This window comes from Rutidosis leptorrhynchoides, chromosome 4 (assembly GCF_046630445.1).
Source record: "Rutidosis leptorrhynchoides isolate AG116_Rl617_1_P2 chromosome 4, CSIRO_AGI_Rlap_v1, whole genome shotgun sequence".
NCBI classification, from domain to species: domain Eukaryota; kingdom Viridiplantae; phylum Streptophyta; class Magnoliopsida; order Asterales; family Asteraceae; genus Rutidosis; species Rutidosis leptorrhynchoides.
Genome location: NC_092336.1, coordinates 142,567,886 through 142,712,064, shown reverse-complemented (window position 1 = coordinate 142,712,064; position 144,179 = coordinate 142,567,886). Strand labels below are relative to the sequence as shown.

Below are 144,179 nucleotides of genomic sequence, written 5' to 3'. Positions count from 1 at the left end.
TTATATCTGAAGTCAAATATTCCAACTAATTGGGGACTTAAACTGTAACAAGGTCTTAATACTATGTTTAATAATTACACCAGGATATCGACTACGTGTAACCCAAGGTTTTAATAATTTGTTATCAATTATGCCAAGTGTCCTTGTACATAATTTCACCCCTGTGTTAATAATTCCATAGACTATTAATCCATTCCCGTGTCCGGTTAAATGAACGATTATTCATACATATAAATATCCCGCCCATCGTGTCCGATCGAGTGTATGTGGTTATTTATAGGTACATCTAATTATAAATCTTTATATTAAAATTAACAAACTATAATTTAGTTAAACAAATATAAAGCCCATTAATAGCCCATAGTCTAATTTCCACAAGTGTCGTTCTTTTGTCCAAACCCCAATTATGGTACAAAGCCCAATTACCCATTTTTAGTAATTATTTTTAGTCCAACATCATGATTACTTCGTCTTAAATAAGCATAATAATAACTTAAGTACGAGACATTAATTTAAAAAGAAGAACATAGCTTACATTGATTATTTATCGAGTAGTGTTACACGGACAGAGCTCCGACTTTAAAACCCGTAAAATAACCTTTGCATAACCCAAAACTAATCTAATATAAAACTACACTATATATATATATATATATATATATATATATATATATATATATATATATATATATATATATATATATATATATATATATATATATATATATATATATATATATATATTTATTTATTTATTTATTTATTTATTTATTATTACAGAGGAGTATTATTATTATGTATAAAACTCGTCACCCAAACTTGCAATTTATAGGAATGTAGCCTGACTTTTCAACTCATGCGATCGCATGAGATTATAACTACCAGGCCATGCGATCGCATGGCCACTAGGATCCAGCCAAGTTGCCTTGTTTTCTAGCTTGCCGACGTTTTTATTTAATAATATAATATATAATAAATAAATAATTTATATAATTATTTAAATATTATATTATATTCTTGTGCATAGTAGACTCATAATTTTTGGTCCGTTGCGTCGGGCGTTGATAGTTGGCTCAGGTCCCGGTTCCGGATTTTCGAACGTCCTTTCGTATAATTTAATATCTTGTACTTTGCGTTCCGCAACTTGTACTTTTGTCATTTTTAGACGTTTCTCATCAATAAATTGAACCACTTGGATTGTATCTTGTACATTTGATCTTTTTGGTCATTTGCGTCTTCAAATCGTCGTTTTCGCCTTTTGTCTTTGCACTTATTTAATATAAACGATTACAACTTAAAATAGGACAATTATAACTAAATAATTTACATATTGGGAGGATATTGCTACTAAATATATGTTCATTTGGAGCACTATCAAATATCCCCACACTTGAACGTTGCTTGTCCTCAAGCAATACATAACTTGAAATAAAATCACACTTCACTCGAATCACTTTTTTTATTCTCACACTTTATACATCAGTGATTTTGATACAGTGGTATAAAAATGATAGTAACGACATGGTTTACAGTCCCACATGACTATGAAAATTTAGATCCTTTAAGGAAATTGGATCTTTATGAAAACATTTGATTTTTTGAAAATTCAATCTAGCTTTTACCCTAGATAAGTTTTCCGGAATAACCCTTCACCGGTGTTTGCAATACATAACTTGAAACATTTTTGTGGGTTTGGTGGGTTTCAGATTTGAAAATTTTAGCTCAAAACTTGCGGTTTTGTGTCACCCACTTGCTAACCTTGTATTGGGAAAACAACACGTCCAGTATACTTGCTCCGAATATTACCTTTCGGTAAACTACCGTCCGGTTGTAAAGGAAAGCGTTGAACAAGAAATTGTTAAGGCAATGTCCCATGACATGCTTTTAATTATGGTCTATAACATGTCGGATGCAATTACTATCCTTGGTAGGAGCAATAGTAAAGCTCACCCTATAGTTTTTTGGTCTGGCACAAGGTCCTGTCTTTGACCATGGTATGCAACCACCGTTCTTACGGTTGACACCCGATTTGGTTCAGGTGACCTAATGAATTCTAGGTGAATTCCTAGGATTTTACAATGGTAATGAACGCATTGAAAATGGGTTTTCAGAAAACAAATCGGTTTTAATTTGATCAAAATATTTTCTCGTTCAAGCTCGAGTTTAGATATCATCGAATTCCATGAGTTTGTAATTCTCAATCTTTAAGGTCAATCTCTAGGATTGAGTAATATCAGTCTTAAAAGCTTATTTTTAATCTTTAAGGAGATTATCCTTTCTGGGGATCTGATTCATCAGTCTTATCAAGCTAATTTGCACGGCGCCCTCCCCATTTTACGAGACAGATCCTCTCATGGTTAGGATAAGTCTGATCACTTGACGACCCTGTTTGATGCTGAGGTCCGTGGATTTCCTGCTGATTTTAGTGATGACTTTTTTAGATTTTTCGTCAACCTACAGCTGGTCTGGACGACAACTTCTTGACCTAAATCAAGAAGCGCGTGTCTTTTTCGGAAGACTTTACTTCCTTTTAATGATGGAATTGATTCATCGTGTAGATTCATCTTTCTTTCAAATATATATTACAATAAATCGGGTAAAACAGTTAATTTAGTCCAAAATAAAAGCACCTGCAATAACTTTACAGAAACATGTGATAGATAGTTTTTAATCGAATAACTTGGTACATTCTCCCCACACTTGGCTTTTTTCATGCGTCTTTTTATATCTTAATAAATAAATTCAAGCGTTTTAGTTATTTCTCAATTTATGTCCTTTTCGAGGTAACAATAATTTCGGCATTAACACCTAGTTTTATCGTTCATAAATATGTATAAACATGATTTTGAATTCATTTAGTTGAAAAATTTTCAAATTTTCATAAAATTTAGAAAATAAGCCAAGTATAAACCCGAGAGAATTTATAACCCTTCCACAAACTTGAGATCATGCAATGCCCTCATTTGCTTGAAATCAGACTATAATTATAAATTCATGAGGGTGATTAGCGTAGAAAAGTAGTTAAAGATACCATAGAATTGCAGGATGATAGATGGTGCACCTCATCGTTCATTCCTTCTTGTATTATCACAAATGTTTTTTTCTTCAAAAATAGTTGCTTTTCTGAACTGATTGCTAATATTTGAAAATGCGTCTTTTATCCTTACTTATAATGCATGTTTATTAACGAGTTATGCACTAACCCGTACCCCGAATTTAACTTTAAGTGGGGTTAGACTTCCCCTCACTTAGCTGACGACATGTGAAGTTGGTAGAATAAGTTCCACGAATTAGAATAGTGAGCCAGTTATTTACATCTCGGGTGGTGTATAATATATCAATGGGTTTTAAGTTTAGAACCACCCGATCGTCACTACTTAATTCTTTTTTAAGTGTAGCTTTTAGTAAGCTTTTAGTAAATGGAAATGTCTCTTTTCTGGTTCTTGGTCAAATGGATCGATATACACCGACATACATATTATAGGGTGGACAATTCCTAACATTTCCTTCCATTTATTCTCGGGATCAAAGTTTTCACCTCTATTACCCAATTGGGTGAAATTCCAGGTGTCAATATCTATTACAGCTTGTAGTTCATCTTTGGTAGATGACTCGTCTATTGAGAATATTGGGTTGGAAGGTTGTGGCTGGATTGAAGCAAATTCTTCTTCATTAACGGTGCTTATCGGTTCCTCCACTTTGGTCTCGGGGGTAAAATTTTCAACGTTATCATTTTCCCAAGAGTACCAATTTGTCACCCTTACTTCTTCTTCATCCATTGATGGATCGATGATTTTGTTGGTAGAGGCTAATGTGTCGATATGTTGTGAAATTGGTAAGACTGAATAAAAAATATCATCGGGATAGGTGGTGATTTCGGAGCTCTCGAATTCATCAAAATTCGATGATATGAGATTTTCTTGCACACGACTCCTCAGATCAACAGGTGTGTAATCTGATAGAGTTTCAGCTTGCCGATTTACAAACTCTCTCATTTGTTCATTTTGAGCATCAAGTTCTTCGAGTTTGATTTTCATATAATCTATAGAATTTTCAGGCACATAATTTTCCTCGTCTTCGGGTTGTTGAGTTTGGATATATTTTTGGAAATAATCCCAATTAGAATTGTATTCCTCATAATCATTCCATTCAGGTTCCATGGGTGCATAATTTTCCATAGGAACGTAATAATAACATTCCCATGTTGAGTGATAATCTCCACAGATTTCACAACCAGTTATTGTTTCGTCATTCGTGATCCAAGATTGACCGAACGAATTGTCATCAACACCCGTTTGAGAGTATTGATTAAATTGATTTCGGATATCATAAAGAGTTTCCAAAATATTCTCGAGATTTTCCATAATGCGCTTATTACCAAATTTTAGCTACAATGTGGTGCATTTACTTAATTATCCTATTAGTTATAAAAATAAAAATTATATAAGTTATCAAATTAATAAACTTTTCTGCTTTTTCCCACGTTTCGAATAGCCAATAGATGCAGCAGGGAGCCAGAACCCTTTAAATCGGAAGCTCACAACTCAGCCACTAACAAATCCAACTATTACTACGAAGCAGAAAATTTGAATGTCTATCAGTTTAACCGCTTAAAATAATTTTTCGTTTTAAATTATTAGAGAAGAAATAGAGAAAATTCTAAGTCCTAAAAACTAGAGTGGCGAGAAATAAGAAAGAAAAAGAGCGCGTCGAAAAAATGTTGAAAAATAAAAGGTCGAAAAATAATAGGCGTCGAAAAATAAAAATTAGAAAGTAGCGCGTCGAAACTTAAAAAAAAAAACTAAAAACTAAGAATTAAAAGTTGTGTCTAAAAATATTAAAGCTTAAAAGAAAAACTATATCCGAAATGGCAATATCTTAAAAAGGTACTAAAAAACGGCGTCACAAAACTCTAAAGCACCTAAATCTTAGTCTAAAAAAAAACACTTAAGGGATTTTACGACAAAGCCTAAAAATCTAGAAATAAAAATAACTATGGCAAAAACTAAGTTTAAAACTAAGTACGAGCGATAAAATACAAATATTACGCTAAAACAAATAAAAAGTTACAAAATATAAAAATAATCTTAAAGTTGTAAAAAGTACAATTTTTATAAAAATATTATTTTTATATTATTTATTTTATAAAAGTATTAATTTTATAATTTATTAAAACTAAATAAACTAAATATACAAATTAATTAATGTCTAAAATTAATTAATATAATAATTATCCTAATTAGGGTTTAATATTAATAATAATTAATAATAATCCGTAATTAATGCTGTCGGCAGGTTCAGTAGGGCGTGTCAGGTCAGGCCATGCGATCGCATGGTTTTACAACACCCGGCTCATGCGATCGCATGGGCCTGGGTTCCAGTTTTTTTTTTTTTTTAAAGAATTTTATATTGTTTTTCTAAAAAATAATATACAAATATATTTTAAAAATATAGCGTTTCGCCGATTCCCCGGCAGCGGCGCCAAAAATACTTGATGTGCGTAGAGGTGTATATGAAATAGCTTATATTTTACAACGAAATACTATTAAATACGATACAATTTTACACAAGATATTTATTTATTTACAGATGGGATATACCTAAACCTTGCTACAACACTATAGGCAGTGTACCTAATCGTAGAGTAGTATAGTTTTTAGTAAGTCCGGTTCGTTCCACAGGGAGACGACTTATTTTACACTATATTTTTAAACAATTATATTTGTACAAAATATATTATATATATTAATAATATATAAAAGGGGGTTTACCGTTTAATGACCGGTTTGTCGATTTTAAAAACTTTAGTTGCAGTTAAAATTTAATGTAAAATATTAAATAAATAAAAGACTTAATTTAAAGCGTAAAGTAAATAACGATAATGTAATTGCGATAAATAAAAGTGCGATAATTAAAAAGTACGATAATTAAAAGTGCAATTAAATACAATGACAATAAATAAAAATGTAATAATTAGAAATGCAATTAAATATGAAAATAAAGGAATTATGCTTATTTAAACTTCCGTAATCATGATGTTTGACGTGTTGATTTTAGTTTATTCCCATGGGTTAATTGTCCTTTGTCCTGGATTATTTAATATGTCCGTCTGGTTTTTGTCCATAACAGTCCATCGGGCATAAATTTAAAGTGCGAGTATCCTCGTCAAATTATCCTTATATCCGAAGTCAAATATTCCAACTAATTGGGGACTTAAACTGTAACATGGTCTTAATACTATGTTTAATAATTACACCAGGATATCGACTGCGTGTTACCCAAGGTTTTAATACTTTGTTATCAATTATGCCAAGTGTCCTTGTACATATAAATATCCCGCCCATCGTGTCCGATCGAGTGTATGTGGTTATTTATAGGTACATCCAATTGTAAATCTTTATATTAAAATTAACAAACTATCATTTAGTTAAACAAATATAAAGCCCATTAATAGCCCATAGTCTAATTTCCACAAGTGTCGTTCTTTTGTCCAAACCCTAATTATGGTACAAAGCCCAATTACCAATTTTTAGTAATTATTTTTAGTCCAACATCATGATTACTTCGTCTTAAATAAGCATAATAATAACTTAAGTACGAGACAACATTGATTATTTATCGCGTAGTGTTACACGGACAGAGCTCCGACTTTAAAACCCGTAAAATAACCTTTGCATAACCCAAAACTAATCTAATATAAAACTATACTATATATATATATATATATATATATATATATATATATATATATATATATATATATATATATATATATATATATATATATATATTATTACAGAGGAGTATTATTATTATGTATAAAACTCGTCGCCCAAACTTGCAATTTATAGGAATGTGGCCTGACTTTTCAGCTCATGCGATCGCATGAGATTATAACTACCAGGCCATACGATCGCATGGCCACCAGGATCCAGCCAAGTTGCTGACGTTTTTATTTAATAATATAATATATAATAAATAAATAATTTATATAATTATTTAAATATTATATTATATTCTTGTGCATAGTAGACTCATAATTTTAGGTCCGTTGCGTCGGGCGTTGATAGTTGGCTCAGGTCCCGTTCTGGATTTTCGAACGTCCTTTCGTATAATTTAATATCTTGTACTTTGCGTTCCGCAACTTGTACTTTTGTCATTTTTAGACGTTTCTCATCAATAAATTGAACCACTTGGATTGTATCTTGTACATTTGATCTTTTTGGTCATTTGCGTCTTCAAATCGTCGTTTTCGCCTTTTGTCTTCGCACTTATTTAATATAAAGGATTACAACTTAAAATAGGACAATTATAACTAAATAATTTACATATTGGGAGGATATTGCTACTAAATATATGTTCATTTGGAGCACTATCAGTTAGTCATGACCATCTCACTCAAATTTCGGGACGAAATTTCTTTAACGGGTAGGTACTGTGACGACCCGGAGATTTCCGATCAAATTTAAATTAAATCTTTATATGATTTCGATACGATAAGCAAAGTATATAATGTTGAGTCTAGTAAAGTTTGAAACGATGTTCATATATTCAATTGACCTTCGACTGTTCCCGACGATTCACGAACAATTATTTGTAAATGAATATATTTATATATATATATACTTATAAATATAAATATAATTGTATGTCTGATAATGCTAAAAACGAACATATATTTCATAGCATTATCCCTCAAGAAAGACAAGCTTTTAGTTGCAATTGTTCTATTTACAAGTAATATTCGTTTAAATAATAAAAGGTGAAGACAAAAGACAGATTCGACGAATTGAAGACGCAAACGACTAAAAAGCTCAAAATACAAAGTACAATCAAAGTGGTTCAAATTATTGATGAGAAACGTCTCAAAATTACAAGAGTACAAGACGCGAAATGCAAAATAAAAGACATTAAATTATACGCAAGGTCGTTCGAAAATCCGGAACCAGGACCAGAGTCAACTCTCAACGATCAACGCAACGGACTAAAAATTATGAGTCAACTATGCACATGAATATAATATAATATATAATTAATTCTTAAAATTAATATATATATTATATTATATATTATAAACGTCGGCAAACAAGAAAACAAAGGAGTGTGAGCTGAAATCCAGGCCTGTAGGCTTATTTTCCATGCGATCGCATGGCCCTGAAATCCAGGCCACATGCTATAAATTCGCGTGTTTTGGCTCAGTTTTTAAGATATATCCATCCATCTCTCTATCTATCATACGTAAATATATATATATATATAAATATATATATATATATATATATATATATATATATATATATATATATATATATATATATATATATATATATATATATATATATATATATATATATTAATTTTAATTTTAATTTTAATTTTAATTCTAATAATAAGGGCATGTTAGCGAATGTTGTAAGGGTATAAGTCGAAATTCTGTCCGTGTAATGCTACGCTATTTTTAATCATTGTAAGTTATGGTTAATGTTATTTTTAATTTAATGTCTCGTAGCTAAGTAATTATTATGCTTATTTAAGATGAAGTAATCATGATGTTGGGCTAAAATATTAAGTCGGGGTAATTGGGCTTTGTACCATAATTGGGGTTTGGATAAAAGAACGACACTTGTGGAAATTAGACTATGGGCTATTAATGGGTTTTATATTAACTAAATGATACCTCGTTGATTTAATATATAGACTTATAATTTGACGTATTTATATATAACCACATACGCTTGACTGGGTACGGTGGGAAGGATATCTATAAATACCAATAATTATTCATTTTACCGGACACGGAACTGGATTAATAGTTAATAGACTTGTTGAAACAGGGGTGGATTACATTCAAAGGTAATTGGTGTAATTGTTAACAAAGTAGTAAAACCTTAGTTTACACGCAGTCGATAACCTGGTGTATTCATTAAACAAAGTATTAAGACCTTGTTACAATTCGAATCCCCAATTAGTTGGAATATTTGACTTCGGAAATAAGAATAATATGACGAAGACTTCCGCATTTTATGATTATGACTGATGGACTATTATGGACAAATCCGTATGGACATATTGAATAATCCAGGACAAAGAACAATTAACCCATGGGAATAAACTAAAAACAACACGTCGAACATCATTATTATGGAAGTTTAAATAAGCATAATTCTTTTATTTTCATATTTAATTGCACTTTTAATTATCGCACTTTTATTTATTTTCATTATATTTAATTGTACTTTTAATTATCGTACTCTTTAATTGTCGTACTTTTTATTTATCGCATTTTTATTTATCGCAATTTCATTATCGTTATTTACTTTACGCTTTAAATTAAGTTATATTTATTTTTAATATTTTACATTAGGTTTTAACTGCGACTAAAGTTTTAAAATCGACAAACCGGTCATTAAACGGTAAAAACCCCCTTTTATAATAATAATACTACTTATATATATTTTTGTATTTTTACAATTATAAGTAAAAAAAAATATAGCGTTAAACTTGGCTAAGTCTCCCTGTGGAACGAACCGGACTTACTAAAAACTACACTACTGTACGATTAGGTACACTGCCTATAAGTGTTGTAGCAAGGTTTAGGTATATCCACTCTATAAATAAATAAATAACTTGTGTAAAATTGTATCGTATTTAATAGTATTTCCTTCTAAAAATTAATACTATTTCATATACCCCTCGCATAACATCAAGTATTTTTGGTGCCGCTTCCGGGGAACAAGCTTAAACGCCGGAAGCGAAACGCTATCTAAAAAAAAAGATTTTTTATTAAGTTCTTTGTATAAAAATATATATGTTTTAAATATTAAAAATACAAAAATATAAAAAGAAAAAAATATATATATATATATTTTTAAGAGTTTGTTAAATTTAAATATAAAATTATAAAATATTTCTATTTCTATTTTTAGTTTGTAAAAATATAAGTTTTATTTAACTTATAAATACTTTATATAAATATTAAAATAGAATTAAAACAGAAAAAAAAACACACTCGAGGCCCGGTACAGTAGCAGCCCATAACCTGGCCCGAAACCCTAGCTCATGCGATCGCATGAGCCCGAAGGCAAAAATTCATGCGATCGCATGAAGTAATATGACACGCTACAGTTTGACTTTCCACAGCATTAATTACAGAGTATTTATTATTATTATTATTCTAAACCCTAATTAGGGTTAGTTAATTAAATAATTAATTTAGTTTTTGTTTTAGTTTTTAGTTTTAATTTGTATTTTAAGTATTAATTAGATTTAATAAATTAAAATATTAATAGTTTTATAAAATAAATAATATAAAAATAATATTTTTATAAAAATTGTATTTTTTTACAACTTTAAGTTTATTTTTATATTTTGTATCTTTTTATTTGTTTTAGCGTAATATTTGTATTTTTCGCTCGAATTTAGTTCTAAGTTATAGTTTTTGCTATAGTTATTTTTATTTCTAGATTTTTAGGCTTTGCTGTAAAAGCCCTTAAGTACTTTTTCTTTAGACTAATATTTAGGTGCTTTAGAATTTTGCGACGCCGTTTTATATATTTTAGTACCTTTTAAGTTATTGCCAGTTGGGATATAGTTTTTCTTTTAAGCTTTAATATTTTTAGACGCAACTTTTAATTCTTAGTTTTTAGTTCCTTTTTAAGTTTCGACGCGCTACTTTCTTATTTTTATTTTTCGACGCCTATTATTTTTCGACCTTTTATTTTTCGACATTTTTCGATGCGCAATCTTTTTCTTTCTTATTTCTCGACGCTCTAGTTTATAGGACATAGATTTTTTTGTTTTTCTATTTCTTCTCTAAAATTTCAAAACGAAAAATTATTTTAAGTGGTTAAATTGATAGATATCCATTTTCTAGTTCGTAGTAATAGTTGGATTTGTACGTGGACCGGGTTATTGGAGCCAAAGAGTACTCAATTATATTGAGACCAAACGAATCCTGCCCCTCTGCTGCATCTTTTGGCTATTCGAAACGTAGGCAAAATCAGAAAAGTCTATTAATTTGATAACTTATATAATTTTTCTTATTTTTATAGAGGAACCAACCATTAAATCAGAATCCTTTAGTGATTCAGATTCAACAAATTCAATCATGGAAAATCTGGAACCTCTAAGTATGGAAGACCGAATGAGAGCTAAACGCACTGACCAAGGTCACGCAATTACTCAACCAGACATTAATGCGCCAGATTATGAAATCAAAGGACAAATTCTACACATGGTGACTAATCAATGCCAATTTAGTGGTGCGCCGAATGAAGATCCAAATGAACATCTTCGTACCTTTAATAGGATCTGTACACTATTTAAAATCCGAGAAGTGGAGGATGAACAGATATATCTCATGTTATTTCCCTGGACTTTAAAGGGAGAAGCCAAAGATTGGTTAGAATCGTTACCTGAAGGGGCGATTGATACATGGGACGTTTTAGTTGAAAAATTTCTTAAACAATTCTTTCCGGCATCTAAAGCCGTGAGACTTCAAGGAGAAATTGTTACGTTCACACAAAAGCCAAACGAAACTCTATATGAGGCGTTGACAAGATTTGGAAAGTTATTAAGAGGATGTCCGCAACATGGTTTAGACACCTGTCAAATAGTACAAATATTCTACCAAGGATGCGATATCACTACACGAAAAGACATCGATATAGCAGCTGGTGGTTCCATTATGAAGAAAACAGCAACTGACGCTTACAAAATTATTGATAACACTGCTTCCCACTCACATGAGTGGCACCAAGAAAAAGATATTGTTAGATCATCTAAAGCTGCTAGAGCCGATTCTAGCCATGACTTAGATTCCATTTCCGCAAAGATAGATGCTGTCGAGAGACGAATGGAAAAGATGACTAAAGATATTCACTCAATACGAATTAGTTGTGAGCAGTGTGGAGGACCACATTTGACAAAAGATTGTCTCAGTATTGAACTAACAATGGAACAAAGAGAGAATGTTTCATACATAAACCAAAGTCCTGGAAATAATTATCAGAATAATTATCAACCGCCAAGACCAATCTACAATCAAAACCAGAATTATAACCGAAATGTTCCATACAACAATCAACAAGGTCCTAGCAATCAACAAGTATCCAATAATGCTTACAACCAGCAAATACCTAATTTTCAAAATAAACCACCACAAACCGATGATAAAAAGCCAAATTTAGAAGACATGATGACAAAGCTAGTTGAATCTCAAACTCAGTTTTTCACATCTCAGAAACAAACCAATGAACAAAATGCTCAAGCATTTAGAAATCAACAAGCTTCTATTCAAAATTTGGAACAAGAAGTAAGTAACTAGGTTTATAGGTGAAAGAAAACCGGGAAGTCTACCTAGCGATACAAATGCTAACCCCCGGAATGAAACAGCTAAAGCCATTACCACAAGAAGTGGTATTACACTTAAATCACCTGAAATACCTGTAATTTCTGATGAAGCTATTCCTACTCCACAAGAACCACAACCTGAACAAGATAAGGAAACAGAACCGGTAGTTGAAAAGGTTAATGAAGATAACACATTTAAGGCTAAACCTTATGTTAAACCATACCAACCACCACTTCCTTACCCTAGTAAAATGAGAAAAGAGAGACTTGAAGTCGAGCAATCCAAATTCTTGGATATGTTTAAACAAATAAATGTCAATCTTCCTTTCATTGATGTGATTTCAGGAATGCCTAGATATGCTAAATTCTTGAAAGATCTAATCACGAATAGAAAGAAAATGGAAGAACTCTCAGCTGTTACAATGAATGCAAATTGTTCTGCAGTACTATTGAATAAGATACCAGAAAAACTTTCAGATCCAGGAAGTTTCATAATTCCATGTTTTCTGGGTAGTCTTAGTTCAATAGAAGCATTGGCAGACTTAGGTGCTAGTATAAATCTAATGCCGTATTCACTATACGCTAAACTAGACCTTGGAGAATTGAAATCAACACGAATAAGCATACAACTAGCCGATCGATCAGTAAAATATCCTAGAGGGATAATGGAGAACATGCTAGTTAAAGTTGGTACTTTAGTATTTCCAGTAGATTTTGTTATTCTGGACATGGAAGAAGATTCTCGAGTTCCTCTCATATTAGGAAGACCATTCTTAAACACAGCTAAAGCAATAATAGACGTGTTTGATAAGAAACTGACCCTAAGTATAGAGGACGAGAGTGTTACCTTTTCAGTTGATAGAGCCATGCAACAACCGCAATCTGCAGATGATACATGTTATTATATTCAAACTATAGATTCACATGCAGAATTGTTAGAAGAATTTCCAGAATTACAAGGAACAAGAGAATGTTCTTTAGGAGAAGGAACTGAACCAATTGATGAAACTAAAATGTTAGCTACACTTATGGCTAATGGATATGAACCAACAACAGAAGAAATTCAAATGCAAAAAGAAGAAGACAGATATCGATACAAATCATCGATAGAAGAACCACCGACATTAGAGTTAAAGCCACTTCCAAACCATTTGGAATATGCTTATTTACATGGTGAATCTGAATTACCTGTAATAAAATCATCTTCTCTTACTGAAAATGAAAAATCTCAACTCATTACTGTGCTAAAAGCTCATAAACCAGCTATTGCATGGAAAATTCATGATATTAAAGGAATAAGTCCTTCGTATTGCACACATAAAATCCTTATGGAAGAAGGTCATAAAACGTATGTGCAACGCCAACGAAGACTAAATCCTAATATGCAAGATGTTGTTAAGAAAGAAATTATTAAACTGCTAGAAGCAGGTTTAATTTATCCAATTTCTGATAGTCCATGGGTAAGCCCAATTCAATGCGTACCTAAGAAGGGTGGCATGACTGTCATCACAAATGAGAAAAATGAGCTTATTCCTACTAGGACTGTAACAGGATGGCGTGTATGTATTGATTATAGAAAATTAAATGACGCCACCAGAAAAGATCCCTTTCCCTTACCTTTTATTGATCAAATGTTGGATAGATTAGCCGGAAATAGTTACTATTGTTTTCTTGACGGTTTCTTCGGATACTTTCAAATTCCAATAGCACCCGAGGACCAAGAGAAAACCACATTCACGTGCCCTTATGGTACTTTTTCTTATAAATGCATGCCATTTGGACTTTGCAACGCCCCTGCAACCTTTCAAAGGTGCATGATGACAATTTTTCACGACATGATAGAAGAATACATGGAAGTTTTCATGGATGACTTTTCAGTCTTCGGTGATACATTTGAATCATGTCTAGTTAATCTTGAACGAATGCTTATTAGATGCGAACAATCAAATCTAGTACTTAATTGGGAGAAATGCCATTTCATGGTTAAAGAAGGCATCGTTCTTGGTCATAAAATTGCAAAGGAAGGAATTGAAGTGGATAGAGCTAAAGTAGATGTAATTGCTAAACTTTCACATCCCACCAATGTTAGAGGAGTTAGGAGTTTTCTGGGGCATGCCGGTTTTTACCGACGTTTCATAAAAGATTTTTCTAAAATTGCCACTCCTATGAATAAACTCCTAGAAAAGGATGCTCCATTCATCTTTTCAGATGAATGCATCAAATCTTTTAATATACTTAAAGAAAAACTCACTAATGCGCCGATCATGATAACTCCAAATTGGAATCTACCATTTGAACTAATGTGCGATGCAAGTGATTTTGCAATGGGAGCCGTTTTAGGACAAAGGATTGAAAAACGATTTCAACCTATTTATTACGCTAGTAAGATGTTACAAGGAGCACAAACGAACTATACAACTACTAAAAAAGAACTCCTTGCTATTGTCTTTGCTTTTGACAAATTTCGTTCATATCTCGTTCTAGCTAAAACGGTGGTCTATACTGACCATTCTGCTCTCAGATACCTATTTTCGAAACAAGATGCCAAACCACGATTAATCCGTTGGATCTTACTCTTACAAGAGTTCGATATTGAAATCCGAGATAAAAAGGGAGCGGAAAATCTCGCCGCTGATCATCTTTCTCGTCTTGAAAATCCTGAATTAGAAGTTCTAAATGAATCGGCCATACAAGACAACTTTCCTGATGAATATCTATTGAAGATAGATTATAATGAAATTCCATGGTTTGCAGACTATGCAAACTACTTAGTATGTGGATTCCTTGAAAAAGGATTATCGTACCAAAAATGAAAGAAATTCTTTAGTGATACAAAATACTATTTCTGTGAAGATCCACATTTGTTTAAAAGTTGTCCCGATGGAATAATACGCCGATGTGTATTCGGAGATGAAGCTAGTAAAATCATAAACCATTGTCACACAGGACCAACAGGAGGGCATTATGGGCCTTAACTCAGAGCAAGAAAAGTTTACGATGCTGGATTCTATTGGCCTACAATTTTCAAAGACGCACACCTTCTTTGCAAATCCTGTGATGCTTGTCAAAGGGCCGGAAAAATAAGTCAACGTGATGAAATTCCACAAAATGTCATTCAAGTATGTGAAGTATTTGACATTTGGGGTATTGACTTTATGGGTCCATTTCCAAAATCTCATAATAATCTTTACATTCTCGTTGCCATTGATTATGTATCTAAATGGGCGAAAGCACAAGCTCTCCCAACTAACGATGCACGAGTTGTAGTCAACTTTTTAAAACATCTTTTTGCAAGGTTCGGAACACCGAAAGCTTTAATAAGTGATCGGGGTACTCATTTTTGTAACAATCAACTTGAGAAAGTTCTTAAAAGATATGGAGTAACTCATAAAATCTCAATCGCTTATCATCCACAAACAAGTGGACAAGTTGAAAATACCAACCGAGCATTAAAACTTATTCTAGAGAAAACCGTAGGATCAATCCGAAGGAATGGTCCATGAAATTGGAGGATGCACTCTGGGCTTTTAGAACAGCCTACAAAACTCCAATTGGAACCACACCTTTTAAACTCGTTTACGGAAAAGCATGTCATCTTCCAGTAGAAATTGAACACAAAGCATTTTGGGCTTTGAAGACATGTAATCTTGATTTACATGAAGCCGGACGTCTACGATTAAGTCAACTAAACGAATTAGAAGAATTAAGACATGAAGCATACAAAAATTCGTTAATCTATAAAGAAAGAAAGAAAAAATGGCATGATAAAAGAATCAGAAGTTCAAAAGAATTTAAAGAAGGAGACAGAGTTCTTCTTTTCAATTCACGATTCAAGCTATTTCCTGGAAAATTGAAATCAAGATGGTCTGGACCATTCATAGTCAAAAGAGTTTTTCCATACGGAACAATAGAGTTAATAAATTCAAATGGGATTGAATTTAAAGTTAATGGTCACAGAGTTAAACATTACATACATGGTCCGATGGAAGTTGACAATGAAGTCAATCATAATTTCACCACCCAAGAAAACCTTCAAAATGAAAACATAAATATGTTATCAACAACATATGAAAAATCAAAATTGGAAAATAGGGAGGATTCAAATTGGAGTGATGAAGAAGAATTCTTATACAAACCTCCCATTCCAATAAACGAAGAAAAATGTGAACAAGAAGTTCAAATAGAAGTGAAAGAACCAAGAAAAGAACACCCAAAAAAGGTTTACAAACCAACTCGACTTACTAAAGTAGGAGACCCGGGCGAATTTATCATTTCTTCCTTGCTTAATGATGGTGCTGTATATAATGGACTCGCAGATTTAGGAGCAAGTGCAAATATTAAGCCTCTTTCCTTATACAAAAGATTAGGTATGGGTAAATTAAAACCAACCAAAATAGGTGTTCAATCATTTGACCTAACCATTAAACACTCGGTTGGAATAGAAAATAATTTACTTGTTAACGTGGGAAGTTTGACCTTTGTTGCAAACTTCATAGTGATTAATATGGAGGAAAACCTTGATACTCCTCTAATTTTAGGTCGCCCATTTTTAGCAACCACCGAGGCATTCATTGATGTAAGAGAAGGTAGAATGACACTTAGGAATGGTGATAAATCAATCACCTTTGTGAATCGAAAGTTTAGATCTCCACCAACCAAAACTGTTAAACCAATAAAAATGCATAAGTGTGGGGAAGATGAAGAAACACTTAATGATGATCCGATCACAAAGAACCCCGTTGATGATAAGAAATTAGATGAACCCGTTTTTAACAGTTCAACGAAGAAACTTTATAAACGGATTCACGATGCTAAGATTAAGGGAAACCTTAAGTTATGTAACCGATTAGTATCCAAATTATTGCCAAAAGAAAAGGCGATGTTAGTTGAATTTGTGAAAGCTACGGAGGAAATCAACAAATGGATTGAAGCAAAAGTCAGAGACATACAAATTGTTGATGATCCAATTGAAAATAACATTAATCACAATTTCAACACCACAGCTAACTAAGTGTGGGGAGAATCAAGTCTTTTAAGGATAATATGTATTTCTGTTAGAGTTAGATATTCTGTTTTTGTGTAGTTCTCGAGAATAGAATCCGAATGGTATTTCCCTAGCAGACCCTAAAGAACTAGTCTTCTCCCCCATTCTAAATTTTTATTTTTTTTAGGTTTTACGAGATGAAGACTTCCTGTGAACTAAACCATGGTCTAATGCAACACGCTTTGATCACTAAACGTAATAATGACACCCTTCCAAGTGAATTGGTATCATTAATCAGAGGTAAATTGGACAGAGTAAGAAAATAATCCATGAACGAAAATAATAAGTTACAGTTTGGTAAAGGAAAATCAAAATCCGCAGCGAAAAGAAGAGCACGACTCCTTGAAAGATGTCACAAATGCGGAAAATGGTCACACGAAGGAAAATGTTCGACGAATTAGACATATTCCAATACCGAATTCGTTACTTTATACAGAGATGGACCGTTCATATGTTTCGAAGAAAAACATTGAATGTTTGAGGTTACTCCTATGTAGCTATGGAAAACCAATTAGTCCGACTATCTTATGAGTGGGCTAAAGCAGGTCACTGAGAATTCCATTTCACAGGTAAGTATGTACAGTTTTTATTTTTATTTTATTGCTTTTAACCTTTTGATAATAAACGCTAAATCGTTCGCTATAAAGTATTAAATTGGTATTCAATAAAATTAGGTTTTGCGACCGAAATTATTGATATCATACAAAAATTTATTACATCACTGCGAAATTTACCGTTTATTCATAAGGTATAAATATCTTTAATCAATCAATCCAAAATATTTCAAAAGTTCGTCAGGAGTAAAACTAGGTAATATAGCCGAAATTACTTTACCGAAAAGAGGGGAGTATATTTTTGATAATATTTGATTGATTAAAGTGGGATAAAAGACCAAAAAGATTTTTAATTTTATTTTTACTTTGTTTTTAAAATTAATATTAAAATTATTATTATAAAATTTTTAAAATCAATATATATTTAAGTTTGTAAATATTTGAAAAAATTAATATTTTTAATATAAGTTTGTATGTATAAAAATAAAAATATAATATTAGTTTGGTGTGAATTTATAATTTTCATAATATGAATTTTTAATTTTATGCATTTTAAATTTAAGTTTGGTGTGAATTTAAAAACAAAAATTTACTTTATTTCGTTAAGTTAAAAATATGATTTTTAAAATTCGTCGTAAGTTGAAGACTAGGTCATTGAACCAAAATTGCTTTACCCAAGGGAGGGACGAGAACTTTTATTATCATTATTTTTAATCTTATTGAATTAAGGTATACCAAAAACATTAAAAAAACCCAAAAATCTTTACTTTTAAAAAAACCGCGCTTTGAATTGACAAATTTTAAAATTTTGTCGAGGGACGGACTAGGACATCGTTCCGAAACGCCCTCATTCTAAAAAGAAACAAATTTTTAAAATTTAATTTAATTATATGTTTTATTAAGTATAAGGTTTAAAAAAAAAAAAGAAGCTAAAAGTACTGTACCCGGGACCCCATGCGATCGCATGGGATTTGGCCTTTCAGTCCATGCGATCGCATGGAGCTGAAAAACTGGCCAGGAACAAAAGGCAGTCGAGTCTGCTGCTTCACCACAACACACACACATATCACGAAAATACCGCAAAATCCTCTCTAAAATTCGCAAATTTTCACCGTAATTCGTCAAATTTCTTGCTCTAATCATGCCTAGGTTCGGATTCTTCAACAAAAAGGTAAAAATTGCACCCCTAAACTCTAAAAATTTCTAGTTTTTGTGATAATTACCAATATTTTACCTAATTTAATTTTGTTAGTTTCTAGTGTAATTAGAGTTAAATTGTTAGTATTTTATGCATGTATAACCTAGATTGATGCTATTTAACATGATTTGAAGCCAAAAACTTCAAAATTTTTAGAAATCTAGGGTTTGTGTTCTTGAGCAATTTGAGGCTTTTTGATATAAACAGGTTATGAATTATTGCTAAATTAAGTAGTGTAACATGTTTAGGTAGTTAAATGATCCAAACTTCGATCCTAAACATGATTTTTGAGAATTAAAGTGGACTTTTTAGGTACAAAATTCATGAACTTGATTAATTTGATATAATTGCCATTTGAGACTTGTTTAATTGTTAGTAATGACTATCTTGACATGGTATTTGAGTTAAATGCTTATGAACTTTGTATACATTTTCATATAGGCTTATTTGAAAAAGTGTATAATTAATAAAATTGTGAAAATGTGTATAAGTTTAATTTTGATTGAACATGTTATTGTGATTGTTTTAAGTTGTTATTTTGCTAACACTAATGCATATTTGGATGCACAAATTTTGTGTTTAATGTGTTTTTCAGAAAACTGATACTGCTGGTGCTTCATCATCATCTAGACAACCACAACAGGAACCTGAACCAGAATATGAGCCGCAATACTAGCCAGAACCCGAACAAGAACCACAACAGGAACAACAACATCAACCTGATCAACATGTACCTTATTATGATCCGCTACAGTTTGTTAATGAATTCATAGTATTTCCGATGCATCTGCCAGTAGAATACCCAACGATTCCTGAACATACATTGCATCCTAATCTGAGATTTGATAGAAGCTGGAGAGATTACCCGGCATATCAAAGTAATAAATTCAAATTAGTAACGAATGATGTAGAGGTGCCTAGGGTAATTGATTGGAATCCTTTGGAAACGGTACATCTAGCTGACCGTGTTAGACTGATACTGATTCAAAGGTATGGCAGTTCTTCTTTTACCGATTGGGAACTTCTATTCACCATTCGTAGACCTGTATATAAGGAATGGTGTGTCGAGCTTATGAGTACTATAGCATTAAATGCAGATGTAGATAGGTTAGATGATAGAAGTTTTCTTAGATTTATACTTGGCCGTAGGATGTACAGGATGTCCATGCTGGACATGGCCAGGGCTTTGCAAATATATACGCCAGCTGAATTACTACTACCCGATTGTATTAATTTGATTTATCGTGGTGAAAGGGTATATAGGAATTTTGATGCGAACGCCGTCTGGAGGCGTATGTCAGATTATAATGTTTTTGGGCGGGCAGGAACACATACCTACTTACATATTAACAGAGCTGAGCTTCGTATAATTCATAGATTTTTGGCTAACTCGATTACACAGAGAGGTCACAACAAGGAAAAATTGACCTTACATGATTTATTTTACCTAAAGTGTATTCGAGACCCAAGAGGCTTTGTTAATATCCCTTACTGTGTTGGTTTTTATTTGTCAAAAATGGTGGAAGGAATACAGGAAGGGGGGATAATTGGAGAAGGTATTTTTGTTACTCTCATTGGAGAGTATTTAGGTGTAGATAGGGACCAAGGGGGTCCACTTTTGGTATGTAGAGAACAGGTTGAGCCTTTAGGATTGAGGGTTTATGAGGGTGCTAAGGTATTAAAGAGTAGACGCAATCAGACAGTACCCTATGAAGGTAGTCATCCTCAGGTAGAGAGAGGTTCAGACGAGGAAATGGAGGAAGCGGATGACATTAGGGATGTCATTCGGGAGGCTATGACTGATGTCTACCAGCATATAGATGAGGTAGATATGACAAACGCGGAGAGATTTCGTCAGATGGAGCAGTGGAAAGCCCAGAATGATTACGAACATTCCAGGAAATGACAGCATGATAGATGGGACTATCATCGGCGTCAGATTATGAGCCGGCTGTCACCTCAAGATCACTACGTTCTGACCCGAACCGCTTACTATCCTCCACACCAGTCCGAGATGAGACCACCATATACTCTCTACGACCCTAACCAGGCCTACCAGTACACCTATCACCAACCATGGAACCCGGACGATGACATGAACTGGAACCCCTATCCAGATTGATATAGTTCCTGTTGGTAATTTTTATGAATTTTATCTTGTTATTATTTCTGTTTATTTATGTTTAAACACATTATATTTTGATACTTTTATTGTATTGTTTAATATTTTAATTATCTTGTACTAATATTTCATATTTGATTTGAAAGTGGGATTTTAAGTCCCATTTCAAATTACCATGCATGTTTATATTTGTATGTATGTATATTGTCAATTGTACACAACAGGGTAAAATAGCGCATTTTCAAAGACTGACATTAAGTTCAGCAAAAGCTACTGATTTTGACGACAAAACGAAAAACAAATGTGATGTAACAACAAGACGGAATGAACAAATGATGTGCATCATTTATCATTCAACAAACAAACGCCAATATGTTTGGAAACTTTGGTAAAATTTAATCATTTTTCTACGCTAATCACCCTCAATAATTTAAATTGTTACTGATTTCTTGCAAATGAGGGCATTACAAGATCTTAAGTGTGGGAAGGGGTTAAATTCTTTCGGATTTTTAAAATTTTTGACTTATACACTTGGTTACCATTAAAAATACTAGTAACGCAGTAGTTGTATTAGAATCTAGTGCTCTCTGATAATAAAGAACAGCCCTAGTCTTATATACTGACTACCCAATTCTAGTAAAATTTTCAAAATTTTCAATTAAATGAATTTAAAATCATGTTTATACATATTTATAAACGATAAAACTAGGTGTTAATACCGAAATTATTGTTACCTCGGAAAGGACATAAATTGAGAAACAAACCAAAATGTTAGAATTCATTTAAAATGGAATAGAGGACAATAAAAAGGAAAATAAAAGCCAAGTGTGGGAAAAATTACCAAGTTTTTTTAAAACATATATCACATATTTTGTACAAAGATACTTTTGTTTTGGACAAAATTTACCATTTTACCCAATTTATTGTAATACTTTTGAAAGAAAGATGGATCTACACGATGAATCAATTCCATCATTAAAAGGAAGTAAAGTCTTCCGAAAAACAAACGCGCTTCTTGATTTAGGTCAGGAAGTTGTCGTCCAGACCAGTTGTAGAGTCTACGAAAAACCTTGAAAAGTTTTCTCGAAAATTAGCTGGAAATCCACGGACCTTAGCATCAAACAGGGTAGCCAAGTGGTAAGACTTATCCTAACCATGAGAGGATCTGTCTCGTAAAATGGGGAGGACGCCATGTAAATTAGCTTGATAAGACTAATGAATCAGATCCCCAGAAAGGATAATCTCCTTAAAAGATCAAAAATCAGCTTATAAACCTGATATTACTCAATCCTTGAGATTGACTTTAAAGATTGAGAATTCAAACTCATGGAATTCGATGATATCTAAACTCGAGCTTGAACGAGAAAATATTTTGATAAAAATTACAAACCGATTTGTTTTCTGAAAACTCATTTTCAATGCGTTCATTACCATTGAATGTAAAATCCTAGGAATTCACCTGGAATTCATTAGGTCACCTGAACCAAATCGGGTGTCAACCGTAAGAACGGTGGTTGCATAGCATGGTCAAAGACAGGACCTTGTGCCAGACCGAAAAATTATAGGGGTGAGCTTTACTATTGCTCCTACCAAGGATAGTAATTGCATCCTACACGTTATAGACCATAATTAAAAGCATGTCAGGGGACATTGCCTTTTCAGTTGCTTGTTCAACGCTTTCCTTTACAACCGGACGGTAGTTTACCGAAAGGTAATATATGGAGCAAGTATACTGGACGTGTTGCTTTCCTAATACAAGGTTAGCAAGTGGGTGACACAAAACCATAAGTTTTGAGCTAAAATTTTCAAATCTGAAACCCACCAAACCCACAAAAACATTTTGCAAACACCGGTGAAGGGTTATTTCGGAAAACTTATCTAGGGTAAAAGCTAGATTGTATTTTCAAAAGATCAAATGTTTTCATAAAGATCCAATTTCCTTAAGGATCTAAATTTTTATAGTCATGTGGGACTGTAAACTACATCGTTACTATCATTGTTTATATCACCGTATAGAAATCACTGATGTACAAAGTGTAAAGAATAAAGAAGTGATTCTAGTATGTTTTTATTTCAAGACTATATTGCTTGAGGAAAAGCAACTCTCAAGTGAGGGAATATTTGATAATGCTAAAAACGAACATATATTTCATAACATTATCCCTCAAGAAAGACAAGCTTTTAGTTGCAATTGTTCTATTTACAAGTAATATTCGTTTAAATAATAAAATGTGAAGACAAAAGACAGATTCGATGAATTGAAGACGCAAACGACCAAAAAGCTCAAAAGTACAAAGTACAATCAAAGTGGTTCAAATTATTGATGAGAAACGTCTCAAAATTACAAGAGTACAAGACGCGAAACGCAAAATACAAGATATTAAATTATACGCAAGGACGTTCAAAAATCCGGAACCGAGACCAGAGTCAACTCTCAACGCTCGACGCAACGGACTAAAAATTATGAGTCAACTATGCACATGAATATAATATAATATATAATTAATTCTTAAAATTAATATATATATATATATTATATTATATATTATAAACGTCGGCAAACAAGAAACCAAAGGAGTGTGAGCTGATACCTACCTCCATGCGATCGCATGGCCTGTAGGCTTATTTTCCATGCGATCGCATGGCCTTGAAATCCAGGCCACATGCTATAAATTCGCGTGTTTTGGCTCAATTTTTAAGATATATCCATCCATCTCTCTCTCTATCATACGTATATATATATATATATATATATATATATATATATATATATATATATATATATATTAATTTTAATTTTATTTTTAATTCTAATAATAAGGGTATGTTAGCGAATGTTGTAAGGGTATAAGTCGAAATTCTGTCCGTGTAACGCTACGCTATTTTTAATCACTGTAAGTTATGGTTAATGTTATTTTTAATTTAACGTCCTAGCTAAGTAATTATTATGCTTATTTAAGACGAAATAATCATGATGTTGGGCTAAAATATTAAGACGGGGTAATTGGGCTTTGTACCATAATTGGGGTTTGGATAAAAGAACGACACTTGTGGAAATTAGAATATGGGCTATTAATGGGTTTTATATTAACTAAATGATACCTCGTTGATTTAATATATAGACTTATAATTTGACGTATTTATATATAACCACATATGCTTGACTGGGTACGGTGGGCGGGATATCTATAAATACCAATAATTATTCATTTTACCGTACAGGGAACTGGATTAATAGTTAATAGACTTGTTGAAACAGGGGTGGATTACATTCAAGGGTAATTGGTGTAATTGTTAACAAAGTAGTAAAACCTTGGTTTACACGCAGTCGATAACCTAGTGTATTCATTAAACAAAGTATTAAGGCCTTGTTACAATTCGAATCCCCAATTAGTTGGAATATTTGACTTCGGAAATAAGAATAATATGACGAAGACTTCCACATTTTATGATTATGACTGATGGACTATTATGGACAAATCCGTATGGACATATTGAATAATCCAGGACAAAGAACAATTAACCCATGGGAATAAACTAAAAACAACACGTCGAACATCATGATTATGGAAGTTTAAATAAGCATAATTCTTTTATTTTCATATTTAATTGCACTTTTAATTATCTCACTTTTATTTATTGTCATTATATTTAATTGCACTTTTAATTATCGTACTTTTTAATTGTCGTACTTTTTATTTATCGCATTTTTATTTTTCGCAATTTCATTATTGTTATTTACTTTACGCTTTAAATTAAGTTATATTTATTTTTAATATTTTACATTAGGTTTTAACTGCGACTAAAGTTTTAAAATCGACAAACCGGTCATTAAACGGCAAAAACCTCCTTTTATAATAATAATACTACTTATATATATTTTTGTATTTTTACTATTATAAGTAAAAAAAATATAGCGGTAAACTTGGCTAAGTCTCCCTGTGGAACGAACCGAACTTACTAAAAACTACACTACTGTACGATTAGGTACACTGTCTATAAGTGTTGTAGCAAGGTTTAGGTATATCCACTCTATAAATAAATAAATAACTTGTGTAAAATTGTATCGTATTTAATAGTATTTCCTTGTAAAAATTAATACTATTTCATATACCCCTCGCATAACATCAATGTCTTTATATAATAATTTAAAATAATAAAAAAATATTAAAATTGAATATGTAAAATGAGATACAAAATAATTTAGTTGCAATTAAAATGAGTTTATATATAAATGTATGATTGATATATATATAATTGTTATTATATGTATATGTATAATGTGAAATATGTATAAAAATTTAAGACTCGATATAAGTTATTATATAACGTATATTATATAGTTATATTATATAGCAATAATATGTAATACTAATATATTAAATTAAATTACAAATATAGTTGTTATAATAATATTGTTATTACTTTAACCCTTAATATCATTACTAATGTTGTTAATATTATTATTTTACATATATAATATGTAGATATGAATTCGTTATATATAAATTGATATAGTAGTATTATTATTATTATTATTAATAATAATATTATTATTGTTATAAATTTTAAAGTATATTATTATCGATATCTTAGTTATTTATGTCATTATTAGTATTATTATTAATATTATCATTTATGTAATAATCATGGTATTATTAGTAATTTTTTTATTATTACTAATATTAAGGGAATTATATTTATTATTATATATTTTAACTATTAATATAAAATAATCCGTATAATATATAAATGATAGATACAAACACGTATTTTATTTTTATATCACAACTGAATCTTTTTCATGTCTGTACTCAGGCAATCAGATAAACAGATGCAACCAAAAATTATTGAATATCTCTTGCACCTTTATGTTATTTAATGGTATTTTCTGTCCTTGCTAAACAAAACATGTCGACCATTTTTTTTTCTCAATAAAACAACTGATTCATAGTATCAAGACAGCTATTCGATTTTTACTCCATCATTATAAATTACTATTACTCTTAAACATCTATCTATCTGTATGATTTAAACAAAGGTGTTTTAAAAAAAAAAAAGGGAAGCAGGTACTCTGTACGCACATTTTTTTTTATCAAAATCTCGATTTCAAATTCAATCTCAAAATTTTAAATGTAGTGTAGTTAGAAATCCCATACTAAAACTAACTGCAATGTTTCAGCTTTCGATTTCCAAAACTGATAGAGAATTTTGAGAGTCAAAGTTTGGATTCAAAAAGTCAAACTAACGAACAATGATTAAATTCGAGTTCGTCTTTATGTTTCTGATTCAATTGAAGTTTGAGTAAGCTTCTAGGATAGATTTGAAATATAATTCGTGTTATATTCGTTGTCTAAAACTTTCACAAAATTGGAAATCATACTTTTATTTTTTTTTACAATAGCAGCGATGGTAACTATCTGTTCTTCTTCTTTATATATATATATATATATATATATATATATATATATATATATATATATATATATATATATATATATATATATATATATATATATATATATATATATATATATATATATATATATTTTGTTTTGTTTTTGTTATTTGATTTAACTAATTTTATCAGGATTATTTATAAACCTATTTAAAGTTCTAAATCCAGTTAGTATGTTGTGTTAAGTTGATTCTGGGTTCTAGTCTGCTAATCGATGTAAAGAAGAAGGAGAACATGATTTTTATAGATTAAATGATTTTAGTTTATAATACAAAATAGAAAATAGGCAACAGCCCAGCTGGTTTAAGGAGGTGACGGTTATTCGGGAGGTCCTAGGTTCGAGCCTTGTAGTGGCTTTTTTTTTAAGAATTTGATTTGGAGGTAGTTTACTATGTTTTTCCATTTTATTATTACTATTATCATTATTATTATTATTATTATTATTATTGTTAATACTAATTGATATTATTATTATTGTTATTATTAATTAACGTTATTATTATTAATAATAATAATAATAATATTATTATTATTATTATTATTATTATTATTATTATTATTATTATTATTATTATTATTATTATTATTATTATTATGATTACTGATAAAAAAAATATTAATTATCATATATTATTATTAATAACTAAAAATTATAATTATGATTATTATTGATATTAATTAACAAAACTAATAAAGTAGTAAATATCATTATTATGATTTTAGTTACAATTATAGTTATTATTATTATTGCTAAGTTTATTTATTATCACTATTATGATGCAAAGTAAATTTATTATCATTAATATTAGTATTAGAAACATTTAGGAATTATGATTATTGTTAAAAAAAAAGTATTTTATTAAGATTACCCTTAATAATAAGATGGTTATAATTATTAGTATCAGTATTATTACTATTATAATTATTATTACCAAAAATATCATTTTAATGAAAAACTATCAAAGTTAGCATGTTGCTTTTAAACTATCTTTTTATTAAAATTACATTTTGACTGGATTTATTATTAAAAATTATCATTTTAAAGAATTATGATTATCTTTATTATTACTATTATTACTATCATTATCATAAATATCATTAACAATAAAATTAATATTTTATAGCTATTATTATAAATATCATTATTATTATCTTTAATATAATTATTACCTTTATTAGTAAAATCAAGTATTATAACTATTATCATTTTTAACAAAATAAATATTTTAAAATATGAAATATATATATTATTAATATAAAAAGGATATAACTAATGAATTTGCAAATATATATAAAGTTATTCGAATTCAGTTATGCGTTTTAACATAAATTACAACTAATATAGGTTCGTGAATCCGGGGCCAACCCTGCATTGTTTAGTTATTCAATATAGTCATATGTATTTTTACTACAAAATACATTAGGTGAGTTTCATTTGCTCCCTTTTTTAAATGGTTTTGCTATATATATATTTTTAGGACTGAGAATACATGCGCTGATTTTATAAATGTTTTACAAAATAGACACAAGTACTTAAAATTACATTCTATGGTTGGATTATTAACCGAATATCGCCCTTCAAGTCTGGTAACCTAATAATTTAGGGAAATGGCCCCTGATTGACGCGAATCCTAAAGATAGATCTATGGACCTTGACAAGTCCCATTCGGGGTACGAATGCTTTAGTACTTCGAGATTATTATACAGACGAAAGGTTCTGTTTTAGGGATATTTTATGCATTAAGTTAACGTCGGTTACCAGGTGTTCAATCCATATGAATGATATTTTTGTCTCTATGCATGGGACGTTATTTTATGAGAACTGAAAATGAAAATCTTGTGGTCTATTAAAATGATGGAAATGAATGTTTATGATAAACTAATGAACTCACCAACCTTTAGGTTGACACTTGAAAGCATGTTTATTCTCAGGTACGAAAAGAAATCTTCCGCTGTGCATTCACTCATGTTAGAGATAATACTTGGAGTTATTCATGACATATTTCAAAAGACGTTGCATTTGAGTCGTTGAGTTTAACAAGATTATTATTATGTCATTGAAAGTTTGAATATATTATGAAATGGTATGCATGTCTGTCAACTTTTGATGTAAGGAAAGTTTGTCTTTTAAAAACGAATGTAATGTTTGTAAAATGTATCATATAGAGGTCAAGTACCTCGCGATGTAATCAACTATTGTAAATTGTTTATAATCGATATGGACTTCATTCAGATGGATTAGGACGGGTCCCTTCAGTTACACCTAAACTGTGCCGCCATTCCACTAACACCATAGGAATCTGTTTCTTTTTTAACTTTGTGACCTTCTTGTCCACTATTCGAATTGGGTCTTCTACTAATTTCTTAGTCAAATCAACTTTCAAATCTTTCAACGGAAGAATTTGACTTTCATCATCTACTTTACACTTTCGTAGATAGCACACGTTGAATGTGTTGTGAATTCCTGCTAAATCTGAAGGAAGATCTAAAACTGCCGTCTGATCGTTCAAAATTTCTATGATCGAAAATGGCCCAATATACCTTGGTGCCAACTTACCACGTTTGCCAAATCTGATAACCCCTTTCCATGGCGAAACCTTCAAGTAAACACGATCACCTACTTTAAATGTTACCGGACGTCTACGCGGATCAGCATACATCTTTTGTCAGTCTCTAGCTGCTTTTAACTTCTCTCGTGCAATTTCGACCTTTTCTGCAGTTATCTGAACAATTTCGGGACCTGCAAATTGTTTTTCACCTGCTTCTAACCAACATGTAGGAGTTCGGCACTTGCGACCATACAACATTTCATACGAATATTTTCTCCAAATCCCTTGAACTCTAGAAATCAATCCTATCCACGTCAAAAGGTATGACGAATCTAAACTTACTCATTTCACTCTTTTGTGATAACTTCACTCGTACGCTCCACTTAATCAAATTGTTTTATCCATATTACTCGCAGATGATAAAACTCTAATTTATCAACTCATATTTGTCATGAAAACATTCTTATTGTTATTCATGGCGACCTCGATCAAATTTCGGGACGAAATTTCTTTAACGGGTAGGTACACTGACAACCCGGAAATTTTCGACCAAATTTAAACTTTCTCTTTATATTATTCCGAAATGATAAGCAAAGTTTGTTAAGATAAATCTCAAGACTTTTAAACTGTGTTCATACATTCATTTAACCTGGACCGAATTCTGACGATTCATGAACCATTATTTAATTGGATATGAAGATGTATATGTACGTATATGTATATATTATAACTTGAGTATATTAACAAAGTATTAAACGTATAATACTTTACATGAACGTATTTGTTTCAATATGTTTATCGACAAAATTAAAAGATAAGATCAAATGATTGAGTTATCAGAAACATTGAATTATGATTACGAGTCTCTGTTGAAAGGTCCACATTGATTTGAGAAATCTTTTCTTTTTAACGGTATTCGGAATAATTGGTAAAGTGATTACAAGTAAGAACAAATAGGTCAATTAACGATAACTGGACAAAGGTTAGTAAAGATTATCTTTCAACACAATGATTGCCTCGTGTCTTTTGATAAGATAATTATTAGTTTTCAAAATATTGAAAACGTAATATGAAATAGATGAAATCTTTTAAGAAATGAATTTGAATAGATACAATAAGTCAAAATATTATTTGTTAGAACTAAATATATAAATAACTTGCAACGTGTATTTAAAACGTGTTCATTAAATATATATGTTTTCAAATTAGTTAAGTACACGATAGTAACACTCGCTTAATGATGCGATTGATATTTAAAATGTTAGTACATAAATGAATTGTATCTATTTAAATTTTAAAATGAAAACGTTACGTGTTATAATATTCTTCTAAACGATTTTAAAACAAACTTGAAAATATAATTAGTTTTGAAAAACTAAATATTATATTATTAAATAAATATTTCAACTACATGAAATACGTACAAATTTATATTTTTAATGAATATATATATATATATATATATATATATATATATATATATATATATATATATATATATATATATATATATATATATATATATATATATATATATATATATATATTATAAAGTGATCGCCATAATATTAACTTGCTCATAAAACGTTTTGATTTAAAATAATATTCTTAAATATACTACGATAAACAACGAAACATTGATTTATAGAAGTAAATGACCAAATCACTCAAATGATCAAATTACATTTTAAATGATATAGTTTATTGACAATGTAAGTCTAATTATTTTTAAAGGTACATGTCGCGTATCGTTTAGTACAAGTTTTCTCAGCGTACGAGTTAGCGTTCGAGAAACCGAAACCGGAACTTAAGTCGAGTGACAACGTCCATGTCATTAGAACAAAAATTACATTTTTACCATGCTCGTAAATATAATATAATATATAATTAATTATATAGATTAAATATATATTTATATATAATATTAATTAAAACGAGTGTCGGCAATTAGCATTGGTTGAATATGAGCTGGTAATCCCTTTCATACGATCGCATGAATTTATCAAATGGACTCCATGCGATCGCATGGAGCCGAATCCCCGAGAACATCTTTAAATGGAACTCGCCTGTTTCAGTTTACACACACACACGAATTTTCTCTATCTCCCTCTGCATTATAATTTTTTTTATTAATATTATTATTATTATTAATATTAAGGTTATTAATATTAATCTTAGTATTATTAGTATTAGTATTATTAGGAGTGATATTATTAGTATTATACATAAAATACTACGACGGAGTGCTGTTTGAAGAATTTAAAAATGAATTTTACGAGTGGGGCAGAACTAAGGAAATTATGGGTTATAGCTATGGAGGTTATGTGTATGGTTCGGGGGTATGCTCGTAAGGTCAATCTAGTGTTTATCATCTCCGCTGCGTTTACGTGACTTTTCTGCAATATTGAATCTCAATATTGATATGTGAGCACTCATAACTTAACTTTTATATATTATTTGTGTATCCCTGTCTAGTGCTCGAGTAAATATGATTATGCATGCATGTATGTTTAATTTAGTCGTTAGATAGTTTTGATAAATCATAAATTTGATACATATGCTACTGAGATAAGATATAGGATATGCATGTCGTTCGAAAGCTGGCGAAAAACTATAAACTTTTCATTTAGATATCGTATGGTTTTGATGAACAGATTAAACGATATCGTCAATTGAATTATCTATAATTTTAAAGTATTATTGTTAAAATGATTATCGTTATCGTTATCGTTATCGTTATCGTCGTTATTATCCTTATTATTATTATTATTATTTAATAATCAATAATAATAATAATAATAATAATAATAATAATAATAATAATAATAATAATAATAATATTATTATTATTATTATTATTATTATTATTATTATTATTATTAATATTGTTAAAATAATTAATTTTTTTTATCAAACTGTCAATTTATTATTTTTATCGTCATTATTATTATTAAAAGTATCACTAATATTAAAACCATCATTTTTATTAAAATTATCATTTTTAATAGAAATATCATTGTTATTATAAAATATCATTATTATTATCATTTTAGTATTATTATTATTTAAAATTATCATTTTGAATAAAAATATCAATTTTATATAAAATATTATTATTACGGTTAATATTAAAAAGCATTGTTATTATTAAGATTTTCATGATTAGAATTATCATTAGTAAATATAAATATTGTTATTTTTATTAGTAGAATAATAATAATTATTATTGCAAAATAATACAACTTTCACTTATTATTGTTATTATCGATATTATTTTATCAAATAAATATGTGATAAAAAGATATTTTTACCACACGTAATATAATTACATTAATAATACATACCACTATATTTTAGGTAAACTTTATAAATTTTATTATTTAAGATATATAAAAGTATATTTTTTATCATGTATAAATTTTAAATATAAATTTTTATTTATAAATGACTTGTATTATTTTTTACTCTAATAAAATCTGTTAAAAATATTTAAATATATAAAACGACTATATTTAAGTTATATAATAATCATGAATAGATTTTGAAAGTCATTTTGGTCAAGTTGACTTTTGCATATTAGTCTCGAACATTAGGATTGTGATACACTACGACTTGACCTAAGTTATTAAACAGATATTGACCAACATACAAATATATATATATATATATATATATATATATATATATATATATATATATATATATATATATATATATATATATATTAATTTAGGTTCGTGAATCCGAGGCCAACCTTGAACTTGTTCAATGCCATCATATGCATAATTACTATAAAATACAGTATTGAGAGTTTCATTACTCCCTTTATATATATATTTTTGGGACTGAGAATACATGCGCTGTTTTTATGAATGTTTTACGAAATAGACACAAGTGATTGAAACTACATTCTATGGTTGGATTATCGAAATCGAATATCACCCCTTTTTATCTTGGTAACCTAATATTTAGGAAACGGGTATGGCCCCTAATTGACGCGAATCCTAAAGATAGATCTATGGACCTCGATAAGTCCCATCCGGGGTACGGATGCTTTAGTACTTCGAGATTATTATTATTAATATACAGACGAGAGGTTCTATTTGAGGATATTCTATGCACTAAGTTAAGTCGGTTATCAAGCATTCACCATATGAATGATTTTTAATTCGGACGTTATGCGTACTATATTGTGCTCGGGTTACGTGTACAAATAAATATCCGAAATCTTGTGGTCTATTAAAATGATGAAAATGAATGTTTATGATAAACTAATGAACTCACCAACCTTTTGGTTGACACTTGAAAGCATGTTTATTCTCAGGTTTGAAAGAAATCTTTCGCTGTGCATTTGCTCATTTTAGAGATATTATTGGGAGTCATTCATGGCATATTTCAAAAGACGTTGCATTCGAGTTGTTGAGATCAACAAGATTATTATTAAGTCATTTATAGTTTGGATATATTATGGAATGGTATGCATGCCTGTCAACTTTAGAGGATATGAAAGTTTGTCTTTTAAAACGAATGAAATGTTTGTAAAATGTATCATTTAGAGGTCAAATACCTCGCAATATAATCATATGTTATTGTATTCATCCTTATAGATTAGGACGGGTCGCTTCATGTGGTATCAGAGCGGTGGTCTTAGCGAACCAGGTCCTGCATTAGTGTGTCTAACTGATAGTTGTTAGGATGCATTAGTGAGTCTGGACTTCGACCATGTTTGCATGTCAAAAGTTTTGCTTATCATTTCTTGTCAAGAATCATCTAATTATCATCCACAGGAAATTACCTACTTATCATTCTTAGTCTAGACACATCTTACTGCATTAATTGCATGATTAGTGTATAGAAAAAATTCGTATCTTAGCGTATCTGTTACTGTAAACCTTGCCTGACATATTCCGTAAATTCCTCTGTAATGTATGAAATCTTTTGTTCTATATATATATAGATATTCTATGAAATTGGAATACCATCCGATAGCCGGAAATCTTTTCATATCGCAAAAATCCTTTACTCACTAGTACAAAATGGAACGCGCCACTAGTTCAAGTTCCTCGAATTCCGATATGGAGTTTCACTCGAGCTCCGAAAGCAGTGTGACCGGAATGGATCAACCAATCAGCCATCATCTATTCTGGATGAATTGGGGATGGGTTCGAAGCCTTCTCAATCATTTGAGACAAGAAGAAGGTAATCCCTTCCATCCACCACATTGCCCTCTTGGCGATGAACCTGAAGCACTTACCGGCGAACCTATTTGAGACACCATTTTCTCTCTCATTTCCAGAGTATCTCGTCACGATTATATACTATCTCACATTCTAGATCTTATTCACCCACTCGTTCGAACCGACAATCACCCCGGTGTAATAGAAGAAGTCAACGAGCTTCGTGCTCGGGTAGTGGTATTGGAGAATATGGTGCAAAGGTTACAAGCACCATTAGCGGCACCGACAGTAACAGTACCACCATCATCATCACCAACAGTAACATTACCACCACCAACAACATCCACATCCCATGCTTCAATATCATAAACTACCCCACGAACATCAACGTCATACACTCCATAGAGTACCAACAGCAATAACCGATGAAGTATTGATTCATAACTTCATTAGAGAAACATTTTTCAGTGATTATGTAATCTCTAAAGTCTTAAAGATTATTTATTCACACCGCAAATCAGATGAATGGATAGAAATAACAGAAAATAGAAACCTTGACAAGAAAGGAGTAGATTTGTTTTACCAGCAGCATCAACAGTACTGTCAGCATCATCAGCACTAGCAACATCTATAACATCACAAGCTCCACCAATTCAAGAATCACCGTGGACATCATCACTAATCAACAACGCGTATATTGTATCAACGAGATATGAAACATTAACTCATTCTCTCTGAAGAAATTATATGTATATTTTATATACATATATGAATTTTGAGATCAAAATAAATCTTTTCGTACTAAGCTATTATTTATGAAATGAATAAGGGTAGATACTACTCGGTTAAATTCATATTACTAATATGCTAAGATGTACATCCTTCCTTAACAACTTAACCACCGTTAACTACAATCTCTATTTCAATTCAGTAAATTCCATGTCATAATAAACTAAGTGTACTATTCAAATACATGTTTGATATTACACTTTCATTTTCACTGTACTCGGAATTTTCTAGACAACATCATTCGTACCTTGCGAAGTTCACACGAATTCCATGAACACCAACATCATGCATCAATGAATAATGAAGTGTTGACTCATAATTTCACTTACATTGAAGAAATACTCCGTAAAAGTTATGTCATTTCTAAAGTTTTAAGGATTATTCAATTCTAGTTTCAACCGTAAATCAAATGAGTTTAATTTAATATTAACTCATTAAATATATGTTACACCTGAAGAAAATATACATATATATATTTTCATAAAGACTGTAATAAAATTCTTTTGTACAAAATATTAATTGTGAAATTTTTTTTTAACGGGTAGGTAATACCCAAGAGATATATATAAATTCACAATTAATATGTTACATTCTTCGAATCTGATTCAACAATCATCACATACTCACTATTTTCATAACAATACACATTCTTTCATAGAAATCAAATCAACCATACTCATTCAAATTCAATTACATATTCTGATTTTGAAATCGCAAAATTCAATTCGAGATATAACCGGTATCATCATTCTTAGATTCCTACATCTTTCAAAGCTATACTTTGACTTCAAAACTGTGTTAGAACATCATAAGTATATTAATGATTACAATCTGTGTTCAAACCCTTCGAAATTCCTGAAGACACTTCAAATAATGAACAATCGAGATGATGATCCAACCACATGTTACCCACAGTTATGTACCTGAAAAACTCTCGAAACAAATGTCATAGTTTAACACTTATCCATGTCATACCCTTTGGCATTTATTAGCTAAAATAACTTTGCAATCCCTTTACAAAGTAGTCAGTTTTGTCACAGCTCCATCAAGTCAACTTCGATTCTTCAGTCGAAACAGCCTTATTATAACCTTAATATATACGTTGCCCTTTCGCCATCACTACTGGGAACCGTTTATGTTCCACCACATTAGAATAAACTTACCAACAATTTCACTGATCTTTAATTTTTCAAAAAATCATTATAATTATCGAAACCCCATCATTTACTCATCTACATCTTGTAATAAGAATTTTCATGCCAATTTCTGGGAATCAGCACTCATTATTTTGAAATCTCGCAGCATGGCTACGCCAAAAATTATATGTGTACGTATAACGTCTAACTCCTAGGTTTACATACCTTGAATGCGAAGTTTCTAAAAACACCTTGAACTGCGAACTAATTCTCCAAATGCAGATGAAGCAGCAAAAACTGTAAATGATCTTAACAGTAAAAAGTTTGATGATAAAGAATAGTGTGTTGGCAAAGCTCAGAAAAAGAGAAGATTTGGTACTGAAAAACTTATTGAGCAAACCATGAAGGAGGCTGTGGGCAATTCACAAGGACGAAATCTACCTTCAAAGAACCCAAATGATTCAGTGTCTACGGAAATCGTTAGCAAACACCTTACTCCTTATTCTAAACCTTCACAGATAAATTTCCGCATTATCCTTTGATTCCAAATATTTTAAAATTCTAAAATATCATCGAATCTTTCATATAAATATCCTCCATATTTCTGAAGATATCTTCATAACTATTGTTATCCGAAATCATTTACCTCTTCGCATTATCTTCGTTACATCATAAAAGAAACTATTTTAGTTTCTAAATTCTGAAACCTTTGAGTTTAAAATATGAATATTTTTGAAGTAGTGTTGGGAACTGAAGCATGAGTTAGTATAATATAATGACACTTGATCAATGTGATTATATTGCAGTAAGTCATGCTGAGTTTCTAAATCGAACGTGATGATTCACAGATCATAACGTCATCATATGCCATGTTACACGACTCTTGTATTCTATTTAATCTATAAAAATATTAAGAAAATATTTTCTTGATGATTCGGTCTTTTCCGAGGTATTCTGGTAATTTGATAAATCAAGATCGTGCTATTACCATTTTCTTCTTAGAACATTAATTATGTTCATTTCGAAATTCATATCTGCGAATTCTGGACCATTACAAGCGGTGCTTAATCGCAAGAAGAGGAAACGAAAGAATGAAGCTCCGAAATAGAAATGGGAGTATAAATCACAGCAAATAGAAGGGAGCATTAACTGTGGACGACAATGATTATAGAAGACAGAAGCAGGAACTTTGAAATATAAGAGAAGATATAAAGCCCAACAACAACCCAGAAATTACAAACCATATATATCGATGCATATAACAATATAAAGACACGGGAGAACTAAAAACACTATAAAACCAAGAGTATAGTAGAAGTAAATAGATTCTTCCGGTGGTAGATGAAAGCGAAGAATGACAGATAAGAAAGTTAGGAATATATCAAGAAGTAGAACCGGATGGAGCATATTGACGAACGATTCAAAGTACGAATTAAAGAAGAAAGGATAGGAGGTGTGAATTGTAAGGAAACGAAGGAGGTGGATTTATAGTAAAATAACCGACAGAGCAATCAAAACAGATGATTGCATTTAAAGCAGATCCTAATTTCCTCGGTTACTGATAAATCAAATCTTATTACGAATATTTTCTCTAAATCCCTTGAACTCTAGAAATCAACCCTATCCACGTCAAAAGGTATGACGAATCTACACTTACACATTTCACTCTTTTGTGATAACTTCACTCGTACGCTCCACTTAAGCAAATTGTTTTATCCATATTACTCGCTGATGATAAAACTCTAATTTATCAACTCATATTTATCATGAAAATATTCTTATTGTTATTCATGGCGACCTTGATCAAATTTCGAGACGAAATTTCTTTAACGGGTAGGTACTGTGACAACCCGGAAATTTTCGACCAAATTCATACTTTATCTTTATATTATTCCGACACGATAAGCAAAGTTTGTTAAGATAAATCTCAAGACTTTTAAACTGTGTTCATACATTCATTTAACCTGGACCGAATTTCGACGATTCACGAACCATTATTTAATTGGATATGAAGATGTATATGTACGTATATGTATATATTATAACTTGAGAATATTAACAAAGTATTAAACGTATAATACTTTACATGAACGTATTTGTTTCAATATGTTTATCGGCGAAATTAAAATATAAGATCAAATGATTGAGTTATCAGAAACATTGAATTATGATTACGAGTCTCTGTTGAAAGGTCCACATTGATTTGAGAAATCTTTTCTTTTTATCGGTATTCGGAATAATTGGTAAAGTGATTACAAGTAAGAACAAATAGGTCAATTAACGATAACTGGATAAAGGTTAGTAGAGATTAACTTTCAACACAATGATTGCCTCGTGTCTTTTGATAAGATAATTATTAGTTTTCATAATATTGAAAACGTAATATGAAATAGATGAAATCTTTTAAGAAATGAATTTGAATAGATACAATAAGTCGAAAGGTTATTTGTCAGAAATAAATATATAAATAACTTGCAACGTGTATTTAAAATGTGTTCATTAAATATATATGTTTTCAAATTAGTTAAGTACACGATAGTAACACTCGCTTAGTGATGCGATTGATATTTAAAACGTTAGTACATAAATGAATTGTATCTATTTAAATTTTAAAATGAAAACGTTACGTGTTATAATATTCTTCTAAACGATTTTAAAACAAACTTAAAAATATAATTAGTTTTGAAAAACTAAATATTATATTATTAAATAAATATTTCAACTACATACAATACGTACAAATTTATATTTTTAATGAATATATATACATATATATATACATATATATATATATATATATATATCTATATATATATATATATATATATATATATATATATATATATATATATACTATAAAGTGATCGACATAATATTAACTTGCTCATAAAACGTTTTGATTTAAAATAATATTCTTAAATATACTACGATAAACAACGAAACATTGATTTATAGAAGCAAATGACCAAATCACTCAAATGATCAAATTACATTTTAAATGATATAGTTTATTGACAATGAATGTCTAATTATTTTTAAAGGTACACGTCGCGTATCGTTTAGTACAAGTTTTCTCAGTGTACGAGTTAGCGTTCGAGAAACCGAAACCGGAACTTAAGTCAAGTGACAACGTCCATGTCATTAGAACAAAAATTACATTTTTACCATGATCTTAAATATAATATAATATATAATTAATTATATAGATTAAATATATATTTATATATAATATTAATTAAAACGAGTGTTGGCAATTAGCATTGGTTGAATATGAGCTGGTAATCCCTTTCATGCGATCACATGAATTTATCAAATGGACTCCATGCGATCGCATGGAGTCGAATCCCTAAGAACGTCTTTAAATGGAACTCGTTTGTTTCAGTTTACACACACATACGAATTTTCTCTTTTCATGACCCGTCCTAATCCATCAGGACGAATACATTACATTTGGTTACATCGCGAGGTACTTGACCTCTATATGATACATTTTACAAACATTGCATTCGTTTTTAAAAGACAAACTTTCATTACATCGAAAGTTGACGGCATGCATACCAATTCATAATATATCCAACTATAATTCACTTAATAATAATCTTAATGAACTCAATGACTTGAATGCAACGTCTTTTGAAATATATCATGAACGACTTTAAGTAATATCTCTAAAATGAGCAAATGCACAGCGGAAGATTTCTTTCATACCTGAGAATAAACATGCTTTCAAGTGTCAACCAAAAGGTTGATGAGTTCATTAGTTTATCATAATCAATCATTTTCATCATTTTAATAGACCACAAGATTTCATATTTCAATATACATCCCATACATAGAGATAAAAATCATTCATATGGTGAACACCTGGTAACCGACCTTAACAAGATGCATATAGAATATCCCCATCATTCCGGGACTCCCTTCGGACATGATAAATTCGAAGTACTAAAGCATCCAGTACTTTGGATGGGGGTTGTTGGGCCCAATAGATCTATCTTTAGGATTCGCGTCAATTAGGGTGTCTGTTCCCTAATTCTTAGATTACCAGACTAAAAAGGGGCATATTCGGTTTAATAATCCATCCATAGAATGTAGTTTCGGTTACTTGTGTCTATTTCGTAAAACATTTATAAAAGCAGCGCATGTATTCTCAGTCCCAAAAATATATATTGCAAAAGCATTTAAAAAGGGAGCAAATGAAACTCACGATACGATATTTGGTAGTAAAAATATGCATACGACGGAATTGAACAATGCAAGATTGGCCTCGGATTCACGAACCTATATCATGCATATATATTAACACATATAATTAACATGTAATAATAATCAAACTAGTTTATGTATATTATTTATTTAATTTAGTAATACATTTGTTATTTTAAAGGTCATATATATATAAATATATATATATATATATATTGTATATTTTAATATTTGTACATATGGTTATACTAATACATATATATCTATTTAATTATTATTATATTTTTAAATCAAAAATTTGTTATATGTAAATATTTATGTAAACAATGTTATTAGGTTTAATATATAATGTATATAAAATATTAATATAGTTATAGTATATGCAATAAGTATATTTTATATACAAAATATTTATTTGTTAAAATGATAGTTTTGAAAAAAAAAATGATCTACTAATAATAATAATAATAATAATAATAATAATAATAATAATAATAATAATAATAACAATAATAATAATAATAATAATAATAATAATAATAATAATAATAATCGGAAGACTACCTTAATGTACTAGGCAAAAAAAAAAAAAAAATTACACGCCACTGCCTAGGCTCGAACCCACGACCTCTTGAATAAGCAAAAACACCCCTAACCAATACTCTGTCTGTTTCATTTCTGAATTAGATCACAGACAAAAATATATAACCCAAATATCTATCAGTGCTTTCTTCTTCTTTAAAATCAAACGTAATCACTCGTCATCAATATCATTATCGTGTACCATCATCGATTCAGTAGCATAATTATCAACACAATCATCATTATTAACATCGATTATCATCATAAATTATGATTATCATCTTAATCACTTCTATCATCATTATCATAATGATACCCATTATCTTACTCGTCACCATCATTATTGCATTGCCATTATCGTTATTGTTTATTACCACCTTCATTCGTCATCTACTGTCACCCTCATTACCATAACAGTAGCGTACACAGGAGATAGCAGAAAACACTATCATCTTTACTGTGGGTTTCAATTCGGATCAAAAGTAGAAACAGGATGGCGTAAAGCAGCAGTAGCAGTTCAATATCTCTCGGCCCAATTGGAACACCAACACATAATCGGCCCAAATGAAGCAGTCCATAAATGGCCCAACAGTGTCCTTGAAGCCCGATCCAAAGGATTTCCAAATAAAAGAAGAAAAAGAAGCGGCTCCAATAATTCTCAAGTGGGGTTGTTTAGGTTTGGTAACTGTCAGCTCAAAAGAAAAGAAAAGAAAAGAAAAATAATAACACAAACGTCTTTATCATCATATATAAATATTGATCGTGAATCATGATCACTTATCTATATCATCATCTTCTTATTCTAATCGTCATTTAAATTTCATCACTCACCAACATAAGTTACCCGTTTTCATGTATCTTCATAATATCATACTCCTTATAATCATAATACAAGTGGGTTTTAGTGGGAGACACAAAGTGGGTTCTATGGTTTCAACTAGACACATAAAGAAACAACAAAGGTGATGGTGATTATGTGTGACTTGGTCTAGTTGGAATAGAAACAATAAAATAAGAATGAAATGGGTTAGTTCATTTGGGTGGCTTGGTTGAAAAAAAATATGGAAGTGAAACAGTACCGGTTCAGTTGGGTGTGTCCACCGTTGAAGTGGGTGGTGGAGAATAATCATGGTAGCGTACAACAGTCTACAGTGGTGGTGGGTGTCGTGCAAGTGAAACAGAAACGGTGAAGGTTGAGTCGTCATAGAGTAGATATGGTGGTGTTAGAACGAGAAAGTGATGGTTGATGATGATTTTTATGGTTGCTACAGCAGTAACACTTCAAGTAAAACTCAAATGATTCATAGTGATGGTGGTTCAAGATGTTTCTTCTTCGAGATAGGTTTGATCAAACAAAGGTTTTAGAGAGAGAGTGTGAGATGATGTCGCGGTTGTTTAGTGATTTCATGATGATCATTAGGTTGTTGCTAGTTTACAAGGTGATGATGACAATTGTGATGGTGATGAGTTTGTGGCGAGGTTAGAAGTTGGTGACACGGTGGTGATGGTTTAAGGTGACGGTGGATGGTTGTCGGGTTAAAAGTGATACCCGGTGGTGATGGAGGTGGTGATGGAGGTGGTGGTTCTTGGTTAATGTGGTGACCTCCGATGTTGGTTTAATGGTTCATGGTGATAACTTGTAAGGTGGTGGATTGATATGTTTTGAAGTGTGAAAAACAAGAGTGAGGTAGATAAATGGGTTTTTGAGGAAATGATATCTTTATCTTATCTGTATGTAACTCGATGTATTATATATATATATATATATATATATATATATATATATATATATATATATATATATATATATATATATATATATATATATATATATATATATATATATATATATATATATATATATATATAATTTAAAGTAATATATTATATTAATAATTAATAATAAATAATAATAATATAATACTAATAATAAACAAGTGGAATTAAGAATATGGCTTTCATGAAACCAAAAACAATTAAACAAGTTAAACAGTTCAGCAGCCGGGCATTATTGAAGTATTCTCTTTCTCGAACTCGATTTTGTGCACTGTTTGTTAATCAGTGGTGCATAAAAGTTTCCAGAAAAATCCCATATTTTTAAATTAACTATATTTATTTATTTTGGTCATTATGGTATAAAATTCTATCCTTAATTTGTTAAATAAAAATTACATCAACTGTCCCTCTCATTTCTGGGTAAAATTTAAAAAGTTCTAAAATTTAATAACTAGATCCTAAATACATTTTTAGTAAGCCTAAAATTTATAGAACTCATTTTCGGATCACCGTTTATTTTAAAATTACATAAGTTTGAATTTAACTTGCTTAATATCAATCGAAACATCTAACGAGTATTATAATCATTTAATATTCATTTTTAATATACATTATTTATATATAGAGATATATCTTAAATAATAATTACTATAATATCCTATTTTTATTTTATTAATTTTTAATAATAACAACATATAATACATCAAATTATATTTTGAATTATTATTTATATATACATACACACATATCTATTTACAATTAATTGTTCATGAATTGTCGAGAGCAGTCGAAGGTCAATTGAATAGATGAAACAGTTCAAACTTTTTGAGACTCAATATTACAAACTTTGCTTATCGTGTCGGAAACATATTGATAGTGCTCCAAATAAACATATATTTAGTATCAATATCCTTCCGATATGTAAAGTTTACAGTTGCAATTGTTCTATTTCCAAGTGATATTCGTTTATAATAAATAAGTGCAAAGACAAAAGGCAAAAACGAAGATTCGAAGACAAAAACGTCCAAAAAGCTCAAATGTACAAGATACAATTCAAGTGGTTCAAATTAATGATGAGATTCGTCTAAAATTGACAAGAGTACAAGTTACAAAATGAAAAGCACAAAGATTAAAGAATTGAAGAAAAAACGTCCTAAAACTGGAAAAGGGTCCTTAAAGCCATAGTGCACTCAAAAGCGTTCCAAAAATTGAGTTAAAAGACTTGTGCGGATTTTGGGAGTTAAGGAAAATATTTTTTTGTGCAAATTACAAATTGCAAAACGCAAAGTACAAGATATTAAATCGTACGAAAGGACGTTCGAAAATCCGGAATCGGGACCTGAGCCAACTATCAACGCCCGACTCAAAGGATCAAAAATTACAAGTCTACTATGCACAAGAATATAATATATATATATATATATATATAATTATATAAATTATATATATATATATATATATATATATATATATATATATATATATATATATATATATATATATATATATATATATATATATATATATATATATATATATATATTTATATATCATGTCGACAAGCTAGTGTCCAAGGCAATGTGAGCTGGATTTCTATGCCATGCGATCGCATGGAAATAACAAAGGGGAGCCATGCGATCGCATGGCCCCAAAAGTTTGGTCAGGTCTATAAAACCCACAGAATTCTGGCTGAAATATATACCATAAATATATTACTCCCTCTGTAAGATATATATATATATATATATATATATATATATATATATATATATATATATATATATATATATAAATATTAGTTTAGTTTTATATTAGATTAGTTTGGGTTATGTAAAGGTTATTTTACGGGTTTTGAAGTCGAAATTCTGTCCGTGTAACACTACGCGATAAATACTCAATGTAAGTTATGTTTTCCTTTTTAAAATTAATGTCTCGTAACTAAGTTATTATTATGCTTATTTAAGCCAAAGTAATCGTGATGTTAGACTAAATATTAAAGATGGGGTTATTGGGCTTTGTACCATAATTGGGGTTTGGACAAAAGAATGACACTTGTGGAAATTAGACTATGGGCTATTAATGGGCTTTATATTAAATTAACGATACCTCGTTAATTCAATATAAAGGTTATGATTTGACGTATCTATATATAACCACATACGCTTAATCGGACATGATGGGCCGGATATTTATAAGTACGAATTATTGTTCATTTGACTGGACACGGGGATGGATTAATAGTTAATGGACTCATTAAAACAGGGGTGGATTACATTCAAGGGTAATTGGTGTAATTGTTAACAAAGTATTAAAACCTTGGATTACACACAGTCGATAACCTGGTGTATTCATTAAACAAAGTATTAAGACCTTGTTACAGTTCGAATCCCCAATTAGTTGGAATATTTGACTTCGGGTATAAGGTTAAATTTGCCGAGCATTTTATAATTATGACCGATGAAAATTTGCCGAGCATTTTATAATTATGACCGATGAACTATTATGGGCAAAACCCAGATAGGTTTCAATTACATCCAGGACAAAGGACAATTAACCCAGGGTAATAAATAATCAAAACGTCAAACATCATGGTTACGGAAGTTTAAATAAGCATAATTGTTATATTGTTATTTATTTTACGCACTTAAATTATCGTCATTTATATTTTGCATTAGGTTTTAATTTTGACTTAAAATATAAAACCGACAAACCGGTCATTAAACGGTAAACCCCCTTTTATATATTATTATATATAATTATATATATTTTGTACAAATATAGTTAATTAAAATATAGTGTGAAATAAGCCATCTCCCTGTGGAACGAACCGAACTTACTAAAAACTATACTACTTTACGATTAGGTACACTGCCTATAGTGTTGTAGCAAGGTTTAGGTATATCCCATCTGTAAATAAATAAATAACTTGTGTAAAATTGTATCGTATTTAATAGTATTTCCTTGTAAAAATCAATACTATTTCATATACCCCTCGCATAACATCAAGTTTTTGGCGCCGCTTCCGGAGACCTCGGCAAAACGCTATATTTTTAATATATATATTTGTGTAAATATTTTTATATATAATTTTTAGAAAAACAATATAAAATTTAAAAAAGAAAAAAAAACCTGGAACCCAGGGCCATGCGATCGCATGAGCCGGGTGTTGTAAAACCATGCGGTCGCATGGGATGACCTGACATGCCTGATTTCGGGCATTAATTACAAGTAGGTTTTAAATATAATTATTATTATTTAAATCAATTAGGGTTTTAATTAATTTATTATTAATTTTAGTTTTAATTAGTAATATTAAGTTTTAATTATTATTAATTATATAGTTTAATATGTTTATATAATAAATAATATAAAAATAATATTTTTAAAAAATTTGTATTTTTATCATTTTAGTTATAATTTGTATTTTTATCGTTTATTTCGTAATATTTATCGTTCGCTATATAGTTTTAAATTTAGTTTTGCCGTAGTTATTTTATATTTTTAGTTTTTAGGCTTCGCCGTAAAATCCTTTAAGTACTTTTTCTTTAGAATTAAGATTTAGGCGCTTTAGAATTTTGCGACGCCGTTTTTCGCTTTAATTTTTTAGTGCCTTATAAGTAATTGACGTTTTCTGAATAAAATTGCATTTACCTTTAGACCTTTAGGCGCAACTTTTTAGATTTAGTTTTTAGACTTTTAAGTTTCGACGTTTTTCTTTCTTATTTTTATTTTTCGACGTTTTTCGACGCGTAATCTTTTTCTTTCTTATTTCTCGACACGCTAGTTTTTAGGACATAGATTTTTATTTTCCAAACGAAAAATTATTTTAAGCGGTTAAATTGATAGACATCCAAATTTTATGCTTCGTAGTAATAGTTGGATTTGTTAGTGGCTGAGTTGTGAGCTTCCGATTTAAAGGGTTCTGGCTCCCTGCTGCATCTATTGGCTATTCGAAACGTGGGCAAAAGCAGAAAAGTCTATTAATTTGATAACTTATATAATTTTTATTTTTATAACTAATAGGATAATTAAGTAAATGCACCACATTGTAGCTAAAATTTGGTAATAAGCGCATTATGGAAAATCTCGAGAATATTTTGGAAACTCTTTATGACATCCGAAATCAATTTAATCAATACTCTCAAACGGGTGTTGATGACAATTCGTTCGGTCAATCTTGATCACGAATGACGAAACAATAACTGGTTGTGAAATCTGTGGAGAATATCACTCAACATGGGAATGTTATTATTACGTTCCTATAGAAAATTATGCACCCATGGAACCGGAATGGAATGATTATGAGGAATACAATTCTAATTGGGATTATTCCCAAGAATATATCCAAACTCAACAACCAGAAGACGAGGAAAATTATGTGCCTGAAAATTCTTTAGATTATATGAAAATCAAACTCGAAGAACTTGATGCTCAAAATGAACAAATGAGAGAGTTTGTAAATTGGCAAGCTGAAACTCTATCAGATTACACACCTGTTGATCTGAGGAGTCGTGTGCAAGAAAATCTCATATCATCGAATTTTGATGAATTTGAGAGCTCCGAAATCACCTACTATCCTGATGATACTTTTTATTCAGTCTTACCAATTTCACAACATATCGACACATTAGCCTCTACCTACGAAATCATCGATCCATCAATGGATGAAGAAGAAGTAAGGGTGACAAATTGGTACTCTTGGGAAAACGATAACGTTGAAAATTTTACCCCCGAGACCAAAGTGGATGAACCGATAAGGACCGTTAATGAAGAAGAATTTGCTTCAATCCAGCCACAACCTTCCAACCCAATATTCTCAATAGACGAGTCATCTACCGAAGATGAACTACGAGCTGTAATAGATAATGACACCTCGGATTTCACCCAATTGGGTAATAGAGGTGAAAACTTTGATCCCGAGAATAAAAGGAAGGAAATGTTAGGAATTGTCCACCCTATAATATGTATGTCGGTGTATATCGATCCATTTGACCAAGAACCAGAAAAGAGACAAATCCATTTACTAAAAGCTACACTTAAAAAAAGAATTAAGTAGTGACGATCAAGTGAGTCTAAACTTTAAACCCATTGATATATTTTATACCACCCGAGATGTAAATAACTGGCTCACTATTTTAATTCGTGGAACTTATTCTACCGACTTCACATGTCGTCAGCTAAGTATGGGGAAGTCTAACCCCACTTAACGTTAAATTAGGGGTTCGGGTTAGTGCATAACTCGTCAATAAAAATGCATGATGAGTAAGGGTAAAAGACGCATTTTCAAATATTAGCAAACTGTTCAGAAAAGCAACCGTTTTTGAATAAAAACATGTGTGATAAAACAAGAAGGAATGAACGATGAGGCGCGCCATCTATCATTCGACGAACTTTGTAATTACAAACTGGGTATTTTTAATCACTTTCTACACTAATCACCCTCATGAATTTATAATTAGAGTCTGATTTCATGCTAATGAGGGCATTGCATGATCTCAAGTGTGGGGAAGGGTAATAAATTCTCTCGGGTTTATACTTGGTTTATTTTCTAAATTTTATGAAAATTTTAAAAATTTTCAACTAAATGAATTCAAAATCATGTTTATACATATTTATGAACGATGAAAACTAGTTAATACCGAAATTATCGTTACCTCAGAAAGGACATAAATTGAGAAACAACTAAAATGCTTGAATTTATTTATTAAGATATAAAAAGACGCATGAAAAAAACCAAGTGTGGGGAGAATGTACCAAGTTATTCAATTAAAAACTATCAATCACATGTTTCGGTAAAGTTATTGCAGGTGCTTTTGTTTTGGACTAATTTAATCAGTTTTACCCGAATTACTATAATATATTTATAAGAAAGATGGATCTGCACGATGAATCAATTCCATCATTAAAAGGAAGTAAAGTTTTCCGAAAAAGACACGCGCTTCTTGATTTAGGTCAAGAAGTTGTCGTCTAGACCAGCTGTAGGTTGACGAAAAATCTAGAAAAGTCATCTCTAAAATCAGCAGGAAATCCACGGACCTCAGCATCAAACAGGGTCAACAAGTGGTCAGACTTATTCCAACCATGAGAGGATCTGTCTCGTAAAATGGGGAGGGCGCCGTGCAAATTAGCTTGATAAGACTAATTAATCAGACCCCCAGAAAGGATAATCTCCTTAAAGATCAAAAATCAGCTTTTAAGCCTGATATTACTCAATCCTAGAGATTGGCTTTAAAGATTGAGAATTACAAACTCATGGAATTCAATGATATCTAAACTCGAGCTTGAACGAGAAAATACTTTGATCAAAATTACAAACCAATTTGTTTTCTGAAAACCCATTTTTAATGCGTTCATTACCATTGAACGTAAAATCCTAGGAATTCACCTGAAATTCATTAGGTCACCTGAACCAAATTGGGTGTCAACCGTAAGAACTGTGGTTGCATAGCATGGTCGAAGACAGGACCTTGTGCCAGAATGAAAAACTATAGGATGATCTTTACTATTGCTCCTACAAAGGATAGTAATTGCATCCGACACGTTATAGACCATAATTAAAAGCATGTCAGGGGACATTGCCTTAATAGTTGCTTGTTCAACGCTTTCCTTTACAACCGGACGGTAGTTTACCGAAAGGTGATATACGGAGCAAGTATACTGGACGTGTGCTTTCCTAATACAAGGTTAGCAAGTGTGTGACACAAAACCGCAAGTTTTGAGCTAAAATTTTAAAATCTGAAACCCACAAAACCCACAAAAATATTTTGCAAACACCGGTGAAGGGTTATTCCGGAAAACTTATCTAGGGTAAAATCTAGATTGAATTTTCAAAAAGATTAAATGTTTTCATAAAGATCCAATTTCCTTAAAGGATCTAAATTTTCATAGTCATGTGGGACTGTAAACCACATCGTTACTACCATTGTTTATACCGCCGTATCAAAATCACTTATGTATAAAGTGTGAAGAATAAAGAAGTGATTCGTGTAATTTAATTTCAAATTCTGTATTGCTTGAGGACAAGCAACGTTCAAGTGTGGGGATATTTGATAGTGCTCCAAAGAAACATATATTTAGTATCAATATCCTTCCGGTATGTAAAGTTTTCAGTTGCAATTGTTCTATTTCCAAGTGATATTCGTTTATAATAAATAAGTGCAAAGACAAAAGGCGAAAACGAAGATTCGAAGACAAAAACGTCCAAAAAGCTCAAATGTACAAGATACAATTCAAGTGGTTCAAATTAATGATGAGAAACGTCTAAAATTGACAAGAGTACAAGTTACGAAATGAAAAGCACAATGATTAAAGAATTGAAGAAAAAGCATCCTAAAACTGGAAAAGGGTCCTTAAATCCATAGTGCACTCAAAAGCGTCCCAAAAATTGAGTTAAAAGACTTGCGCGGATTTTGGGAGTTAAGGAAAATAATTTTTTGTGCAAATTACAAATTGCAAAACGCAAAGTACAAGATATTAAATCGTACGAAAGGACGTTCGAAAATCCAGAATCGGGACCTGAGCCAACTATCAACGCCCGACTCAACGGACCAAAAATTACAAGTCTACTATGCACAAGAATATAATATAATATATATATAATTATATAAATTATATATATTATATATATTTATATATCATGTCGACAAGCTAGTGTCCAAGGCAATGTGAGCTGGATTTCTATGCCATGCGATCGCATGGAAATAACAAAGGGGAGCCATGCGATCGCATGGCCCCAAAAGTTTGGTCAGGTCTATAAAAGCCACAGAATTCTGGCCGAAATATATACCATAAATATATTACTCCCTCTGTAAGATGTATATATATATATATATATATATATATATATATATATATATATATATAAATATATAAATATTAGTTTAGTTTTATATTAGATTAGTTTGGGTTATGTAAAGGTTATTTTACGGGTTTTGAAGTCGAAATTCTGTCCGTGTAACACTACGCGATAAATACTCAATGTAAGTTATGTTTTCTTTTTTAAAATTAATGTCTCGTAACTAAGTTATTATTATGCTTATTTAAGCCAAAGTAATCGTGATGTTAGACTAAATATTAAAGATGGGGTTATTGGGCTTTGTACCATAATTGTGGTTTGGACAAAAGAATGACACTTGTGGAAATTAGACTATGGGCTATTAATGGGCTTTATATTAAATTAACGATACCTCGTTAATTCAATATAAAGGTTATGATTTGACGTATCTATATATAACCACATACGCTTAATCGGACACGATGGGCCGGATATTTATAAGTACGAATTATTGTTCATTTGACCGGACACAGGGATGGATTAATAGTTAATGGACTCATTAAAACAGGGGTGGATTACATTCAAGGGTAATTGGTGTAATTGTTAACAAAGTATTAAAACCTTGGATTACACACAGTCGATAACCTGGTGTATTCATTAAACAAAGTATTAAGACCTTGTTACAGTTCGAATCCCCAATTAGTTGGAATATTTGACTTCGGGTATAAGGTTAAATTTGCCGAGCATTTTATAATTATGACCGATGAAAATTTGCCGAGCATTTTATAATTATGACCGATGAACTATTATGGGCAAAACCCAGATAGGTTTCAATTACATCCAGGACAAAGGACAATTAACCCAGGGTAATAAATAATCAAAACGTCAAACATCATGGTTACGGAAGTTTAAATAAGCATAATTGTTATATTGTTATTTATTTTACGCACTTAAATTATCATCATTTATATTTTGCATTAGGTTTTAATTGTGACTTAAAATATAAAACCGACAAACCGGTCATTAAATGGTAAACCCCCTTTTATATATTATTATATATAATTATATATATTTTGTACAAATATAGTTAATTAAAATATAGTGTGAAATAAGCCATCTCCCTGTGGAACGAACCGGACTTACTAAAAACTATACTACTTTACGATTAGGTACACTGCCTATAGTGTTGTAGCAAGGTTTAGGTATATCCCATCTGTAAATAAATAAATAACTTGTGTAAAAATGTATCGTATTTAATAGTATTTCCTTGTAAAAATTAATACTATTTCATATACCCCTCGCATAACATCACATATAAAGATTAAGTTTAAATTTGGTCGGAAATTTCCGGGTCGTCACAGTACCTACCCGTTAAAGATATTTTGTCCCGAAATTTGAGTGAGGTTGTCATGGCTAACAATAAAAATACTTTCATGAGGAATGTGAGTTGATAAATAGAGTTTTATCATCATTGAGTAATATTGATAAAATAATTCGATTACTCGAAGCGTACAAGTGAAGCTTTCAAAAAATAGTGAAATGATGAAAATAAGATTTGTCTTGACTTTTGACGTAGTCATGTTTGAATTCCGGAATTCAGAGGATTAAAGGAAATCTTCGAAATCTAAAAGATTTGATTCTTTGGCGAATAAGGAAAGTAAGATTTCTATAATTAAATACGGTGATCTGCCTCGAGCCTCGATTACTCTGTCTGATATTTCCATTATAAATTAAACTCTTTCGTTCCATTATTTTCACCATTCCTATACTTTCTTTCTTAGTTCATACAACCAAAAGATTGTGAAAATGCTTAATCCATTTCTAATCCTTGATATTTTTCTAATTATCATTTCTGTCATCCTTCTTTTCAATCTTCCACCAGAAAAATTTGTTTACTTCTACTATTACCTTGGGTGATATTATTCTTAATTATACCGTGTCTTTATATTGTTATTCGTATTAATATCCACAGTTTGTAACCTCTGTGTCGTTATTGAGCTTTATATTTTCTCTTATATTTTGGAGCTCTTTGCCTTTTTATTATCTTCTCGACCGGTAGTAAAGCGAGTAACGGTCCAGAATTCGTAAGTATGGGGTTTCGAATGAATTTAATGTCCTAAACAAGAAAGAACGTACTCGCACAATTTGATTTGTCAAATTACCTGAGTCACTGAGAATAGAACTATCAAGAACATACTTTCTTGATATGTTCAGAAGTTAAGCAGAATGAAAGAGTTATGTAACCATGATGACATTATGATCTGTAAATCATCACGTTCCATTAGAAACTCAGCATGACTTACTGTAATATAATCACGTTGATCAAGTGTCATTATATTATACTAACTCATGCATCAGTTCCCGGCACTACTTCATGTAACACCCGCATTTTGGGCCTAGATGAAATGACCATTGTACCCTGGGGTAGGGCGTAATTAGTGATTTTTATAATTATATGTTTATAATTATTTGGTTGTTTAGTTGAGACCAGTTTGTGACAAGGGTCACAGAACAGGTTCATTTGTTAAATTTGGACTCCGTTGGGGCCTCCTAACGAAGTACGAAAGATATCAGATAATTGATAAATACCCGTGTGTTATGGGGTATGGGTTTTTAACCTATATATAAGCCTGTTTCCAGACTATTCTTCCATTTTCCCAAAAATAAATCAAGTACTCCGTACCTACCATTTATCACTCTCAAATCCTAATCTAATTCAAGTGTGGAATTGGATCAAGAAGCTTTAAGGATTGAATTGTTACTTCTTAGTGATCATCTATCCAGGTTTGTAAGATTGAATCATTGTTTGATTTCTTGATTAAATGGGTTTTTGATAGAAATTAGCTTAAATCTAGTTGTTTGATGTATAAAAACATCAATTGATGTTAGAAATAGGTTGTATATATGTTTAGTAACTTTCTTGTGCTTAAAATTTGGTTCAAAACACTTAGAAATTGAGTTTTTGGGGAAAAATCACAAAATCATCGAATTGGTTCGAAACCCAGTTTGCTACAGTACCCGAGTTGCTACAGTGTCACTATTTGCTACATTACCGAGTTGCTACAGTATCACTATTTGATACAGTACCGAGTTGCTACAGTGTCACTATTTACTACAGTTCCACTATTTGCTACAGTGTCACTATTTGCTACAGTGTTCGGAAACCACTATTTGCTACAGTACCTTTTATGAAATTGAAACGGGCGTAACTTTCAAAACGTAACTCCGTTTTTGATGAATAAACTATCGTTAGAATCATAATAAAGAATACTTTTCAATGGTGAACTTTTAAGAAACTAGATCAAACTGTTTTTGGGTCGGAAAAGGAGTTTTAGTGTGTATGTCGTGTTTTGCACGCACCTGTATGCCATTATTGAATGGAGTCATGATGTAGACTCATAAAATTTTGAATATATGGTGTTATGACCTAGTTTATAGTATGATTTGATTATAATATTGATTGATATATGTATATTGACTTCGTTGTGTTGTTCTCAGGTGATAAGAACAAGGAAGAAGCTCAGAAGTAAGATAACTGAGCAGTTACTGGTAATTGGTGAGTGGGATTATCTCTGGGTGTAGTATAGAGTAGAAAGTTGTGCTACTATGTTATACTATTATAGTTGCTATGCTTAGTAGATATGTTGTAATAATTATCATCGTAGAGTTGCCATGCTAGTCGTAGGGACAGTTGTTCGTAGTGGTAGTTGCTTAACAGTTGTGTGCACAAGTTGTAGCTGCCTGTTGAAACCTATTGTTGTTAGGTTCAGCTCAGAGAGGTCAACCTTGTTGTGGTTGGGTCCAGTTGGCTACTGTTTGTTGAGTATAGTGCTGAATGACGCATCACCTGCGTGTGGATTTACTATACTGGGGATTCAGTAGTAAGGACTTTCGGTAGACGCTAGACTGATCAGCTAGTTTTCGTGTGCTCGTACAAGCCGCCGAGTCTCTAGTTGGAGCATAGTTGCTAGTTGATTATTGCCAGTTAATATTTACTAGTTATTAGTTGTCAGCTGCCTGTTATTGATTTTTGTAGTTGCTGTAGTTGTACAAGTTGGTACTGTATGCTAGATCTGTTAGATGATTCCATTCACTTAGCCTCGTGCAGGTTTTGGATATTAGTGCTGGTAGGGACGGGCGTCGGGTTGACGATATGTTTGACAAGACGAACTCTGATGTCTTAACTTTTATAAATATGTAACTAGTTGTTTAACGTAACACCGGTGGTTTGTAATAAGTAACTAGCTAATGATTTGTGATAATCATGTTTGTAATTAACTAAGGGTATTTATGTGAATTAAGTCTTCCGCTGTGTTTAAAAAAAAAAAAATCAGGGTGTTACACTTCAAAAGCATTCATAGTTTAACTTGAAAGTTTACAGAATATAGAAACTAATAGTTTCTTATATGATGTAACACTGGTAGCGCGAAGAGAGAAATGATTTCAGACAAGAATATTTATGAAAATATCCTTAGAAATATCGAAGATATTTATGATGATATTTTGAAATTTCTATGATCGAAGGTTGATGATGAAAAATTTTCCGCAAGATTTTAACATGACTTCGGAGTAAGATATTCTCTAAAGATTTCAATGGATCCAGAATTACCTGGATTCTTTGATTATAGGGTTTGGTCCTTGTATTTGTCCTCGGTCTCCTTCATGGTTAGCTCAATCCGTTTTCCAGTTTCAACTTTTCTGAGCTTTTCCAACATACTATTTTTTTATCATCAAACTTCTGACAATTAAGGTCGTTTACGGTTGTCTACAGTTTTCTGCTGCTTCATTCAGCTTTTTCAAAGTTCAATGATTTGATTCGTAGGCTGGGTGCTTTTCAAAATTTCAGAATGGAATATCATAATTCTAAGAGATAAATGTTATATGTATACATATAACTGTTGATGTAGAAATGCTGTGAAATTCAAAATACTGATTGTTGATTCTCGATAATTGGTATGACAATTATCGTTATAAGATTCGGATAAGGTTTCGATAATTATAATGATTTTTCAGAAAGTTAAAGTTCAACGAAGTTGTTGGTAAGTTTACTACTAATGTGGTGGAATATAAACGGTCCCCCTGTAACGATAAAAGAGCACGCATATATATCAAGGTTATAATAAGGTTGTTTTGAACGAAAAGTCGAAGTTGACTTGCTGGAGCTGTGACAAAATTGACTAATTTTAGAAAGGAATTGCAAAGTTATTTTCGGTAATAACAATGCCAAAAGAGTTAACACAGATACGTGTTTAACGTTTACTCAGGTTCTGAGTGTTTTCAGGTGCATAACTATATGCATTAATCTTTTCTTCCGTAGTTGAAGTGTGGTTGATTCATTCTCTGGATTGAGGTGTTTGCAAGAATCATGAAAGGTTTGTACGCAGATTGTAATCGTCAAGATACAAATGAGGTTTAAGATGAAATCAAGTGGCAAACTTGAAGAAATGTTTTGTTTCATATGTTATAATTAATATTTTAATTCATTTTAATTGTCCAATGTTATTAGTCCACAGTCGATAGTCCACGATTTAACAGTCCAATAATTCGTATATAGTTTAATATATAATATTCTAATTAATTAATACGTATCGTGACTCGTGTACATGTCTCATACTCGATCACAACTCAAAGTATATATATTATTATAGAATCAACCTCAACCCTGTATAGCTAACTCAAACATTACTGCATATAGAGTGTCTATGGTTATTCCAAATAATATATATAGATGCGTCGATATGATATGTCAAAATCTTGTATACGTGTCCCGATATTTAAAGTGCGTAAAATAAATAACAGAAAGTAAATGATGATAAATAAAATTGTGACAATTAAAATTGCGATAAATAAATTGCGATAAATAAATTCCGATAAATAAAAGGTAATACGGAATTAACAGTTAGCTAGGAACAGTTAGCTAGTATTTTGTTAGCGTGGTTTCTTAACAAATTTTCTCATAGCTAATTTGTTTGTTTCTAACAAATTTTATTTTGTCAAATGTTTTCTTCATTATGTCACTTGTTGGATTCTGGTAAGTCAAAATCCAAATATGAAATTGAAGGAAAATGGTTATTCTGCGGTAAACGAATACGTATATCTGTGGGTGTAAGTAGGATAGTAAATGACTGTTGAATCAGATTCGAAGAATGTACAGTGTAACTTATTAATGTGAAATCTAAATATTCCTTGGGTATTACCTACCCGTTAAAATATTTTCATCATTAACAGTTTGTGCAAAAGAATTTTTAATTACAATTTGTATGAAAACAAATATACATATATATTTTCTTCAGATGTAGTCATGGATTTAATGAGTTAATATGATATTAATCTCATTTGCTTTACCGTTAGAACAAGAATACATAATCTCTAAAATATTAGAGATTACATAATCGTCACGTCGAACGAAGATCAAGGATGTAGAACAATACGTAGAACGAAGATAATCGATGTAGGATATGTGATGTTAAAACTTGGGTTGTTGGTGGTACTGGTGTTGATGTTGTTGCTGAAGCTGGTAAGTTTTGCACCATATTCTCCAAATTGATTACTCGAGCGCAAAGCTTGTTGACTTCTTCCATTATTCCGAAATGATTGTCGGTCGGAACCAGTGGTTGAAAAAGGGTTAGAATTGTGGAAGAATATAATTGTGACGAGCTACCCTGGAAATGAGGCTGAAAATGGTGTTTCGGATAGGTTCGCCAGTAAGTGCTTCAGGTTCTTCACCAAGTAGGAAATTCGGTGGGTGGAAAGGATCACCTTCTTCTTTTCTCTAATGATTAAGTAGATCACGAACCTATCAAATGAATTGGTTGATTCATTCTGGTGACACTGCTTTCGGAGCTTAGGTGAAACTCCATATCGGAATAGCTGTCAAAATCCGAGGAATTCGAACTGGTTGAGGGATTCATCTCGTACGATCAGATGAAAGATTTTCGATAAGAAATAGATTATAGGATGTAGATTAGTACCCTGCAATACATAATTTACGTATGCATATATAATACTAAAATCCCATAAGTTACGGAGGAATCTACGAAAGCTGTCAGGCAAAGGTAACAATAACAGATACGCTAAGATATGAATTTATCTATACACTGTCTATGTAATAGAGGCAGTAAGACGTGTCTAGACCTTAAGGATGATAAGCAAATAATTTTCGACACTAAATGATAAGAAAAACTTTTGACATGCAGACACGGTAGAAGTCCAGACTCACTAATGCATCTAAACAACTATCAGTTAGACACACTAATGCAAGACCTGGTTCGCTAAGACCACCGTTCTGATATCAACTTTCATGACCCGTCCTAATCTATCAGGACGAATACATTACATTTGGTTACATCGCGAGGTAGTACTTGACCTCTATATGATACATTTTACAAACATTGCATTCGTTTTTAAAAGACATACTTTCATTACATCGAAAGTTGACGGCATGCATACCAATTCATAATATATCTAACTATAATTGACTTAATAATAATCTTGATGAACTCAATGACTTGAATGCAACGTCTTTTGAAATATGTCATGAACGACTCCAAATAATATCTCTAAAATGAGCAAATTCACACCGGAAGATTTCTTTCATACCTGAGAATAAACATGCTTTCAAGTGTCAACCAAAAGGTTGGTGAGTTCATTAGTTTATCATAATCAATCATTTTCATCATTTTAATAGACCACAAGATTTCATATTTCAATATACATCCCATACATAGAGATAAAAATCATTCATATGGTGAACACCTGGTAACCGACCTTAACAAGATGCATATAGAATATCCCCATCATTCCGGGACTCCCTTTGGACATGATAAATTCGAAGTACTAAAGCATCCGGTACTTTGGATGGGGCTTGTTGGGCCCAATAGATCTATCTTTAGGATTCGCGTCAATTAGGGTGTCTGTTCCCTAATTCTTAGATTACCAGACTAAAAAGGGGCATATTCGGTTTAATAATCCAGTCATAGAATGTAGTTTCGATTACTTGTGTCTATTTCGTAAAACATTTATAAAAGCAGCGCATGTATTCTCAGTCCCAAAAATATATATATTGAAAAAGTATTTAAAAATTGAGCAAATGAAACTCACAATACGATATTTTGTAGTAAAAATATGCATACGACGGAACTGAACAATGCAAGGTTGGCCTCGGATTCACGAACCTATATCATGTATATATAATAACACATATAATTAACATGTAATAATAATCAAACTAGTTTATGTATATTATTTATTTAATTTAGTAATACATTTGTTATTTTAAAGGTCATATATATATATATATATATATATATATATATATATATATATATATATATATATATATATATATTGTATATTTTAATATTTGTACATATGGTTATACTAATACATATATATCTATATAATTATTATTATATTTGTAAATCAAAAATTTGTTATATGTAAATATTTATGTAAACAATGTTATTAGGTTTAATATATAATGTATATAAAATATTAATATAGTTATAGTATATGCAATAAGTATATTTTATATACAAAATATTTATTTGTTAAAATGATAGTTTTAAAAAAAAAATGATCTACTAATAATAATAATAAAAATAATAATAATAATAATAATAATAATAATAATAATAATAATAATAATAATAATAATAATAATAATAATAATAACAATAATAATAATAATAATAATAATAATAATAACAATAATAATAATAATAGGAAGACTACCTTAATGTACTAGGCCAAAAAAAAAAAAAATACACGCCACTGCCTAGGCTCGAACCCACAACCTCTTGAATAAGCAAACACACCCCTAACTAATACTACTCTGTCTATTTCATTTCTGATTTAGATCACAGACAAAAATATATAACCCGAATATCTATCAGTGCTTTCTTCTTCTTTAAAATCAAACGTAATCACTCGTCATCAATATCATTATCGTGTACCATCATCGATTCAGTAGCATCATTATCAACACAATCATCATTATTAACATCGATTATCATCATAAATTATGATTATCATCTTAATCACTTCTATCATCATTATCATAATCATACCCATTATCTTACTCGTCACCATCATTATTGCATTGCCATCATCGTTATTGTTTATTACCACCTTCAATCATCATCTACTGTCACCCTCATTACCATAACAGTAGCGTACACAGGGGATAGCAGCAAACAATATCATCTTTACTGTGGGTTTCAATTCGGATCAAAAGTAGAAACATGATGCGTAAAGCAGCAGTAGCAGTTCAATATCTCTCAGCCCAATTGGAACACCAACACATAATCGGCCCAAATGAAGCAGTCCATAAATGGCCCAACAGTGTCCTTGAAGCCCGATCTACAGGATTTCCAAATAAAAGAAGAAAAAGAAGCGGCTCCAATAATTCTCAAGCGGGGTTGTTTAGGTTTGGTAACTGTCGGCTCAAAAGAAAAGAAAAGAAAAAAAATAATAACACAAACGTCTTTATCATCATATATAAATATTGATCGTGAATCATCATCACTTATCTATATCATCATCTTCTTATTCTAATCGTCATTTAAATTTCGTCACTCACCACCATAAGTTACCCGTTTTCATGTATCTTCATAATATCATACTCCTTATAATCATAATACAAGTGGGTTTGAGTGAGAGACACAAAGTGGGGTTCTATGGTTTCAACTAGATACATAAAGAAACAATAAAGGTGATGGTGATTATGTGTGACTTGGTCTAGTTGGAATAGAAACAATGAATTAAGAATGAAATGGGTTAGTTCATTTGGGTGGCTTGGTTGAAAAAATAATAATATGGAAGTGAAACAGTACCGGTTCAGTTGGTTGTGTCCACCATTGAAGTGGGTGGTGGAGAATAATCATGGTAGCGTACAGCAGTCTGCGGTGGTGGTGGGTGTCGTGCAAGTGAAACAGAAACGGTGAAGGTTGAGTCCTCATGGAGTTGATATGGTGGTGTTAGAACGAGAAAGTGATGGTTGATGATGATTGTTATGGTTGCTACAGCAGTAACACTTCAAGTAAAACTCAAATGATTCATAGTGATGGTGGTTCAAGATGTTTCTTCTTCGAGATGGGTTTGATCAAACAATGGTTTTAGAGAGAGTGTGAGATGATGTCGCGGTTGTTTAGTGATTTCATGATGATCATAAGGTTGTTGCTAGTTTACAAGGTGATGATGACAATTGTGATGGTGATGAGTTTGTGGCGAGGTTAGAAGTTGGTGACACGGTGGTGATGGTTTAAGGTGACTGTGGATGGTTGTCGGGTTAAAAGTGATACCCGGTGGTGATAGGGTGGTGATGGAGGTGGTGGTTCTCGGTTAATGTGGTGACCTCCGATGTTGGTTTAATGGTTCATGGTGATAACTTGTAAGGTGGTGGATTGATATGTTTTGAAGTGTGAAAAATAAGAGTGAGGTAGATAAATGGGTTTTTGAGGAAATGATATCTTTATCTTATCTGTATGTAACTCGATGTATATATATTTATATATATATATATATATATAAAATTTAAAGTAATATATTACATTAATAATTAATAATGAATAATAATAATATAATACTAATAATAAACAAGTGGAATTAAGAATATGGCTGTCATGAAACCAAAAACAGTTAAACAAGTTAAACAGTTCAGCAGCCGGGCATTATTGAAGTATTCTCTTTCTCGGACTCGATTTTGTGCACTGTTTGTTAAACAGTGGTGCATAAAAGTTTCCAGAAAAATCCCATATTTTTAAATTAACTATATTTATTTATTTTGGTCATTATGGTATAAAATTCGATCCTTAATTTGTTAAATAAAAATTACATCAACTGTCCCTCTCATTTCAGGGTAAAATATAAAAAGTTCTAAAATTTAATAACTAGATCCTAAATACATTTTTAGTAAGCCTAAAATTTATAGAACTCATTTTCGGATCACCGTTTATTTTAAAATTACATAAGTTTGAATTTAACTTGCTTAATATCAATCGAAACATCCAACGAGTATTATAATCATTTAATATTTATTTTTAATATACATTATTTATATATAGAGATATATCTTAAATAATAATTACTATAATATCCTATTTTTATTTTATTAATTTTTAATAATAACAACATATAATACATCAAATTATATTTCGAATTATTATTTATATATACATACACACATATCTATTTATAATTAATTGTTCGTGAATCGTTGAGAGCCGTCGAAGGTCAATTGAATAGATGAAACAGTTCAAACTTTTTGAGACTCAATATTACAGACTTTGCTTATCGTGTCGGAAACATATAAAGATTAAGTTTAAATTTGGTCGGAAATTTTTGGGTCGTCACATCTCTATCTCCCTCTGCATTATAATTTTATTTTTATTAATATTATTAATATTAAGGTTATTAATATTAATATTAATCTTATTATTATTAGTATTAGTATTATTAGGAGTGATATTATTAGTATTATACATAAAATACTACGACGGAGTGCTGTTTGAAGAATTTAAAAATGAGTTTTACGAGCGGGGCAGAACTAAGGAAATTATGGGTTATAGCTATGGAGGTTATGGGTATGGTTCGGGGGTATGCTCGTAAGGTCAATCTAGTGTTTATCATCTCCGCTGCGTTTACGTGCCTTTCCTGTTTTTTTGAATCTCAATATTGATACGTGAGCACTCATAACTTAACTTTTATATATTATTAGTGTATCCCTGACTAGTGCTCGAGTAAATATGATTATGCATGCATGTATGTTTAATTTAGTCGTTAGATAGTTTTGATAAATCATAAATTTGATACATATGCTACTGAGATAAGGTATAGGATATGCATGTCGTTGGAAAGCTGGCGAAAAACTATAAACTTTTCATTTAGATATCGTATGGTTTTGATGAACGGATTAAAAGATATCGTCAATTGAATTATCTATAATTTTAAAGTATTATTATCGTTATCGTTATCGTTATCGTCGTTATTATCGTTATTATTATTATTATTATTATGATTATTATTATTAATATTAATATTATTAAAATAATTAATATTTTTATCAAACTATCAATTTATTATTTTTATTGTCATTATTATTATTAAAAGTATCACTAATATTAAAACCATCATTTTTATTAAAATTATCATTTTTAATAGAAATATCATTGTTATTATAAAATATCATTATTATTATCATTTTAGTATTATTATTATTTAAAATTATCATTTTGAATAGAAATATCAATTTTATATAAAATATTATTATTACGGTTAATATTAAAAAGTATTGTAATTATTAAGATTGTCATTATTAGAATTATCATTTTATTATAATCATTAGTATTTATAAATATTGTTATTTTTATTAGTAGAATAATAATAATTATTATTGCAAAATAATACAACTTTCACTTATTATTGTTATTATCGATATTATTTTATCAAATAATTATGTGATAAAAAGATATTTTTACCACACGTAATATAATTACATTAATAATACATACCACTATATTTTAGGTAAACTTTATAAATTTTATTATTTAAGATATATAAAAGTATATTTTTTTTATCATGTATAAATTTTAAATATAAATTTTCATTTATAAATGACTTGTATTATTTTTTACTCTAATAAAATCTGTTAAAAATATTTAAATATATAAAACGACTATATTTAAGTTATATAATAATCATGAATAGATTTTGGAAGTCATTTTGGTCAAGTTGACTTTTGCATATTAGTCTCGAGCATTAGGATTGTGATACACTACGACTTGACCTAAGTTGTTAAACAGATATTGACCAACATATAAATATACATATTTAATTTAGGTTCGTGAATCCGATGCCAACCTTGCACTTGTTCAATGTCATCATATGCATAATTACTACGAAATACAGTATTGTGAGTTTCATTACTCCCTTTTTATATATATTTTTGAGACTGAGAATACATGCGCTGTTTTTATGAATGTTTTACGAAATAGACACAAGTGATCGAAGATATATTCTATGGTTGGATTATCAAAATCGAATATCACCCATTTTTAGCTTGGTAACCTAATAATTAGGAAACGGGTATGGCCCCTTATTGACGCGAATCCTAAAGATAGATCTATGGACCTCGACAAGTCCCATCCGGGGTACGGATGCTTTAGTACTTCTAGATTATTATTATTATACAGACGAGAGGTTATGTTTGGGGATATTCTATGCACTAAAGTTAAGTCGGTTATCAAGCGTTCACCATATAAATGATTTTTAATTCGCAGGTTATGCGTACTATATTGTGCTCGGGTTACGTGTACAAATAAATATCCAAAATTTTGTAGTCTATTAAAATGATGAAAATGAATGTTTATGATAAACTATTGAACTCACCAACCTTTTGGTTGACACTTGAAAGCATGTTTATTCTCAGGTTTGAAAGAAATCTTTCGCTGTGCATTTGCTCATTTTAGAGATATTATTGGGAGTCATTCATGGCATATTTCAAAAGACGTTGCATTCGAGTCGTTGAGATCAACAAGATTATTATTAAGTCATTTATAGTTTGGATATATTATGGAATGGTATGCATGCCTGTCAACTTTCGAGGATATGAAAGTTTGTCTTTTAAAACGAATGAAATGTTTGTAAAATGTATCATTTAGAGGTCAAATACCTCGCAATGTAATCATATGTTATTGTATTCGTCCTTATGGATTATGACGGATCGCTTCATTAGCCTCACCTATTTGTATAATTGATCAATTTGGATGTACATGTTTTCAAGAAAGCTAATTGCCTCACCTAATTTTGAAACTCTTCTTTATCTCTATATATAGCGTGAGATATAGAGAAGGTAAGTAACAAAAACTCTTTCACTTTGATACATATATTTTCTTCAAATGTCAAGCGCTACACCTTCTCAAAGTAGTGAACGTTGTCTAGAATCTCTCAAAGTTGCCAATTTGTCTCTAATCCTTGATAGATACATGGATACATACAACACTTTTCCAAAGGAGAAATTTTATATGAATGAAGACTTGTACCTTTACCAAGGTTTTTGGTATCGTTCAGGCGGATTGTAACGACTCAACCCGTTATCCAATCGAATACGCAGCAAAAGATTTTATTTTATTTTTTTATTTCAGAAGGGTGCGCGGCGCGCAACCCTTTAGGTGCGCGGCGCGCACAAGGCCTGACAGCCTCTGTCCGGATTTTCCAAATTTTGATTAAAGATCTCCCACTTCCCGACACTTTTAGACGAAACGCTTTTCACAACACATTATAATAAACAAGACTAACACGTTCAAATAATAAAACGAGTTTTACGACACCGGGCCCACGTCGGCCGTTTTACGACTTTCGTACAAAATACAAGTTTCAATCCCAATTTACACTTAGACGAGTTAGGACTCTATAACCCAACCCGGTACCAAGAGCATAATCCCGGGGACTACCAAATCCCCAATCCGCGTCCGCATATCCAAAAGCTACCCCATCGAGCCCAAGCGCTCCTACGCAACTAGTCTAACAACTAGCTAGCCTCATAACAAAATACCTAAAAAAGGTAAACAACGAGAGGGGTAAGCATAAAGCTTAGTGAATGCAATAATTATACATATACACATATAATATACCTACTTGCAGTCACTTACACACATACCGCATACAAGCTAGCAATATAATTAGCAACCATCTCAAGTATAAGGCTAATAACCTCTAATATCGTAAGCTAGCATAACCAATAGCATATACTCAAACAATATAATATGCTACACTACAACACATACACAAATCATATGGTTAACCATTCTCGCGTCATGGTGCTACCGGCTCTTTGGTTCACACCATACGCATCGGTTATGATGCTACCGGCTCTTTGGTTCACATCACAACCCGAGTTATACTCGCGCTAAAGTGCTACCGGCTCTTTGGTTCACACTCTAACAACTCGTGCCGTAGTGCTACCGGCTCTTTGGTTCACACTACAATACACGTACTATGACGCTACCGGCTCTTTGGTTCACATCATAGCACAATCACACATACTATGGCACTACCGTCTCTTTGGTTCATACCATAGCATACAAATAAATACATTATATACATACATATATAATCATTCCACTCACCTTGGAATGCCCGCACAAATCATGTATACCATGATCTTCGTCCTCAAATTCGAGCAAGTAACCACCTATATCACACATAGGTACAATATACACATAAATAGCCATTCTCTAAAAGAGAACCCGACACAAACTTCCCTTAGCCGAGGAATCACACCTTGCTCACCAAAATCCGCCCATTTAACACCTAATGGACACAAATCAATTACCACTTCGGGTGGTAATTCAAACCAACACAACAAAGTACAGTTTAACCCAAATCATACTTTACACCAATTAGACCAAACCTAGGTCTTAACACTAAATTACCACTTACGTAGTAATCATTTCAAACACCGATTACACCAAAACCCCAACACGTGCAATATTGACCCATATTTCTTTTGACCACGTTTGACTTATGTTAAAATATCACTTTAACCCCAAAATTACTTCTCGCGAGTAATTACATCCAAAAACATTATTTAACACTTAACAAAAGCGTTTATCATTCATTTAATCCAAATTAGTGTCGTCATCAATTTTGACCCATTTCAATTTACCCATTTTGACCAAACTTATAAAACGCCCAAAATCACTAACGACTAGTGATTATATTTCCAAAACACCAATTAATACCTAAATCAAGTATTTACATACTTGATTCACCAAAACTTGACTCAAAACCCATTTTGACACCAAACCAAGTCAACATCGATTTTGACTAGCAAAACTTGTTCTTAAGAACATCAAAGTCACTAACAACCTTTCAATCTAGAGGTTTAACTCCCAAACCAAGACAAATACTTCCAAATTCATCATCAAACCCTAAACCCACAATAATCGGGTTCACTTACACTAGCAATACAACAAAACCCCCAATTTCATGAGAAATGGGGTTTATAACCCTAACTAGCTCAAACCCCAAACATGAACAAGAATCATAAACAATAAAATTCAGAGTTAGAACTTACCTACACTTCCAAAACATAGCCGTGAACGAGGTGAACAACCTTAACTCTTGTACCTTAACCCGAGTCACCCTCCTTCTTCTCCAAATGGAGCTTTCCCTCTCTAAAACTCTTCCTCTCTCTAGGGTTTGAAGATGAGAGAGTTGTGGATGTGAAAGTGATCTATAATTGGATCCAAATCTGCCAATAAGGCTACAGATCTGTCCTCAAGTGAAAAGACCAAAAATCCCCTCATTTAACTCAAAATAGAAAAAGGCAGAAAACTGTCTCAGGTGGGGTGCGCGGTGCGCACCCTTGAATGTGCGCGGCGCGCACAAGGGTCTAAACAGATTCTGAAGTTCAGGGATTGATTCTGACAAATCCTGATTCTGATGTAAATTCTGAAAATGCATAAGTGTTAGGTAGACCTTTTGTGGCGCTTTCTGGTGCACACATTTTCTGACACCTTCAGAAACATTTCCTGACGCACAAAATTCAGGGTGTTACAACTCTTCCCCACTTAGATTGGATCACGTCCTCGTGATTCGCACCGAATACTAGAAGTTAAGCACTTCCCCTTTGAACATTCTCGCCTCCAAATGCGGAGTCACACGTGTAGTAATTACGTATCCGACGAAACACAATCAAGGTCGACATCTGATAACATCTTACGTAAATTCTAAGATCTCACCACACATTACCGCAACAAGCGATATCTCATACACTCAACGTCAAAATACGAAAAACACCATTATCCCTGCAAGTTCTCTCGACTAAAACTCGCAACAAGCTACATCTATAACTACATCACCTAACGCGATCTACTAGGTCCACTACACCGTGAACCAAGTCTTGCATTAATCCCAATCGAGAAGGATTCATGCCGCGTCGAAACTCAGTACTTTCAACGGTCCATAACCGTATCACTCAACGATCGCACATCCGCTTATGTGCAAACATTTGTTTTCCACCCTAGAAAACCCGTGATTCGCAATTTTACAAGTCGATGCCAACGGGGCAATCGACACGCTCCTCCGACTAGTACTTCTTACAGTCACCACAACCAGGTTATTCCTTCAACAAAGAAATTTTGGTATCCCAAAATATTTATACTGGGAACACAACTTTCCCATCAATCGATCCGCACACGACCACCAGTCTCTGGACTAATCCAGGGCGACAATAATACATCACATGCTAAATAATACATCAACACTCGACACAGGGTTCCTCCTCCAAACCCTACAACATATTCACACAAGACGGCTTACTAGTACTAGTAAGGAGACTATTCATATACTAGAATCCCGTCAACAACGAATCATCATCGTAACAATTCGCGATTTACCACACGACCCACAAAAATATTCACCAAAGCCGGGTGAACCTTCCTACCTAGACCGTCCGTTAAGGATGGACTCGACATTTCAATGCAACCTAAGGGTCACATCACTATGGTACACATTCTCGCAACCAAAACAACACTTGCGTGTCTCTATGTGAAACAATCAGAACCGCCACTCTCGCCTCACAATCGTCCATTAAGTGGAATAATCCACTTGACAATTTTCTAGATCACGTTTCCCGACAGGGAAAATACAGTATCCACCACAATATAGAAATTGTACCTATTCGACAATACGATCCAAGTTTCATAGCAACCCAGATTTTACATTCGAGAGCACCTGCAACAACAACTTCATTATCTCACCTCCGTGAACTCCATCTTTGCACTTGATCTCATACCTCACTTTGGTGCTACACGACCACCTTACATAAGAAGTCTTACACTTCACTTGATCTAGTACCACGGGAGCTTCCTCGGGTGGCAGTAAAAACTCCCCACTTAGGATTTAGCTCCACATTCTTACCGCAAAGATGATAACATCCCGCGGAAATTACCATTCCATACACACATGATCATTCTCATCACTAATCGTAAACACCGAATCACTGCAAATTCACTTTAGGCTCTCAGAGCCGTCATACAAAATTACCAGAGATGTCGTACACGCGACGACTTCGCACCTTCATACCACAAATCACAATCGACTTCCTTAATCGTTCGCTAAGCGAACTCCACCAAAGTCCCACATACGTCTCTATGCTTAAGCATACGTTACTCCGATAAATCAGTCGTGCATCTCAGTCGAGATCACCTGATGTGACGCCCCGTATAAAACCATCGTGTACGATTCGTCAACAACATGATCTTTACACGGTCAAGTACTACATGCTATTTGAAAACCAGTTTGCATTCATAAAGACATAGCGTTTACAAAAGATAACGTGACACAAAGGTCGTTACAAAGTCATTATTTGAAAATAACATAAACTACGAATGCAAAAGAAAGGTTCCATGATTGAGACATCTCTAAGATTATGCAGCGGAATTCTAGCACAGTAGGTCCTTAACAGCAAGTCTAAACACCAAGACAGCAAGTCTAAATAGCGGAAGCAAAAAACCTCTAAGCACCTGAGAAAACATGCTTAAAAACGTCAACAATAATGTTGGTGAGCTATATTTTAAGTTGTAATAGTAATGTAAGGTAGGCCACGAGATTTCAGTGTTCCAATACAGTATGAAAAGTATATGTTTAACCGTGGGCACTTGTTAACTAACTTAACGTTTATAACCCCCTAAAAGTACACTTGGCGAGTGCGTATGTTTACGAAGTATTAAACACCCGTTAAATTCTAGCGCAACTAGCCCGAGTGGGGATGTCAAAGCCAATGGATCCATATCTAAGATTCGTGTTCACCGGTTCAAAAACCAATGACTAAACGTTACCGAGCTAAGGGGAAAGTTTATGCCGTTGTATAACCCACACATATATAAAGTTTAAGTACTCGTGCCTAGTATGTAAAACGTAAAAAGTGCATGTATTCTTAGTCCCAAAAATAGTTAAAGTAAAAAGGGATGCTATAACTCACAGTGATAAGAGCGTTAAAGTCGATAATGAAAGTATGCGAGTAGTAAGTCGGTCCGAATGGTCGTCAACCTAAATCAAAGGTTACTAGGTCAGTAGGTTATCCTCATAAGTTTTAATAGTGCACAAAATAAGTTTAAGTGTCATAATCATCATCGTTCATCATCATAAAAGCTAAGTAAGTTTGACAAGAATAGAGATCAAAACAATAGGCTAATTTCGGTCAGCTGCCACAACCTCTACGTAAATCGAAAAGACCCGTAATCAGTGGCTATGGCTCTGTATATGAGTCCCCTAGTTGCTGACCAATTTCCAGAACCAAACTCGTCTTTGTTTGATCGTGGTGACGGTTTAAGTGCGAGTAGGTTAGAAATTTAGAACAACGTTAATAGGGTGTAATGACTTTCGGAAGGCCATAAATCCTAAACCGTAACTCGGATTAAGACGAGGTCTAAACAAAAAATCATCTACTCGAACCAAACTAACTGAAAATTAACTTTCCAGTAGCCCAAGTTGTCTGATCAGATCCCGAAAACAGTAAGCAAGGTGCTCCGGTGAGGTTCTTAGTGCTTGATGCTCATCACGGTTCTCATCCTTGATGCTTGTAGTTTCAAGTGAACAAATCGTTGATGGGTTAGCATCACCTTGACTAAGATTCTACCATCAACACACAATATGTTAAGACCAAGTAAGAACACAACTCATTTAAGAATCTTAGATGGATGATGAACCAAGGTTACATCATATCCTTAGTCTTAACACAATTACAAGTTACATTTACAACTAAAGCTACAAACTTTACTTCAATCAAGCAAGTATGAACATAATCTAAGTCAAATGAAGTGATGGAACCCTAAGCTAGAGAGCTTAGATCCCTTTCACACAAGTTTCAAGGTCACAAAGCTAGAAAGCTTGAACCGTTAGTGTTCTTGAAGAACTTGAAGCATAAAGCTTAGATCTTTAAGTTATATGAATACCATAAACACAAGTTTTGATCTTTATAACAAAATAGTGAGATCATAAGTTAGAAAACTTAGATCCAACAAAAGATATGAAGATCCAAGCTAGAAAGCTTGCATCTTGATTGTTCTTGAAGATCTTGAAGCATAAAGCTTGGATCTTTAAGTTACATGAAGATTACAAACAGAAGTTTGAATCTTTATAACAAAATAACAAGATTTAAAGTTAAAAGATATAGATCTATAAAGTGGGTGAAGATTCAAAGCTAGAAAGCTTGAATCTTCCATGTTCTTGAAAGATTCAAATCCATGTTTGAATCTACAAGATGTAATCAAGATCAAAAGCTAAATAGCTAGACCCATGATGATGATGATGAATTCTTGATGATGAGAAGGAGAAGAAGAAGAAAAATTCAAAATACTTACACTTTTAGAGAGAGAAAGAACTAGAGAGAATTAGAGAGAGTGTGTGTGTGTGAATTACAAATGAAAGCAAGTGTAAAATGGATGGAATAAGGCTAGTATTTATAGGTGAATGGGGGGTGAGGGTGGTGGTGGTGGCCATGAATTTGGAGGGGGGACAAGGGGGACAAAAGTTTGCTTTTTGGTTAATGGTTGTCTAAAGTTGGTGCTTATGTTGGGATCCCATGCAACATTTAGGATAATACTTGACATAAATGCTAGTATGTTCCCTCTAATAAATGGGCATTTGTCTTACATATTAATGGGTCACTAGCTAATAATAATTGGGCTAATTAAATAGTCCGCTAACTAGTGTAGGGTGGGCTAAGGCCCAACAAGGTAGAAAGTCCAACAAGACTAACTAGTAAGCATAAGTAAATTACTACGCGTAATTAAGCATCCATAAACCCAAGTAATTATTATTATAAAATAATAATTAAGATTTCGTAGTCATAATATCCCGATTACGACAAAAGTTAAACGTGTACGCAGTACGCAGTTTGTTCGTAACGTCAAGTGACACTAACGGTCATAAAGGTTTTCGGTGATCAAGTTAAGTATGCTACGTACTTAAAGGCACGTTTTAACATATAAATGAAAGTAAGCCATGTGTAAAAAGATTCCAGAGTATAAAGTAGCACAGTACGCACAAATACGCAGTTTCGCAAAAACACAAGGTACAAAAGCAAGTCGAAAAAGTCGGGTCGTTACATTACCCACCTGTTAATAGAAATTTCGTCCCGAAATTTAAGCTGAGGCAGGTGTTAAAGTCGGGAAGAGGTGAGGATACTTCTTCATCATTTGATCCTCTCGTTCCCAGGTGAACTCGGGTCCACGTTTGGCATTCCATCGGACTCGAACAATTGGAATCTTATTATGCTTCAAAGTCTTAACCTCTCGGTCCATGATTTCGACAGGTTCTTCTATAAAGTGGAGTTTGTCATCAATCGTAAGTTCATCGAGAGGGATGACAAGTTCTGGTTCAGCAAGACATTTCTTCAGATTCGACACGTGAAAAGTAGGGTGAACTGCGCTCAACTGAGTCGGAAGATCCAAACGGTAAGCTACGGGTCCAACACGCTCCAAGATTTCAAAAGGACCAATATATCGCGGGTTTAACTTTCTGCGCTTTCCAAAACGGATCACACCCTTCCAAGGTATGACCTTCAACATTACACGGTCACCCACGTTAAATTCGAAGTCTTTACGTTTAAGGTCGGCATAACTCTTTTGGCGATCGCGGGCTGCCTTAAGTCTCACTTGAATTTAGACAATCTTCTCGGTTGTTTCATGAACTACCTCGGGTCTGGTGATTTGCTTGTCGCCTACTTCGGCCCAGCAAATAGGAGAACGGCATTTGCCGCCATACAACACTTCAAAAGGTGCGGCATTAATACTCGAATGATAACTGTTGTTGTAAGAGAACTCAACTAGCGAAAAATGTCTCTCCCAAGCCTTCTCGAAGTTAATAACACAGGTACGCAACATGTCCTCCAAATTCTGAATCGTTCGTTCACTCTGACCGTCGGTCTACAGGTGATATGCGGTACTCATGTCGAGACGTGTTCCCAAGGAACGCCAAAATCTACAAGCAAAACGGGTATCGCAATCTGAGATAATCGATAAGGGTACACCATGATGGGATACAACCTCTTTGATGTATAGTTGAGCAAGTCTCTCCATCGTGTCCGTTTCCTTCATGGCTAAGAAGTGTGAAAATTTGGTAAGTCGATAAACGATAACCCAGATGGTATCATAACCGCCTACCATCTTCGGTAGCTTTGTGATGAAGTCCATCGGAATCCTTTCCCACTTCCATTGCGGGATTTTGGGTTGTTGAAGTAATCCAGATGGCCTTTGATGTTCGGCCTTAACTTTCGAGCAAGTCAAACACTTACCAACGTAAGTTGCAACATCCTACTTAAGATTAGGTACCCAAATCCTTCCGGCAAAGCATCGCTGTCCTGTCTCCTTAACCTCGAATCGTGAAACGAGGATGTTCAAGTGTTCTTGAGAAATATTCTTCTCCTTGAGAGCCTCTTCTTGAGCTACTCGGATCTGACTATTGAGATTTGAATGAATGATGATGTTCAAGGCGCGGACACGAAGAGGTACCGTCCTCTCCTTCCAGCTCAGGGCATCGGCTACAATATTTGCCTTTCCAGGATGGTAACGAAGTTCACATTCATAATCGTTCAGCGTCTCGATCCATCGTCGCTGCCTCATGTTCAGTTGTTTCTGATCGAATATGTGCTGGAGTCTTTTGTGGTCGGTGAAGATGTTACTTTTAGTTCCATACAGATAATGTCTCCACAATTTGAGCGCAAAGACAATGGCTCCAAGCTCGAGATCGTACGTTGTGTAGTTTCGCTCGTGAATCTTTAGTTAACGAGAAGCATAGGCAATAACCTTCGATCTTTGCATCAATACGCAACCAAAACTATTTTTCGAGGCATCACAATATACGACGAAATCATCACTGCCTTTAGGAAGAGATAAGATAGGTGCGGTGGTCAATTTCTGCTTCAAGTTTTGAAAAGCTGATTCGTGTTCTTTTTCCCAAACGAACTGTGACGACCCGGAAATTTCCGACCAAATTTAAACTTAATCTTTATATTGTTTCGACACGATGAGCAAAGTCTGTTAGGTTGAGTCTCAAAATTTTCGAACTGTTTTCATATATTCATTTAACCTTGACTGTTCCGACGATTCACGAACTATTACTTGTAAATAAATAGATACATAAATAATTAAATATATATATATATATATATATATATATACATATACGGGTTATATACATAATTATTAATATATGTATATTATAATGCATAAAAATTTAATACTCAATATAAGTTATTATATAATATATAATCATTAAATATTATATGATTAATAAAATATATTTACAAGTTAAAACATAGTTGTATTATTATTGTTATCATTATAAATATCATAATTAGTAGAAAAATTAGGAATTTAATTACTATTATAATTATTACCATTATCAACAAAAATCATTATTTTAGGATCATAAAAATAAATACAATTTATTATTATTATCATTAATAATATTATTTGTAACATTTTATAATTAATATCAATATTCTTATATATTAATAATAATAATTATTAATATAATTATTATTAGTATTATTATTAATTATTAATATGTATTAATTATAAATCAATTAAGTTAGGGAATCTGTGCACATCACAAATAAATTCTTTCTTCTGTCTGTAACAGTAAATTGTATTGAAAATCATTGCTATCCGATAACAGAACGATTACAAATGCAGTTAGAAATCATTATCAACTTTATATTTTTGGATTCGTTTCTTCTGCTTCTGATTGATAACTCTGTCGACCACCATACACTACAAAACAACCTTGATTAAAGTAAATGCTACATAAAATTAATCAATTACATTGCATCTTTTATCTTATTTTAGGATCAAATCATCAATCTTCACATTCATGAAACACTTCTTTCATACAAATATCCACTCTTGAAAACCCTTATTTTGGAGATCATGCATAACCACAAACCCTAACCATGGTTCTATCTCTTCTCTATTTCGTTATTCATCCAACAAAAAGAACAACCTCCATCACCACCTTAGATCACCTTAAATGCTTCTTTTCTTTAAACAAATCAAACCCTTCACCATCAGTATGTCGTGAATTTTTCGAACCACCACACCTTGATCACATTCGACAACCATACCACCACCCTAACTCGAATACCACAATCGCCACTTTCATCAAACAATATCAACAAAACACCTTCACCATAATAAACGACAACCTCCCTTCACCACCTCTAACACCACCATTAGAACCCCACCACCTTTATCATTTAAACAACCACGCCACAACCACCCAATACCACCACATACGATCACCAGTTGCTACTGTTTTCTGTCCAAAACCCGCCACCAAAAACAACACCCATGTACGTATTATTGTAGCTGTTAATCACTATTTTTCTTCTTTTTATTTCTTCTTCTGTTTTCCTATTTCTATTTCGTATGAACACAGCCCACACGCCACCTTGAAACCCATATCAAACACCACTCTATTTTGTTATTTTAAATCGAAAACCACAAGTAAACTTGTTGGTTGGGTACTATCCGACTAATATGAGAAGAAAATAAGATGGGACTATTAAAAGGATGTGCTGTAAACCGCTAGTCAACAATTACCCAACATAATATACTCTTTTTTTTGTTTCCTTTTGTTTCGTAAACCACACACACAACACGCTTTTTGTTAATCAAGGGGACAAGGCATCACTTGTTGGCCAACAAAAGCATCCATTTTTTTCGGTTTTCAAAGTACGTTACTAATGATAGCAAGATAGAGATGGGGTAATGGAAACTTGGGTTGAGACTTTTAAAAAAAAAAATTACATTACGGGCCATATATATTTATGATATATTTATGGCCTAAGGCCATCACAATTGAGTGTTGTAAAGTCACTTTATAAAATAAAAATCAGTATAAATTAACAGGATTTAGGTTGTGCAAGTGGAAGCCGACCACTATTAAACAAACATGATTCTTTTGGCATGCGTTATAATTTTTTTATGGATCATGGGTGCATGATGATGTTTAATATCAACAAAGAAAGAGTGATGCTAATGCTTGTGTAGGTCCTAATCGAACAAAGGAAAATACACCCACTTGCAAGACAAACTTTTGTTTGTCTATGATAATAAAATAGAGCTAGAATGAATAAACTTTGCTAGTAGGGTCATATATTTAATTATGATTAATCTGGGTCGAAGATTATAATAGGATTCGATTGGGGTTAATGAGTTGAGGATGACAGGGATATTAATGATACATGAACGAAGATGCCAAGTTTATGATAGTTAATTATGTTCATAAGTGAGATATGGGATTGAATGAGGTCGATTAATTTGATTATAATTATGAAACTGTGAGTTCACGGAATCGAATAAACTTGATGATGAAGGTTACATGTGATTATGATGATGATCACAAAGATGAGATGGCTTATGAGGTTTCTGTTGAGCCGATGTAATTTGGGTTAGGGTATAGGTATATGACAATGATATGGGTTGTAAGATATAATTCGGTATTAAAATAGAAAAACAGTCTTGGAACGATGGTTAAGGATGTTATTGGGTTAGCGGGACGTCGCGGGTTCAAACCCAGATTTGGGCATTTTTTTAAGGGATACTCCTTTGAGGTAGCTATTACTAATACTCTTATTATTATTATTTCATTATTATTTTTTTATTTATTGTTAGTATTATTATTATTATTATTATTATTATTATTATTATTATTATTATTATTATTATTATTATTATTATTTATTAGTATTGATTGTTATTAAGTAATTATTATAATTACCAATTTTAGAAATAAAATTATTAGAATAATTAATATTATTATCATTATTATTATTATTATTAAAATATATAGTATTATTATTAATATGACTATTAAAATTTCTATTAGAATCATCATTTTTATTAAAAGTACTATTATTATTTAAAATATTATTTCTATGAAAACTAACATCTTTATCTTATTATTATTATCTTTTCAACTATTATCATTACTAATATTACTTTTATTATTAGTATTATTATCAAAACTATTAATAGCAGTATTATTACTAAATCTAATTACTTTTAGTATTATTATTATTATCATAAAAAGATACAAATTTTTATTTATTATTATATATATTATTTTACCAATTAAATAGCTATATAAGAATATATTTAAAGCATATCGCATAACAACATTAATAATTTCATAATAAATACTAATTATTTATCTAAAGTATATAAAATAAATATAGTTAACATAGTTACCAAAGAAACATACAAGTTATTGAAATAACAATTAATAATAATATCTAAACTTGTTCGATTACAAGTATAGGTTTTAATAAATATATATGAATAACATAGGTTCTTGAATCCGAGACCAACCCTACACTTGTTCAATGATGTCATATGTATTTTTACTACAAAATACAGTATGGTGAGTTCATTTGTTCCCTTTAACTCTTTACATTTTTGGGACTGAAAATACATGCGCTGCTTTTACAACTGCTTTATTAAATGCTTTTAAAATACATTTTGAACTACGAATACATGAAATGCTTTTATAAATTTTTGACGAGATAGACACAAGCAAAACATTCCTCGAATGAATTATGTGGACGTGATAATTGCCACAATTGATATGAATATTTTTTCCCTGATTATTATTGCTTGGTAACCTAAGAATTAGGGAACATCACTAATTTTGAGAATTAGTGCACGCCTAATTGACGCGAATCCTAAAGGTAGCTACCGGGTTTAACACCCCCACCCAACATGTTCACTAGACGGAAGAGCTAGTGGGCGTGGTGTTTAGTACTTCGAAGTTTATATATTATACAGACGAGATGTTCTGTTTTGGGGATATTATTGATGCGCATTATATGTTAAGGTCGGTTACCAAGCCAAGCTATGAAAGAAATGAAAAGTGAATGTTATGTATCGAGAGAATGATTTTATACACAGGTTATGTGTATGTTATTTTTGTGCACAAAATATGTGTACGGTTACTAAGATTTATGAAAGATGATTTCGTACACGAGAAAGGTGTACTGTATTTAAAGATACCGCATGTATATTACAGGTGGGTATAGGATTTGGGCCCATTTGTACCATGTAGCATTTAAATCTTGTGGTCTATCAAAATGATGAATTTTATTATTTTATGATAAACCTATGAACTCACCAACATTTTGGTTGACACTTGAAAGCATGTTTATTCTCAGGTATGAAAGAAATCTTCTGCTGTGCATTTGCTCATTTTAAGGACATTAATTGGAGTCGATCATCGCTCTGGGATCAAATGTTGATGACTTCATCCAGATGGATTAGGACGGGTCCTTTCAGTTGGTATCAGAGCGGTGGTCTTAGTGAACCAGGTCTTGCATTAGTGTGTCTAACTGATAGTTGTTAGGATGCATTAATGAGTCTGGACTTCGACCGTGTCTGCATGTCAAAAGTTTTGCTTATCATTTCGTGTCGGAATTTACTTACTTATCATCCTTAAAGTCTAGACACATCTTACTGCCTCCATTGCCTAGATAGTATATAGACAAAACTCATATCTTAGCATATCTGCTAATTCATATCTTAGCATATCTGTTACTGTAGACTTTGCCTGACAACTTCCGTAGATTTCTCCGTATCTTATGGGATTTTAGTATTATATATGCATATGTAAATTATGTATTGCAGGGTACTAATCTACATCCTATAATCTATTTCTTATCGAAAATCCTTCATCTAATCGTACGAGATGAATCCCTCAACCAGTTCGAGTCCCTTAGATTTCGATAGCTATTCCGATAGTTATTCCGACAGCTATTCCGACATGAATATTCACCTAAGCTCCGAAAGAGGTGTCACCAGAATGAATCAATCAATCAGCCATCCTCAATTCATCTGATGGGTTCGTAGTCGACTTAATCAATGGAGACAAGAAGAAGGTGAATCCTTCCAACAACCGAATTCACCTCTCAGCAATGAACCTGAAGCGCTTACGGGCGAACCTGTCCGAAATACCATTTTCTCTCTTATTTCCAGGATAACTCGTCACGATTATATTCTATCCAAAATTCTAAACTTATTCATCCGCTCCTTCCAACCGACAATCATCCCGGGATAATAGAAGAAGTCAACGAATTTCGCGCTCGAGTAATCAATTTGGAGAATATGGTGCAAAATTTACCAGCTTCAACAACATCATCGGTACCAACAGTACCATCAATAACAGCACCAGTATCATCAACAATCTATGCCTCAACATCTCATTCTGTACCTCAAGTATAATCATCGTTCTACGTATCGTTCTACATCATTTATCTTCGTACGACCTGGCGATTATGTAATCTCTAATGTTTTAGAGATTATATATTCTTGTTCTAACGGTAAATCAAATGAGTTTAATATCATATTAACTCATTAAATCCATGATTACATCTGAAGAAAATATATATGTATATATGTTTTCATAAAGATTGTAATTAAAAATTCCTTTGTACAAACTGTTAATGGTGAAAATATTTTAACGGGTAGGTAATACCCGAGGAATATTTAGATTTCACATTAATAAGTTACACTGTACATTCTATCAAATCTGATTCAACAGTCATTTACTATCCTATTTACATCCACCGATGCACGTATTCGTTCACCACAGAATAACCATTTTCATTCAATTTCATATTTGGATTTTGACCTATCAGAATCCAAATCAAGATTTGACAAGTGGCATAATGAAGAAAATAATGGATAAATTAAAATTGATTAGTAACCAATTAATTAACTACGTAAAATTTTAAACCTATGCTAACCAAATCCTAGCTGACTGTTCCTAGCTAACTGTTCCTATATGACTATATCCTTATAATATACTAGTTTTGGTTGAACTATTAGACTATTGGACTAATATCATGAATAATTAAAAAGTATTACAAGAGTAAGAAATATTAATTACATCACATTTTGACTTAAAAGATCGTAAATAAATTACATCTACTACAGTTGAATATTTCCTCGAGTTTGCCACTTGATTTCATCTTAAACGCCCTTTGTAACTTGATTTCATCTTAAACCTCATTTGTATCTTGACGATTACAATTTGCGTTCAAACCTATCATGATTCTCGAAAACACCTCAATCGATAGGATGAACCAACCGCACTTCATCTACGAAAGGAAAGATTTATGCATATAGATATGCTTCTGAAAAACTCTCGAAAACTGAGTAAACGTTTAACACGTAGTTGTGCTAATTCCTTAGTGTTATGATTACCCAAAATAACTTGATAATCTCTTTCAAAGTAGCAAATTTTGTCACAACTTCAACAAGACAACTTCGACTATTCATTCGAAACAACCATATTATAACCTTTATATATATGAGTACTCTTTTATCATTACCGGAGAACCTTTTATATTCCACCATATTACCATCAGCATTTAATCATCTAAAAACACAATTTTCTTGAAACTACCTCGGATTGATAACCGATGATTCAGATATGGTAGCATTAAATGTAGAGGAAACAGCAAAATCACAGATGGTCTAAACGGCCAAAAGTTTGATAATAAAGAATGGAATGTTGGAAACGCCCAATAGAAAATTTAGTACCGAAAAGCGGATTATGCGAAACTATGAAAGAAGCCGTGGACAAATCACAAAGACTAAACTTGCCTTCAAGGAATCCAAATGATTCAATGTCCGATGAAATCTTTAAAGAATATCTTGCTCCGAAGTCATGTTAAAATCTCGCGAAAATTTTTTCCTCATCAACCTTTGAACTTAGGAATTCCAAAATATCATCATAAATATCTTCGATATTTCTGAGGATATTTTTATAAATATTCTTGTCCGAAATTATCTACCTCTTCGTATTTTCTGTATTCCATTAAATTGAAAACTTCTGTAAAATCTAAGTATAAATTATGAATGAATTGTGGAGAAGTGTTGGGAATTAAAGCATGGGTTAGTATAATATAATGACGGTTGGCCAACGTGATTATATTACAGTAATTCATGCTGATTTTCTAAATGAAACGTGATGATTCACAGATCATAACGTCATCGCGTGCCATGTTACATAACTCTTTCATTCAACTTAACCTCTAAACATATCACGAATAAATTTTCTTGATATTTCTGTTCTCACCATGATTCCAACCGTGTACTAATTAATCATGCTATTACATTTTTTTTTTTATTAGAAGATTTTCTTTAAATCCCTTGAATTCTGGAATTCAAACGTGACTATGTCAAAAGCTAAGGCGAATCTTTATTTTCTCATTTCACTCTTTTGTGACAGCTTCACTCGTACGCTTCACATAATCGAATTGTTTTATCTATATTAGTCAATAATGATAAAACTCTATTTATCAACTCATATTCGTCATGAAAACATTTTTATTGTTAGCCATGACCACCTCACCCAAATTTCGGGACGAAATTTCTTTAACGGGTAGGTACTGTGACGACCCAGAAATTTCCGACCAAATGTAAAATTAATCTTTATATTATTTTGCCACGATGAGCAAAGTCTGTTAGGTTGAGTCTCAAAATTTTCGAACTGTTTTCATATATTCATTTAACCTTGACTGTTCTGACGATTCACGAACTATTACTTGTAAATAAATAGATACATAAATAATTATATATATATATATATATATATATATATATATATATATACGGGTTATATACATAATTATTAATATATGTATATTATAATGCATAAAAGTTTAATACTCAATATAAGTTATTATATAATATATAATCATTAAATATTATATGATTAATAAAATATATTTACAAGTTAAAACATAGTTGTATTATTATTGTTATCATTATAAATATCATAATTAGTAGAAAAATTAGGAATTTAATTACTATTATAATTATTACCATTATCAACAAAAATCATTATTTTAGGATCATAAAAATAAATATAATTTATTATTATTATCATTAATAATATTATTTGTAACATTTTATAATTAATATCATTATTCTTATATATTAATAATAATAATTATTAATATAATTATTATTAGTATTATTATTAATTATTAATAGGTATTAATTATAAATCAATTAAGTTAGGGAATCTGTGCACATCACAAATAAATTCTTTCTTCTGTCTGTAACAGTAAATTGTATTGAAAATCATTGCTATCCGATAACAGAACGATTACAAATGCAGTTAGAAATCATTATCAACTTTATATTTTTGGATTCGTTTCTTCTGCTTCTGATTGATAACTCTGTCGACCACCATACACTACAAAACAACCTTGATTAAAGTAAATGCTACATAAAATTAATCAATTACATTGCATCTTTTATCTTATTTTAGGATCAAATCATCAATCTTCACATTCATGAAACACTTCTTTCATACAAATATCCACTCTTGAAAACCCTTATTTTGGAGATCATGCATAACCACAAACCCTAACCATGGTTCTATCTCTTCTCTATTTCGTTATTCATCCAACAAAAAGAACAACCGCCATCACCACCTTAGATCACCTTAAATGCTTCTTTTCTTTAAACAAATCAAACCCTTCACCATCAGTATGTCGTGAATCTTTCGAACCACCACACCTTGATCACATTCGACAACAATACCACCACCCTAACTTGAATACCACAATCGCCACTTTCATCAAACAATATCAACAAAACACCTTCACCATAATAAACGACAACCTCCCTTCACCACCTCTAACACCACCATTAGAACCTCACCACCTTTATCATTTAAACAACCACGCCATAACCACCCAATACCACCACATACGATCACCAGTTGCTACTGTTTTTTGTCCAAAACCCGCCACCAAAAACAACACCCATGTACGTATTATTGTAGCTGTTAATCACTATTTTTCTTCTTTTTATTTCTTCTTCTGTTTTCCTATTTCTATTCCGTATGAACACAGCCCACACGCCACCTTGAAACCCATATCAAACACCACTCTATTTTGTTATTTTAAATCGAAAACCACTAGTAAACTTGTTGGTTGGGTACTGTCCGACTAATATGAGAAGGAAATAAGATGGGACTATTAAAAGGATGTGCTGTAAACCGCTAGTCAACAATTACCCAACATAATATACTCTTTTTCTGTTTCCTTTTGTTTCGTAAACCACACACACAACACGCTTTTTGTTAATCGAGGGGATAAGGCATCACTTATTGGCCAACAAAAGCATCCATTTTTTTTTCGGTTTTCAAAGTACGTTACTAATGATAGCAAGATAGAGATGGGGGTAATGGAAACTTGGGTTGAGACTTAAAAAAAAAAATACATTACGGGCCATATATATTTATGATATATTTATGGCCTAAGGTCATCACAATTGAGTGTTGTAAAGTCACTTTATAAAATAAAACGCAGTATAAATTAACGGGATTTAGGTTGTGCAAGTGGAAGCCGACCACTATTAAACAAACATGATTCTTTTGGCATGCGTTATAATTTTTTTATGGATCATGGGTGCATGATGATGTTTAATATCAATAAAGAAAGAGTGATGCTAATGCATGTGTAGGTCCTAATCGAACAAAGGAAAATACACCCACTTGCAAGACAAACTTTTGTTTGTCTATGATAATAAAATAGAGCTAGAATGAATAAACTTTGCTAGTAGGGTCATATATTTAATTATGATTAATCTGGGTCGAAGATTATAATAGGATTCGATTGGGGTTAATGAGTTGAGGATGACAGGGATATTAATGATACATGAACGAAGATGCCAAGTTTATGATAGTTAATTATGTTCATAAGTGAGATATGGGATTGAATGAGGTCGATTAATTTGATTATAATTATGAAACTGTGAGTTCACGGAATCGAATAAACTTGATGATGACGGTTACATGTGATTATGATGATGATCACAAAGATGAGATGGCTTATGAGGTTTCTGTTGAGCCGATGTAATTTGGGTTAGGGTATAGGTATATGACAATCATATGGGTTGTAAGATATAATTCAGTATTAAAATAGAAAAACCGTCTTGGAACGATGGTTAAGGATGTTATTGGGTTAGCGGGACGTCGCGGGTTCAAACCCGGACTTGGGCATTTTTTTAAGGGATACTCCTTTGAGGTAGCTATTACTAATACTCTTATTATTATTATTTCATTATTATTTTTTTATTTATTGTTAGTATTATTATTATTATTATTATTATTATTATTTATTATTGATTGTTATTAAGTAATTATTATAATTACCAATTTTAGATATAAAATTATTAGTATAATTAATATTATTATCATTATTATTATTATTATTAAAATATATAGTATTATTATTAATATGACTATTAAAATTTCTATTAGAATCATCATTTTTATTAAAATGTACTATTATTATTTAAAATATTATTTTTTATGGAAACTAACATCTTTATCTTATTATTATTATCTTTTCAACTATTATCATTACTAATATTACTTTTATTATTAGTATTATTATCAAAACTATTAATAGCAGTATTATTACTAAATCTAATTACTTTTAGTATTATTATTATTATCATAAAAAGATACAAATTTTTATTTATTATTATATATATTATTTTACCAATTAAATACCTATATAAGAATATATTTAAAGCATATCGCATAACAACATTAATAATTTCATAATAAATACTAATTATTTATCTAAAGTATATAAAATAAATATAGTTAACATAGTTACCAAAGAAACATACAAGTTACTGAAATAACAATTAATAATAATATCTAAACTTGTTTGATTACAAGTATAGGTTTTAATAAATATATGAATTATATAGGTTCGTGAATCCGAGACCAACCCTACACTTGTTCAATGATGTCATATGTATTTTTACTACAAAATACAGTATGGTGAGTTCATTTGTTCCCTTTTACTCTTTACATTTTTGGGATTGAGAATACATGCGCTGCTTTTATAACTGCTTTATTAAATGCTTTTGAAATACATTTTGAACTACGAATACATGAAATGATTTTATAAATATTTGACGAGATAGACACAAGCAAAACATTCCTCGAATGAATTATGTGGACGTGATAATTACCACAATTGATATGAATATTTTTTCCCTGATTATTATTGCTTGGTAACCTAAGAATTAGGGAACATCACTAATTTTGAGAATTAGTGCACGCCTAATTGACGCGAATCCTAAAGGTAGCTACCAGGTTTAACACCCCCACCCAGAATGTTCACTAGACGGAAGAGCTAGTGGGCGTGGTGTTTAGTACTTCGAAGTTTATATATTATACAGACGAGATGTTCTATTTTTGGGATATTATTGATGCGCATTATATGTTAAGGTCGGTTACCAAGCCAAGCTATGAAAGAAATGAAAAGTGAATGTTATGTATCGAGAGAATGATTTTATACACAGGTTATGTGTATGTTATTTTTGTGCATAAAATATGTGTACGGTTACTAAGACTTATGAAAGATGATTTCGTACACGAGAAAGGTGTACTGTATTTAAAGATATCGCATGTACATTACAGATGGGTATAGGATTTGGGCCCATTTGTACCATGCAGCATTTGAATCTTGTGGTCTATCAAAATGATGAATTTTATTATTTTATGATAAACCTATGAACTCACCAACCTTTTGGTTGACACTTGAAAGCATGTTTATTCTCAGGTATGAAAGAAATCTTCCGCTGTGCATTTGCTCATTTTAAGGACATTAATTGGAGTCGATCATCGCTCTGGGATCAAAAGTTGATGACTTCGTCCAGATGGATTAGGACGAGTCCTTTCACGAACTTCTTCCCTTTGTGAGTCAGCGCAGTCAAAGGACGCAAAATCAGAGAGAAACCTTCAATAAATCTTCGGTAGTAACCGGCAAGACCTAGAAATTGGCGGATGTGAGTCGGAGTAGTGGGGGTTTCCCACTTGCTGATAGCTTCGATCTTTGCGGGATCAACTTTGATACCTTGATCACTCACAATATGACCCATAAATTAGACTTCCTTCAACCAAAATTCGCACTTGGAGAATTTGGCATAAAGTTGCTCTTGTCTCAAGAGTTCCAACACTAGTCGAAGATGTTGTTCATGTTCTTCTTCACTTCGGGAATAGATGAGGATATCATCCATGAAAACGATAACGAACTTGTCCAGATATGACTTGCATACTCGATTCATGAGATCCATAAACACGGCAGGTGCGTTGGTTAAACCGAATGGCATCACTAGAAACTCATAGTGACCATAACGGGTTCTGAACGCAGTTTTCATCACATCACTCTCCTTCACCCTCAATTGGTGATAACCGGATCGCAAATCGATCTTGGAACAAACACTGGATCCTTGCAGCTGATCGAAAAGATCGTCAATTCTGGGAAGGGGATACCGATTCCTAATCGTCAACTTGTTCAGCTCACGATAATCGATACACATGCGGAAAGATCCATCCTTCTTCTTCACGAATAAAACAGGTGCGCCCCAAGGCGATGAACTCGGTTGGATAAATCCACGGTCTAGCAATTCCTGCAGTTGACTCTGCAAATCTTGCAGTTCGGAAGGTGCTAGTCGATAAGGTGCGTGAGCTACGGGTGCAGCTCCCGGCACTAGATCGATCTGGAACTCCACTGCTCTCGGTGGCAGTAATTCACGCAATTCTTCCGGAAAGACATCTGGAAATTCGTTGAAAACTCGTACATCATTCACACTCTTCACCTCGGCTTCTAACGTTTTCACATGGGCTAAAACAGCAAGACATCCTTTCTTCATGATCTTTTGTGCTTTCATGCAACTAATGAGGTTCAGCTTCGAACTACATCTCTCTCCGTAAATAATCAGTGGCTCACCATCTCCGTGGGGTATACGAAGAGCTTTATCTCCACAGATAATGTCGGCCCTTACTTTGGTCAACCAGTCCATACCGACAATTACATCAAAGCTTCCCAATTTGATGGGTATCAAGTCAATCTCGAAATCTACACCAGCTATGTTGATAATAGCTCCTCGGCCAATTTGGTCAACTTTCTCAAGTTTTCCATTGGCTACCTCAACAAGCATACTCTCCTTTAAAGGAACTAACGACCAATCTATCTTAGAGCAAAAGTGTCTACAAACATAGCTCCTATCGGCACCAGTATCAAATAAGACAGAAGCTAATAGATTGTTGATAGTGAATATACTTGTAACCAAGTCGGGGTTCTCACGGGCATCCTTTGCGTTTACATTGAAAGCTCTTCCACGTGGTGGTCCGCCGTCCTTTCGCTTGTTGGGACATTCATTCCTAAAGTGGCCCTGTTGTCCGCACTCATAGCACTGCCTTGGTCCAGTAGGGCTTGTCTTCACCGTTGGGGTGGAAATCTTACAGTCCTTACCAATATGCCCGGTCCTTTTGCACTTTTCACATACCACATTACAGTACCCAGTATGGTGCTTGTAGAACCTCTTGCACTACGGTAGAGTACCCTTGTAGTTGGGGTTCGAGCTAGGGGTTGGGTTGGGGTTCCTCCAGTCATTGCTTCCCTTGAAACCCTCATGCCTCTTAGCTGGGTTTTGATCAAAGACTTTTCCCTTGTTTCCATCCCACTTACGCTTCTCATGACTAGTCCCCGATTCTGATTTCGCTTTCTCAGGTTCCTTGCGGGTGATCTGGTTCATCAGGGTGTGCACCATGTGCATAGCTTCCGGGACGTTGGGTGGCTTAGAAGAGGTGACATTTCCCTGAATGGACTTGGGAAGTCCCCACAAGTATCGTTCCATTCTCTTAAACTCCGGGATAACCATCGAGGGACACATCAGCGCTAATTCCAGATACCTACGGTTGTAACCATCAAGATCATTTCCCACAGCCTTCAACTCCCAGAACTCAGCCTCCATTTTCTGTATCTCTGTTCTGGGGCAGTACTCTTCGATCATGGCTCCCTTAAATTCTTCCCAAGGAGTAGCATAAGCCTCGTCAATGCCTTTGGCCTGAGCAAGTGTGTTCCACCAGGTTAGGGTGCCGTCTGACAGCGTATAGGAGACATACTTGGTTTTGGTCGTCTCTGAGCAGTTGCTTACAAGGAACACAGCTTCTAGTTTCTCAAACCATCTAGTCAATCCAACTGGCCCCTCAGGACCACTAAATTTGTGGGGCTTACAGCTTTGAAACTCCTTATATGTACACCCGTTACGAATGGGCTGGTCAACTGGTGGAGCTTGTGGGTTGATTTTCGCAATAGCTGCGGCTACTCTTTCTGCAATCATTTCCTCAATTTGTGCTGCTGTGGGCGCTGCTCTTCCGTTTGCCATTGTTCTTCTAAACAGAAATTTTGACTTAAGTCAAAATCCAGCATTTAATAAATAATAATATAGTATAAGGCAACCAACATGGAATCAACGCAACACATGTTAACTAAGCAATGCACTAGATACAGATACCACAGAAACAACATACAGTAACGTAATTAGAACACCGCACTAAAGTAAACAACACTAAGTTTCATTCATTAATAACAAGTTGCATACATCCGCATAGGTTCGTACAATACATGAGTAAAACATGAAACTACAAACGAGATTACATAATGAAATCTACTACAATGCCCTATGGTGATGGTGGGTAAAGGATGTCCATTACGTGGGACATCTAGTCCTCGAGCTCAGTTACCCGAGCACGGAGGATCTCCACTTCCCTCGTCAGTTCCTCGACGGAGGGAGATGGTGGGGCAGGCGGTGCAGTCGGTACATGTGGTGCAGGTGGTGCAGATGGTCCAGCGCCAGAAGTAGATGGTGCATAACGGTAAGCCTTACGCACGAATGGATCGGCAGGATAAGGCACAACCCGCTTGCGGGCGGTGACCCTAGTCCTCAGTCCATGTGTGCTAACGAACGACCTACCTCCGTTAACCCCTGGAATAACGGTACCATCGAAACAATACCGCTTCTTCGGTGGGGTAGAGGGTGGCTGCACGAGTTCCTCCTCAGAGTCCTCATCGGAATCCTCATCACTGGAGTCATCAGAGGATGAGTCGTCGGATGATGAGTCGTCGAAAACAACTGGAGGTGGCTCTGCTCGGCCTGTAGTCATAATCCGATATCTAAAAGGCGGAATCGGCACGACACGTCCATCAGGAAGGCGTCTACACCAATGGTTATGCTCATTGCAGAACGGAACATCCCCGTATTCCCCGGGAATCACAACACTACTGGAATGGTGCTATGGCTCTGAGGGTCCTGGGATGAGTGGAGCTGGAATCTCTGGTGGATCTTTGTGTCCGTCTGAGATGATCACTGGGTCGGGTGCATGGCCACTGGCTCCAGAGGACGAAGCGCCAGAGTCACTGGGGTGTGTCGACGACGGGATCTGTGAATCGGCAACAATGGCAGGCGAGGTGGAGGGTGAATCTGAGTCGCTCTCCAAAATGATAACGGGCGGGACATCCGTGTAGTGACCTGAACTTTTCCATGTTTATATATATTAATTGAGATTGATATTTACATGATTAAATGTTTCCAACATGTTAAGCAATCAAACTTGTTAAGACTTGATTAATTGAAATATGTTTCATATAGACAATTGACCACCCAAGTTGACCGGCGATTCACGAACGTTAAAACTTGTAAAAACGACATGACGGTATATATATGGATATACATATGGTTAACATGAGATTATGATAAGTAAGTATCTCCATAAGTATATTAACAATGAGTTATATACATATAAACAAGACTACTAACTTAAGGATTTCGAAACGAGACATATATGTAACGATTATCGTTGTAACGACATTTAAATGTATATATATCATATTAAGATATATTAATATATCATAATATCATGATAATATAATAATTTAACATCTCATTAGATATAATAAACAATGGGTTAACAACATTAATTGAGATCGTTAACTTAAAGGTTTCAAAACAACACTTACATGTAACGACTAACGATGACTTAACGACTCAGTTAAAATGTATATACATGTAGTGTATTTAGATGTATTAAAATAATTTTGGAAGACTTCAAGACATATATCAAAACACTCATACTTAACGAAAATGGTTACAGTTACTTTTCCATTCTTTTCTTTCATCAAGAATTCTAGTCGTATTCTTACCCGTATTATACACAGCTTCAAAACGTACTTACTATGAGTATATACCAATAGGAACTAGCATGAGATTCCACTCTTGATTATGTCATGTATGACTAATCAATTTTAACTTCTACCATAAGCTAGTCAACTAACTAGAACTCCTTTTAACCCCACTCACAACTTACCAATTACCACTCATCATTCACTCCATTTCACTTCCAATTCTCTTTCTAATTCTCTCTCAACACACACACACTATTATGAACGTATTTTTCCAGTAGTTAATCATCATCTTCATCAAAAATCACTTCAAGAATCAAGCTATAATCATCATAGGAAGAACACTTCAAGAACACTTCAAAAATCCCTTCAATTTACTAATTTACTTCCAAGCTTTCTAATCCATTCCAAGTAATCATCTAAGATCAAGAAACCTTTGTTATATACAGTAGGTTATCTTTATTATTCAAGGTAATATTCATATTCAAACTTTGATTCAATTTCTATAACTATAAACTATCTTAATTCGAGTAAAAATCTTACTTGAACTTGTTTTTGTGTCATGATCCTACTTCAAGAACTTTCAAGCCATCCAAGATCCTTTGAAGCTAGATCATTTCTTTTCACTTCCAGTAGGTTTACCTACTAAACTTGAGGTAGTAATGATGTTCATAACATCATTCGATTGATATATATAAAACTATCTTATTCGAAGGTTTAAACTCGTAATCACTAGAACATAGTTTAGTTAATTCTAAACTTGTTCGCAAACAAAAGTTAATCCTTCTAACTTGACTTTTAAAATTAACTACACACATGTTCTATATCTATATGATATGCTAACTTAATGATTTAAAACCTGGAAACACGAAAAACACCGTAAAACCGGATTTACGCCGTCGTAGTAACACCGCGGGCTGTTTTGGGTTAGTTAATTAAAAACTATGATAAACTTTGATTTAAAAGTTGTTATTCTGAGAAAATGATTTTTATTATGAACATGAAACTATATCCAAAAATTATGGTTAAACTCAAAGTGGAAGTATGTTTTCTAAAATGGTCATCTAGACGTCGTTCTTTCGACTGAAATGACTACCTTTACAAAAACGACTTGTAACTTATTTTTCTGACTATAAACCTATACTTTTCTGTTTAGATTCATAAAATAGAGTTCAATATGAAACCATAGCAATTTGATTCACTCAAAACGGATTTAAAATGAAGAAGTTATGGGTAAAACAAGATTGGATAATTTTTCTCATTTTAGCTACGTGAAAATTGGTAACAAATCTATTCCAACCATAACTTAATCAACTTGTATTGTATATTATGTAATCTTGAGATACCATAAACACGTATACAATGTTTCGACCTATCATGTTGACACATCTATATATATTTCAGAACAACCATAGACACTCTATATGTGAATGTTGGAGTTAGCTATACAGGGTTGAGGTTGATTCCAAAATATATATAGTTTGATTTGTGATCAATACCGAGATACGTATACACTGGGTCGTAGATTGATTCAAGATAATATTTATCGATTTATTTCTGTACATCTAACTGTGTACAACTAGTTGTAGGTTACTAACGAGGACAGATGACTTAATAAACTTAAAACAACAAAATATATTAAAAGTGTTGTAAATATATTTTGAACATACTTTGATATATATGTATATATTGTTATAGGTTCGTGAATCAACCAGTAGCCAAGTCTTACTTCCCGACGAAGTAAAAATCTGTGAAAGTGAGTTATAGTCCCACTTTTAAAATCTAATATTTTTGGGATGAGAATACATGCAGGTTTTATAAATGATTTACAAAATAGACACAAGTACGTGAAACTACATTCTATGGTTGAATTATCGAAATCGAATATGCCCCTTTTTATTAAGTCTGGTAATCTAAGAATTAGGGAACAGACACCCTAATTGACACGAATCCTAAAGATAGATCTATTGGGCCTAACAAACCCCATCCAAAGTACCGGATGCGTTAGTACTTCGAAATTTATATCATATCCGAAGGGTGTCCCGGAATGATGGGGATATTCTTATATATGCATCTTGTTAATGTCGGTTACCAGGTGTTCACCATATGAATGATTTTTATCTCTATGTATGGGATGTGTATTGAAATATGAAATCTTGTGGTCTATTATTATGATTTGATATATATAGGTTAAACCTATAACTCACCAACATTTTTGTTGACGTTTTAAGCATGTTTATTCTCAGGTGATTATTAAGAGCTTCCGCTGTCGCATACTTAAATAAGGACGAGATTTGGAGTCCATGCTTGTATGTTATTGTGTAAAAACTGCATTCAAGAAACTTATTTTGTTGTAACATATTTGTATTGTAAACCATTATGTAATGGTCGTGTGTAAACAGGATATTTTAGATTATCATTATTTGATAATCTACGTAAAGCTTTTTAAAACCTTTATCTATGAAATAAAGGTTATAGTTTGTTTTAAAAATGAATGCAGTCTTTGAAAAACGTCTAATATAGAGGTCAAAACCTCGCAACGAAATCAATTAATATGGAACGTTTTTAATCAATAAGAACGGGACATTTCAGTTGGTATCAGAGCGTTGGTCTTAGAGAACCAGAAAATTTGCATTAGTGTGTCTTATCGAGTTTTTTAGGATGCATTAGTGAGTCTGGACTTCGACCGTGTTTTCTTTAAAAATGATTGCTTAACATTTTTGTTGGAAACTATATATTTTTAACATATGAATATTATGTGATATATTAATCTCTTAACGTGTTTGATATTATGTGATAGATGTCTACCTCTAGAACAAGTCCCATTGACTCACCTAATAATAATGAAGAGTCAAATGTAAATTGGAATGATTCGTGGACTGATTCACAAGTTCCCGAAGAGGAACCGGAAGAAGAGTCGGAACCGGAAGAAGAATCGGAACCGGAAGAAGAATCGGAACCGGAAGAAGAAATAGAACCGGTGGGGGAAATAATAAAACGGTTAAGTAAAAGAGAATCCTCAACCAACCGACCAAGGTTAATTATGGTCAATGGTGTTTCCGCCAAGGAAGCAAAATATTGGGAGGATTACCAATTCTCCGATGAATCGGATTCCGACGAGAATTCCGATGATGTTATAGAAATTACCCCAACTGAATTTAAAAAGGCAAAAGAAAATAATAAGGGAAAGGGCATAAAAATAGAGAAATCTAATTCCAACCCCGATGAACTTTATATGTATCGTCAACCCCCGAAGTCCTTAAGTTGTAACAATGACCCGGGAACCTCTAAACCACCAGGTTTTTCTAAACCAATGTGGACAACGACGGCTCGTATTAGGGGAACATCATATATCCCTAGAAACTTGGCAAAACGAACCAAAACCAAACAAGAAGAAACGAGCGAGTCGGAATAAGATAGTTGTATTCGTGTGGTGTAATATATGTAATATAGTGTGCTTATACTTTATGATATATGTAAAAATTGCTTGTATTAATAAGTATTTTTTTATGAATCTAACTCTTGTCTATTTTACAGTATAAAAACACAAAATGGATAGACAACCCAATATTTTATGAGACCTACCCGGAGACATGATTGATGAAATCTTGTCTAGAGTCGGTCAGAATTCCTCGGCACAACTATTTAAGGCGAGATCAGTTTGTAAGACATTCGAAGAACGTTCCAAGAATGCCTTGGTTTATAAAAGGCTTTCGTTCGAAAGATGGGGGATATCACATTGGGAAATCCATAAGTTACGATGTGTTTACTTTGACGCATATATTGCGGGGAACCCAAATGCTATTTTACGCAACGGGTTAAGAAATTATTTTAACTCAGTATTTCCGAATATAGGACTTCGTGATTTAGAAAAAGCGGCTAACATGCAACATAAAGAAGCATGTTATGCTTACGGGTTAGTAATGTTCGCTTCTCACCAAAGTGAGAACAAGAACATCGGGCTACAACTATTAAACAAAACGTTCCCACAAGTGACGGAGTCGGTAATTGGGGTAAGAAATGAGGTTTTTAGGTTATTAAGAGACTGTTGGTCATTACGTAACCCTCGTCCCTTTGACGACGTTACAACACGCTGTCTAATCAACGGCCATAACGGTTATGTTCCACAAGACCAAGGATGGGAAGTAGTCCTAGTAAAACCAGAATGCATGACTTGTTTCTGGACGTATGAATTACGTGTCTTTATTGCCTTTGCTGAACGACTTGTGTACTAGCTAGAATTATCTTCACAACTATCTTGTATCAAAGTTATTGTGTGCTATATTTCATGCTTTATGTAAAATAAGCGGTATTGTAAGTTTGTAAAATATTGTATAAAAGTTTGAACGCGAAATATTATTACAATCAGTTTTTCATATAGAATTGTAGTAGTTGAATTGTATATTAGCTACTAAGTATGAACTTAACGGGTAGGTACTACCCGAATATAAACTTATAAAACGCTAATATGAAGAAAAAGCTTTTATAAATGAGTTCATATTATGCTACGAAATACTATTAACTACTCTTAATATTCTGTATGATTAACTTGTTCCATTTGACTATTTTGAAGGAAATGGCACCGACTACTCGACACACCGTGAATATAAATGAAGAGGAATTCCGTACTTTTCTAGCTTCAAACATAGCCGCAGTACAGGCTGCGCTACATACCAACAATAACCTTGGATCTGGCAGTACAGGAAATCGTGTAGGATGCACCTACAAAGAATTCACTGCCTGCAAACCTTTGGAATTTGATGGAACCGAAGGACCGATCGGATTGAAACGGTGGACCGAGAAGGTCGAATCGGTGTTTGCCATAAGTAAGTGTACTGAAGAGGACAAAGTGAAGTACGCTACGCATACCTTCACAGGTTCTGCGTTAACATGGTGGAATACCTATCTAGAGCAAGTGGGACAAGATGATGCGTACGCACTACCGTGGTCAGCATTCAAGCACTTGATGAACGAGAAGTACCGTCCCAGAACCGAGGTCAATAAGCTCAAGACAGAACTTAGAGGGTTACGAACCCAAGGATTTGATATTACCACGTACGAAAGACGATTCACAGAATTGTGCCTATTGTGTCCGGGAGCATTCGAAGATGAGGAAGAGAAGATCGACGCGTTTGTGAAAGGATTACCGGAAAGAATCCAAGAAGATATAAGTTCACACGAGCCCGCCTCCATACAACAGGCATGTAGAATGGCTCACAAACTAGTGAACCAGATTGAAGAAAGAATTAAAGAACAGACTGCTGAAGAGGCCAATGTGAAGCAAGTCAAAAGAAAGTGGGAGGAAAACGGTGATAAGAATCACCAATACAACAACAACAGCAATTACAACAATAATCGCAACAATTATCCCAACAATCGCAACATCAATCGCAACTACAACAAACGGCCCAACAACAACAACAACAACAACAACAACAACAACAACAACAACAACAACAACAGCAACTACAACAATCATCCCAACAACAATAATAACCGCAACAACAACAACAACAATCAGAAGCAGCTATGCCAAAGGTGTGAAAAGTATCACTCGGGGTTCTGCACCAAATTTTGCAACAAGTGTAAAAGAAATGGTCATAGCGCAGCGAAGTGTGAGGTCTATGGACCATGGGTTAATAGAACGAAAGGAACAAATGGTGTCGGAACGAGTAATGGCGGAGCAAGTAGTGTCGGAGCAAGTTATGCCAATGTAGTTTGTTATAAATGTGGAAAACCGGGCCACATTATTAGAAATTACCCGAACCAGGAGAACACGAATGGACAAGGCCGCGGAAGAGTTTTCAATATTAATGCGGCAGAGGCACAGAAAGACTCGGAGCTTGTTACGGGTACGTTTCTTATTGACAATAAATCTGCTTACGTTTTATTTGATTCGGGTGCGGATAGAAGCTATATGAGTAGAGATTTTTGTGCTAAATTAAGTTGTCCATTGACGCCTTTGGATAGTAAATTTTTACTCGAATTAGCAAATGGTAAATTAATTTCAGCAGATAATATATGTCGGAATCGAGAAATTAAACTGGTTAGCGAAACATTTAAGATTGATTTGATACCAGTAGAGTTAGGGAGTTTTGATGTGATAATCGGTATGGACTGGTTGAAAGAAGTGAAAGCAGAGATCGTTTGTTACAAAAATGCAATTCGCATTATACGATAAAAATGAAAACCCTTAATGGTGTACGGAGAAAAGGGCAACACGAAGCTACATCTTATTAGTAATTTGAAGGCACAAAAACTAATAAGAAAAGGTTGCTATGCTGTTCTATCACACGTCGAGAAAGTACAAACTGAAGAAAAGAGCATCAATGATGTTCCCATTGCAAAAGAATTTCCCGATGTATTTCCGAAAGAATTACCGGGATTACCCCCACAGCGATCCGTTGAATTTCAAATAGATCTTGTACCAGGAGCTGTACCAATAGCTCGTGCTCCTTACAGACTCGCACCCAGTGAGATGAAAGAACTGCAAAGCCAATTACAAGAAATTTTAGAGCGTGGTTTCATTCGACCAAGCACATCACCGTGGGGAGCTCCTGTTTTGTTTGTCAAGAAGAAAGATGGTACATTCAGGTTGTGTATCGACTACCGAGAGTTGAACAAACTTACCATCAAGAACCGCTACCCACTACCGAGAATCGACGACTTATTTGATCAACTACAAGGCTCGTCTGTTTATTCAAAGATTGACTTACGTTCCGGGTATCATCAAATGCGGGTGAAAGAAGATGATATTCTAAAGACTGCTTTCAGAACACGTTACGGTCATTACAAGTTTATGGTAATCTCGTTTGGTTTAACTAATGCACCAGCTGTGTTCATGGACCTTATGAACCGAGTGTGTGGACAATACCTTGACAAGTTTGTCATTGTTTTCATTGATGACATACTTATTTACTCAAAGAATGACCAAGAACATGGTGAACATTTGAGAAAGGTGTTAGAAGTATTGAGGAAGGAAGAATTGTACGCTAAGTTTTCAAAGTGTGCATTTTGGTTGGAAGAAGTTCAATTCCTCGGTCACATAGTGAACAAAGAAGGTATTAAGGTGGATTCGGCAAAGATAGAAACTGTTGAAAAGTGGGAAACCCCGAAAACTCCGAAACACATACGCCAGTTTTTAGGACTAGCTGGTTACTACAGAAGGTTCATCCAAGACTTTTCCAGAATAGCAAAACCCTTGACTGCATTAACGCATAAAGGGAAGAAATTTGAATGGAATGATGAACAAGAGAAAGTGTTTCAGTTATTGAAGAAAAAGCTAACTACGGCACCTATATTGTCATTGCCTGAAGGGAATGATGATTTTGTGATTTATTGTGACGCATCAAAGCAAGGTCTCGGTTGTGTATTAATGCAACGAACGAAGGTGATTGCTTATGCGTCTAGACAATTGAAGATTCACGAACAAAATTATACGACGCATGATTTGGAATTAGGCGCGGTTGTTTTTGCATTAAAGACTTAGAGGCACTACTTATATGGGGTTAAAAGTATTATATATACTGACCACAAAAGTCTTCAACAGATATTTAATCAGAAACAACTGAATATGAGGCAGCGTAGGTGGATTGAATTATTGAATGATTACGACTTTGAGATTCGTTACCACCCAGGGAAGGCAAATGTGGTAGCCGATGCCTTGAGCAGGAAGGACAGAGAACCCATTCGAGTAAAATCTATGAATATAATGATTCATAATAACCTTACTACTCAAATAAAGGAGGCGCAACAAGGAGTTTTAAAAGAGGGAAATTTAAAGCATGAAATACCCAAAGGATCGGAGAAGCATCTTAATATTCGGGAAGACGGAACCCGGTATAGGGCTGAAAGGATTTGGGTACCAAAATTTGGAGATATGAGAGAAATGGTACTTAGAGAAGCTCATAAAACCAGATACTCAATACATCCTGAAACGGGGAAGATGTACAAGGATCTCAGGAAATATTTTTGGTGGCCGGGTATGAAAGCCGATGTTGCTAAATATGTAGGAGAATGTTTGACGTGTTCTAAGGTCAAAGCTGAACATCAGAAACCATCAGGTCTACTTCAACAACCCGAAATCCCAGAATGGAAATGGGAAAACATTACCATGGATTTCATCACTAAATTGCCAAGGACTGCAAGTGGTTTTGATACTATTTGGGTAATAGTTGATCATCTCACCAAATCAGCACATTTCCTGCCAATAAGAGAAGATGACAAGATGGAGAAGTTAGCACGACTGTATTTGAAGGAAGTCGTCTCCAGACATGGAATACCAATCTCTATTATCTCTTATAGGGATGGCAGATTTATTTCAAGATTCTGGCAGACATTACAGCAAGCATTAGGAACTCGTCTAGACATGAGTACTGCCTATCATCCATAAACTGATGGGCAGAGCGAAAGGATGATACAAACGCTTGAATACATGCTACGAGCATGTGTTATTGATTTCGGAAACAGTTGGGATCGACATCTACCATTAGCAGAATTTTCCTACAACAACAGCTACCATTCAAGCATTGAGATGGCGCCGATTGAAGCACTTTGGTAGAAAGTGCAGGTCTCCGATTTGTTGGAGTGAAGCGGGGGATAGACAGATTACGGGTCCGGAGATTATACAAGAAACTACCGAGAAGATCATCCAAATTCAACAACGGTTGAAAACCGCCCAAAGTCGACAAAAGAGCTACGCTGACATTAAACGAAAAGATATAGAATTTGAAATTGGAGAGATGGTCATGCTTAAAGTTGCACCTTGGAAAGGCGTTGTTCGATTTGGTAAACGAGGGAAATTAAATCCAAGGTATATTGGACCATTCAAGATTATTGATCGTGTCGGACCAGTAGCTTACCGACTTGAGTTACCTCAACAACTCGCGGCTGTACATAACACTTTCCACGTCTCGAATTTGAAGAAATGTTTTGCTAAAGAAGATCTCACTATTCCGTTAGATGAAATCCAAATCAACGAAAAACTCCAATTCATCGAAGAATCCGTCGAAATAATGGATCGTGGGGTTAAAAGACATAAGCAAAACAAGATACCAATAGTTAAGGTTCGATGGAATGCTCGTAGAGGACCCGAGTTCACCTGGGAGCGTGAAGATCAGATGAAGAAGAAATACCCGCATCTATTTCCAGAAGATTCGTCAACACCTTCAACAGCTTAAAATTTCGGAACGAAATTTATTTAACAGGTAGGTACTGTAGTGACCCGAACTTTTCCATGTTTATATATTTTAATTGAGATTGATATTTACATGATTAAATGTTTCCAACATGTTAAGCAATCAAACTTGTTAAGACTTGATTAATTGAAATATGTTTCATATAGACAATTGACCACCCAAGTTGACCGGCGATTCACGAACGTTAAAACTTGTAAAAACGACATGACGGTATATATATGGATATACATATGGTTAACATGAGATTATGATAAGTAAGTATCTCCATAAGTATATTAACAATGAGTTATATACATATAAACAAGACTACTAACTTAAGGATTTCGAAACGAGACATATATGTAACGATTATCGTTGTAACGACATTTAAATGTATATATATCATATTAAGATATATTAATATATCATAATATCATGATAATATAATAATTTAACATCTCATTAGATATAATAAACAATGGGTTAACAACATTAATTGAGATCGTTAACTTAAAGGTTTCAAAACAACACTTACATGTAACGACTAACGATGACTTAACGACTCAGTTAAAATGTATATACATGTAGTGTATTTAGATGTATTAAAATACTTTTGGAAGACTTCAAGACATATATCAAAACACTCATACTTAACGAAAATGGTTACAGTTACTTTTCCATTCTTTTCTTTCATCAAGAATTCTAGTCGTATTCTTACCCGTATTATACACAGCTTCAAAACGTACTTACTATGAGTATATACCAATAGGAACTAGCATGGGATTCCACTCTTGATTATGTCATGTATGACTAATCAATTTTAACTTCTACCATGAGCTAGTCAACTAACTAGAACTCCTTTTAACCCCACTCACCACTCACCAATTACCACTCATCATTCACTCCATTTCACTTCCAATTTTCTTTCTAATTCTCTCTCAACACACACACACACTATTATGAACGTATTTTTCCAGTAGTTAATCATCATCTTCATCAAAAATCACTTCAAGAATCAAGCTATAATCATCATAGGAAGAACACTTCAAGAACACTTCAAAAATCCCTTCAAGTTTACTAATTTACTTCCAAGCTTTCTAATCCATTCCAAGTAATCATCTAAGATCAAGAAACCTTTGTTATATACAGTAGGTTATCTTTCTTATTCAAGGTAATATTCATATTCAAACTTTGATTCAATTTCTATAACTATAAACTATCTTAATTCGAGTAAAAATCTTACTTGAACTTGTTTTTGTGTCATGATCCTACTTCAAGAACTTTCAAGCCATCCAAGATCCTTTGAAGCTAGATCATTTCTTGTCACTTCCAGTAGGTTTACCTACTAAACTTGAGGTAGTAATGATGTTCATAACATCATTCGATTGATATATATAAAACTATCTTATTCGAAGGTTTAAACTCGTAATCACTAGAACATAGTTTAGTTAATTCTAAACTTGTTCGCAAACAAAAGTTAATCCTTCTAACTTGACTTTTAAAATTAACTACACACATGTTCTATATCTATATCATATGCTAACTTAATGATTTAAAACCTGGAAACACGAAAAACACCGTAAAACCGGATTTACGCCGTCGTAGTAACACCGCGGGCTGTTTTGGGTTAGTTAATTAAAAACTATGATAAACTTTGATTTAAAAGTTGTTATTCTGAGAAAATGATTTTTATTATGAACATGAAACTATATCCAAAAATTATGGTTAAACTCAAAGTGGAAGTATGTTTTCTAAAATGGTCATCTAGACGTCGTTCTTTCGACTGAAATGACTACCTTTACAAAAACGACTTGTAACTTATTTTTATGACTATAAACCTATACTTTTCTGTTTAGATTCATAAAATAGAGTTCAATATGAAACCATAGCAATTTGATTCACTCAAAACGGATTTAAAATGAAGAAGTTATGGGTAAAACAAGATTGGATAATTTTTCTCATTTTAGCTACGTGAAAATTGGTAACAAATCTATTCCAACCATAACTTAATCAACTTGTATTGTATATTATGTAATCTTGAGATACCATAGACACGTATACAATGTTTCGACCTATCATGTCGACACATCTATATATATTTCGGAACAACCATAGACACTCTATATGTGAATGTTGGAGTTAGCTATACAGGGTTGAGGTTGATTCCAAAATATATATAGTTTGAGTTGTGATCAATACCGAGATACGTATACACTGGGTCGTAGATTGATTCAAGATAATATTTATCGATTTATTTTTGTACATCTAACTGTGGACAACTAGTTGTAGGTTACTAACGAGGACAGATGACTTAATAAACTTAAAACAACAAAATATATTAAAAGTGTTGTAAATATATTTTGAACATACTTTGATATATATGTATATATTGTTATAGGTTCGTGAATCAACCAGTGGCCAAGTCTTACTTCCCGACGAAGTAAAAATCTGTAAAAGTGAGTTATAGTCCCACTTTTAAAATCTAATATTTTTGGGATGAGAATACATGCAGGTTTTATAAATGATTTACAAAATAGACACAAGTACGTGAAACTACAATCTATGGTTGAATTATCGAAATCGAATATGCCCCTTTTTATTAAGTCTGGTAATCTAAGAATTAGGGAACAGACACCCTAATTGACGTGAATCCTAAAGATAGATCTATTGGGCCTAACAAACCCCATCCAAAGTACCGGATGCTTTAGTACTTCGAAATTTATATCATATCCGAAGGGTGTCCCAGAATGATGGGGATATTCTTATATATGCATCTTGTTAATGTCGGTTACCAGGTGTTCACCATATGAATGATTTTTATCTCTATGTATGGGATGTGTATTGAAATATGAAATCTTGTGGTCTATTATTATGATTTGATATATATAGGTTAAACCTATAACTCACCAACATTTTTGTTGACGTTTTAAGCATGTTTATTCTCAGGTGATTATTAAGAGCTTCCGCTGTCGCATACTTAAATAAGGACGAGATTTGGAGTCCATGCTTGTATGTTATTGTGTAAAAACTGCATTCAAGAAACTTATTTTGTTGTAACATATTTGTATTGTAAACCATTATGTAATGGTCGTGTGTAAACAGGATATTTTAGATTATCATTATTTGATAATCTACGTAAAGCTTTTTAAAACCTTTATCTATGAAATAAAGGTTATAGTTTGTTTTAAAAATGAATGCAGTCTTTGAAAAACGTCTCATATAGAGGTCAAAACCTCGCAACGAAATCAATTAATATGGAACGTTTTTAATCAATAAGAACGGGACATTTCAATCTGACATCTGAACAGGAAAAAATATCTTTTTCCATGTCAGTAAGTCATAAAGCAAGCACGTATTAGGCAAAATAACTATGACAGTCTAGATCACCTATAACAGTAAATAGCATGGCAATAATAGCAAATCGTACAGAAGTATCATGCAATCGAAAGCATATAGTAGCATGCAGTAATGAAAATCAAGTAGCAGTATACGTCATATAGCAGTAAAAGAAAGCAGCAGCATGCAGTAAGTTTCGCGGAAACAAGTAAACTAGCAAGTTGTAGATTAGTCCTATTAGTGAATCCTACTCGGTCCGGTCTAGACTCACTAATGCAACCTAATTCCCTACAACCAATGCTCTGATACCAAATGTGACGCCCCGTACAAAACCATCGTGTACGATTCGTCAACAACATGATCTTTACACGGTCAAGTACTACATGCTATTTGAAAACCAGTTTGCATTCATAAAGACATAGCGTTTACAAAAGATAACGTGACACAAAGGTCGTTACAAAGTCATTATTTGAAAATAACATAAACTACGAATGCAAAAGAAAGGTTCCTTAATTGAGACATCTCTAAGATTATGCAGCGAAATTCTAGCACAACAGGTCCTTAACAGTAAGTCTAAACACCAAGACAGCATGTCTAAACAGCGGAAGCAACAAACCTCTAAGCACCTAAGAAAACATGCTTAAAAACGTCAACAATAATGTTGGTGAGCTATAGTTTTAGTTGTAACAGTAATGTAAGGTAGGCCACGAGATTTCAGTGTTCCAATACAGTATGAAATGTATATGTTTAACCGTGGGCACTTGGTAACTAACTTAACGTTTATAACCCCCTAAAAGTACACTTGGCGAGTGAGTATGTTTACGAAGTATTAAAAACCCGTTAAATGCTAGCGCGACTAGCCCGAGTGGGGATGTCAAACCCTATGGATCCATATCTAAGATTCGCGTTCACCGGTTCAAAAACCAATGACTAAACGTTACCGAGCTAAGGGGAAAGTTTATGCTGTTGTATAACCCACACATATATAAAGTTTAAGTACTCATGCCTAGTATGTAAAACATAAAAAGCGCATGTATTCTCAGTCCCAAAAATAGTTAAACTAAAAAGGGATGCTATAACTCACAGTGATAAGAGCGGTAAAGTTGATAATTAAAGTATGCGAGTAGTAAGTCGGTCCGAATGGTCGTCAACCTAAATCAAAGGTTACTAGGTCAGTAGGTTATCCTAATAAGTTTTAATAGTGTACAAAATAAGTTTAAGTGTCATCATCATCATCATCATCATCGTTCATCATCATAAAAGCTAAGTAAGTTTGACAAGAATAGAGATCGAAATAATAGGCTGACTTAGGTCAGCTGCCACGACCTCTACGTAAATTGAAAAGACGCGTAATTAGTGGCTATGGCTCCGTATATGAGTCCCCTAGTTGCTAACCAATTTACAGAACCAAACTCATCTTCGTTTGACCGTGGTGATGGTTTAAGTGCGAGTAGGTCAGAAATTTCAGCACAACGTTAATAGGGTGTAATGACTTTCGGAAGGCCATAAATCCTAAACCGTAACTCGTATTAGGACGAGGTCTGAACGGAAAATCATCTACTCGAACCAAACTAACTGAAAATCAACTTTCTAGTAGCCCAGGTTGTCTGATCAGATCCTGAAAACAGTAAGCAAGGTGCTCTGGTGGGGTTCCTAGTGCTTGATGCTCATCACGGTTCTCATCCTTGATGCTTGTAGCTTCAAGTGTACAAATCGTTGATGGGTTAGCATCACCTTGACCAAGATTCTACCATTAACACACAATATGTTAAGATCAAGTAAGAACACAACTCATTTAAGAGTCTTAGATGGATGATGAACCAAGGTTACATCATATCCTTAGTCTTAACACAATTACAAGTTACATTTACAACTAAAGCTACAAACTTTACTTCAATCAAGCAAGTATGAACATAATCTAAGTCAAATGAAGTGATGGAACCCTAAGCTAGAGAGTTTAGATCCCTTTCACACAAGTTTTAAGTTCACAAAGCTAGAAACTTGAACCTTTAGTGTTCTTGAAGAACTTGAAGCATAAAGCTTAGATCTTTAAGTTATATGAAGACCATAAACACAAGTTTTGATCTTTATAACAAAATAATGAGATCATAAGTTAGAAAACTTAGATCTAACAAAAGATATGAAGATCCAAGCTAGAAAGCTTGCATCTTGATTGTTCTTGAAGATCTTGAAGCATAAAGCTTGGATCTTTAAGTTACATGAAGATTACAAACACAAGTTTGAATCTTTATAAAAAAATAACAAGATTTAAAGTTAAAAGATATATATCTACAAAGTAGGTGAAGATTCAAAGCTATAAAGCTTGAATCTTCCATGTTCTTGAAAGATTTAAATCCCTGCTTGAATCTACAAGATGTAATCAAGATCAAAAGCTAAAAAGCTAGACCCATGATGATGATGATGATGATGAATTCGTGATGATGAGAAGGAGAAGAAAAAGAAAAATTCAAAATACTTACACTTTTAGAGAGAGAAAGAACTAGAGAGAATTAGAGAGTGTGTGTGTGTGAATTACAAATGAAAGCAAGTGTAAAATTGATGGAATAAGGCTAGTATTTATAGGTGAATGGGGGGTGAGGGTGGTGGTGGCGGCCGTGAATTTGGAGGGGGGACAAGGGGGACAAAAGTTTGCTTTTTAGTTAATGGTTGTATAAAGTTGATGCTTATGTTGGGATCTCATGCAACATTAAGGATAATACTTGACATAAATGCTAGTATGTTCCCTCTAATAAATGGGCATTTGTCTTACATATTAATGGGTCACTAGCTAATAATAATTGGGCTAATTAAATCGTCCGCTAACTAGTGTAGGGTGGGCTAAGGCCCAACAAGGTAGAAAGTCCAACAAGACTAACTAGTAAGCATAAGTAAATTACTACGCGTAATTAAGCATCCATAAACCCAAGTAATTATTATTATAAAATAATAATTAAGATTTCCTAGTCATAATATCCCGATTACGATAAAAGTTAAACGTGTACGCAGTACGCAGTTTGTTCGTAACGTCAAGTGACACTAACGGTCATAAAGGTTTCCGGTGATCAAGTTAAATATCCTACGTACTTAAAGGCACGTTTTAACACATAAATGAAAGTAAGCCATGTGTAAAAAGATTCCAGAGTATAAAGTAGCACAGTACGCATAAATACGCAGTTTCGCAAAAACACAAGGTACAAAAGAGAGTCGAAAAAGTCGGGTCGTTACACCCGACCTTCCACTCAACGAACCTTTACTAACAATTGCTCACTCTCATGGAGAAGAGTGACCAATCTGACACAATAATTGCATCGACCGCAATATCATCACTTCATCATAACCTTCGGTCTTAACCGAACATTAAGTCTTTCACCGGCTCGCCGGTCATCTTCACCCGTCTATCACCAGGGAAACCAGATTCGCTCATCCGTCACTTCATAGGAAGTATTTACCGCAATGCTCTCTAACTTCGACTTTCGCAACCACCGAATTACTATCACCCATCGATCACTATTGTAATCTCCGCTGCTTCCCAGGGTATCTCAAGGGAACCCTAAGCACAAAGTGATTACACCACTACCGGAGTTTGACATTTCACTAGTAGGTATAAAGAGGCACCTGACGCAGTGTCATGCAGACTCCCACCACAATCTACCGAAATTTAGAAAATCGATCTTTGGGTTTCATACACCCGATGTCACCCATTTCTCCACAATAATGACCCGAAGTCATACCTACCCGACAAACCTTACGGTTTATTGTCTTCTCGGAAGTTCCTAGCGATCACACGCTAGCCACAATTTCCACAAGGCCAAAACGATATAGCCTCACGAACCCTTTCATCTAACACCAAAGAGATGCTTGGAAACACCAAGTCTTACACCCTTCCGCACATCGGCACGACCACCACAACAAGGGATATTCCGTTAGGAATGTTACCCTATAATCCATAACACGCTAACACACTAACACAATCATCGTCATACGGGTCCCACTCCCATGAGTTTAATGACCCCAAGACTCCCCGATTCGCCAATTCCAAGGCGGCTTACAACTGGAATCCTTACACGATCCTCTAACCACATACTCTACCGAGTGCAACCCCAAACCATAATCATTAGACTTGTCGTATTCCATTACGGAATTTAAGTCCTCGACGCGCACACACACACATACAATAATCGGTCATCCTAGTTACGATGGGTAACTACAACCAATGACGATCTCAAATATTGCACCCACTACGTAGGGTGACTAATTATGCGCTGAACTCATGAGTTGGCTCACCCACTTAACTAACCGAATCCACCGTAACAATTTTAGACTCACAACAAATCTGATGTGACAACAAGCACATCACCCGAGACCACTATAACCTATGAACCAATGAAAGATTCCTAACTCGTCCCGATTCTACCCCAAGCATGCCACGTTTCCTCCGCTCGGTACTCGTTATGTCATGCTTGGTGTCAAGATACACGGTTGTAATAATGGTGATCAGTTACTATTACAATTGCATACCTTATCATTTTCGCATGGTCACGCAAAGTACTTTACCCGGACTGACGCGACATTCACACAAAATAACACGCGATAACTCCTAGTACCCGAATGACCAAAGTCCTTACCGCGAACTTGATCACTTCAAACAGCCAAACATGCGAATCTCTCCAATAGATTCATCCCTAGGACACCGCACCAAATAGATACATATATATATACACCAATATACAATATAGTAATAAACGTACACAAGTACACCACAACAAGTCAACCTACAACCTAGGTGACTATCACTGAAACAACGTCCAAGTTCGCCTACTTACATTAGACACTAGCTATCTAAGGCACTAATTTACACGCGAAATAAGGCCCCACATAATCACACCTTGGACAAGCAGAAGTCCTAGTTAGTCACCTACTCTAAGGCACTAACAAATCTCAATCTGACCCGTATTCCAACAAGTCCAGCAAATAATACGTAACTGTCAATAAGTCTAAGACTAGGCACCTATTCCAAGGTCACCTAATTCCCTTAGACTATGCTCTGATACCACTTGTAACGAATCAACCCGTTATCCAATCGAATACGCAGCAAAAGATTTTTTTTATTCAGAAGGGTGCGCGGCGCGCAACCCTTTAGGTGCGCGGCGCGCACAAGGCCTAGCAGCCTCTGTCCGGATTTTCCAAATTTTGATTAAAGATCTCCCACTTCCCGACACTTTTAGACGAAACGCTTTTCACAACACATTATAATAAACAAGACTAACACGTTCCAATAATAAAACGAGTTTTACGACACCGGGCCACGTCGGCCGTTTTACGACTTTCGTACAAAATGCAAGTTTCAATCCCAATTTACACTTAGACGAGTTAGGACTCTATAACCCAACCCGGTACCAAGAGCATAATCCCGGGGACTACCAAATCCCCAATCCGTGTCCGCATATCCAAAAGCTACCCCATCGAGCCCAAGCGCTCCTACGCAACTAGTCTAATAACTAGCTAGCCTCATAACAAAATACCTGAAAAAGGTAAACAACGAGAGGGGTAAGCATAAAGCTTAGTGAATGCAATAATTATACATATACATATATAATATGCCCACTTGCAGTCACTTACACACATACCGCATACATGCTAGCAATATAATTAGCAACCAGGGGCGGACCTATTAAGGGTCAGGGTAGGTCGCCCGCCCCCAGTGGATTTGCAATTTTTAGTGTAAATTTTTTCTGTTTTTCGATTTTGACCCCGGTGGAATTTTTTTTTGCCCCAAACTCTTCATATTTTGTCCCCAAACCTTCATATTTTGCTCCAAAACCTTAGTATTTTGCCCAAAAATCTCTAAACTTTGCTCAAAAACCTCTATATTTTGCTCCAAAATCTCCATATTTTGCCCCAAAAAATCTCTACGTTTATAATTTTTTTTTGCCCCCGGTGAAAAAATTTCCTGGATCCGCCACTGTTAGCAACCATCTCAAGTATAAGGCTAATAACCTCCAATATCGCAAGCTAGCATAACCAATAGCATATACTCAAACAATATAATATGCTACACTACAACACATACACAAATCATATGGTTAACCATTCTCGCGTCATGGTGCTACCGGCTCTTTGGTTCATGCCATACGCATCGGTTATGATGCTACCGGCTCTTTGGTTCACATCACAACCCGAGTCATACTCGCGCTAAAGTTCTACCGGCTCTTTGGTTCACACTCTAACAACTCGTGCCGTAGTGCTACTGGCTCTTTGGTTCACACTACAACACACATACTATGACACTACCGGCTCTTTGGTTCACATCATAGCAGAATCGCACATACTATGGCACTACTGGCTCTTTGGTTCATACCATAGCATACAAATAAATACATTATATACATACATATATAATCATTCCACTCAACTTGGAATGCCTGCACAAGTCATGTATACCATGATCTTCGTCCTCAAATCCGAGCAAGTAACCACCTATATCACACATAGGTACAATATACACATAAATAGCTATTCTCTAAAAGAGAACCCGAAACAAACTTCCCTTAGCTGAGGGATCACACCTTGCTCGCCAAAATCCGCCCATTTAACACCTAATGGACACAAACCAATTACCACTTCGGGTGGTAATTCAAACCAACACAACAAAGTACAATTTAACCCAAATCATACTTTACACCAATTAGATCAAACCTAGGTCTTAACACTAAATTACTACTTAGGTAGTAATCATTTCAAACACCGATTACACCAAAACCCCAACACGTGCAATATTGACCCATATTGCTTTTGACCACGTTTGACTTATGTTAAAATATCACTTTAACCCCAAAATTACTTCTCGCGAGTAATTACATCCAAAAACATTATTTAACACTTAACAAAAGCGTTTATCATCCATTTAATCCAAATTAGTGTCGTCATCAATTTTAACCCAATTCAATTTATCCATTTTGACTAAAGTCATAAAACTCCCAAAATCACTAACGACTAGTGATTATATTTTCAAAACACCAATTAATACCTAAATCAAGTATTTACATACTTTATTCACCAAAACTTGACTCAAAACCCATTTTGACACCAAACCAAGTCAACATCGATTTTGACTAGCAAAACTTGTTCTTAAGAACATCAAAGTCAGTAACAACCTTTCAATCTAGAGGTTTAACTCCCAAACCAAGACAAATACTTCTAAATTCATCATCAAACCCTAAACCCACAATAATTGGGTTCACTTACACTAGCAATACAACTAAAAACCCCAATTTCATGAGAAATGGGGTTTATAACCCTAACTAGCTCAAACCCCAAACATGAACAAGAATCATAAACAACAAAATTCGGAGTTAGAACTTACCAACACTACTAAAACGTAGCCGTGCACGAGGTGAACAACCTTAACTCATGTACCTTAACCCGAGTCACCCTCCTTCTTCTCCAAATAGAGCTTTCCCTCTCTAAAACTCTTCCTCTCTCTAGGGTTTGAACATGAGAGAGTTGTGGATGTGAAAGTGATCTATAATGGGATCCAAATTTGCCAATAAGGCTACAGATCCGTCCTCAAGTGAAAAGACCAAAAAGCCCATCATTTAACTCAAATAGAAAAAGGCAGAAAACTGTCCCAGGTGGGGTGCGCGGTGCTCACCCTTGAATGTGCGCGGCGCGCACAAGGGTCTAAACAGATTCTGAAGTTCAGGGACTGATTCTGACAAATCCTGATTCTGATGTAAATTCTGAAAATGCAGAAGTGTTAGGTAGACCTTTTGTGGCGCTTTCTGGTGCACACATTTTCTGACACCTTCAGGAACATTTCCTGACGCACAAAATTCAGGGTGTTACACGGATTTATATCAATTGGAACCGTGATGGCCGCACAAGAAACTTTCCAAGCTAACCCATATGATATTTACTTAGCCACACTACCAAAATCAGGCACCACATGGCTTAAGGCCCTTGCATTTGCTATTGTGAATCGAACCAAGTACAAAACCAACTCTCTTTCAACTCACCCCTTACTCATCTCTAATCCACATGATTGTTTACCTTTCATTGAACATGAAGTACTACGAACAAGGCCTACTTACGCCGATTTGAGCGATGCACATCTCTTTGCCACTCATATACCTTACCCTTCATTGCCTAAATCCATTATCGATTCTGGTTGTCGCGTAGTTATTTATATCTGTAGAAACCCTAAAGGTGTTTTAATTTCCTGGTTTCACTTTATTAATAAGTTGATAGAAAAGTCTTATGGTTCACTTATAATTGAAGAGGTGTTTGAGAGGTTTTGCAAAGGTATGACACCGTGCGGGCCTTACTGGGATCATGTGAAAAGTTACTACAAAGCAAGTTTAGAACATCCAACTAGGATTATGTTTTTAACATATGAGAACATGATAAATGATTCTGAAAATAATGTAAAACGTCTAGCAGAGTTCTTGGGCTATCCTTTTACAGAGGAAGAAAAAGCTAATGGTGTGTTGCAAGAGATTGTGAAGCTATGCAGCTTTGAAAATCTAAGTGAGGTTAACAAGAATGGAAAGACATGTGGGGGCGTACCTAAAAATGCTTTTTTTAGACAGGGAAAAGTTGGAGATTGGAGTAACTATCTCACCGATGAAATGAGTAATGTTATAGACCAAATTACCCTCGAAAAGTTTAATGGTTTTGATATCACATTCTAATCAAGCTAGGGATATATTGTATGGTTTCTACTTATTGTTGTTGATTATCAGTATTATTATAAAATTAAATAAACTAGTGATTTGTGTTACTTTCTCTTATCAATAATTACTTTAGTTTGTTCATTAGCTTTTGGTTGACCGCGACAGAACAAATTTTGTGGCAATCACTATATTTTTCACGCAAAGGCCTTCTCCTTAACCATCATTTAGCCCTAACAAACAAATAATGAACCAATGAGTGAGTCAGTGGTACCGATTGCATTAGAAATTGCGTTCTATATACGAAAGTCTTGCTAAATATTAGCGTGAGCTTGACCCTTGTTCCCATCACATATGAGTCTCAGTGGAGGTCTTTTACACACATCAAACTTTTTTGGGGTGTGGTTGGTGGATTTCAATAAAAGTACAATGTTAAGATGTCCTTGTGATCAGCCTAAAATCTATAATTTTGCTAAAAATAAAACAAATAATGATAGTGTTTGAATCGTCACTACTAGTTTTAACTTGATTTATATAACCGGTGGTGAGTAGTGAATCATGAGAAAACATGTAAGCCGCTTATCTCTTGAATCTCCTACCATTTTCTACCATCAATTATAAAATTCCTTACACCCGTATATATAAACATCCACTCAACTACTTCATTTTACGTGTCTCCAATTGCCTCTTTTATCCTCACCTCATCACCATGAATAAACTAGCTCCACAGTCCACCATCTGCATTTTCCTCGGATATCCCTTCGACCACCGTGGCTATCGATGCCTCGACCTCTCCACAAACAAAATCATTCTGTCCAGCCACGTCACCTTCCATGAAACTGAACAAACATAGAGATAAATCTTTCAATCACAAGAAGCAAAACTTCCAATCACAAGAAGTAAAATAAACTAAACAAGATTCACAATCGAATGATTATGAACCAGTACAAACCAAATCACACAGTAATTCTCACAAACAAGTTCAACAGTTTTATAGCTGATCAACACTCACAGTAATTACAGCTTTGAAGGTTCAAGATCAAAAAACCCTAGAATGAAAAACGAGAGAGAATGAAACAGATGCATGCAGAAAACAATAATAATAAATTATAAAATAAATTAGAATATATATAAAAAACAAATTAATTGCAGAGAACTCCTTGAAGTCTTGTTTAGCTTCCAGCACCAATCTTTTCATTTTTGCAATTCAGCCACCAAACTTCAAGTATAGAATTGACAACTTCAGTCCCTGCACATTCTTAATCCAGAAGTAAATACAAGAACAAATTAAAAAATGTTTAGATAAATGATGTATAATTCAATATCCCCCTTAATCTGAACATTTTTAGAAAATGTTGAACAGTGTAAGTGATCACAAAACATACTATGTTGTGTTCCATTTAAACCCCTTGTAAAAATATCAGACACATTTTCAGAAGAAGTAATCAAATGAGTTTCCAAAATTCCAGAACTAATTTATCTCTAACAAAATGTAAATCAACTTCAATATGTTTAGTTCTTTCATGAAATACAGGATATTTTGCAATTTGTAAAGCTGATTTACTATCACAAAAATACTTTAACAGGTAAATCAACCTTAATTTTTAAATCATTCAAAAATTTTAAGATCCAAATTATTTCACAAGAAATTGAGGCAAGTGCTCTGTATTCAGCCTCAGCTGAAGATCTTGAGACAGAAGATTGTTTTTTGCTTATCCAATAAACTAAATTATCACCAAGATAAATGCAAAAACCAGTCACAGACTTTCTCAACATATTACTTTTAGCATAATTAGAATCAACAAATGCAGATAAAGTTATGTCATTAAATTTCTTAATAGTAATTTCTTTACCTAGTTATCCTTTCAAATACCTTAAAACTCTTAAAGCAGCTTTCATGTGAGAATTTAAAGGAGCATGCATATATTGACTAAGACAGTATACATAATAAGCAATATATGATCTTGTTAATGTAATATAGATCAATTTACCAATCAACTTTTAATATTCACTTATATTACCAAGCAAAAAATCTGTACTTGAGTGATCATCTTTATTAGAAAAAACAATACCAGATTTTAAAGGAGTAACAGCAGGGTTACTAGCCAATGTACCAAACTCAGATAAAACTTCTAAACAATATTTCCTTTGACAAAGAACAAAATAGTTATCATTTTCAATAAGTTCTAATCCAAGAAAATACTTAAGTTTTCCTAGATCTTCAAATTTAAACTTAGGTTTAAGAAAACTCTTACATTCACTAATAGCAGCATCAGAATTACCAGTAATGATTATGTCATCAACATAAACAAGCAAATAAACATAGTCACTGCCATTAATCTTAACAAATAATGAATAATCATTCACACTTTGTTTAAAACCATATTCAAACAAAACATCACAAAATTTTTCATTCTCTTTCCTAGGAGCTTGTTTTAGACCATATAAGGATTTAACAAGTTTACACACTCTAGTATCACTTTTATCAAAATATCTGGTAAAGACATGTAAACATCTTCTGTTAAGTCACCATAAAGGAAAGCATTATTAATATCAACCTGATATAAGGACTAGTTATTTTTACAATTAATAGATAAGATAATTCTAACAGTAACCATTTTAACAATAGGAGAAAAAGTTTCATCAAAGTCTAAACCTTCTCTTTGGTTAAAACCTTTAGCTACTAATCTAGCTTTATATCTATCTATATCACCTGTAGACTTATAATTAATCATATATACCCATTTGCTAACAATAGGTTTTCTACCTAAAGGTAAATCAGTTAAAATCTAAGTATTGTTTCTATTTAAAGCCTCCATTTCTTCATTCATGGCATTAACCCAGTTTTGATCTTGACAAGCCTCTTTGAATGCTTTAGGTTCATGGCCTTTATTTAAACTTGTGATGACACAGAAATTTTTAGACCCAATTTAGAATAGTTTAAGTAACTATTGATATTATACTTAACATTATTGTTTAGTACATAATCTTTGAATTTGAAGGAAGATTAGTTTGTCTACTTGACCTTCTTAATTGAGGTGTACAGTTATGTAAATTATCAGTAAAATTTCCCTCAGGGACAGTTTGTGTATCAATACCATCATAATTGGATGTTGCAGGTACACCATTACTTTGTGACTCAATTGATTCATTAAGTAAGGCATGATTGCCATCATCCTTAGTAGTATCTCTCCCTTCATCATTGGGACTTACAGACTTAGTGGACTCATAATCATTAATTTTATTTTCTTGTTTTAAAAACAGAATCTAATTTAAAAGGAAAAATATTTTCATAAAACTTAACATCTCTTAAAAAAAAGCTTTTATCATCTAAACAAAACAATTTATAACCCTTTTAAAAATTTGAATATCCCAGAAAAATGAATTTTAAAGCTCTACTAGAAAATTTGTCATAATTATTTAAAACAGTAGCAAAATAAAGACAACCAAAAGTCCTTAAATGGGAGAGATTAGGAAATTTTCCATAAATAAATTCATAGGGACACTTGCCAGACAAAACAGAAGAAGGAACCCTGTTAATCAAATAAGTAGTAGTTAGAATACATTCAGACCACAAATACAAAGGTAATCCCCCCTGAAACATAAGGGATCTGGCAATATTTAAAAGATGCCTATGTTTCTTTTCAGCAATTCCATTTTGTTGTGGGGTGTAAGTACAAGAAGTTTGGTGTATAATGCCTTTATCCTTAACAAAACTACTCATTTTATTATTTAAAAAATTATGTTTCATTATCACTTCTAATGATTTTAATTGTTTTACCAAACTGATTTAAAATTAGGTTATAAAACAGTTCAAAACAACCAAAAACTTTCTCTTTTATTTTTAATAAGTAAGTCCAGACGGTCCTTGAAAAATCATCAACAATAGTTAGAAAATACTTAAACCCCTCTTTACTTTTTACTCTATAAGGACCCCGAGTGCCTAGATAAATTAAGTCACCTAAGTCGTTAGTTTTATGGTCACTTAAAGGAAACGGATCTCTTGTCTTGTTTTGCTTTGTGACATGTTTCACATGGTTCATTATTGTCATTAATCTTGTTAAAACCAAGTTTATCACTTAATTCATTTAAAGCCTGGTTAGCATGATACCTAGTCTTTCATGCCATAGTTTATGTTTAGAAAAATTTGAATAAATCATATTGCACTTAAACATCTTACCATTAAAACTTTCATCATAGAAGTAAAGACCATCAAAATTACTACCAGTCCCCATCAGTCTTTTTTGTATTAAATTCTGAATATAACTTTTATTTGAATCAAAACTAACAACTAAGTTGCTATCTTTAATCATTTTATTCACAGACAGTAAACTAACACAGTATTGAGGGATAACCAACACATCATACAGTTCAATATTACTAGACAATTTTAAGTTTCTAATTTGTAGAATTCTAGCAACGGTGCCATTTGGATTATTTACAGTTAAATTTAAATCAGAAACATCAATAACTTTTTAACTTTTGAGAATTTGAAACCATGTTCGGTTTGCACCTGAATCAATTATCCATCCTTTTGAACCAATTTTATATTGAAAACTGTATGAAGAGAAAAAATTATCAAAATGTGAGTTAAAAAAACACATTATTTTTTTTGTATACTACCTGACATATTTGACTCCACTTGATTGTAAACATGTTTCTCATTAATAAGGTTAAGAAGCTTCATAATCTGATCGCTAGTAAATTGCACATTAGTACCACAAGAATCATGTTTATCAGTAACACAATTATTACTATTAAACCTAGGAGTACCTTGATTAAATGGTTTCTTAATGTAACCTGGTAGATATTTTTATTAATTCAAAACATCTCTCTATAGTGTGACCAAGCATGTTGCAGTTAGTACACTTCAAAGGTGGATTTTTATATTTTTTCTTGTCATTAGTAGGATTATTACTATTAACAAAATTAGCAGTTTTAGAATTAAAAGCAGATGATTGTGTTTTATTAACATTGAACTAGATGAAGTATGCATTCTGTGAAACTCATCCCTCGAAATAATAGAAAATGCAGTTTTAACAGAAGGAACAGGATCAGAAGTAAGAATTTGACTCCTAATAGGCACATAAACATCTTCAAGACCCATTAAAAACTACGTAAGCTTTAGAAATTGATTATGTTCTTGAAATAATTTATTAGCAGACACAATATCATCAATTTTAATCAAACAATGGTTGACCAGATTGACTACATAGCATTCAACTTATGATAGTAATCAGACAATGGTTGACCAGATTGACTTCATGAATTAATTTTTTGATATAGTTTAAATGTAACAGAAGCATCTATTTTATCATAGGTTTCTTTTAACTCATTCCAAACAGATTCAACAGTTTAAGAAAAAAATTGACCATTGTACACATCTTCAGATAGTGACACTAAAATCCAAGTAAGAATCACAGAATTACACATATCCCATTGACCTAATAACACTTCATCATCTTCATACTCATATCTAACACATGTATCATCAATGAAACCTAGTTGTTTTTTGTTTGTAAAGCAAGTTTCATAACACATAACCACTGATAATGCTAAAAACGAACATATATTTCATAGCATTATCCCTCAAGAAAGACAAGCTTTTAGTTGCAATTGTTCTATTTACAAGTGATATTCGTTTAAATAATAAAAGGTGAAGACAAAAGACAGATTCGACGAATTGAAGACGCAAATGACCAAAAAGCTCAAAAGTACAAAGTACAATCCAAGAGGTTCAAATTATTGATGAGAAACGTCTAAAAGTTACAAGAGTACAAGCCGCAAAACGCAAAGTATAAGATATTAAATAGTACGAAAGGACGTTCGAAAATCCGGAACCGGAACCAGAGTCAACTCTCAACGCTCGACGCAACGGACTAAAAATTACAAGTCAACTATGCACATGAATATAATATAATATATAATTAATTCTTAAAATTATATATATATATATATATATATATATATATATATTATTACTTAATAAAAACGTCGGCAAACTAGGAGACAAACGAATGTGAGCTGGATTCCCATGCCATGCGATCGCATGGCCAGAAGGCATAAATGCCATGCGATCGCATGGAGCAAAAAAGTTGGCCACATCTATAAATTTTGCAGTTTTCAGCCGATTTATGTACTCTTTTTTCATCAATCTATCTCTCAAGATATATATATATATATATATATATATATATATATATATATATATATATATATATATATATATATATATATATATATATATATATATATATAATTTTAATTTTAATTTTAATTTAATAATAATAAGGGTATGTTAGCGAATGCTGTAAGTGTGTAAGTCGAAATTCTGTTCGTGTAACGCTACGCTATTATTAATCATTGTAAGTTATGTTCAACCTTTTTAAATTAATGTCTCGTAGCTAAGTTATTATTATGCTTATTTAAGCCGAAGTAATCGTGTTGTTGGGCTAAAATATTAAGACGGGGTAATTGAGCTTTGTACCATAATTGGGGTTTGAACAAAAGAATGACACTTGTGGGAATTAGACTATGGGCTATTAATGGGCTTTATATTTGTTTAATTGAATGATAGTTCATTAATTTAATATAAAGATTTACAATTTGCCGTACCTATAAATAACCATATACACTCGATCGGACACGATGGGCGGGATATTTATAAGTACTAATAATCGTTCATTTAACCGGACACGGGAATGGATTAATAGTAAATGGACTTATTAAAACAGTGGTGAATTACATACAAGGAAAATTGGTGTAATTATAGTTTAAGTCCCCAATTAGTTGGAATATTTGACTTCGAATATAAGGATAATTTGACGAGGACACTCGCACTTTATATTTATGACTGATGGACTGTTATGGACAAAAACCAGATGGACATATAGAATAATCCAGGACAAAGGACAATTAACCCATGGTAATAAACTAAAATCAACACGTCAAACATCATGATTACGGAAGTTTAAATAAGCATAATTCCTTTATTTCATATTTCATCGCACTTTTAGTTACTGTCATTTTATTTAAATGCACTTTTAATTATCGTACTTTTTAATTATCGCAATTTTATTTATTGTCATTTTATTTATCGCATTTTTATTTATCACACTTTAATTATTGTCATTTACTTAACACTTTAAATTAAGTTATATTTATTTTTAATATTTTACATTAGGTTTTAACTGCGACTAAAGTTCTAAAATCGACAAACCGGTCATTAAACGGTAAAAACCCCCTTTTATAATAATAATACTACTTATATATATTTATATATTTACAAATATAGTTTTAAAAATATAGCGTTAAACTTGGCTAGCTCCCTGTGAAACAAACCGGACTTACTAAAAACTACACTACTGTACGATTAGGTACACTGCCTATAAGTGTTGTAGCAAGGTTTAGGTATATCCACTCTATAAATAAATAAATAAATAACTTGTGTAAAATTGTATCGTATTTAATAGTATTTCATAACAAATATATAACTATTTCGTATACACATCTACGCACATCAAGTATTTTTGGCGCCGCTGCCGGGGACTCAAACAAAGCCGAAAGCGAAACGCTATATAGAAAAAAAAATTAATTTACTTTTGTAAAAATACATTTTAAAAATACAAAAATATAAAAAGAAAAACAAATATATATATATATATATATATATATATATATATATATATATATATATATATATATATATATATATATATAATTAAGAGTTTGCTTAAAATATACTAAATTATAAAATATTTCTATTTCTATTTTAGTTTGTAAAAATATAAGTTTTTATTTATTTTATATAAATACTTTATATAATTATAAAACAGAAAATTAAAAACAGAAAAAAAAAGTAAAAAAAAAATATACGGGCCTGACACTGTTGCAGCCCAGACTTCTGGCCCGGATCCAAGAGTCATGCGATCGCATGACCCAGAGACGTAAACATCATGAGATCGCATGAGATAACCTGACACGCTGGTCTGAACCTGGTACTGCATTAATTACGATTATTATTAATTATTCTTATTATTAAACCCTAATTAGGGTTTATATTTTATATTAATTAGTTTAGTTTATTTATTTTTTGTATTTTTAAGTTTAATTAGTTTTATTAATTATATAAATTAATACTTTTATAAAATAATAATATAAAAATAATATTTTTATAAAAAATTGTATTTTTATAACTTTAGTTTTATTTTTATATTTTGTATCTTTTTAATCGTTAATTCGTAATATTTATATTTATCGCTCGTAATTAGTTTTTAATTTAGTATTTTGCCATAGTTATTTTTATTTCTAGACTCTTAGGCTTTACCGTAAAATTCCTTAAGTGCTTTTTCTTTAAATTAAAATTTAGATGCTTTAAAATTTTACAACGTCACTCATCGCTTTAATATTTAATAGACTTTAGTACCTTTTTAAGTGATTACCGTTTTGGATATAGAATTCCTTTTAAGCTTTAATACCTTTAGACGTAAGTTTTAAAATTTTTATTTAGACTTTTAAGTTTCGACGCGCTACGCTGCATTTTTTTTTTTGACCTTTTATTTTTCGACGTTTTTCGACGCACTCTTTTTCTTTCTTATTTCTCGACGCTCTATTTTTAGGATATAGAATTTCCTATTTCTTCTCTAAAATTTCAATGAAAAATTATTTTAAGTGGTTAAATTGATAGACATCCAAAATTTTCTGGTTCGTAGTAATAGTTGGATTTGTTAGTGGCGAGTTGTGGGCTTCCGATTTAAAGGTCCTGGCTACCTGCTGCATCTATTGACTATTCGAAACGTGAGCAAAATCAGAAAAGTCTATTAATTTGATAACGTATATAATTTTTATCTTTTATAACTAATAGGATATTCAGTGAATGCACCGAGCAAAACGTTCACCACCTTTTATACGTTCACCACCTGTAACTCGATCAAAACATCTAGCCAATATTGTTGCCGTTGATTTTTCTTTAGAATCGTCATCCAGTCGACCAAGTACTCCAATTCAAATTTCCGATAATCCATTTTTTGAACCCGACTTCACAATTGAGAATCCGGAGGATATTCAGGGACAATTCAGAGATCCTGAACCATTAATCATTCCTCCTGAACCACCAATCATTCAAACAGAGATTGTCGAGGAACAAACCATTAAATCATAATCCTCTAGTGATTCAGATTCAACAAATTCAATCATGGAGAATCTGGAACCTCTAAGTATGGAAGACCGAATGAGAGCTAAACGCACTGGCCAAGGTCACGCAATTACTCAACCAGACATTAATGCGCCAGATTATGAAATCAAAGGACAAATCCTACACATGGTAACTAATCAATGCCAATTTAGTGGTACACCGAAGGAATATCCAAACGAACATCTTAGTACCTTTAATAGGATCTGTACTTTATTTAAGATCAGAGAAGTGGAGGATGAACAGATCTATCTCATGTTATTTCCCTGGACTTTAAAGGGAGAAGCCAAAGATTGGTTAGAATTGTTACCTGAAGGGGCAATTGATACATGGGACGTTTTAGTTGAAAAATTTCTTAAACAATTCTTTCCAGCATCTAAAGCCGTGAGACTTCAAGGAGAAATTGTTACGTTCACGCAAAAGCCAAATGAAACTCTATATGAGGCGTGGACAAGATTTGGAAAGTTGTTAAGAGGATGTCCTCAACATGGTTTAGACACTTATCAAATAGTACAAATATTCTACCAAGGATGCGACATCACTACAAGAAAAGACATCGATATAGCAGCTGGTGGTTCCATTATGAAGAAAACCACAACTGAAGCTTACAAAATTATTGATAACACTGCTTCCCACACACATGAGTGGCACCAAGAAAAAGATATCGTTAGATCATCTAAAGCAGCTAGAGCCGATTCTAGCCATGACTTTGATTCCATTTCCGCAAAGATAGATGCTGTCGAGAGACGAATGGAAAAGATGACTAAAGATATTCACTCAATACGAATTAGTTGTGAGCAGTGTGGAGGACCACATTTGACAAAAGATTGTCTCAGTATTGAACAAACAATGGAACAAAGAGAGAATATTTCATACATGAACCAAAGGCCTGGAAATAATTATCAGAATAATTATCAACCGCCAAGACTAATTTACAATCAAAACCAGAATTATAACCGAAATGTTCCATGCAACAATCAACAAGGTCCTAGCAATCAACAAGTATCCAACAATACTTACAATCAGCAAAGACCTATTTTTCAAAATAAACCACCACAAACCGATGATAAAAAGCCAAATTTAGAAGATATGATGTCGAAGCTAGTTGAATCTCAAACTCAATTTTTCACATCTCAGAAACAAACTAATGAACAAAATGCTCAAGCATTTAGAAATCAACAAGCTTCTATTCAAAATTTGGAACAAGAAGTAAGTAACCTAGCAAGTTTGATAGGTGAAAGAAAACTGGGAAGTCTACCTAGTGATACAAATGCTAACCCCCGGAATGAAACAGCTAAAGCCATTACCACAAGAAGTGGTATTACACTTAAACCACCTGAAATGCCTGTAATTTCTAACGACTCTATTCCTACTCCACAAGAACGACAATCTAAACAAGATAAGGAAACAGAAGCGGTAGTTGAAAAGGTTAATGAAGATAACACAGTTAAGGCTAAACCTTATGTTAAACCATACCAACCACCACTTCCTTACCCGAGTAAAATGAGAAAAGAAAGACTTGAAGCCGAGCAATCCAAATTCTTGGATATGTTTAAACAAATAAATGTCAATCTTCCTTTCATTGATGTAATTTCAGGAATGCCTAGATATGCTAAATTCTTGAAAGATCTAATCACAAATAGAAAGAAAATGGAAGAACTCTCGGTTGTTACAATGAATGATAATTGTTCTGCAGTGCTGTGGAATAAGATACCAGAAAAACCTTCAGATCCAGGAAGTTTCACGATTCCATATTTTCTGGGTAGTCTTAGTTCAATAGAAGCATTGGCAGACTTAGGTGCTAGTATAAATTTAATGTCGTATTCACTATACGCTAAACTAGACCTTGGAGAATTGAAACCAACACGAATAAGCATACAACTAGCCGATTGATCAGTAAAATATCCTAGAGGGATAATGGAGAACATGCTAGTTAAAGTTGGTACTTTAGTATTTCCAGTAGATTTTGTTATTCTGGACATGGAAGAAGATTCTCGAGTTCCTCTCATATTAGGAAGACCATTCTTAAACACGGCTAAAGCAATAATAGACGTGTTCGGCAAGAAACTGACCCTAAGTATAGAGGACGGGAGTGTTACCTTTTCAGTTGATAGAGCCATGCAACAACCGCAATCTGCAGATGATGCATGTTATTATATTTAAACTATAGATTCACATGCAGAATTGTTAGAAGAATTTCCAGAATTACAAGGAACAAGAGAATGTTCTTTAGGAGAAGGAACTGAACCAATTGATGAAACTGAAATGTTAGCTACACTCATGGCTAATGGATATGAACCAACAACAGAAGAAATTCAAATGCTAAAAGAAGAAGACAGATATCGATACAAATCATCGATAGAAGAACCACCGACATTAGAGTTAAAGCCACTTTCGAACCATTTGGAATACGCTTATTTACATGGTGAATCTGAATTACCTGTAATAATATCGTCTTCTCTTACGGAAAATGAAAAATCTCAACTCATTTCTGTGCTAAAAGCTCATAAACCAGCTATTGCATGGAAGATTCATGACATTAAAGGAATAAGTCCTTCGTATTGCACAGATAAAATTCTGATGGAAGAAGGTCATAAAACGTATGTGCAACGCCAACGAAGACTAAATCTTAATATGCAAGATGTTGTTAAGAAAGAAATTATAAAACTACTAGATGCAGGTTTAATTTATCCAATCTCTGATAGTCCATGGGTAAGCCCAGTTCAATGTGTACCTAAGAAGGGTGGCATGACTGTCATCACAAATGAAAAAAATGAGCTTATTCCTACTAGGACTGTAACAGGATGGCGTATTTGTATAGATTATAGAAAATTAAATGACACCACCAGAAAAGATCACTTTCCCTTACCTTTCATTGATCAAATGTTGGAAAGATTAGCCGAAAATAGTTACTATTGTTTTTTTGACGGTTTTTCCGGATATTTTCAAATTCCAATAGCACCCGAGGACCAAGAGAAAACCACGTTCACGTGCCCTTATGGTACTTTTGCTTACAAACGCATGCCATTTGGACTTTGCAACGCCCCTGCAACCTTTCAAAGGTGCATGATGGAGATTTTTCACGACATGATAGAAGAATGCATGGAAGTATTCATGGATGACTTTTCAGTCTTCGGTGATACATTTGAATCATGTCTAGTTAATCTTGAACGAATGCTTATTATATGCGAACAATCAAATCTAGTACTTAATTGGGAGAAATGTCATTTCATGGTTAAAGAAGGCATCATTCTTGGTCATAAAATTTCAAAGGAAGGAATTGAAGTGGATAGAGCTAAAGTAGATGTAATTGCTAAACTTTCACATCCCACCAATGTTAGAGGAGTTAGGAGTTTTCTAGGGCATGCCAGTTTTTACCGACGTTTCGTAAAAGATTTTTCTAAAATTGCCATTCCTATGAATAAACTCCTAGAAAATGATGCTCCATTCATCTTTTCAGATGAATGCATCAAATCTTTTAATATTCTTAAAGAAAAACTCGCTAATGTGCCAATCATGATAACTCCAAATTGGAATCTACCATTTGAACTTATGTGCGATGCAAGTGATTTTGCAACGGGAGCCGTTTTAGGACAAAGGATTGAAAAAAGATTTCAACCTATTTATTATGCTAGTAAGACGTTACAAGGAGCACAAACGAATTATACAACTACTGAAAAAGAACTCCTTGCCATTGTCTTTGCTTTTGACAAATTTCGTTCATATCTCGTTCTAGCTAAAACAGTGGTCTATACCGACCATTCTACTCTTAGATACCTATTTTCGAAAGAAGATACCAAACCAAGATTAATCTGTTGGATCTTACTCTTACAAGAGTTCGATATTGAAATCCGAGACAAAAAGGGAGCAGAAAATCTCGCCGATGATCATCTTTCTCGTCTTGAAAATCCCGAATTAGAAGTTCTAAATGAATCGGCTATACAAGATAACTTTCCTGATGAATATCTATTGAAGATAGATTATAGTGAAATTCCATGGTTTGCAGACTATGCAAACTACTTAGTATGTGGATTCCTTGAAAAAGGGTTGTCATACCAAAAACGAAAGAAATTCTTTAGTGATATAAAACACTATTTTTGGGAAGATCCACATTTATTTAAAAGTTGTCCCAATGGAATAATACGCCGATGCGTATTCGGAGATGAAGCCAGTCAAATCTTAAACCATTGTCACACAGGACCAACAGGAGGGTATTATGGGCCTCAACTCACAGCAAGAAAAGTTTATGATGCTGGATTCTATTGGCCTACAATTTTCAAAGACGCACACCTTCTTTGCAAATCATGTGATGCATGTCAAAGGGTCGAAAAAATAAGTCAACGTGATGAAATGCCACAAAATGTCATTCAAGTATGTGAAGTATTTGACGTTTGGGGTATTGACTTTATGGGTCCATTTCCAAAATCTCATAATAATCTTTACATTCTCGTTGCCATTGATTATGTATCTAAATGGGTGGAAGCACAAGCTCTCCCAACTAACGATGCACGAGTTGTAGTCAACTTCTTAAAACATCTTTTTGTAAGGTTTGGAACACCGAAAGCTTTAATAAGTGATCGGGGTACTCATTTTTGTAATAATCAACTTGAGAAAGTTCTCAAAAGATATGGAGTAACTCATAAAATCTCAACCGCTTATCATCCACAAACAAGTGGACAAGTTGAAAATACCAACCGAGCATTAAAACGTATTCTAGAGAAAACCGTAGGATCAAATCCGAAGGAACGGTCCATGAAATTGGAGGATGCACTCTGGGCTTTTAGAACAGCCTACAAAACTCCAATTGGTACCACACCTTTTAAACTCGTTTACGGAAAAGCATGTCATCTTCCAGTAGAAATTGAACACAAAGCATTTTGGACTTTGAAGACATGTAATCTTGATTTACATGAAGCCGGACGTCTACGGTTAAGTCAATTAAACGAATTAGAAGAATTAAGACATGAAGCATATGAAAATTCGTTAATCTATAAGGAAAGAACGAAGAAATGGCATGATAAAAGAATCAGAAGTTCAAAAGAATTTAAAGAAGGAAACAGAGTTCTTCTTTTCAATTCACGATTCAAGCTATTTCCTGGAAAATTGAAATCAAGATGGTCTGGACCATTCATAGTCAAAAGAGTTTTCTCGTACGGAACAGTAGAATTAATAAATTCAAATGGGATTGAATTTAAGGTTAATGGTCACAGAGTTAAACATTACATAGATAGTCCAATGGAAATTGAAGATGAAGTTAATCACAATTTCGACACCACAGCTAACTAAGTGTGGGAAGGTTCGAATCTTTTTAGGATAATATATATTTCTGTTAGAGTTAGATATTCTGTTTTCGTGTAGTTTTCGAGAATGGAATCCAAATGGTCTTTCCCTAGCAGACTCTAAAGAACTAGTCTTCTCCCTCCATTCTGAATTTTTATTTTTTTTAGGTTTTACGAGATGAAGAATTCCTTTGATTTGAACCATGGTCTAATGCTACATGCTATGATTACTAAACGTAATAATGACACCCTTCCGAGTGAATTGGTATCATTCATAAGAGGCAAAATGGACGGAGTAAGAAAAGAACTTAGGAAAGATTATCATAAGATACATTTTGGTAAAGGAAAATCAAAATCCGCAACAAAAAGAAGAGCACAACACCTTGAAAGATGTTATAAATGCGGAAAATGGTCACACGAAGGTAAATGTTCGAACAATCAAACATATTCAAATACTGAATTTGTTACTCTATGCAGAGAAGGACCGTTCATATGTTTAGAAGAAAAGATATTGAAGAATCGAGGTTACGCTTATGTAGCTATGGAAAACCAAATCACACGACTCTCTTATGAGTCGGCTAAAGCAGGTCTCTGAGAATTCTTTCTCACAGGTAAGTATGTACAGTTTTTATTTTTAATTTTATTGCTTTTAACCTTTTGATAATAAACGCTGAATCGTTCGCTATAAAGTATTAAATTGGTATTCAATAAAATTAGGTATGCGTAACCGAAATTATTGATATCATACAAAAATTTATTACATCACTGCGAAATTTATCGTTTATTCTTAAGGTATAAATATCTTTAATCAATCAATCCTAAAATATTTCAAAAATTCATTAGGAGTAAAACTAGGTTATGGAACCGAAATTACTTTACCGAAAAGAGGGACGTATATTTTTGATAATATTTGATTGATTAAAGTGGGATAAAAGACCAAAAAGATTTTTAATTTTAATTTTTACCATGTTTTTAAAATTAATATATAAATATTAAATTAATATTGTAAACTTTTTAAAATTAATATATTTAAGTTTGTAAATATATGAAAAATTAATATTTTTTAATATTAGTTTGTATGTATAAAAATATTAATGATATGAATTTTTAAGTTTATGCATTTTAAATTTAAAGTTTGGTGTGAATTTAAAAATAAAAATGTACTTTATTTCATTAAGTTAAAAATGTGATTTCTAAAAATTCGTCGTGAGTTGAAAACTAGGTCGTTGAACCGAAATTGCTTTACCCGAGGGCGGGACGAGAACTTTTATTATCATTATTTCTAATCTTATTGAATTAAAGTATGCCAAAAACATTTAAAAAACCCAAAAATCTTTGCTTTTAAAACAACGCTTTGAAATGACAAATTTATAAAATTTTATCGAGGGATGGACTAGGACATCGATCTGAAACGACCTCGTCCTTAATAACAAGGAAAACAAAATTTTAATTTATTATTTTTTGTTTTATTAAGTAAAAGGATTTAAAAAAAAATACCCATGCGATCACATGGGGTTTGGCCTTCATTTCCATGCGGTCGCATGAGGACCGAATTTTGGCCAGAAACATAAAGCTCACGAGCTGCTGCTGCTCCTCACTTTCAACACACGCATACATGAACATCTCCCAAAAACACCCCTAAATTCGCCATTTTTTCACCAAAATTCACCAAATCTCTTGCTATAATCCGCTCTAATCATGAATTTGTTAAGAAGTTTTTCAAGAAAGGTAACAATTACGCCCCTAAGCCTCTTTAAATTTGATTTTTAGTGTTCTTGAGCTATAATTTACCTAATTTGATTTTATTAATTTCTAGTGTAATTAGAGTTAAATTGTTAGTATATTATGCATGTATAACCTAGAATGATGCTATTTAACATGATTTGAAGCCAAAAACTTCAAATTTTTTAGAAATCTAGGGTTTGTGTTCTTGAGCAATTTGGGGCTTTTTGATATAAACAGATTATGGCCGATTTTTGTCATGAATTATTGCTAAATTAAGTGGTGTAACATGTTTAGGTAGCTAAATGATCCAAACTTTGATCCTAAACATGATTTTTGAGAATTAAAGTGGACTTTTTAGGTCTAAAATTCATGAACTTGATTAAATTGATGTAAATGCCATTTCAAACTTATTTAATTGCTAGTAATGGTTATTTTATAATGTTATCTGAGTTGAATGCTTATGAACTTTGTAAACATTTTCATATATGCTTATTTGAAAAAGTGTAGAATTGTAAAAATTGTGAAAATGTGTATAAGTTTAATATAGATTAAACATGTCATTGTAATTATTTTAATTTGTTATTTTGCTAACACTAATGCATATTTGGATGCACAAATTTTGTGTTTAATGTGTTTTGCAGAGATTTACCGATACTGATGGTGCATCATCATCATCTAGGCAACCTGCTCCAGAACCTGAACCAGAAATGCAATATGAACCGGAGCAACAACAGGAACAACAACAACAACCTGATCAACACGTACCATATTATGATCCGCAAAAAGAATATGTTAATGCCTACATAATTTTTCCGATTCATCCGATAATAGAACACCCAACGATTCATGAAGAACAGTTGCATCCTAATCTGAGATTTGATCGAAGCTGGAGAGATACCCGATGTACCAAAGTAACAAATTTAAACTGGTAACGAAAAATGTAGAAGTACCGAGGGTAATTGATTGGGAGCCTTTGGAAAGGGTCCAACTAGTTAACTCAGTTAGGCAGCATCTGATCCAAAGGTATGGCAGCTCTTCTTTTCCCGATTGGGAACGTTTATTCACCATTCGTAGGCCTGTATATAAAGAGTGGTGCGTTGAGCTTATGAGTACTATTTCACTTAATGCGGATGTAGTTAGGTTAGATGATAGAAGTTTTCTTAGATTTTTACTTGGCCGTAGGATGTACAGGATGTCCATGCTGGACATGGCCAGGGCTTTACAGATTTACACTCCTGGTGAATTACTCCTACCCGATTGTACAAATTTGATTTATCATGGGGAGCGGGTAGATAGGAATTTTGACGCGGACACCGTCTGGAGGCGTATGTCAAATTATAATGTTTTTTCGCTAGGAGGAAGACACTCCTATTTAGATATTAACAAGGCAGAGCTACGTATTATACATAGATTTTTAGCTAATTCGATTACACAAAGAGGTAAAAACAAGGAGAAAATGAACTTACATGATTTATTTTACCTTAAGTGTATTCGAAAAACTAGAATCTTTGTTAATATTCCCTACTGTGTTGGTTTTTATCTATCCAAAATAGTGGCAGGAATACATGACGGGGGAATAATAGGAGGAGGTATTTTTGTTACACTCATTGGAGAGTATTTGGGTGTAGATAGGGATCAAGGGGGTCCACTGATGGTGTGTAGGGAACAGGTTGACACTTTAGGATTAAAGGTCTATCGGGGTGCTAAGGTATTAAAGAGTAGACGCAATCAGGCAGTACCATATGATGGTCGTCATCCACAGGTAGAGAGAGGTTCAGATGAGGAAATGGAGGAACCGGATGACATTAGGGATGTCATTAGGGAGGCTATGACTGACGTCTACCAGCGTATAGATGAGGTAGAAATGACAAACCAGGATAGACATAGTCGGTACGAGCAGTGGCAAGCCGAGAATGTGTACGAGCATTCCAGGCAACGACAGCATGATAGATGGCACTATCATCAGCACCAGATCATGAGCCAGCTATCACCTCAAGTACCAAATAACTACATACCGACCCGACCTGCTTACTATCCTCCACACCAACCCGATATGCGACCACCATTTACTCTCTACGACCCCAACCAGGCCTATCAGTACACCTATAACCAACCATGGAACCCGCCCGATGACATGAACTGGAACCCCTATCCAGATTGATACAGCTCCCGTTGGTGATTTTTATCTTTTATTATTTTTATTTATTTATGTTTAAACATATAAAATTGTGATACTTTTAATGTAATGTTTAATATTTTTATTATTTTGTACTAATATTTCATATTTGATTTGAAAGTGGGATGTTAAGTCCCATTTCAAATTACCATGCATGTTATTATCTGTATGTATGTATTTTGTCAATTGTACACAACAGGGTAAAACATCGCATTTTCAAAGACTGGCATTAAGTTCAGCAAAAGCTACTAATTTTGACGACAAAACGAAAAACAAATGTGATGTAACAACAAGACGGAAGGAACAAATGATATGCACCATTTATCATTCAACAAACAAACGCCAATGTGTTTGGAAACTTTGGTAAAATTTAATCATTTTTCTACGCTAATCACCCTCAATAATTTAAATTGTACTGATTTCTTGCAAATGAGGGCATTGCAAGATCTTAAGTGTGGGAAGGGGTTAAATCCTTTCAGATTTTTAAAATTTTAAATTTAAACACTTGGTTACCATTAAAAATACTAGTAACGTAGTAGTTGTATTAGAATCTGGTGCTCTCTGATAATAAAGAACAGCCCTAGTCTTATATACTGACTACCCAATTCTAGTAAAATTTTTCAAAATTTTCAAATAAATGAATTCAAAATCATGTTTATACATATTTATGAACGATAAAACTAGGTGTTAACACCGAAATTATTGTTACCTCGGAAAGGACATAAATTGAGAAACAACCCAAAATGTTAGAATTCATTTAAAATGGAATAGAGGACAATAAAAAGGCAAAGAAAGGAAAATAAAAGCCAAGTGTGGGAAAAATTTACCAAGTTATTTAGAACACATGTCACATATTTTTGTACAAATAATTGAAGATACTTTTGTTTTGGACGATATTTATCAGTTTTACTCAATTTTTTATAATATATTTGAAAGAAAAGATGGATCTACACGATGAATCAATTCCATCATTAAAAGGAAGTAAAGTCTTCCGAAAAAGAAACGCGCTTCTTGATTTAGGTCAGGAAGTTGTCGTTTAGACCAGTTGTAGAGTCTACAAAAAACCTTGAAAAGTTTTCTCGAAAATCAGCTGGAAATCCACGGACCTCAGCATCAAACAGGGTCGCCAAGTGGTCAGACTTATCATAACCATGAGAGGATCTGTCTCGTACAATGGGGGCACCATGCAAATTTGCTTATAAGACTAATGAATCAGATCCACAGAAAGGATAATCTCCTTAAAGATCAAAAATCAGCTTTTAAGCCTGATATTATTCAATCCTTGAGATTGACCTTAAAGATTGAGAATTCAAACTCATGGAATTCGATGATATCTAAACTCGAGCTTGAACGAGAAAATATTTTGATCAAAATTACAAACCGATTTGTTTTCTTAAAAACCCATTTTTAATGCGTTCATTACCATTGAACGTAAAATCCTAAGAATTCACCTGGAATTCATTAGGTCACCTGAACCAACTCGGGTGTCAACCGTAAGAACGGTGGTTGCATAGCATGGTCAAAGACAGGACCTTGTACCAGACCGAAAACTATAGGGTGATCTTTACTATTGCTCCTACAAAGGATAGTAATTGCATCCGACACGATATAGACTATAATTAAAAGCATGTCACGGGACATTGCCTCAACAGTTGCTTGTTCAACGCTTTCCTTTACAACCGGACGGTAGTTTACCGAAAGGTAATATACGGAGCAAGTATACTGGACGTGTTGCTTTCCCAATACAAGGTTAGCAAGTGGTTGACATAAAACTGCAAGTTTTGAGCTAAAATTTTCATGTTGCTTTCCCAATACAAGGTTAGCAAGTGGTTGACATAAAACCGCAAGTTTTGAGCTAAAATTTTCAAATCTGAAACCCACAAAACCCACAAAAAGATTTTACAAACACCGGTGAAGGGTTATTCCGGAAAACTTATCTAAGGTAAAAGCTAGATTTTATTTTTGAAAGATCAAATGTTTTCATAAAGATCCAATTTCCTTAAAGGATCTAAATTTTCATAGTCATGTGGGACTGTCAACCACATCGTTACTACCATTGTTCATACCGCGGTATAGAAATCACTGATGTACAAAGTGTGAAGAATAAAGAAGTGATTCTAGTATTTTTATTTCAAGACTATATTGCTTGAGGACAAGCAACGCTCAAGTGTGGGAATATTTGATAATGCTAAAAACGAATATATATTTCATAGCATTATCCCTCAAGAAAGACAAGCTTTTAGTTGCAATTGTTCTATTTACAAGTGATATTCGTTTAAATAATAAAAGGTGAAGACAAAAGAAAGATTCGACGAATTGAAGACGCAAATGACCAAAAAGCTCAAAAGTACAAAGTACAATCTAAGAGGTTCAAATTATTGATGAGAAACGTTTAAAAGTTACAAGAGTACAAGCCGCAAAACGCAGAGTACAAGATATTAAATAGTACGAAAGGACGCTCGAAAATCCGGAACCGGGACCAGAGTCAACTCTCAACGCTCGACGCAACGGACTAAAAATTACAAGTCAACTATGCACATGAATATAATATAATATATAATTAATTCTTAAAATTATATATATATATATATATATATATATATATATATATATATATATATATATATATATATATATATATTATTTAATAAAACCGTCGGCAAACTAGGAGACAAACGAATGTGTGCTGGATTCCCAGGCCATGCGATCGCATGGCCAGAAGGCACAAGTGCCATGTGATCGCATGGAGCAAAAAAGTTGGCCACATCTATAAATTTCGCAGTTTTCAGCCGATTTATGTACTCTTTTTTCATCAATCTCTCTCTCAAGATATATATATATATATATATATATATATATATATATATATATATATATATATATATATATATATATATATATATATATATATATATATATATATATATATATATAATTTTAATTTTAATTTTAATTTTAATTTTAATTTTAATTTAATAATAATAAGGGTATGTTAACGAATGTTGTAAGTGTGTAATTCGAAATTCTGTCCGTGTAACGCTACGCTATTATTAATCATTGTAAGTTATGTTCAACCTTTTTAAATTAATGTCTCGTAGTTAAGTTATTATTATGCTTATTTAAGACGAAGTAATCGTGATATTGGGCTAAAATATTAAGACGGGGTAATTGGGCTTTGTACCATAATTGGGGTTTGAAAAAAAGAACGACACTTGTGGAAATTAGACTATGGGCTATTAATGGGCTTTATATTTGTTTAATCGAATGATAGTTCATTAATTTAATATAAAGATTTACAATTGGACGTACCTATAAATAACCATATACACTCGATCGGACACGATGGGCGGGATATTTATAAGTACTAATAATCGTTCATTTAACCGGACACCGGAATGGATTAATAGTCAATGGACTTATTAAAACAGGGGTGAATTACATACAAGGAAAATTGGTGTAATTATAGTTTAAGTCCCCAATTAGTTGGAATATTTGACTTCGGATATAAGGATAATTTGACGAGGACACTCGCACTTTATATTTATGACTGATGGACTGTTATGGACAAAAACCAGATATACATATTGAATAATCCAGGATAAAGGACAATTAACCAATGGTAATAAACTAAAATCAACACGTCAAACATCATGATTACGGAAGTTTAAATAAGCATAATTCCTTTATTTCATATTTCATCGCACTTTTAGTTACTGTCATTTTATTTAATTGCACTTTTAATTATCGTACTTTTTAATTATCGCAATTTTATTTATTGTCATTTTATTTATCGCATTTTAATTTATCGCACTTTAATTATTGTCATTTACTTTACGCTTTAAATTATGTTATATTTATTTTTAATATTTAACATTAGGTTTTAACTGCGACTAAAGTTTTAAAATCGACAAACCGGTCATTAAATGGTAAAAACCCCCTTTTATAATAATAATAATACTACTTATATATATATATATATTTATATATTTACAAATATAGTTTTAAAAATATAGCGTTAAACTTGGCTAGCTCCCTGTGGAACGAACCGGACTTACTAAAAACTACACTACTGTACGATTAGGTACACTGCCTATAAGTGTTGTAGCAAGGTTTAGGTATATCCACTCTATAAATAAATAAATAACTTGTGTAAAATTGTATCGCATTTAATAGTATTTCATAACAAATATATAACTATTTCGTATACACCTCTACGCACATCAACCACACATTATAATTTTCAGTTCCTTTTAGTTTTTGTGTGATTAAAGAGGCACCAGATGTTTCACTAGGATGCAGGTATAAAGGATCATTAAATTCAAGTTTACTAATCTTAGTAATACCAACAGAACTAACAGAATTATCATCAGACATGGATACAGTAACAAGTAAAGATCAAATAACAATAAATAAAAAAATAGTAAACACATAATATCAAGCAAATCTAAATAAACAGTAAATAAATAATCATGCAATGATTCAAATAGCACATAAAACCGCAAAAAATCCACGGTTCAAACACCTGTAAGGAAAGAAAACCAAACCACAATAGACTCGCTACTAGCCAGGAAACCTGTAGAGATGATTAATAGTATTATTGGTCAAGATCAATCTACGCTTGATCAGGTATTCATAGATCTCAAAGGATCTAGATCAAGAGTTGGGCATGGAGATCTGGTCAGGGAAAAAAAAAATAAACGAAAACATGAATTAACACGAGACTCCCCTTTGAAGGTTAATTTGCAGCGGAAGAACAAGAAGAACAAAGAAGAACAAACCCCAATTAATCAAATTAGGGTTTCTCACTGAGAAACTTCTGATTAATCAGCAAAATTGACCCAAAAATAGAATCCACAAGTCCTTGTCGAACCCAAACACAGTAACAGCAGTTAAACTTTCAACCGATCTTGAAAGAAACAATCGAAGAACAGAAACTCTGATTTTCAGATCTAAAAATTAGAAATCAACCAAACACTGGATCGAACGATATCAAACCTTGCCGCTCTGATATCATGAACAAACACAGAAATAAATCTTCAAATCACAGGAAGCAAAACTTTCAATCACATGAAGTAAAATAAACTAAACAAGATTCACAATCGAATGATTATGAAATAGTATAAACCAAATCCCATAGTAATTCTCACAAACAAGTTCAACAGTTTTGAACCTGATCAACACTCACAGTAATTACAACTTTGAAGGTTGAAGATAAAAAACCCTAGAATGAAAAACGAGAGAGAATGAAACAGATGCAGAAAGCAATAATAATAAATTATTAATAAATTAGGATATATATAAAACAAATTAATTGCAGAGAAGTCCTTGAAGTCTTGTTTAGCTTCCAACACCAATCTTTTCCTTTTTGCAGTTCAGCCACCAAACTTCAAGTATAGAATCGACAACTTCAGTCCCTGTACATTATTAACCAAGAAGTAAATACAAGAACAAAGTAAAAAAATGTTTAGATTGATGATGTATAATTCAATAGAAATATCTTTTCCCTATGACTCATCTTTGTCACCACCCACCACTGACTTCGCTTCATATGATTTTCTAGATTTAACTCCAAATACATTCTCTCGTACTTTCCGAGAAAATATCATTCCCACTACCACCACACACATCGACACTGCCACCCCACCTACACCCACCACCACCACAACTCCCACTCTACCACCGTTACCTCCAAATGATCCACTCCTTAATGCCGCGCACCAAAACATCCTGAACAACATAAATACGACGTCTACACACCCTATGGTCACCCGTCACCACCTTGGATTCACTAAACCCGTACAACGTCTGAACCTTCATATCTCCATTATATCACCCGTCCCATCCTCATACTCTCACTCATTTAAAGACCCTAACTGGCAACACACTATGACCGAAGAATATAATGCTTTAATTAATAATAGTACTTGAACTCTTGTGCCACGCCCTACGGACACGAACATAATTCGCTCCATGTGGTTGTTTAAGCACAAGTTTAATGTAGATGGATCTTTGACATGTATGAAATGTCCCGTTCATATTGATTATAAACGTTCCATATTAATTGATTTCGTTACGAGGTTTTGACCTCTATATGAGACGTTTTTCAAAGACTGCATTCATTTTTAAAACAACCATAACCTTTATTTTATCAATAAAGGTTTTAAAAACATTACGTAGATTATTAAATAATGATAATCTAAAATATACTGTTTACACACGACCATTACATAATGGTTTACAATAGAAATATATTACATCGACATATGTTTCTTGAATGCAGTTTTTACACAATATCATACAAACATGGACTCCAAATCTTGTCCTTATTTTAGTATGCAACAGCGGAAGCTCTTAGTATTCACCTGAGAATAAACATGCTTTAAACGTCAACAAAAATGTTGGTGAGTTATAGGTTTAACCTATATATATCAAATCGTAACAATAGACCACAAGATTTCATATTTCAATACACATCCCATACATAGAGATAAAAATCATTCATATGGTGAACACCTGGTAACCGACATTAACAAGATGCATATATAAGAATATCCCCATCATTCCGGGACACCCTTCGGATATGATATAAATTTCAAAGTACTAAAGCATCCGGTACTTTGGATGAGGTTTGTTAGGCCCAATAGATCTATCTTTAGGATTCGCGTCAATTAGGGTGTCTGTTCCCTAATTCTTAGATTACCAGACTTAATAAAAAAGGGCATATTCGATTTTGATAATTCAACCATAGAATGTAGTTTCACGTACTTGTGTCTATTTTGTAAATCATTTATAAAACCTGCATGTATTCTCATCCCAAAAATATTAGATTTTAAAAGTGGGACTATAACTCACTTTCACAGAGATTTCCTTCCTCGGAAATAAGACTTGGCCACGGATCGATTCACGAACCTATACAAATATGTACATATATATCAAAGTATGATCAAAATATAATTACAACTATTTTTATTATGTTTTAAAGATTTGAGTGTATTAAGTCAGCTGTCCTCATTAATAACCTACAACTAGTTGTCCACAGTTAGATGTACAGAAATAAATCGATATATATTATCTTGAATCAATCCACGACCCAGTGTATACACGTCTCAGGCTAGATCACAACTCAAAGTATATATATTTTTGGAATCAACCTCAACCCTGTATAGCTAACTCCAACATTACTGCATATAGAGTGTCTATGGTTGTTCCAAATAATATATATACATGGGTCGATATGATATGTCAAAACATTTGCATACGTGTCTATGGTATCCCAAGATTACATAATATATTAGAATACATGTATAATACAATATAAGTTAGCTAGGATATGATTTGTATAGATTTGTTAAACATTTCTCGTAGCTAAAAAGATCAAAAATATCCAATCTTGTTTTACCCATAACTTCTTCATTTTAAATCCGTTTTGAGTGAATCAAATTGCTATGGTTTCATATTGAACTCTAATTTAAGAATCCAAATAGAAGAAGTATAGGTTTATAGTCGGAAGTTTAAATTATATGTCAATTACTAAAGAGGTAGTCATTTCCGTCGAAAGAACGACATCTTGATGACCATTTTGAAAAACATACTTTCACTTTGAGTTTAACCAAGATTTTTGGATATAGTTTCATGTTCATATGAAAAATCATTTTCCCATAAGAACAACTTTTAAATCAAAGTTTATCATAGTTTTTAATTATCCAAACCAAAATAGCCTCCGGTTTTACTACGACGGCGTATATCCGATTTTATGGTGTTCATCGTGTTTCCAGGTTTTAAATCATTAAGTTAGCATATCATATAGATATAGAACATGTGTTTAGTTGATTTTAAAAGTCAAGTTAGAAGGATTAACTTTTGTTTTCAAACAAGTTTAGAATTAATTAAACTATGTTCTAGTGATTACAAGTTTAAACCTTCGAATAAGATTGCTTTATATGTATGAATCGAATGATGTTATGAACATCATTACTACCTAAAGTTTTCTAGATAAAACTATTGAAAATAAGAAAAATGGATCTAGCTTCAAAGGATCCTTGGATGGCTTGAAAGTTCTTGAAGCAGAATCATGACACGAAAACAGTTCAAGATTTTCACTCGAAATAAGATTGTTATAGTTGTAGAAATTGAATCAAAGTTTGAATATGAATATTACCCTGAATTAGAAAGATAACCTACTGTAAATAACAAAGGTTCCTTGATCTTAGATGATTACTTGGAATGGATTAGAAAGCTTGAAAGTAGACTTGCAAACTTGGAAGTATTCTTGATTTTTATGAACCTATACTTATGGAATTTATGAAGAACACTTAGAACTTGAAGATGGAACTTGAGAGAGATCAATTAGATGAAGAAAATTGAAGAACAGAAGTGTTTGTAGGTGTTTTTGGTCGTTGGTATATGGATTAGATATAAAGGATATGTAATTTTGTTTTCATGTAAATAAGTCATGAATGATTACTAATATTTTTGTAATTTTATGAGATATTTCATGCTAGTTGCCAAATGATGGTTCCCACATGTGTTAGGTGACTCACATGGGCTTCTAAGAGCTGATCATTGGAGTGTATATACCAATAGTACATACATCTAAAAGATGTGTATTGTACGAGAACGAATACAGGTGCATACGAGTAGAATTGTTGATGAAACTGAACGAGGATGTAATTGTAAGCATTTTTGTTAAGTAGAAGTACTTTGATATGTGTCTTGAAGTCTTTCAAAAGTGTAAGAATACATATCAAAACACAACATGTATATACATTCTAATGGAGTCATTAAGTCTTCGTTAGTCGTTACATGTAAGTGTTGTTTTGAAACCTTTAAGTTAACGATCTCAATTAATGTTGTTAACCCAATATTTATTATATCAAATGAGATGTTAAATTATTATATTATCATGATATTATGATGTATGAATATCTCTTAATATGATATATACATTAAAATATCATTACAACGATAATCGTTACATATAAGTCTCGTTTCGTAATTCTTGAGTCAGTAGTCTTGTTTTTACATATGTAGTTCATTGTTAACACACTTAATGATATATTTAAATATCATTTTATCATGTTAAATATAGTGTATCAATATCTTAATATGATACATATATATTTAGTAGACGTTATCATAACTATAATCGTTATATATATCATTTCGAGTTTCTTAACTTAGTAATCTCATTTCTTATGTATATCACACATTGTTAATATACTTAGTGAGATACTTACTCATAATAAGCTCATGTCAACCATATATATATGTCTATATACACCACAACATGTAGTTTTTACAATTTTGTAACGTTCGTGAATCGCCGGTCAACTTGGGTGATCAATTGTCTATATGAAACTTATTTCATTTAATCAAGTCTTAATAAGTTTGATTGCTTAACACTTTGGAAACATTTAGTCATGTAAATATCAATCTCAATTAATATATATAAACATGGAAAAGTTCGGGTCACTACAGTACCTACCCGTTAAATAAATTTCGTCCCGAAATTTTAAGCTGTTGAAGGTGTTGACGAATCTTCTGGAAATAGATGCGGGTATTTCTTCTTCATCTGATCTTCACGCTCCCAGGTGAACTCAGGTCCTCTATAAGCATTCCATCGAACCTTAACAATCGGTATCTTGTTTTGCTTAATTCTCTTAACCTCACGATCCATTATTTCGACGGGTTCTTCAATGAATTGAAGTTTTTCATTGATTTGGATTTCGTCCAATGGAATAGTGAGATCTTCTTTAGCAAAACATTTCTTCAAATTCGAGACGTGGAAAGTGTTATGTACAGCCGCGAGTTTTTGAGGTAGCTCCAGTTGGTATGCTATTGGTCTGACATGATCTATAATCTTGAATGGTCCAATGTACGTTGGATTTAGTTTCCCCCGTTTACCAAATCGAACAACGCCTTTCCAAGGTGAAACCTTAAGCATAACCATTTCTCCAATTTCAAACTCTATATCTTTTCTTTTACTGTCCGCGTAGCTCTTTTGTCGACTCTGGGCGGTTTTCAATCGTTGTTGAATTTGGATGATTTTCTCGGTAGTTTCTTGTATTATCTCCGGACCCGTAATCTGTCTATCCCCCACTTCATTCCAACAAATCGGAGACCTGCACTTTCTACCATAAAGTGCATCAAACGGCGCCATCTCAATACTAGAATGATAACTGTTGTTGTAGGAAAATTCTGCTAACGGTAGGTGTCGATCCCAACTGTTTCCGAAATCAATAACACATGCTCGTAGCATGTCTTCAAGCGTTTGTATCGTCCTTTTGCTCTGCCCATCAGTTTGTGGATGATAGGCAGTACTCATGTCTAGACGAGTCCCCAATGCTTGTTGCAACGTCTGCCAGAACCTTGAAACAAATCTACCATCCCTATCAGAGATAATAGAGACGGGTATTCCATGTCTGGAGACAACCTCCTTCAAATACAATCGCGCCAACTTCTCCATTTTATCTTCTTCTCTCATTAGCAGGAAGTGTGCTGACTTGGTGAGACGATCAACTATTACCCAAATAGTATCATAACCACTTGCAGTCCTTGGCAATTTAGTAATGAAATCCATGGTAATGTTTTCCCATTTCCATCCCGGGATTTCAGGTTGTTGTAGTAGACCTGATGGTTTCTGATGTTCTGCTTTGACCTTAGAACACGTCAAACATTCTCCTATATATTTAGCAATATCGGCTTTCATACCCGGCCACCAAAAGTGTTTCTTGAGATCTTTATACATCTTCCCCGCTACGGGATGTATTGAATATCTGGTTTTATGAGCTTCTTTAAGTACCATTTCTCTCACATCTCCAAACCTTGGTACCCAAATTCTATCAGCCCTATATCGGGTTCCGTCTTCCCGAATATTAAGATGTTTCTCTGATCCTTTGGGTATCTCATTCTTCAACTTTCCTTCTTTTACGACCCCTTGTTGCGCCTCCTTTATTTGAGTAGTAAGGTTAGTACGAATAATTATATTCATAGCTTTTACCCGTATAGGTTCTCTGTCCTTTCTACTCAAAGCGTCGACTGCCACATTCGCCTTCCCCGGTGGTATCGAATCTCAAAATCATAATCATTCAACAGTTCAATCCACCTGCGTTGTCTCATATTCAGTTGCTTCTGATTAAATATATGTTGGAGACTTTTGTGGTAAGTATATATAATACTTTTGACTCCATATAAATAATGCCTCCAAGTCTTTAATGCAAAAACAACAGCACCCAATTCCAAATCGTGAGCTATATAATTTTGCTCGTGAATCTTCAATTGTCTAGACGCATAAGCAATCACCTTCGTTTATTGCATTAATACACAACCAAGACCTTGCTTTGATGCGTCACAATAAATCACAAAATCATCATTCCCTTCAGGCAATGACAATATAGGTGTCGTAGTTAGCTTTTTCTTCAATAACTGAAACGCCTTCTCTTGTTCATCCTTCCATTCAAATTTCTTCCTTTTATGCGTTAATGCAGTCAAGGGTTTTGCTATTTTGGAGAAATCTTAGACGAATCTTCTGTAGTAACCAGCCAATCCTAAAAATTGACGTATATGCTTCGGAGTTTTTGGGGTTTCCCGCTTTTCAACGGTTTCGATCTTTGCCGAGTCCACCTGGATACCTTTTTTGTTCACTATGTGACCGAGGAATTGAACTTCTTCCAACCAAAATGCACACTTTGAAAGCTTAGCATACAGTTTTTCTTTCCTCAATACTTCTAGCACTTTTCTCAAATGTTCTTCGTGCTCTTGATCATTCTTTGAGTAAATAAGTATGTCATCGATTAAAACAATGACAAACTTGTCAAGATATGGCCCACACACTCGGTTCATAAGGTCCATGAACACAGCTGGTGCGTTAGTCAATTCAAATGGCATAACTATAAACTCGTAATGACCATAACGCGTCCTAAAAGCAGTTTTTGGAATATCATCCTCCTTTACTCGCATTTGATGATATCCAGAATGTAAATCGATTTTTGAATAAACCGACGAGCCTTGTAGTTGATCAAATAAGTCGTCAATTCTCGGCAGTGGATAACGGTTTTTGATGGTAAGTTTATTCAACTCTCTGTAGTCAATACACAACCTAAATGTACCATCCTTCTTCTTGACAAACAAAACAGGAGCTCCCATGGTGATGTGCTTGGTCGAATGAAACCACGTTCTAATAGTTCTTGCAGTTGGCTTTGCAGTTCTTTCATCTCGCTGGGTGCGAGTCTGTAAGGAGCACGAGCTATTGGTGCAGCTCCTGGTACAAGATCTATTTGAAATTCAACAGATCGATGTGGATGTAGTCCCGGTAATTCTTTCAGAAATACATCGAGAAATTCTTTTGCGACGGGAACATCATTGATGCTCATTTCTTCAGTTTGTACTTTCTCGACGTGTGCTAGAACAGCATAGCAACCTTTTCTTATTAGTTTTTGTGCCTTCAAATTACTAATAAGATGTAGCTTCATGTTGCCCTTTTCTCCGTACACCATTAACTTCTCTTACAATGCGAATTGCATTTTTGTAACATATGATCTCTGCTTTCATCTCCTTCAGCCAGTCCATGCCAACTATTACATCAAAACTCCCTAACTCTACTGGTATCAAATCAATCTTAAATATTTCGCTACCCAGTTTAATTTCTCGATTCCGGCATATATAATCTGCTGAAATTAATTTACCGTTTGCTAATTCGAGTAAAAATTTACTATCCAACGGCGTCAATGGACAACTTAATTTAGCACAAAAATATCTACTCATATAGCTTCTATCCGCACCCGAATCAAATAAAACGTAAGCAGATTTATTGTCAATAAGAAACGTACCTGTAACAAGCTTTGGGTCTTCCTGTGCCTCTGCCGCATTAATATTGAAAACTCTTTCGCGGGCTTGTCCATTCGTGTTCTCCTGGTTCGGGCAATTTCTAATAATGTGGCCCGGTTTTCCACATTTATAACGAACTACATTGGCATAACTTGCTCCGACACTACTTGCTCCGCCATTACTCGTTCCGACACCATTTGTTCCTTTCGTTCTATTAACCCCTGGTCCGTAGACCTCACACTTCGCCGCGCTATGACCATTTATTTTACACTTGTTGCAAAAGTTGGTGCAGAACCCCGAGTGATACTTTTCACACCTTTGGCATAGCTGCTTCTGATTGTTGTTGTTGTTGCGGTTGTTATTGTGGTTGGGATGATTGTTGTAGTTGTTGTTGTTGTTGTTGTTGTTGTGCCGTTTGTTGTAGTTGCGATTGATGTTGCGATTGTTGGGATAGTTGTTGTTGTTTTGGTGACTCTTATCACCGTTTTCCTCCCACTTTCTTTTGACTAGCTTCACGTTGGCCTCTTCGGCCGCCTGTTCTTTAATTCTTCCCTCAATCTGGTTCACTAGTTTGTGAGCCATTCTACATGCCTTTTGTATGGAGGCAGGCTCGTGTGAACTTATTTCTTCTTGGATTCTCTCCGGTAACCCTTTCACAAACGCGTCGATCTTTTCTTCCTCATCTTCGAACGCTCTCGGACACAATAGGCACAATTCTGTTAATCGCCTTTCGTATGAAGTAATATCGAATCCCTGTGTTCATAACCCTCTAAGTTCTGACTTAAGCTTATTGATCTCGGTTCTGGGATGGTACTTCTCGTTCATCAAGTGCTTGAATGATGACCACGGTAGCGCGTAAGTAGCATCTTGTCCCACTTGCTCTAGATAGGTATTCCACCATGTTAACGCAATACCTGTGAAGGTATGCGTAGCGTACTTCACTTTTTCTGCTTCAGAACACTTACTTATGGCAAACACCGATTCAACTTTCTCGGTCCACCGTTTCAATCCGATTGGTCCTTCGGTCCCATCAAATTCTGAAGGTTTGCAGGCAGTGAATTCCTTGTAGGAGTATCCTACACGATTTCTTGCGCCATTAGCTGTATTGCTAGATTCAGAGTTATTGTTGATATGTAGCGCGGCCTGTACTGCGACTATGTTTGAAGCAAGAAAGGCACGAAATTCCTCTTCGCTCAAAATCAAGGTGTGTCGAGTAGTCGGTGCCATTTCCTTCAAAATAGTCAAATGAAACAAGTTAATCATACAGAATATTAAGAGTAGTCAATAGTATCTCGTAACATAATATGAACTCATTTATAAAAGCTTTTTCTTCATATTAGCGTTTTATAAGTTTAAATTCGGGTACTACCTACCCGTTAAGTTCATACTTAGTAGCTAATATAGAATTCAACTACTACAATTCCATATGAAAAACTGATTATAATAATATATCACATACAAATATTCTTCAAACTTACAACTTCGCTATATTACATATAACATGAAATATAGTACACTATGATACAGGACAGTTTTGAAGATAAATCTAGTTAATACGCAAGTTGTTCAGCAAAGGAAATAAAGACACGTAATTCATAAGTCCAGAAACAAGTCATGCATTCTGGTTTTACTAAGACGACTTCCCATCCTTGGTCTTGTGGAAAATAACCGTTATGACCATTGGCTAGGCAGCATGTTGTAATGTCGTCAAAAGGACGAGGGTTTCGTAATGTCCAACAGCGCCATAATAATCTAAAAACCTTGTTTCTCACCCCAACTACTGAATCCGTCACTTGTGGGAAAGTTTTATTTAAAAGCTGCAATCCGATGTTCTTTTTCTCACTTTGGTAAGAAGCGAACATCACTAACCCGTAAGCATAACATACTTCTTTATGTTGCATGTTAGAAGCTCTTTCTAATTCACGAAATCCTATGTTGGGATATGTTAAGTCAAAATAGGTTCTTAACCCGTAGCGTAAAATTGCATTTGGGTTCCCCGCATTTAATGCTTTAAAGAAAA

The 144,179-nt window shown here is 33.1% G+C and overlaps 1 protein-coding gene across 1 annotated transcript; it reads left to right on the top strand.

Annotated features, from left to right (window-relative positions):
- Nucleotides 1–64,611: 64,611 nt before the first annotated feature.
- On the top strand, nucleotides 64,612–110,985 carry LOC139841092 (cytosolic sulfotransferase 13-like). Its single transcript, XM_071831324.1, has 2 exons — nucleotides 64,612–64,790; nucleotides 110,133–110,985. The coding sequence occupies exons 1-2, from the start codon at nucleotides 64,612–64,614 to the stop codon at nucleotides 110,983–110,985; spliced, it is 1,032 nt and encodes a 343-aa protein (XP_071687425.1).
- Nucleotides 110,986–144,179: the final 33,194 nt, after the last annotated feature.

What these genes read in the sequence shown, in the direction of transcription:
- LOC139841092 (XM_071831324.1), top strand. Translation starts at nt 64,612, where the DNA reads ATGTCAAGCGCTACACCTTCTCAAAGTAGTGAACGTTGTCTAGAATCT. An exon ending in TGGTATCGTTCAGGCGGATT is followed by an intron (nt 64,791 to 110,132) that starts GTAACGACTCAA and finishes CACAAAATTCAG; the next exon opens with GGTGTTACACGGATTTATAT.